This window comes from Dendropsophus ebraccatus, chromosome 8, assembly GCF_027789765.1.
Source record: "Dendropsophus ebraccatus isolate aDenEbr1 chromosome 8, aDenEbr1.pat, whole genome shotgun sequence".
Classification (NCBI taxonomy): domain Eukaryota; kingdom Metazoa; phylum Chordata; class Amphibia; order Anura; family Hylidae; genus Dendropsophus; species Dendropsophus ebraccatus.
Window position 1 is genome coordinate 65,782,435 of NC_091461.1, and position 134,770 is coordinate 65,917,204.

Genomic DNA, 134,770 nt, shown 5'->3' on the forward strand with positions numbered 1-134,770 from the left:
ATGCCCCTGCAGCCCTCACTTAACGATCATCGGGGCCGTGGAATAGGCCCAGTAAACGAGCGCCGATCTAGCAGATCGGCGCTCGTTTACATCGTTGATCAGGCCCTGCTCAGCCTGTGGAATAGGACCCTTAGAGAGGGCAAATCTACTAGTTTGGCGTTCGCTTATCAAGCCTATTACATGGCTCCATGAACATGCAGCAAGGGTGGAACGAACATCAATACCTTTGCTGGTATTGTTGGCCCATGCTGTGTATATAAAAAACACTAAAGATATACTTACCTCTCCAGGCTCCCCCAGTTTCCTCCTGGCTTGTCGTTTCTCATATGTCTCTGCAGTGACAGGCGCTCAGCCAATCATTTGCTGTGGTGCTGTCTCTTCTCAGTCAGTGATTGACTGAACGGCCTATCCCTGCAGAGACATATCAGAAGTGACTGTGGTGTGCGGGGAACACAGAAAACTGGAGACTGAAGAGGTAGGTATAATTTTATCATTTTCTATACACTTTTATCAGCCTTAAGGCCCTATTCCACGGAACAATTATCGTCCGTATTCGGCAGATATCGGCCGCTACAGACGATAATCGTCCCGTGGAATACAGTGCAACGATCAGCCGACATCGTTCATTTAGGCTGCTTGTTGCAGTGGCTTGTTTTTTTACATGTTGAAAAACAAGCGACTGATATAGCAGCGATCTGCTGCCATCGCTCTGTTGAATAGGAGCGTCGGCAGCAGACGCTCCTATGGGCTGCCCGGATGATCAGCGATCACTCGGGCAGCCCCCCGCAGCTCCCCGCCGCCCCTCCCGCACTCACCCGCTCGCTGATGCCGCGTTGAATAGCGGAGGCAGCGAGCGGGGAACGAGGAGCAATCGAGCGCTGAGAGCGCTCGTTTGCTCCTCTAGACGACCCGTGAAATAGGGCCATTACACCTCCAATTGCATGGAGAGATGCATGTCTGGCAGACAATGATTTTTAAACTTGCTGAAAGACAGTGAACTGTCGACGATCAGCTCCTCGGCTGACTGTGGTTTTTATTCCACCCGAATCGGCAAATAATCAGTATTTTCTGTTTAATCAGTATTGCCCTTAGAACAGCATCAGTATTTCTATGTACTTGCTCACAGTTTTTAAAGGAACTTAGCAGGTAGGTTGTTCCAAACATAATAGACAACTAACCCCACATTTTCTGTGAATGTAGGCATGCTTAAATCCTTCTGTCCCTTTAGGTAATCCTAGAATGTTAAGATGTTGTACAATTGAGTGAATATGTGAGTGAATATTATAAATAATAGATAATAAATAATAGTTTAATAGATAGTAATATATAATAGATAGTAATAAAGGTTATAAAGTAATAAAGGTTATGTTTCACAATAAAGGGATTCAGCTATGCAATGTTTGTGGTATAATTTGATCGCGCTTCATAAGGTATTATTGGTTGTGGTGATGACCGCTTAGGGTCCATTTACACAGAAAGATTATCTGACAAATTATCTGCCAAAGATTTGAAGCCAAAGCCAGGAATGGACTATAAACAGGGAACAGGTCATAAAGAAAAGACTGAGATTTTTCCTCTTTTTAAATCCATTCCTGGCTTTGGCTTTAAATCTTTGTCAGATAATCTTTCTGTGTAAATGTACCCCGAGTCACCTCAGTAATTCATTTCCAACAGTAACCAATCACAGCTCAGCTGTCATTTTACGGGAACAATTAGAGTTATTAAAGCTAAGTTGTGATTGGTTACTATGGACAAACACAGTAAGCATTTTGTTACCTGATTCTTCTGTTCCATTCTTGATGGTAACTAGACTTGCCCATCCTTCTACATTATCATAGCTAATATAAAGCATAAAAATAGAGCCTGGCGCTTCATTTCTTTTCATTTTTCCTATAAAAGTCAAATAAGCTTCAATGTTCAGGGAAACTGGATATCTCCTTTAGTTTTTATTCTCTATTACATCCCTGATTCATATATTTCTTTATCAATGGTTTAATGGAACAGAACAAAGCTCTTGGTGCCTAAGGCAGAGCTTCCAGAATGTACCTGAATCTACCCTTGGTTATAATGTACCAGTCAGGTAATGACAGAGTTAATTTTTGTAACCAAAAATTGTGCCCCCTCTCTTATAGGAGAACTCCAGGGAAAAGTAAAAATCCAGGAAGCCAGTCTCCAGTTTCTCCCAACTTCCTGTTTTGTCAGGACCCCGCAGGAACACCCCAATCAGCCAGTCAGTGACTGCAGATGTGTCCCGCCCCAGTCATTAATTGGTTTAGTGGGCATTTCTGAGTCCTGCAAGGGGCACGCCCATCATTTAAACGTTAAAGGGGTTGTCCAGCGAAAACCTTTTTCTTTTAAATCAACTGGTATCAAAAACTTATATAGATTTGTAATTTACTTCTATTAAAAAATCTCAAGTCTTCCCAAACTTATTAGCTACTATATGTCCTGCAGGAAATGGTGTTTTATTTACAGTCTGCTGGCATCTCTGGACGAGACAGGAACTCTTGTCTCGGTTTTTTATGAATCCCCATAGAAAACCTCTCCTGCTCTGGACAGTTCCTGTCTCAGTCAGAGGTGGCAGCAGAGAGCACTGTGTCAGACTGAAAATAAAAACTCTCCTGCATAACATATAGCAGCTAATAAGTATGGGAAGACTTGAGATTTTTTAAAAGAAGTAAATTACAAATCTATATAACTTTCTGGCACCAGTTTATCTGAAAGAAAAAGATTTTCGCTGGACAACCCCTTTAAATAATCTGGAAAATATTAGTCAAAGAATCAAGTGTTCTAGACGTGTTATTTAAAAGGATTAAAGGGGTATTCTGGCAAAACAAAGCCATTTTTTATTTTTAAATTCCTTTGATAAGTCATATAACATTGTAATATAACTTTATTGACAAAAACCCTCTGCTGCCACCAGTGGCTGTGTAGGGAACTGCATGGCTTTAGAAGCCCTGATTCCTGCACGGTGAGATGTTGCTAACACTGCTCCCTATTCTAACTGTGTTGGGTTACAATGTAATATAAAGGGACAAGGGTGTCAAACTCAGGCCCTCCAGCTGTTGCAAAACTACAATTCCCATCATGCCTGGACAGCTATAGCTATTGGGGACAGGATACTTAGTTAATTTAAGTTTACTTAAAACATGTTTTTCATTTCATGACCTACCACTATCTTCTATATCTTCAGTAGACTGACAGATCGCCCACAGCGAGCCATGCTTCATGGAGGGATTAGGTGGTATTTTATTAAAGTTCTAATCTTATGCAATTAATCCCCCAACTAAATGTTCAGATCTTGGTGCGGTTATTGTATAGCAATGCCCTCTGCATAAGAATTTTCAATTGTCCCAGTGACAACTTTAAAAGGAATTAATGCTTTGGATTACAAAAGCCCTTGGACTTGTGAAGCAATGAAGAATAGCTTTTCTCTTAGGAAGGTTTTACATTATAATGAACACTGATCGCAGTTCTTTATAAGGGATTGTAGGAAAATAGGCGAAAGACAAAGACAAAGCAATGATCACTAGCAGCCCTTCCCTTATTACTGCATTGCACTGGTATCATTTCAGAAAAGCATACATGATAAAGAGATGCCCCCACTGACTTGTGTGCAGAATTGCTAAATTGTATGTGTAGGAGAATATAAATTGTTGGTGTCAGAAAGTTATACAGATTTGTAAATTATTTCCATTTTAAAATCTCAAGCTTTCCAGTACCTATCAGCTGCTGTATGTTCTGCAGAAAGTGATGTATTCTTTCCAGTCTGACACTGTGCTCTCTTCTGCCACCTCTGTCAGTGGCAGGTATTGTTTACAGAGCTGAAATGTCAAAAAGGTGTTGCCAAGCTGCAGCATGCATGCCCCCTCACTCCCCGATCTCTGCCTAACTTGTGGGACAAATGTACAAGGCTCGGTGCTGGAGGTCAAGTAGAGAAGGGCATGCTGGCTGCAGCCCAATCTGGCCTTTATGACATTTGATCTAGAAATAAAAATTCAATTTTATAAAGTCTGCAGCTCTGAAAGTGATATAGAGCTGACAGATTCCCTTTAAGGTTAAAGGAGAAGTCTGTCAAAATTAATTACACTGCGGGCAGGGGGTTGGGGGAACATAATAAAGAACTGTAAAAGGGGGACATAGCCCGCTCAGGCAGTCAGTGATTGCAGTGGTGTCCTGCCCCAGTCACTGACTGGCTGAGCGGGGCATAGTCCAGTAGCGGGAGGTGGCACTGCAAAGGCACATTGACTGGTATGGTTCTTTAATATGTTCTCCCCCACCCTCTTCCCATTCTGATTATTTTTTATTTGCCCAGACTTCTCCTTTAAGATGTGTCAGCGGATGTTATCTATGGTGGTCTGTGAGCCAGGACCCTTACATCTTCACTTATGATAATATCAGAGATGTCTGAATGATGCACACACCATATATGTTTCGGTACATATATTCAGGTCAGCAGAAATCATTCATACCATAAACATGAAATGAATTTATGTATTTATATACACACAGTATTGTGTTACAGTGACAAAGACACAACATGGAGACATTTCACAGCTTTGTTTCTTTATACATTACAGGGCTATACATGGAATTAAGGCATGTCGTTGAGCATGTATTGTTTCAAGATGAATCTCATGGTAAAAAGTTCTGAGTTGTTTCAACACGAGTCATATAATTCACAATGAACAATGATTGTTATCTTTTAGTCTCATTTTAGCTTTGTAACTCTCTTGATCCAAGGGATAAACCTGTTAACCTTGGTATATACTCCAGGATAGTCCTTTCGTCCACAACCATAGCCCCAAGAAGTTATTCCTACTATTGTCCATTGTCCATGGGCATTCTGGCACATGAGAGGACCCCCACTATCTCCTTGACAGCTGTCTACTCTATTGTCTTCAGATAGATTTCCAGCACAGATCATCCTATTGGTAAATTTCCCCTTGTACCGGAATATGCATTTCTCTTTGGGAAGGATTGGTACTGCTCCCTCCAGCAAAGTTTTGGAATACGCGGTTCCTATGACATAAAATTAAAATTATTAGTAAAGGATATATTCAGCCATTTACATTGAGCGTGCACTATATTGTCAGAATATGTAAATATGTTTTTCACCATTGTATATTGTATACCAGGAATTAGGTCTATTCAGCCATACATTTATCAATTAGGTTACTCAGACACTACAAAAAAGTCTGTAAGTCATTCCAAAGTTGTTGCTTATAGAGGACCCAAAATTTGACAAACTGAGAAACTGTAAAGGTGGCACCCAATAAAATACCATGTTGAAAGACACTGAAGTTTTCAGCATGACCCATTCCACTGATAATGTCTATAGAGATTGCATGCTTTATGCTCGATTTTATTAGCCTGTCAACAAAAGGCTTGAGTGAGTATTCATTATATCTTGTACAAACAGATCTATATGAAGATCTATAGGTACTACATAATCAGAAATATATGGATACCCAGACTGTGGTGGTCAAGCAGCACAACTATCTTGGAATCTTTTCTAGGGTGCCAGACTAATAGTCCTTCCACACGGAGCGATTATCAATCGAATTGTCACGGTAACAATCGCCTTTGAGCGATAATCGACTCATGTAAACACAGGAATCGATCATCTTGATCTTTTAACATGTTCTCAAATCGTCGTTGGTCGTTCACTTAAAATTAGCAGATCGCTTTGCTTTCACCGATTCACCCTATGTGTAAGATAGGCTTAAGCGATCTTAAAACAATCGCAATAACGATTTTTTCAAACGCTTTATCTTTTCGTCTAAACACTGATCGTTAAAAAAATAAAATTGTTTCATCAAAATCGTTAAACGATCTATAGGCCGAATTATCGCTCTGTGTAAAAGGACCATTAAGCCCCTATTACACAGGGCGATTAAGAAGAGCAAACGATCGCCGTCTTGTTAGCTCAGCGCTTGCTGCCGACTCGCTATTACACACGTCGACAGTGAGCGGGTTCCAGGAGTGTGGGGAGGGGCTGTGGGGCGCTACATGGGTGATTGCTAGATAGAAGATAGCGGCGGACTGCTGCCACCACTCCTATTACACGGAGCAACGGCAGCATATCGCTGTAATCCTCATTGTTGTTGTTTCAACATGTTGAAAGACAACAATCAGCCAACATCCTGCATGTCGGCTGATTGTTGCCTTCTATTACACTAAGTGGCCGCAACGGTCAGTATCAGCTGATAATCACTTTGTGTGATAGGGCCTTAAGGCAGTCCACCTCCTACCACCATGTCACTTGTACAAACAGATAAGAGGTCAACACACTACCAAAGTGCAATTGTGTAAATAGTGTTTATGTGGGCTAGGCCCTTTCTTGGGCCTGTATAGGTAGGGAGGTGGCCATACACCTTCAATAACTGTCAGCCAAACAATCAGTTCTGTCTCCCATCCTTTCCATACATATAAACGTTCGGCAAACCTAAACATTCCTATGTTCTCTATGGGGAGGGGTAAGCTGCAGCCAGACAGCTCTGGCAGTGGCTTATTTTTCTGAGAACAAAGGGGTAAGGCAGAGCCTTCCAATCAAGCCACTCCAATGTGCACAAACATCATCTGTTGGTGGAGTCTCAGGAGAGCCCCATACACCTCATATGCTGTGAGCGTTGGGTTTGGCTGACATGAGTATAAGATGTTTTGGGACTGTAAGTTCTATAAGGTAGGAAGACCTTCTTAAAGCAATGCCAACAAAAACATGTACTAGAGTCAAGTGGGCTGTGTAATGGAAAAGGAGCCACCTCCATGATGTAGACAGCACAATCAAGTTTATTGTGACATGGATGAATAAACACTCTTCGCTTTAGAACGGCACCTTGGTAATGTGCCAACTTCTTATCTGTTTAGTAGTAGGGTATCTGTATGGTAGACTGCCCCCTGGTCTGGCACCTGGAAGAAGATTCCAAAAGAGTTGTGCTGCCTGACTACCACAGTCTGGGTATTCATATATTTATGGCTATATAACACCTATAGATGTTCATACCAAAGATCTATAGTCACAACCCCATTGTATAAGCTGTTGAAGTCTGAATATACCCAAGTGAGTATCTAAAAACATTATGAGTTATTAAAGTTTGCATGTTTTTCATATATAAGGGTCTTAACAGCATTTTGGTAGCCAGAATGTCTAGTGACCCAGCCACAAAAGAAATTGACTTTGACAGAATTTTGCATACATTTTTGTAAATTATTATAATAGTGTCTAAACTATTATGTAGGGCATGTATATATATATATATTCTATACGGTAATAATCAGGTATTTTGACAGTAAAATAATACAGTATAATACAACAGACAGAAATACCTGTGTCTCCCCATCCAGAAATGAAGCATGGCTTCTTGTATACAGATGACGCCTTCCTTTCTGGAAGACATATTGGCAGGACATGGTAACTAAATGACATGCAATGGCCGTCCTTTCCCTGTAGTCTGACCAGTGCAATGTCATTGTCATTGCTGCCACTGTGGTATTTCTTATGGACAACAATCTTCTGCACTAGCAGCTCACGCTCAAAATCATCTTCTACTCCAGTGTGGTAGTCACCAACCCTCAGAGAGTATTTGTGAGCTTTGTCACCAAACCTGGAAACCATACATAAAAAAGAAGGACGCATTGATATTAGTTTATCTTTAAAGGCATTTGCTATGGCTATGTGTAAGCAATATATAACCTTAGGTTAATGGAAGCTATAGTACAAGAGCTGGCAGCCATTGTTCGGTCTGGTTTACAAAGTCTGATTATTATTATTGCTAGACTTAATGGATGGAATGAATGCAACATTTTTTTTTTTTCAAAGTAAAATGAAAAAGTAAAATAAATCACCCAAAGTGATTAAATTAAACTATGCCTAACATGAAAACTTGCTGAAAACAATAGGTTATTTTCAGATGACGCATCAGAACAGGATAATGCACCTGCCACACTGCACACACTGTTTAGGAACGGTTTGAGAAATGTGACAAAGAGTTTCATGCACTGACTTGACCTCAATAATCCTTAGGGCCCTATTCCACCAGACGATTATCGTTTGCATAATCGTTAACGATTAACGATCTCAAACAACCACTATTGCGAAAGACCTGAAAACGTTCACTCATTTCCATGGAGCCATAATCGTTACTTATGATCTCAATTGCGATCGTTTTTTTCTTCGCTATTTATTCGCTATTGCGTTCGTATCTGTTGCGAACGACCGAACGATGTCTTATTCAATGCAAACGTTTTGCAAACGAGCAACGATAAAAATAGGTCCAGGTCTTATACGGTCGTTAATCGTTAACTGCATTTCAACCGAACGATTATCGTTTAGATTCGAACAATTTAACGATAATCTAAACGATAATCGTCCGGTGGAATAGGGCCCTTAAAGGCCCTATTCCACGGAACTTTTTCGAGCGATTATCGTTCATAAAATCGTTCAAACGACCGCTCGTAACGATATTCGTTCTGTGGAATAGCTGTAAACGAGCGAACGACAACAGCGAAATCGTCGTTGAGTCTTTCACTATTTTTTTTCAACATGTTGAAAAAAAAATCGTTGGTCTTTCAACAATAATTCCCTAATCTTTTTGTTGAATAAAAAATCTTTCAGTCGTTCTCGAAATGTCTACCTAATTTCCCCACGTTTTAAACGACCATGTAACGATGTAACGACCGCAAAAAAATCGTTACACTACAGATATCGTTCATGTTCCCACACGTATTATGTTTTATCGTTCGCTTAAAAAAATCGTTAAGTGCTCGTTAACGAGCGGTCGTTGGAGCGAGTCTATGAGCGATAATCGTTCTGTGAAATAGGGCTATTAGAGCGAAATCTGGAACACCATAGGATAAACAGGGGAGAAAAAGTCTGATCCTTGGAGGATCTGCTGCTAACATGTTTGTGCTGGATACCACCAGACACATCCAGAGGCATGAATACAACCTTCATTACATTGGGCAGGTGTTTTTTTGTTCTGGCAGATTGGTTTATATATGAAATCAGCTATTGCTACTGCTGTTTGCTCTTCTGGTTCAATACTTTTCATTAGATTTTCTCCAACATTTTTCATACAAAATCAAATTGGTATCAAAATAGTTTCAAAAACAAAGCACAATAGTGCCAAGATAACAAAATATAGTAAATGATATAAACATTCATAAATACAAATATTCATAATAACACAAGAAAAGAAAGAAACTTTAGGTGAGTATGTTCTCTAAAATGTCATCAAAGGGTATAGGAATGCCAACCATTCAGGTAAATGCATAACATTCAGGTAGGATAGTTGTTATACAGTATAGTGATGTGTAGCCAAGGGGCTCAAAGACTCCAGCAGTTATCATAAGGGGAAAAAGAGGCCTGGAACTTAGGATATTCCGTATATTTGTCTAAACTGACTGTTAGAAGGAAACACATAAAGGAGAATTGAACCAGGGTTCCCAAGTACTTTTGAAACGGGCAAAGGACTGGGATTAAAGATGGACGAACCGGGTTCGGGTTCGAGTCGATCCGAACCCGAATGTTCGGCATTTGATTAGCTGGGGCTGCTGAACTTGGATAAAGCTCTAAGGTTGTCAATGACTATATTCATGTTTTCTTTATGCAACTTCAGCAGCCACCGCTAATCAAATGCCGAAAGTTCGGGTTCGGATCGACTCGAGCATGCTCCAGGTTCGCTCATCTCTAACTGGGATCCTAGGTCTATTACTTTCTCATATATGAAAGTAGTGTTAATAGCAGCAATTACTTCCTGTTTTGTTGGAAGATTATCAGACTTCCAGTACCTTATTAGGACAATTTTCAACAGAATAAATAGTTTACATGCTGTTTTCCCTTCTAATGAAACTATTTGGCAGAGCCTTGGGACAACTTTGTGTTTGCATCCTACCCAGGGCTGTAGACGAATTTGTGATGACATGACTGGTGTTGTTGCAGCCCCAGGCAGATGCCTATATTAAGACCCTATTACACAAAGCGATTAACGGTCGTATTTGTCCGATACCGATCGTTACAGCCAATAATCGGTTTGTTTAATAGAAGTCAATGATCAACCAACATGCACAATGTCGGCTGATTGTTGTCTTTCAATAGGCTGAAATGGTAATGATCGGCCTGTTAATGATCTGCTGCTGTCACTCCGAGTGATAGGAGCGGTGGTAGCAGGCCACCGCTGTCTCCTATAGGCTGCCCAGACGATCTAGCGATCACCCGGGCAGCCCACCCCCCCGCAGCTTCTCACGGCCTCCTCGGCTCTTACCCGCTTGCTGCCAATGCGTGTAATAGCAGCGGCAGCGAGTGGGGAATGACTTGAGAGGTCGGCGCTCGCTTGCTCCCTCCCGTCGCCCCATGTAATAGAGGCTTTTTTGCCTGTATACTGGCACATATCTCTAACCTTTTGAAGCAGTGTGCAGCTGTTAGAGCCCAGCAGCTGCTTATTAGTGTAGCTCCACACAGCAGACGTGACTCTTTGTGGAATCCCTTAAGCCTCAGTGAGGTCTGCCATGGCCAGCCACCCCTGCAGAAAGAAATTGTAAAAAATTACTTATAATCATTTGTACTTACGATCCAAGGCTAATGAAAGATACAGATGTATTAGACATCTGATACAAATATTAATACCCTATAAACAGGATATACTTTTACAGTAGTGACAGAATTCCCTCTCGGTTATGGATAGTGGAGCTGGCAGCATCCCTGAAGATGTAGGGTAGTGGGCAGCTTAACAGCAGCTTTCTTAATGGTTAAGAACTTGTTCACACAGCATATAAAGAGGCTGGAAATTCAGCAGCTGAACTCACACAGAATCAGTGTGTAAAAGTTACATGTGTTTTTGACATGTAATCTGCATAAAATGCCTACAAGTGAATGGGCATGATTTTTAACGCTGACTGTGTTGAGAAGTAGCTTATCCCTTATTTTAGGCAGCACTGTTTTAAAGACAATAAAGGAAAGAGATGGCCAGCAATAAATAAGGAGCTGACGTGATGTTATTCCAAGTGGCTAATACTGCTATACAGAAATCAAGTGTCTTGGCAATTCTGGGAAGTGCTGATTGGTAGAAAACACATCGGAGGACACTTGACATGGACCATACCCATCAGCACTTCTTACTCATAACAGGAAGGGGTGATATGCTGGGTGTTTACCTATCTCAGCCACACTCTATGGACCCAAGAGCAGAATTTTCTATTGTAGAGTAGACCAAAGTTTCTGTTTTATGGTGTGACAAGGTCAGAAGATTATAGAGGAGTAAGTATATTGCACGTGATAAATAAACTCTAAGATAAACCAAGTAAAGCTGACATATACATAACACATCCTTTGACCAAATCTTTTGATTCCTCCATACACATGCACATCATGTTCATCTGAGCATGCATGTGTTCTGAATGGAGAGAGTGGAGAAAATAATTGATAGATTCCTCTAGGGGTGGCTTATGTTATTTAGAACAAAAGGATTGAGCAGTTGGAAAACAACATATCCATGTTACCAGGTCCATGCTACTGTTGGCTGCTCCGGACTGCCTGGCTGAAGTGCCCCAATGAAGTCCCATACACTCAGCCCAGGATGCTGCTGCTAATCCCTCACCTCAGCACTCCTGCAAATACACATGAATGCTGAGACCAATGGTTGACTGCAGAATTCTGAGTGTATGGAGATGCCATCAGAGCACATCTGGTGGGACTAAAAGGCATATTACACCCACCGCCCGACCCACAATGTAAACAGATGCCGATCTAGATGCAGATCTAAAGCGCCTACTAAATGCCATTGATGTTTGTGCAGCTTTAAAGCGACTCTGTACCCACAATCTGACCCCCCCAAACCACTTGTACCTTTGGATAGCTGCTTTTAATCCAAGATCTGTCCTGGGGTCCATTTGGCAGGTGATGCAGTTATTGTCCTAAAAAACAACTTTCAAACTTGCACCCACATGCCCAATGGGAGCAGGGGCGGTCTTGGCATTTCTGGGGCCCCAAGCGAAGTTATGTCTGGGCTCCCCCCCCTCAACACGCGTTCCAAAACAATAGACCGCTGTGTGTTTCCCCCAGTAGTATATACCCCTTGTGCGCTACTGACAGTAATATATACTCCTTGTGTCCTTCCCCCAGTAGTATATGCCCCTTGTTTGCTTCCCCCAGTAGTATATAGACCCCTGTGTGTTCCCCCAGTTATATATAGCCCCCCGTGTGCTCCCCCAGAAGTATATAGACCTCCTGTGTGCTGCCCCAGTTGTATATAGACCCCCTGTGTGCTGCCCCAGTTGTATATAGGCCCCCTGGGTGCTCCCTCAGGGGTATTTAGCCCCCCTGTGTGCTCCCCCACTTGGATATAGACCTCCTGTGTGCTCCCCCACTTCGATACAGACCCCTGTGTGCTCCTCCAGTAGTATATAAACCCCCTGTGTGGTTCCCCAGTAGTATATAGACCCCCTGTGTGCCCCACCAGTATTATATAGACCCCTTGTGTGCTGCCCCAGTTGTATACAGACCCCTGTGTGCTCCCCCAGTTATATATAGACCACCTGTGTGCCTCACAAGTAGTATATAGACCCCCTGTATGTTCCCCCAGTAGTATAAAGACCCTCTGTGTACCCCACCAGTAGTATATAGACCCCTGTGTGCTCCCCCAGTAGTGTATAGCCCCCCTGTGTGCTCTCCCACTTGGATATAGACCTCCTGTGTGCTCTCCAAGTTGTATATAGACCCCATTCTGCTGCCCCAAGTAGTATATAGACCCCCTGTGTGCTGCCCCCAGTAGTTTATAGACCCCATTGTGAAGCTCCAGTAGTCTGTAGCCCCCCTGTGTGCTCCCCCTGTTATATATCCTCCCTGTGTGCTCCCCCCATTTATATAGACCCCCGCTGTGCACTCCCCCAGTTACACAGGCCCCTGTGTGCTCCCCCTCCCATATAGTATATAACACAATAAAACAAACACTTATATTCACCTGGGTCCAGGCGTCTCCTCTTCTCTTCACTCTTGTGGCAGCAGGAAGGGTTTTCCCTGCGATCACAATAGGCCGCACTTCCCTTGTCCTGGCGCCGATGCTCCAGTGATGTCACTGGAGCGCCGGCACCACAAGGACAAAGCTGCCACTTGTGTCCGCAGGGAAAACCCTTCCTGTGGCCACAAGAGTGACTGACAGGAAGGGAGCCAATGTCTCCCGCCCTATCAGTGCTGCTGCATGTAACTATGAGCGCTCATTATGAGTGCTCATAGTTACAGTTCAGATGGCAGCAGCGAGCGGGGCAGCGGCCCTGTCCAGCGGTCTTGAGCACAAGAGCGGGGCGTGGGGGGCCCCCTGGATGTTGGGGGCCCCAAGCGATCGCTTGGGGTGCTTGGTGCCAAAGACCGCCACTGAATGGGAGTATCTGTGCCCTAACTTTGCACCACCCCTCCGTCCCTCCTCAACACCCTCTTCATCATTAGGAATGCCACTGAAACATTTTCTCCATGCTGAACACTGCACAGGTGCTTAACGATCCAGCCCATGTTCAGTATTCACACAGCTGACGAATAGGAGACAATCTGCCTGGAGCATTCCTAATGATGAAGAGGGTGGGGAGGAGGGACAGAGAGGGTGTGCCAGCCTAATGCATACACAATCTAGGCCACACCCGTTGGGCACGGGGCTGCTAGTTTAAAAGTTGTTTTTTAGGACAATAACTGCATCACCTGCCGAATGGACCTCAGGACAGATCTTGGATTAAAAGCCGCCATCCGAAGGTAAAAGAGGTTTGGGGGGTCAGATTGTGGGTACAGAGTCGCTTTAATTATCCGTCAGCCGCACATCTCCTATACTAAAAATTGCTCATAGTTATAGGGCTGTAAGGATCAGAGCTGGCATGGGACTGAGAGCAAGTGGAGGGGTAAGTCATTCTTTAAAAAGAGGTGGGCAATCCATTTGGGGTGTTTTTTTTTTTTAATCCAAATTATTTTTATTGAAATATTTGCATTTTTCATTAACAAACAAAAACTCCCCAGAGGGCATACCCTCCGACCCCAACCCTCCCTAACCCACCCCCCATTCCTTAATCCTGTCAGTTCCACAGTCCTTGTTGAGTATACATAAAAGTCTGCAGACCATGATTCTCGACCTCCTCCCACCAGGTGAGTGGGTCTGCAATTGAAGAATGTTCATCAAGGGCAAATAAAGGTAAAGCACGACCAAGCAGCTTGACTGAGCCACGCCCTGCACACCTCTCACCAGCCAGCGGAGACAAGATACAAGCAATGATAGCATAAATCATTCCTCCACCCTGCCCACCTCACCTCCCAGCCTATGTGTGAGAACCAGCCGCCCCTAGTCCAGGGGTCGCCAACCATTTTCCCCAGATTTTCTCAAATTTCTTAGATGCTTTTCGTTGTTCATACGCGTACCTCTCCATGCCAATCAGCCAATTAACCTTCCCCACAAATTCCGAAACCGAGGGAGGGGTCTCGTCCAACCAATGCTGCGCAATGAGTTTACGCGCCATAAATAGAATACGGGCTACTGCAAGTTGTTCTGCAGCGGGTAGCGCTACGTCTTCCACGTATCCTAACACATAGACCAGAGGAGACTGTTGCAGTGCCACTGAGTATGCTTTTTGAATGGCCGACGCCACCCCTCTCCAATAGCGGAACAGCTTGGGACAGCGCCAAAACATATGTAGTATCCCCCCTTCATGGACATGACAACATTGGCACATGGGCGTATCCCGAACCCCTATGCGGAAGAGGAACTGTGGTGTGCGATATACCCGGTGTAGCAGGTAAAGGTGTGATAGCCTATGCTGCTCCCCTAAGGACAATTTAGGTGTCATTTCCACTATTTCCGTCCATTGACCTTCCTCTATAGGGCCTATGTCTGCCTCCCATTTCTCCCGCAGTTGAAGGGGAAATCTATCTAGGTGCTTAGATATAATATGTCGGTATAGACAGGAGATAAGTCCCTTAGTGGATTCAGAATCCCCTACAATGTTCATAGGTGGCATATAATGTACGTCTGAAGTCAGTATGTCCCCTTCCGCTTCACATGCATGGCGGAGCTGCAGATATTTGTAAAACTGAGCATGGGGCAGCACAAATTGACTCTGCAGCTGGTCAAACCGCTTCAGCTGTCTGCCATCATACAACTGCACTACCCTCCTAATTCCTGTGTCTCTCCAGGCAGAAAACCCCTCCAGAAAATACAATTCTCCCAACCACGGAGTATCCCATATGGATGTGTATTGTGTATAACCCGTGACCCCATATAGGTTCCGGATCTTCCACCATAATTTATGGATGAGTAACAGCGTTGGTATCTGAGGGCTGAGCAGTAATATCTTTTTAGCTTCCAAGGTTTCAAACAAAGAGTCTGACCGTAAGTGGTGTCCCAGCAGAGCTTTGTTCTGATCGCCCCCATCACCCACTTCCCATCCCCGCAGGTGTTGTAGTTGGGCCGCAAGGAAGTACATCGCCGCATTGGGAATGGCAAGACCCCCATCATCTTTAGCCCTTTGTAAGGTCTCCAGTTTGATGCGGGGGTGCTGGGAACCCCATATCAATGCACGGAAGAGAGAGTGAATCTTGCAGAAAAGGCGAGAGGGAAGCCACACAGGAGAGTTATGTAAAATATATAACAGCTGTGGCATCCATATCATCTTCACCAGATTCGCCCTGCCCACCACTGATAACGGCAACTTACGCCAAACCGCCAATTTCTGCTGAAATTTATCTATCAGAGGTGTCATGTTCAGTTTCTCATATGCTCTGACCTCTCTGGAGATAAATACTCCCAGGTATTTAAACGTACTGACACTCCTCAATGGGATGGCCGGATCCAATTGCAGAGCGTCTTCTGAATCTACGGGCATAATGACTGATTTATCCCAATTTATAGTAAGACCCGAGTATGTGCCAAATTCATTTATAGTGGCCATGGCATTAGAGAGGGAAGCGGAGGAGTCATTAAGGTAAAGTAATAAATCATCGGCGTACAACGCCACTTTATCCTCCCTCACTCCCCTTCGAAAGCCAACCACTCCGGGATGCAAGCGCAACAGGGAGGCTAAGGGCTCTATAGCCAGCGCATCCCTGCCGTGTTCCCCGGTGAAGCGGAAAAGATGAGGACAGCCCACCATTCCATTTGGGGTGTTTATTCCGAATACGACATTGGTTTTACAGGATTAACTCTATATTAGGCATGATCTGCTCACAAACAACTACTTCTGCCATGTGGCAAGATGCAAATTCTGCTTCAGGCGGCAGGTTGCATGGTCTTTTGGGGAGCAGCGGGCCTACACCATTTATCCCCACTACCTGCATTGACTGTCATCTGTGAGTGCTGCGCCCCCCTCTACCCTATGTGAGTGATAGCGGCAAGGACTGTTCAAAAGCATATGCTTCTTTTCATTTATATTATGGTAAAAACAAAAGTGCACAGGACTACTTGATTCCAAGAGGGCATATGCCATTACTAGAAATTTAGTTTCTATGTTTATATAAAAAAAAACAATAGAACTGAATAAAACTGAAAGAAACACATGCAGGAACAAAGCCCTAATGCATTACACTAACATCCAAAAACAGGGGGCCTAGTAAAGGGTTTTTTACACTCTTTTACACTGATTATCGCCTGAATGAACGTTAATAGGGATGTTTGTTCATGATAACTGGCTCGTGTAAAAGGGCCAGCGCTCGGGCAATGAACAAGAAAATCCTGGTTCACCAGCTGATCTTATTGTTTATACAGGGCTAAAAGTCATTGTTAGTGTAACCGGGGGATGTGCAGCTAACAGTGATGAAAGTGGAGGGCTGTCCTGCCTGTACGATGACTGAGCGTTCATCTAAAAGGACCCTAGATCTGATAACCAGGGGGAATAGGTTGTCTTTGAATACCAAACTCCTGTGGGGGAGATTTGTCAAGACTGGTGTACTTGTATGTCGTTCTTAAATAAAGCCCTGTCCCTGTTTACCCCGCCAGATTTACTAAGAGGTGCATGCAAGCTGTCAGGACCTGCACCTGTCTACAAATGCTCCAGATGCAGGTGTAAACCATGATAACTTAAGTGTGGGTGGAGGCCACAACTACTCCTTGCCGCACACACCTGACCGCCCATCAGGCGAGAGGGGGTTACAGCTGGTGTCCCCCACAAAAAAGGTAACAATCCGTGGTATACTTTGATAAATGTGCCCCTTTGCTTATATCAGGCACAGACAAATAGATTAGGATATTGTAAGGAAAAAATAAACATTACAATCGTCATTTATATAATTTTATACTGCGGTCAATTAAAATATTTCCTGTATTACTATGTCATTTTTATTTCCTTACTTCTTTAACTAAAAACAGCATGAAAAATAACCAATGAATATATCCTCCAAACATCCTCACCCAGTCCTCATTAAGACCATGTTTGGTGAGTAATGAGAGCTATTTCTCATTTAAATAAACATGTGCAGATGTTTTAGACACAGTCTTTTTGGCAAATGGACGGCTTTCTAAGAGGGAGCGAAAGACGCTAAAACTTTTCCATCTTTTATTAAAAAAATAAACAGACACCAACTTTTTACACAGGTAACATACCTCATAGATTTGGTTCCACCGACAATTCTTTTCTTTCTCCGAGACACATGACTTATGCCACATTTGGCAGATACTCCATCTACTCAAGAAATCAAGAAATATTATTATTTAAAATATATTTACATGTCATGGTATATGCTTTTTTGCCTAGTATCACAAATATATAAAATCCATAGGTATCTACTCTACTCACCCATGCCCATACAATGTTTTAGCCCTGTCCTATTCCATTTTTCAAGCAGACCAAAGGTCTCAGATATGTAACATCATTCATAACTAGCAATTCATAAATCACATAGAACCATGGAAGGCCTTTGCTATGTGCAACCCCAACAGGGCACCAGTCAACAGACTGCTTAGGGGGTGACACTGGGATGGTTGAGTGGTATAGCTAGTCACCCATACACGGTCACGAGGCCCCCGTAGCTCCAGTGATAGAGTGACATCACCTGAGGTGACCAAAATACTATATGGGGCAGAGGCTGGAGCTAACTACTATATGGGGGTATAGTGGGACCTAACTACTTTATAGGGAAACAGAGCAGGCTTTATGCTATATGTGCTGGAGCAGGGACCCAATATGTTTTTCTGGCATATTCTGCAGTAAACAGTTGTGGCCCTGGCTGAATGACAATGAAAAGTAAACGAAATGTTAAGAGAAGACATCGCCTGTAAGTCACTTTCATCATTTGTTTGTTCTGCAAAGCCTGCGTAGAGCTGCTCAATATATGGTCACTGTATAGGGGGATAGTGGTCTTCGTATAGGATTCTATTCAGTAATAGCATAGTGGTAATCACAGTGGGAATAGTGTAGCAGTAAGTCCCTCTAATACTGGTATTTTTGATAATACTAGTCTGGGTATACTGGTTTCGTCAGCAACTATCCAGCTGTAATCTACATTATCAGCGTATTGCTGCAACCAACCAAGACCCACAGAGCAACATCACATGCACTGCAGGTTTTCCCCCAGCATTCTTGAAGGTTTCACCCACAGTTTTTAACCTCTGCATTTTAAAGTGTGAAAGCAACAGGAAGCCTGATGCGATTGCAGCAGTGCCCAGGAATTACATTAGAACTATGTAGTGTGTATGCTGTTTTACTGCTGCTGTGTGAGTTGCACTGAAAAGGGACCCACTTAGACTCAGTAGCCTGAGCATGCTGGAGCCTTGAGCCCACCCTCTGTCTATCAAATAGAAATTACCACCGTACTCTAAAATAGGGGAAATTAAAGAGTTAATTCCAAGTTTCCTCCACTCAATATCAAACAGGAATCACCACGACACTCCCAATCGGTACGGATCTGAACACTCAAACCCAGACCGATCAAATCTTTTGGCATGTGTCTGTGACAGGTACACTTTAAAGAGTGATTAAGCTAGAGAAAGATTCCCTGATGGGGTTAAAAAATATTTTGGCTTAAAGCGAATGTACCACTAGGTACATCGCTAAGGGCATTTCACATTAACACACCGGTGTGGGGATGATGATGGGGCGGTTCTGTTTTTGAACCGCTGCCCAGTTTCCTCTGTGATTCCCTCCCCTCTGTGACGTGGCACCATTAGTATCAGTATTCAGCAATAGATCGTCGCCGAGTCGGACAGCATTCAAAAAAGACTGCGCCACCAGCATCCCTGCACCAGCCCAGTCTATTCATGTAAAAAAAGCAATGCGATGTACCTAGTGGTATTATTATTAAATTTGATCTATTTTGAAGTGTCGTGGTGATTCCTGTTTGATATTGAGTGGAGAAGACTTCAAATTAACTTTTCATCCTGCTAGCACACAGCTTTACTAAGATCCCGAAAGGGCTGTGCTGCTCTCTTGCAATCCATGTACAGTATTTATCTTTATCTTATTATCTAATATATCTCATATTTATCTACCAGTCCGCTATGCGTCACTATTTCATGTAAGGGAAGCGCACGGACAGCACAAGGTTCTGTATTGCAGTCACTGACAGTTCTAGAGCCATTGTAGGATGTGTGACTAGTGTAGCTAGACACGTGTCCCTCTTTGGTTATTGGGAGGTTTATGGTTGGGAGGTTCATGGTGGTTACAGGGCCAGTTCCATCTACTTATACAGCTACCAGTGTAATATGTAAGCTTTTTATTTAGTGTTCTTAGTGCCCTAACCATAAGCTGCTTACTTCCTCACAATTGTGTTAATTGACCTCTGCAGTGAAGCATATCGCCAGTCATTAAAGGGTTAATGCTTCCAATCACTGTAGTTACCATAGCAACTGTGAATTGTAAGGGAAAATCGCTTATGTCATAAAGAAGGTTCCATTAAAAAAAGACACATTGTCTGGATCAGTGCCATCTTGGATGTGCCTTTTTACGCTGTCCTACCCTTGATGTAATTTGGAGGTTCTAGAAGGTAAAGGGGGTTGTCTGCTTTAGACTACCCCTTTAAGTGAGTCTCCACCTTTTTGAGAGGTGGACCTGGATCTGTAAGGCACTAAAGGCAAAAAAGAGTCTGTGGAGCTTCAGCTACGAGTCTCAAAGCACAGAATAGCCAGATATCAGTCCTGGGAAGGACACCCATTGCTAAGGGGTGCCTCCTAGTGAGGACACCACTGAACCACCCTGATGTGTAGTTCCTTAAGTCCCACTAAGGGACTAAAGATACTTCCGCCTAGCCATTAATAAGATGACAGATAGGACAGCCAGATCTCTCTCACATCCACAGTTGTATATTTATAGTCTATTTTTGTTATGTTGATGTCTGTAAATCAGGTACAAATTCTTAAACTATGCTATACTAGTATTACCCTCCAAGCCCAAGGGAGAAGCAAGTCTCCAAACAAGGCTGCCTCAAGGTTTCCTCCACAGGGTTTTTTTCCCTCGCCTAAGTGCTGGAGGGTGATTCTTTGTGAGTCAGGGGTCTGCTGTTTTTTTCAGTGTCATGTGATTTTACATAGAATTGTGACCATTTGACACCTAATAACAATGTGCTGTGTCTTTATCTTCTGTTAAATCCAGACATCTGCCTGCAAAGAAATACTGTGCTTCCTTCATTCCATCTTCAGCAGAGGGCTGGTTGATATATCACTATGAGCTCACTTTTAAAACTGCATATGCCTCGGTATGGGACGGCATATGCCTCTTAGTAAATCTGGCTGGCAAAAGAGGGGGCAGGGCTTTATATAAGACTGGCGTACGAGTATGTCCCCCATAATGTTCAGCCATCTCTATTACACCTCCACTGAGTTTGTTACAAAGCTTTTCCAGCTGTGATGAAGGATAAATTGATCATATAAAACATCCAGGATGCATCAGTGATAAATTCTGTGTATCTATCATGCAGTATCAGGTCTGTGGTCACCATTGTGACACCCTAGTGTCGTCACTCAGCCTTTCCAGTCGCCTGAATGGAAATTATGTCATGTAGAAAGGGGGGAGGGTATCACTAATATAACTAAGCAAACTTGGAATTTAGCAGTCTGGAAAACTACACTCTCCAATTGGAAGGTATCAACTATTACTTTGAGACTCGTGCAGGTAACTTTTCCAAATACAAGGTGATGGCAGATAACTATATTTTATAGTAAAAAAAAAAAAAGACTGGATCCTTGTGAGTGAGCCTTTATGCTTTTAAAGTGAATGCCTGCTTGCTTTTTTTTTGCAAAAACACACGTGGCCATAGGTTGTATCTGGTAGTGCACTTAGCTCGACTGAAGTTAAAGGGGTTATCCAGCGCTACAAAAACATGGCCACTTTCTTCCAGAGACAGCCCCTCTCTTGTCTCCAGATTGGGTGGGGTTTTGCTGCTCAGTTTCATTGAAGTGAATGGAGCTTAATTGCAAACCGCACCTGAACTGGAGACAAGAGTCGTGTTGTTTTTGAAAGAAAGTGGCCATGTTTTTGTAGCACTGGATAACCCCTTTAAAGGGGTTATCCAGTGCTACAAAAACATGGCCACTTTTCCCCCTACTGTTGTCTCCAGGTCAGGTGCGGTTTGCAATTAAGCTCCATTTACTTCAATAGAACTGAGTTTCAAAACCCCACACAAACTGGAGACAACAGTAGGGGAAAAGTGGCCATGTTTTGTAGCGCTGGATAACCCCTTTAATGGGGATGAGCTGCAGTATCACTTTTGGACAGGGGTGTCACTGTTTCTAAAAGAAAGCAGGTACCTTTCCTAATCCCGGCCAACACCTTTAGGGTGGGTTCACATGTACAGGATCTGCAGCAGATTTTAAAGTTGCAGATTCAAAGCAAATCAAATCTGGGCCATCAAATCTGCTGCAGATCTGCTGTAGATTTTGTATGTGTAAACGCACCCTTAACGTGATACTGTCACCGGCAATTGGGTCCTCTCCTGAGCAAAGAGATGGGGCCCAACAGTTGTGAACCCTTGGCTAGGACCCACTATATAGTATAAAGAATTTCAGTCTATCTAGAAGTAGCACTTCTATTTGATGTAATTTATGACTAGGATTGCTCAGATTTTGGGGAAAAAAACCCTATATGTAACATCATATTAACTGCTAATATGGTTATAATTTACAGTTTTATGGTCAGATTTCAAGCCAATGCTTGTGTCTTTGCTAAAATGCCCAATTGCATCATATTTTTAAATTATTGATCAATCTAACACTAAAAAAATAGGATCCACGGGTGATCCAAGCTTAATCAAAGTATCAAAGAATAGGAAAAAAAAAGTTGTGTTGTATTTCCCCATATTCACAGCAACATTTCAGCTCAACATTAGGTTTGAAAGAAAATTATATTTTTAATGTATCCTTTGATATGCTGCAACATTTTTTCGTATCTATCTATCTATCTATTTCATATCTATCCATTTTCCTAACATCAGCCTGAATATCCCACATTGGACACAAGCCTGAAATCGACTTCCCGTTTTTCTCTTTGGAAACGCCCTTATAAAACTATCATGAATGATTCCAAGTTTTCAATAGATAAACTAACAATAGTGGCGAATGGTTATTCACCACTTTATTTCATTAGCACATGACATGGTGTCACCCAGCATTACAGGGATCACAGTCTATTCTCTTTGTCTCTATCTCCCCTGTAACACAACCAGTGAAAAGGAAGGAATGTGATTCCACAACCACTGACGCCACATTTAGTCTTCATTCACAGGGGTGCCAACCAAGCATCGATCTAAACAACAAAAATGCACCACAATTTTCTTTAGGCTGGAAACACACACTGCAGTTTTTGTGCCAAAGCCAGATGTGGATTCAAATGGGATGGAAACTATAAAGGGGGACGTGTACTTTTCTTTTCTATTGGATCTACTTATGGTTTTGGAACAAAAACTGCAGTGGCAAAAAAAAAGAAAAGAAAACTGCTGGGTGTGTGCCTTAGGATACATAAAATGAACTAAAAAACTGTGTAGTGAAGTACATATAATACATTGATTATACAGCGGCACATATATGCAATGTATATGTAGCAGCTAAAGGGTCATGATTAACCAGGGGATAACCTGATCACCCCTAAGATTCTACGCACATTGTCAGCGACTAATAGATTCTTAACGAAACGCGTGGCAGCTGGGTTTAGCACAATAAATATGAGGAATTAGTTGAGATGTATGAAGTTACAAAGGCTGACTTCATTGCTCATTCCCAAAGGAATATCTCTTGTGGCAAATGCTCCTTTAATGGTTGCCTTAGTTACACATTCATTAAAAAGGATTTCTATACCCAATTCTTTTTGTCCCTCCCCCATCTCGGTAGGAGAATGTTGGGGGTCATTGCAGAGGGTCATCACTACATGCACAATGCAGTGTCTTGACAGGCTGCATCTGAGAATTGGTTGGGATCCCAGGGAAACGTCTCCATAGCATGATTTTTATTATTATTATTATTATTATTATTATTATTATTATTATTATAGAAGAAGGGGAGGACAATTATCTGGAGGAGATGGTTCTTTTTACATGTAATATTTAGGAGAAATAAGAAAACTATCTTATATTTGGGGCTGGCTTTGACAACAAATAGTTTAATAGAAGAGCAAGGTGCCATTTTAATCACTGGATAGGATAGTATGTATAGTGACAAAATACATTTATTTTTTATCATATTTTTATGTTTGGCACTGTCATTAAGAATACCTTTTGATATGTCATAGAAAAACCTTTGATATGTCATAGAAATAGCTTCAGCCTTTCATTTCACATCAGGTACAAGAATATGCATGTTCTTATACCTGATGTGAAATAAAAGCTTGAAGCTATTTCTACGTACAGATGCTGTTGGACTTCTTCTTGCCTGTGTATTGTAGCCCAGATCTAGGATTAGAGCTTTCCAGCGTGCATCCACCATCTACAAATTGGCCTTCTCAGAACTACTGAACATTGGTGCTGTTGGACCTTTTTCCTTTGGTTATGCCATCAGGCATGTCAAAAGTTTTTGATCGCAGCGGATCTCATTGCTCACTAAAGGCCCTATTCCACGGGTCGTTTAGAGGAGCAATATCGTTCGTATTCGGCCGATATCGACCGCTACGAACGATATTCGTCCCGTGGAATAGAGTGCAACGATCAGCCGACATCGTTCATGTCGGCTGATCGTTGCAGTCGCTTGTTTTTCAACATGTTGAAAAACAAGCGACTGATATAGCAGCGATCTGCTGCCGTCGCTCCGTTGAATAGGAGCATCGGCAGCAGGCGCTGCTGTATCCTATGGGCTGCCCGGACGATCAGCGATCCCCCGGGCAGCCCCCCCAGCAGCTCCCTGCCGCCCCTCCCGCACTCACCCGCTCGCTGACGCCGCGTTGAATAGCGGCGGCAGCGAGCGGGGAACGAGGAGCAAACGAGCACTAATAGCGCTCGTTTGCTCCTTCAATAGGGGCATTATTCTAACTATGTAGCCTTTAAAGAGCCCTATTCCACTGGACAATTATCGTTCAGATTATCGTTAAATCGTTCGAATCTAAACGATAATCGTTCGGTTAAAATGCAGTTAATGATTAACGACCGAATGAGAAATCGTTGATCGCTTTATAAGACCTGGACCTATTTTTATCGTTGCTCGTTCGCAAAACGTTCGCAAATCGTTCACATTGAATAAGACTTCGTTCGGTCGTTTGCAATAGATACGAACGCAATAGCGAATAAATAGCGAAGAAAAAACGATCGCAATTACGATCATAAGTAACAATTATCGTTCCATGGAAATGATTGAACATCTTCAGGTCATTCGCAATAGCGGTCGTTTGAGATCTTTTAATCGTTAACGATTATGCAAACGATAATCGTCCGGTGGAATAGGGCCCTAAGACAGTGGTGGATTATAATGTGGGTGGTTAAGGCGGCTGCCTGGGGCCCAAAGCTCCTGAAGGGCCCACGGCTGTCCAAATCGCCCACCAATGGATGGTCCTCCAATGGGCCCCCGAGTAATGCGCAGCAACTTGGGACCATGTGGGAGGTAAGTATTGTTACCTCCCACTTGGCCCCCAGTTGCTGCAGGTCTCCTGGCTGTCCTCTCCACTCTTCCGACACAGTAATGTAATCAGCTAACAGGCAGCTGGGACAGGCAGCGTTTGTTACACACACTGCCTGTACCGTAAGAAAGATGCGCTGGGAGACTTGACGTGATGGGGGAGTGTGGGAGGTGAGTTTTGTTTTAGTTTTTTTCTATTCATCTACATTACGGGAGCTCCACAAAGGTCCACTAACCTAACTAAAGGGGACACTATACATGGGACCATCTACTAAAGGTGGCTCCATACAGGGGCCATCCACTAAAGGGGGCACTATACAGGGGGCAATCTACTAAAGGACAAACTATACAGGGGGCCATCCACTATAAGGGCACTACACAGTGGCTTATCTACTAAAGGGGGCACTAAACAGGGGCCCAAATACTAAAGGGGGCACTACACAGGCAGCCATCTACTATAGGGGGACTACACAGGGGGCCATCTATTAAATGAAAGTGACCCTTTTAAGGATTTTAAAGGACAAGTGCTATGAAAACCTTTTTCTCGGTAATTGAAGCACATTACAAAGTTATATAACTCTGTAATGTGCTTCAATCACCTATCTGCCTCCCTTCCCTGTCTTTTCCCCCCTCAACCCCCCAGCAGGAAGTGTAGGAAACTCACAGATACCTAATTACTGTCGTCACCAAGCTCTTCTCTCGGCTTCTTCTTGTGACGATGAGTCATCAGCAGGAGGGCTGAAGAACTGCAAGCCATCTGAGTCATGTCACTTGCTTATCTTCTCTCCGACTGACTCCCAGCACATAGGCAGCCTCCCCCCTCCCCTCATACTCTCTCCTGCTGCAGACTGGACTCAGTGAGTGAAGGAGTCATGTCACTAGGGAAGATAAGCAAGTGACATGGACTCAGATGGCTTGCAGTTGTTCAGCCAATCGGAGCTGAGCAAGCTGAGTCACCTGACAAGGCAGGAAAGGGGGGGGCTGGTGTAACAGGAGCTAGAGCAGCTCTCCTGCTGATGACTCACAAGAAGAAGCTGAGAGAAGAGCTTGGTGATGACAGTAATTAGGTATATATGAGTTTCTTACACTTCTTGCTGGGGGGTTGTGGGGGGAAATGACAGGGAAGGGGGGCAGATGGGTGATTGAAGCAGATTACAGAGCTATATAACTTTGTAATGTGCTTCAATTACTAGGAAAAAATTTTCATGGCACTTGTCCTTTGGGTAATTTATTCTAATTGTTTTTGTCACCTTTTATATTAAAAATCTACCTGAATGCTAACAATTTTCACTCTAAACACTAAGCCTCATAGGGGCATGTACACATGAGCAAAAACATCAATAAAAAATCCACATCATATCAGGGAGAAATCCAACATGCAGATTTTAATGCCTATCTTTATATGACTTTGCAGCACTTTCTCTTTATTTAAGATTCCATTGATACTGTATTCATGGAAGTTCTAAGCAGAACCATGGGGAAAGAAGTGTAATGTCCCTTTATTTTGGTGTGGGAAAAAAAAGGGAAAAAGTTCCATGGTTTTTGAACACTGCACTTTTTTTCTGAATATCCTATTAAAATTAGTGGGCTTTTTTAGGCTAAAACCATGTTTTGTTTTGTTTTGTTTTGTTTTATAGGCAGATATTGGTGTGTTTTTGGCTTCATTTGGATTTCATCTGTGTGAATGTGCTCTAATAAGCTGACGCTTCCTTTCCATTAGAGAACACTTCTCAGTAATTTTATTATCATCTTGATAATATAAGAAAGGTAACTCCGCTCATTTAATGTTTGAGTCATCTCCAAAACTAGATTCTAGTCTTGATGTGCCTGCTATAAATCATGGCTCAGATTTATCAAAGTGTGTAAAATGGTAACTGGTGTACTTCCCACAGCAAACAATCAAAAGCTTACCAGAGCTGAAAACTGAGCTGTGATTGGTTACTATGAGCAGTTTACAGCAGTTTCTATTTGACACACTTTGATAAAGACAAGGTCATACTCACCTGCCCTTGTCGGTCCCCTGCAGATCTTGGTCAAGAACTCTAGGTGCCCATTTGTCACTGTCGCTTCCTGGTTCCTGTGTCAGTCGGAGTTAGCTTTGGCTGGAGTCGGAGTCGGAGTTGGAGTCGGAAAAAAATGTACCGACTCCGACTCCAGTTTTAAAAAATCTTTAAAAAATGTAGAATTGAATTTTGATATAAATTTTACAAGTTTTGCTCATGAATATATATTGTGAGCAACATTCTAATAGAACACTGGCCCTATTACATAAGGGTGGTCGGGGAATATATCAGTAATAGAACACTGGCCCTATTATATAAGGGTGGTCGGGGAATATATCAGTAATAGGACACTGGCCCTATTACACAGGTCAACAACATTTTTGGGGCCAAAGATATTTCAACGAATTTAGGGTAACTTTGGGGTGCTGATTCTGAATATGTCATCAGTTTTGCCAGATTGGCTCAAGTTTTTGAGAATTTTCGTGAAATGCGTAAAAAAAAAGACGTAATTTGCTACACGCGCATTAACTTTATTGCTATTGTCATGAATACAATAAATTTTACAAAGTAAATGTTGATTTTAGTTTATTTTAACTAGTTTTAGAAAGTAATCTTCAAAAATGAACAAGACATGAAAAAAAACTTGAGCCAATCTGGCAAAACTGATAGCATATTCAGAATCAGCACCCCAAAAATACCCCAAAATCATTAAAATATTTTGGACACCAGTAAAATTATTTTTTTTTTGTTGACCTGTGTTATATAAGGGTGGTCGGGGAATATATCAGTAATAGGACACTGGCCCTATTACATAAGGGTGGTCGGGGAATATATCAGTAATAGAACACTGGCCCTATTACATAAGGGTGGTCGGGGAATATATCAGTAATAGAACACTGGCCTTATTATATAAGGGTGGTCGGGGAATATATCAGTAATAGGACACTGGCCCTATTATATAACGGGGGTCATGGAAAAGTTGTCGGTCTTTATTTGGCAGTTTGTTTCTGAGCTGGAAGAGTCGATTGTGTGGGGGGAGATCTGTGCTGTTCTCTTCCTGGATGCCTGATGACTGTATATGAGCAGCAGTGTAATATAGAGGAGGAGGAGGAGAAGACATAAGTAGTGTAGCAGTAACCTCTGTCCTCAGCGTGGTGTTTTCTCTCTGTGAGAAGATTGTGTGATTTTCTTCAGTGTTCTATGGCTGCAGCTGTATGTGTGTGTGCGTGCTATGGCTGCAGTAGGCTGTGTGTGTGCTATGACTACAGCAGTCTGTGTGTGTGTGCTATGGCTGCAGCAGGCTGTGTGTGCTATGGCTGCAGTAGGATGCGTGTATGTGTGCTATGACTACAGCAGGCTATGTGTGAGTGCTATGGCTGCAGCAGGCTGTGTGTATGTGTGGTATGGCTGCAGCAAGCTGGGTGTGTGTGTGTGTTCACACTATGCCTGCAGCAGGCTGTGTGTATGTGTGCTATGGACGCAGCAGGCTGTGTGTGTGTGGTTTGCACTATGGCTGCAGCAAGCTGTGTGTGTGCTATGCCTGCAGCAGGCTGTGTGTGTGTGTGTGTGTGTGTGCTATGGCTGAAGCAGGCTGTGTGTGTGTGCTATAGTTGCAGCAGGCTGTGTGTGTGTGTGTGTGCATGCTATGGCTGCAGCAGGCTGTGTGTGTGTGTGTGTGTGTGTGTGTGTGTGCGTGCTATTGCGTGCCCCCACAGTGACCTTCTATATTACTATGTGTGACATCTATATCACTATGTGTGACCCCTCTCTATATCACTATGTATGACCCCCTGTATATCACTATGACTGACCTCTATATTACAGGTATCTGGCATTGTTAGCAGTGTTTCTTTAAGTATGGTGAATATTTAGTTAGAAACATAGAAGACTGTCAGCAGGAAAAGATCACCTGCTCCATCTAGTCTAGTTCTGAGTTGTTCAGGACATGGAGGCTGGAGACTGGCTGCATCCACTGCAGACACAGGAGAAGCTTCCTTTGTATGTTTCAGAAGTCGCCCCAGGATCATGTAATACATTAGGGAGAAGCTGCTGAGCCAGTGTGATAAATAACTCCCCTGGTATACGACCGGCTGTTTATGAAGGAGCAGGAGTCGGAGTCGGTCCTGATAAAATTCAGGAGTCAGAGTCGGAGTTTGAGTCGGAGCTGCGGCTTACCGACTCCACAGCCCTGGTGTCAACACAGAAACTGCTCAGTCAACAGCCTTAGTCAGTGACTGGCTGAGAGGGTAGATCCTTCAGGCCAAGATGTCACAGGATCCAGAAAATGACAGCAACAAGCAGGGAAAATAGAGCATCAGACCAACATCTGCAAGGGACCGGGGCAGGTGAGTATGACTTTTATTTTTTATGTCACCCTGTTCTAGTTGAACACTCCTGGAGCTAAGCCCCTTTTAGGTTGATGTTTTGGGAGCAAGAAAAGGAATTACATATTTTATTACATCATATGGAGGGCTCTGTGCATTTGTCTGAAGAAAAGATAGCAGCAGGATGCATTATGGGTAGAAGGTGACAGAGCCCAGTACAGAGAAAGAGAGCTGTGTGGAGTCATGTTGAGTGCTTATGGCTTTCTATAGGGCAATTATTGAAGAAGCGTGCATCATACCAATAGTAGGTAAGTGTGCTGTATTTATGGTCATATATTTATGTGGACATGACGAGTGACTTCTTTGGGGGTACTATGGTTGACACTTAGTTGGACGTTTTTGCTGATGGAGGGTTTTAGGGACATTTCTGGGGATATATACAGTTAGCCTGTATGAGCCAGGCATTAAAGGGCTTTTATGGTTTTTATGAACCTATATCAACGATCAGCCGATGACAACAATCATGAGCTGATCGTTGTCTTTATTACTTGGAACGATAATTGGCCAGATAGGGCCGATTTGGCCGATTATCGTTCCATGTAATAGTGCCCTTACTGTAATGTAGCAATAATCCAAGGAGACATAGTGTAATCCCACACTTGTGTGACAGTCAAACACTATGTAAACCTTCTAAAGGTCACATGGTCAAAAAAATAATGGGATTGGCTGTGTGGTCTTAGTGCTTATGTTGATATAGTTTTATGTATATATATATTTATATATATATATATATATATATATATATATATATATATATATACAGTGGTGCCTTGGATTCCGAGCATAATTCGTTCCGGGACTGTGCTTGTAATCCAAATCCACTCTTAAACCAAAGCAAATTTTCCCATAAGAATTCATAGAAATGCAGACAATTGGTTCCACACCCCAAAATAATGATTTATTATTCAGAATAACATGTAAAACAAATGAAACAAACATTCAGAAACAGAAGAATATGTGATATTATAAGTTTCTGTACAGTAATGGAGAGGATAGGAAACACAAGGGCGGACAGAGACTGCAGGGAGTATGAAGGAATGAGCAGGACAGATGTGGGCACATACATGCAGCACTCTCTGTCCGGGGAGAGAGGGGTTACAGCTATGCAGAGATTACCTTCACAGTCCTGTCCTCTGATGCAAGCCCCAGCCTGAAGTGGATCTGCTATGATTTGGAAGGTGAGGGAGACTTCCTGGGTCAGAGTACAGGGCTGTAGACCCTGCTATGCAGGCCATGCCCCTCCTCCACTTGCGCTCCCAACCAGTACAGGGAGCTCTTAAACCAAAGCAATGCTCTTAAACCAAGTCACAATTTTGAAAAACTGTGAGCTCTTAAACCAAAACGCTCTTAAACCAAGTTACTCTTAAACCAAGGTACCACTGTGTATATATATATATATATATATATATATATATTTTTTTTTTTTTATTTTTTTTTAATTTTTTTTTTTATTAATTTTTTTAAGCTCTTAATAATTCCAGAGCTTTCAAGCAGAACTGCTCTAAAAAGGGGCATGGCACTTCTTTTTCAGTGCTGTTAAAAATGACAGGCTCTTTTGAACATTTCTATTGACTTCAATGAGAAATCACACATTTTTGTATTGTTTTTTTAGGTGTCTTTTACATATGCAAATGTATGCTACCTTATAAATATTGCATAATGGTAATATGAATGTAGAGGAAGTAGACAACTGCGCAACACATTGACAGTGTGTCATCTATTATACATGTGTTATATATTATACATAAGTCAATATCCAGAGTTATTCTAATGCAATTTGGTACATAAGTAACAATAAATCCACAATGTACTCAGGTACCTGAGAGGCTGCCCAGCTTCTTTTCCACATAGTCACATATGACTCCAGCATCTTCACTGTGCCAGCAGTTGTGTATCCCACTGTCTTGCTTCTTGCATTCTGCTAATGTGTTTTCTGTACCATTGCACTCTACATTATCCAAGTGAATTGGCCCTTGCCCTTCTCCAAAATAGGCCATTGTCCTTGCCTTTGCTGGGCCCCTAAATAAAAGAAATGACACACTTTATTACACTCTTCTATAGATGCCTCCTGTGTTCTGCTGGGTTATTACATTAATATACATTAGATGTTGGATGACAACAATTAATGGAAATCAAGTAAGTGCAAAAAACGAGTTGTTCGCTTACTTTTCTTAACCCTTCGGTGGTATATAAAGAATTTATTAACAACTTATTTTACACCATTTGCCTTTTTCAAAGAGGGCCTGAGGAGGTGTGAACCCCTTTTCTGGGTGCCTGAGAAGATCCCACCTCTGGGCACTTGTGGCAGCGGCAAGGACCTTTAACAACTTTAAAAGCAAGCTGCCAGACTGAGACATCAGGTATGGATTGACTTCCTCCTTGATCTCCGTATGGACCTGTCAGTAGTTGTGATAGCGCAAAACTGCTGAGAGGTCGACTTAAACGTCAATTGTTCTATTATTCTGTTCATGAAGGAGATAGATTATAATGAACAGCTATACAGGTTCAACCCCAGTTGTGTTGGAATTACCAGAGAAATAAAAAAATGTAAACATTACATGACACTTGCAGTGATCATCAGTAAATGTGCAGAAAACAGAATAAATAAATAGATATACCTGTATCCTAGCTGTCGACAAACAACAAGAGCATCATTGTCATTCCAGCCGTCATCACACACGCTGCCCCACTCTCCGTTCAGGAATATCTCCACTCTGCCTTCCTTAGTACTTTCCCCATCCATAAGCCGAACAGGGGGGGCTGAAAATGTAAACCATGGTAAACTGAGTTTAGGGCTCCAGCACATGGCTGTATCCGAAAACAGATTCATCATCTGTATTAAGCAGCACAATATTCAGGTTTCCTCCAACACCCAAAACATACAGATAGGTGAATTTAGATTGTGAGCCCTAATGGGGACAGGGACCAAAATTATCAAACTATGTAAAGTGCTGTGGAATCAGTTGGCGCTACACAAATAAAAGCATTACTGTTATTATTATTATTACACAGTGCCCATAGCCATAATACAGTGCCCAGTTTTAAAAATGAGTTTTCTGTTTTAGGCTATGTTCACACTGCCGGCCGGAGATTTACGCTACTTGCGGCTGGCTACGTACGGACCGCGAACTTACGCCCGTAGTCTACTTACGCTTATGAGCGCCCTACGTAGCGATCTGACAGCGGTCTTTTACTTGGAAATCTTCGCCTAGCCCCGGACACCCCACAGAACCTTTTGGATCGGCACAAAAAGCTGCAAAAATGAAGAAATCGCCACTACGTACGGCACCGCATGTTACGCTACGGGCGTAAGTTACGGCATTTTCGTCCGCAAACAATGGTCTGTTTCATTTTTTACGGCGCCGCGTACGATCCGGGCATAAGTTTGTACGTAGTGTGAACTGTGCAGCCGTACTTCGTATACTTTCCATTGTACGCAAACTACGTAAGTCTCCGGCCGCTTATTCACGGAACGCGTGAACATAGCCTAATAGCCTAACATATGCACAGACATTATATGGAACTCATACTCAAAAAATATAGTGACAGAGCCCCTTTAAGAAGATTCCTAGAACAACTACATGTGCTATAGGGGGTAGATTTGATACATCCTATTTTTCTTGACATTATTTTTGTCTTTATGTATGCACCACAGAAGATAGCTATACAAATTTCTGCAGGATGGTGTGAATAGATCACTTTAGGGTCTGTTCACACGTACAGACTCGCTGCGTATTTATCGCTGTGAGATTCTCGCACATAAATCCACAGTGATACTGATTGCTATCAAGTAAATGTATGTGTATTCTCGCTGCGTGTTTGGTGCGATTTTTACATGCGAGTTTTGATTTTCACATGATTTTCCCAAGCAAGTTCAACACCACAAAAAACGCAGCTACTTTCATGCGAGTTCTGTGCTAGTTTTACGCAGCGAGTCTGTATGTGTGAACAGACCCTTAATTATGGTTGGTACTCTTAGAGTACTGAATATTTCTTCCATGCATGTTTTTTCTCTTTTATTCTCTGTTTTTGTTTGTTTCTAAAGTGTTTTTGTAAATGTTTTTCCTGTAATTTCTACTTCTTTAATTTGTTTTTCTCATTATTATATTATGGTATAATACTATTATCATTACTGTTATTTTGCACTTTGGCATAGGATAACTCCTCAATGACAATATACAAATACTAAATATTACTATAGATATTCTTATTACTAATACAGTATGTAATGTTAACAATCTTATAAATACAGTGATGAACTCAACCCTGGTAATCCAGAAGATGCCAAATATGTATAAAAAAGGCCAACATTAAGAATAAGATAACAATTATCATAATAACAATCTTTTAATAAAATATAGATCTCATGGCAATGTATGCATCTCATAGGGGAAAATGGCAGGCTGATCAAGATGAATCATGATATTACCAGTTGGTGTTTCAATGATGTCATTGCTGTCATTAGAGCAGCGGATGCCAACATCTTCAGAATGAGAGCAGTCGTGCTGACCCCAGCTACTATGTGAACATTCCACTAGAGAGCGCTCTCTGCCTGTACAAGCCACATCATCCAGAAAAATCAACCCCTCTCCAGGTCCAAACTCTCCTTTAGATACCAAGCTGGAGGGGCCACTAAAAAAAGTAGTAAATCACAAGTTACTAAATGATACTCAGACAATCTGTAATCCTTTATCTCAATGCATCTAATCAGTCTGGTCACTTGTAGTGTAATAACAATAACTGGCAGAGTAGTAATGTGAAGATCCTGCACCCCAATGCAACATTTGTAACAGGGAACTCATTTACCATGCGTCATTTATGATACTATTGTCTTGTATGAGGCACCAGAGTCTAAGGGCCCTATTCCACCAGACGATTATCGTTTGCATAATCGTTAACGATTAACGATCTCAAACGACCGCTATTGCAAAAGACCTAAAAACGTTCACTCATTTCCATGGAACGATAATCGTTACTTATGATCGTAATTGCGATCGTTTTTTCTTCGATATTTATTCGCTATTGCGTTCGTATCTATTGCGAACGACCAAACAATGTCTTATTCAATGCGAACGATTTGCAAACGTTTTGCAAACGAGCAACGATAAAAATAGGTCCAGGTCTTATAAAGCGATCAACGATTTCTCGTTCGGTCGTTAATCGTTAACTGCATTTCAACCGAACGATTATTCGTTTAGATTCGAACGATTTAACGATAATCGGAACGATAATCGTCCGGTGGAATAGGGCCCTAAGTGTGACTGCTGCCTCTGGACCCCCTGTAGCAATACCTCTAATATCTGCTAATGACAACAAAATGACTCTTATCGGAGAAGTCAATAAAGACTACATAATATAAAACCCATAATAAAAACAAGTATGTTGTTCAGTACATTGTCCCTTACATGGGAAAAAAATCAACATACACAATGTAACATGAGTTTTATAAGCTATAGTGATGCATGAGTTACATCTTACCTATTTTTATTTTCATATCTTTATCTCTTAACCCCTTCAAGACCAAGCCTATTTGCACCTAAAAGACCAGGCTCATTTTTCAAAATCTGACCTATCTCACTTTATGCGCTTATAGCTCAGTGATGCTTTAACGTATGCTAGCGATTCTGAGATTGTTTTTTCGTCACATATGGCACTTTATATTAGTGGCAAAATTTGGTCACTACTTTGTGTGTTTTTTGTGAAAAACATCAAAATATCATGAAAAATTTAAAAAATTAGCATTTTATGAACTTTGAAATTCTCTGCTTCTAAAAAAAGAAAGTTGTATTACATAAATTAGTTACTAAGTCACATTACCAATATGTCCTCTTTATTTTGGCTTCATTTCATAAACATATTTTACTTTTTTAGGGTGTTACGGGGCTTAGAAATTTATCAGCAAATTACCACATTTTCGTGAAAGTTTCCAAAACTGATTTTTTTAGGGACCAGTTCTTATTTTAAGTTGATTTAGGAGATTTGTATACTGGAAACCCCCATAAGTGACCACATTTTGGAAACTAGACACCTTAAAGAATTAATCTAGGGGTATAATGAGCATTTTAACCCTACAGGGGCTGGAGGAAAGTATTCACTATTAGGCCGTAAAAAAATGAAAAATTAAAATTTTCCAATAATATATACATTTAGATTAAAGTTTCTCATTTTCAAAAGGAACATGAGAGAAAAAGCACCCCAAAATTTGTAACACAGGTTCTCTTGAGTACTACGGTACCCCATATGTGGGCGTAAACCACTGCATGGGCACACAGCGGGGCTCAGAAGGGAAGGAGCGCCAATTAGCTTTTCCATTGCAGATTTTGCTGAAGAAGTTTCCGAGCGCCAGGTGCATTTGCAGAGCCCCTGTAGTGTCAGCAGAGAGAAAAAACCCCATAAGTCACCCCATTTTTGAAAGTACACCCCTAAAAGAATTCATCTTCGGGTAGGATGAGCAATTTGACCCCACAGGTGTTAGAGGAAAGTATTCAAAATTAGACAGTAAAAATGAAAAACTCAAATTTTTCCAATAATATTTTCGTTTAGTTTGAAATTTTTCAATTTCACGAGGAAAAAGAGAAAAAAAGTACCTCAAAATTTGTAACGCAGGTTCTCCTGAGTAAAAAGGTACCTCATATGTCGGTATAAACCACTGTATGGGCACACATCAGGGCTCAGAAGGGAAGGAGCGCCAATTAGCTTTTTCAATGCAGATTTTGCTGAAGAAGTTTCTGAGCGCCAGGTGGGTTTGCAGTGCCCCTGTAGTGCCAGCGGAGTAAAATCTCGCCATAAGTCACCCCATTTTGGAAAGTGCACCACTCAAAGAATTCATCTTGGTGTGTGGTGAGCATTTTGACCCCACAGGTATTAGAGGAAAGTATTCAAAATAGACAGTAAAAATGAAAAACTCGAATTTTTCCAATAATATGTTCCTTTAGTTTGAAATTTCTCAATTTCACGAGGAACAGGAGAGAAAATTCACCCCAAAATCTGTAATGCAGGTTCTCCTGAGTAGAACGGTACCCCATATGTGGGCATAAACCACTGTATGGGCACACAGCGGGGCTCAGAAGGGAAGGAGCGCCAATTAGCATTTTCTCTGCAGATTTTTCTGAAGAAGTTTCTGAGCACCAGGTGCGTTTGCAGAGCCCCTGTAATGTCTACAGAATAGAATCCCCCCAAAAGTCACCCCATTTCGGAAAGTACACCCCTCAAAGAATTCATCTTGGGGTAGGATGAGCATTTTGGCCCCACAGGTATTAGAGGAAAGTATTCAAAATTGGCCAGTAAAAATGAAAAACTTGAATTTTTCCAAAAATATGTTGGTTTAGTTTAAAATTTCTAAATTTCACAAGGAACAGGAGAAAAAATGTACCCCAAAATCTGTAACGCAGGTTCTCCTGAGTACAACGGTACCCCATATGTGGGCATAAACCACTGTATGGGCACACAGCAGGGCTCAGAAGGGAAGGAGCGCCAATTTGCTGGAGCAAAACCGCAGCTAGTAACAGTTATTAGAATAGCGCAGTTACTAAAATACAATAAAAAAAATTAGATTACAGGTAATGTGGGGTGGTTACGGACAGTCTGGGTGGTTCCGGGTAATCTAGAGGTGGTTACAGGCAGTCTGAGGTGGTTACGGGCAGTCTGAGGTGGTTACGGGCAGTCTGGGGTGGTTACGGGTAATCTGGGGTGGTTACGGGCAGTCTGAGGTGGTTACGGGTAATCTGGGGTGGTTACGGATAATCTGGGGTGGATACGGTCAACATGGGGTGGTCACAGGCAACCTGCTGTGGTTACGACAACCTGGGGTGGTTACAGGCAACCTGGTGTGGTTAGAGGCAACCTGGGGTGGTTAGAGGCAACCTGGGGTGGTTACGGGCAACGTGGGGTGAATACGGACAACCTGCTGTGGTTACAGACAATCTGGTATAGTTACAGGCAACCTGCTGTGGTTACGGACAATCTGGGGTGGTTGCGGACAATCTGGGGTGGTTGCGGACAATCTGGGGTGGTTGTGGACAATCTGGGGTGGTTACGGACAATCTGGGGTGGTTACGGACAATCTGGGGTGGTTGCGGACAATCTGGGGTGGTTACGGACAATCTGGGGTGGTTACGGACAATCTGGGGTGGTTACGGGCAACCTGCGGTGGTTACAGACAATCTAGGGTGGTTACAGGCAACCTGCTGTGGTTACAGGCAACGTGGGGTGGTTACGGACAATCTGGGGTGGTTACGGACAATCTGGGGTGGTTACGGACAATCTGGGGTGGTTACAGACAATCTGGGGTGGTTACAGACAATCTGGGGTGGTTACAGGCAACCTGCTGTGGTTAAGGATAAACTGAAGTGCTAATAGGTAATCAGAGGTGGGTACCTGTAATCTGGCGTGGTTACGGGCAATCTGGAGGGGGTCACTGGCAATTTGGGGTGGTTAGAGGCAAGGTGCAGTGTTCAGAGGCAAGGTGCGGTGGTTAAAGGCGACGTGCGGTGGTTAAAGGCGACGTGCGGTGGTCAGAGGCGACGTGCGGTGGTCAGAGGCGACGTGCGGTGGTCAGAGGCGACGTGCGGTGGTCAGAGGCCAGGTGCGGTGGTCAGAGGCAAGGTGCGGTGGTCAGAGGCAAGGTGCGGTGGTCAGAGGCAACCTGCGGTGGTTGCGTGCAATCTGGGGGGTTACATGTAATCTGGCATGATTACGGGCAACCTGGGGTGGTTACGGGCAACCTGGGGGGGTTACAGACAATCTAGAATTGTTACGGATAGAGTGAAGTGCTTATAGCTAATCTGGGGTGGTTACATGTAATTTGGGGTGGTTACAGGCAATCTGGGGTGATTACGGACAATCTGGAGGGGGTCACTGGCAACGTGCGGTGGTTACTGGCAACGTGCGGTGGTTACGGGCAACGTGCGGTGGTTACGGGCAACGTGCGGTGGTTATAGGCAACGTGCGGTGGTTACGGGTAATCTGGGGGGTTTAAGTGCAATCTGACGTGATTACGGACAACCTGGGGTGGTTATGGGCAACGTGCGGTGGTTACGGGCAACCTGCGGTGGTTACGGGTAATCTGGGGGGGGGGTTAGGGGTAATTTGGGAGTAAACTGCAATTATTACTATAATAAAAAGTGTGTGTTTTATTTTTTTGTATGTTTGTCACTTTTTGTACTTTATACATTCATGTTCACTGTATTACTATGATTACTGTGATATTTTCTATCACAGTAATCATAGTTCAGTGACAGAGACCAAATTGGTCTCTGTCACTTTAAATTTTCAGAGCTTGGCTGGTTGTGGAGCGCATGCGCACTTCATAACCAGCCAGGACACGGAAGAGGAAGGAGCTTCAGGAGCAGGTGAGTATATGGGGAAGGGGGGGGTGACTGGGGGACGGGGGTGACAGGGGGGGTGGGGGCGACTTGGGGGGTGGGGGGGACATCACTTTTTATTCCCTGTCACCAATCATTCATGGTGACAGGGGATAAAAAGTGCCGGCCGCACATGGCACAAGCGATCAGCGGTATATAGTATATACCGCTGATCGCTTGTACCGGGACCCCACAGGGGGGGTCCCGATGACTGCCCCATGCTCTCCGCTACCTCCGGTGGCGGAGAGCATGGGGCTTTCATTCATTTTTCTTTTTTGATCACTGTGAACAGACATTAGTCTGTTCACAGTGATCGCGGCGGCCATCTTGGATCCGATGGCCGCCGCGGGGGGGGGGGGTAAGTGACTGGGGCACTAGGGGGCTGATCTGGGGTCTGATTTTTACTTATTTCATCTCCCCCCACCGTGGATTCACGGTGGGGGGAGATGAAATACAGCGGCGGCACCGGCCCATTAGTGACCGCCGTTTCGGCGGTCACTAAGGGGTTAATGGGGGTCAGCTGCGGAATCGCAGCTGATCCTCATTATCTCCGGTGCTGTACACAGATGAGAGCGGGATCGCTGTCCATTCCTACTGCACGGGGTACTATGTACATTCCTACTGCACGCGGCATGTGCAATAGGAACGTATATATACAGATGGCTGAAGGGGTTAAAGGGGTTGTCCAGCGAAAATCTTTTTCTTTCAAATCAACTGGTGTCAGATAGTTATATAGATTTGTAATTTACTTCTATTAAAAAATCTCAGGTCGTCCCATACTTATTAGCTACCAAATGTCATGGAGGAAATGTTGTTTTATTTTCTGTCTGACACAGTGCTCTCTGCTGACATCTCTGGCCGAGACAGGAACTCTGTCTCGGTTTTCTATGAATCCCCATAGAAAACCTCTCTTGCTCTGGAGAGTTCCTGTCTCGGCCAGAGATGTCAGGAGAGAGCACTGTGTCAGACTGAAAATAAAACAACATTTCCTGCAGGACATACAGCAGCTGGTAAGTATGGGAAGACTTGAGATTTTTTAATAGAAGTAAATTACAAATCTATATAACTTTCTAACACCAGTTGATTTGAAAGAAAAAAAAATTGCTGGACAACCCCTTTCATGTGCCCGGTGTCTATTTAACTTAATACAATTTAATTTAACTTAAAAAAAAAATGACATTAGTAATGTAGTCTAAAGAAGAAATGTAGTTCCTCTAAATTATTGAGAGTATATATGTTTACAGCTACTTCTTTCTGAGTGATAAAACATGGTGTAGCTACCAGGGATGTAGAAGCAGTCATCAAATTTGGACTGTGATTCCCCTACCAAATAAAGAGGCACTCGTATATAAATCACACATAGAACGAGGTCGACATTGTACAGATTTTGCTTTTGGAACCCAGATGCTTCACCAATGGATTAAAAAGGTGAGTGATTTATGCTACAATTTATAGTACAATACATGTGGGGGAATTTTAAAAGGAATCTGTGAGCTGTATATTATGCTCAGCATGTCTCGGAATTGTTGCTGAGTTGCAGCATGCACACCTCTTCCCTCCACCACCCCTTTCTGCTATGACTGATATCTACAGGGCTCAGTGCTGGAAGCTGAGCACTTAAAGTCAATAATTCAAGGCATAGGGAAAGGGAAGAGGGGTGGGAAAGGGAAGAGGCTTGCATGCCGCAGCTCAGCACTGCCTTTATGACACTTCAGCTTGGCAAGTAAAATAGGATTTTATAACTTTGAAAACAGGTACGGAGATGGGTATTATGTGTTTTATCTCCCTGTCAGCTATCCACTTTATGTAGCTATAAAAATCAGCAAGTAATTGATGGTGCAGATTTCTCAATCTGTGGCATGTCAATTCTGATGCAGATATCAGGATTTTGTCATGAATTAGTTATGGATGTGATGGATTTGTGGTAAAGCTTGTAAACAGATTGGATTTATTGACAGTTTAGGACTAGATGTATATATATATATATATATATATATATATACATACCTAAGAAGATGTCAATAAATCTAATTTGAGTTTACAAGCTTCACCACAAATCAACTGTCTTACGCTACTTGCCTTTTCAAGCAATATTAAAGGGGATCTCTGATTGAATTAAAACACAAATAGGAGACTTCCACCCAAACGCCTCTGTTTACTTACCATGACAATGCATTCTCCTGACCCTCCTCATGACTTCCTATACCCACTGCAGCCAATCAATGAGGCTGTAGTGAATTCTGAATGTTATCAGCAAAGCAGGGACAGCGCATCATCAGGGGAAAAAAAACAGAGGCACCGGGGCAGACCAGAGAGCCTAAGCTGAACTGGGTAATACTAAGTGGTAAGCAGTGATTTGACAATAGTTTCAGATGGCATGCAATCTACTACCATCTACAATTATTAAAGTTAAAGAAAAACTCCCATTTCTCCTACAGGACCAGACAGTTAGTGCTATCTGCATTCAAATCATTTTATTGACAAGGTAACCACCACAATGAAACCAAAGTACTGACATATCAGTCAACTTGCTGTCACATCTATTCTATGCTTTACGTAGAGTAGAACAGCAACAATATATTACCAAATCCAATTATTGCTAGGACATTTGTAAAGCATGGTTGTCTGTGTCTTCCTAAGAGGTAAGTTTTTAGCATGCCGCTGGCTACTGGCCCAGGGTTCATAGCTTAAAAGAGTGTGAAAGTTGCCATTGCACCTGGTCTTAAGGCCTTAAGAAGCCTGAGCATCTTTTTTTCCACATAGGAGTAAAGTTGGGAGTTCATTACAGATACTGGAAAGAGGGGCCAAAAACATCCAGGTTAATGAAGTTGTCAGGAATCTGCAGTAGCCTGTGTGAACTGGACCTGGTGTTTTGCCTTTGTGTGCCACACCCGATTGCTTCTCAGCTTCTGGCTATGCAGGAGTTAAGCTGAGAAGCTCCTGGTCTTGATTTTACACCTGTGTTGTTGCTGTGATTGACAGGTTTCTCTGCCTGTCTGTACCTGGAAGATCAGAGCGCCGGTCCAATAAGGATCCAGACCGGGCTCTTGGTCAGCATAAAAGCTAAGCACAGACTGAGTCCCAGCGCTGGCTAATTAGGTGTATTCCTGGTCCCAGCTCTCCCTTGTATATTCCTGCGCTCCCCGTCCTATCCCTTCTACTGCTCGACTCGTTTTTCTGACCTCCTGCCTGACTTGTGACTACTCTTTTGGATTACTGATTTTGTACTACGTTGGCCGTGTGGTTTGACCCGGCCTGGTTTACTATTCCTTATTGTGTTCGTCTGTCCGTATTGTTTTGTGTATCACGTATATAGCGCAGGGAACGTCTCCGTGGTTGTCCGCGACCGCCTAGGGTCGGCTGAGGCAATTAGGCAGGGACAGTGGGTGGTTCAGATAGGGCCCACTGTCTGGTTGTGTCTGTGTTAGTCTGACAGAAGTATTCCAGGTTTTGTTTTTTCATCTCACACACACTCTAGATATATAGTGTCATCTGTTTCATTCCTGTAAAGTTGCATCCATGCATTACACAACTGTAACTGGGCTATATGATCAATGGTCTGACCAACATTAAATAAAAGTGTTTAATGTGTCAGAGGAAGTGGACTGTCCAGGGTCAACTGACTTCCTGGGAGCTACAGAATGACATCATTACAGCCTGAAGACATCAAATCTTTGTGGCAATATAATTTGATTAAGAAAATGCATACAATGTGAGCTAACACTAACCCAAACTCTCAACTGGCTGGACTCCACCAATAAGACAGGTGATCCTATTCAGGGAACTGCGATGATGAGACTCTACCCTCTCTCTTTCTGCAAAGTCATGGGAAAGGTACTGAAGGCAGCACTAGAAAATTATTTTTGTGTGGAAATGTGGCTAAAAACCTATGCCTGCCACATCAGCTCAAACAGTTAAACACAAGGCATGCTCAGAAAGCTCAACATTATTCTATAATAATAACCTATAATATAACCATTCTTTAACAGAAACAATAGAGACTTTGGCAATACTAACCTACTGTTTTTTATTTTTATGTTTGCTTAAAGTAAACTCTTTAAATACCTGAAGCCTAACTGTCGGCAAACCACCTGTGCATTAAGTTCAGTCCATCCATCATCACATACAGTTCCCCAATCTCCACTGTAATATACTTCTACACGTCCTTCACCAGCAATTTGACCACCGGATAATCTCACAGCTCCATCTGTAGAAAGCATAAAATACATGCACTATAAGACAATGTTCACACTATGTATATTTCAGTCAGTATTGTGTTCCTCATATTGCAACCAAAACAAGGAGTGGATTAAAAACACAGAAAGGATCTGTTCACACAATGTTGAAATTGAGTGGATGGCCGCCATATAACAGTAAATAACGGCCATTATTTCAATACAGCAGCCGTTGTTTTAAAATAACAGCAAATATTTGCCATTAAATGGCGGCCATCCACTCAATTTCAACATTGTGTGAACAGAGCCTTTCTGTGTTTTTAATCCAATCCTGGTTTTGGTTGCAATATGAGGACCACAATACTGACTGAAATATACATAGTGTGAACCCAGCCTAAGGCTGCATTCACACTACGTATATTTCAGTCAGTATTGCAACCAGGAGTGGATTAAAAACACAGAAAGGCTCTGTCCACACAATGTTGAAATTGAGTGGATGGCCGCCATATAACAGTAAATAACTGCTATTATTTCAATATAACAGCCGTTGTTCTGAAATAACAGCAAATATTTGCCATTAAATGGCGGCCATCCACTCAATTTCAACATTGTATGAACAGATCCTTTCTGTGTTTTTAATCCACTCCTGGTTTTGGTTGCAATACTGACTGAAATATACATTTACTTACTGAAATATACGTAGTGTGAACACAGCCTTAGGCTGGGTTCACACTACGTATATTTCAGTCAGTATTGTGGTCCTCATATTGCAACCAAAACCAGGAGTGGATTAAAAACACAGAAAGGATCTGTTCACACAATGGTGAAATTGAGTGGATGGCCGCCATATAATGGCAAATATTTGCTGTTATTTTAAAACAACGGCTGTTATATTGAAATAATGGAAGTTATTTACCGTTATATGGCGGCCATCCACTCAATTTCACCATTGTGTGAACAGAGCCTTTCTGTGTTTTTAATCCACTCCTGGTTTTGGTTGCAATATGAGGACCACAATACTGACTGAAATATACATAGTGTGAACCCAGCCTAAATGAGACTTTTTTAATATATATTATAGTGTTTATATCAAGCCAAGAATAACCTACCTTTAAAAGGATTACAGGAAACTCCAGCATCTTCAATATGGTCACAGTTTTGATGTTCCCAGTCGTTCTTCTGACAGAATTCTAAGGAAGACTCATTCCCCAAACATTCTACTTCATCAAGCAATATGGGACCGTCGCCTTGTCCATAGTGAGCCCAGACCCAGGCCTTAGGCTTCCCACTGAACAAAATGATTAAATGGCACCTTTTATAAATGCTATGACAATCTTATTTTTTAAAAGAATTGTTTTGTAAAGACAACCCCTGGACATACAAATGACTTACAAAGTAAAGGGAGTCCCGCTCTGGTAGACCCAAACTGTCCATGCAATAAATGGCTGGCCTTTCAATTCCATAGCCTATGCTGCACTATGTATATTACATTTCCCTTGCAAATTTTTTACCAAGCCAGAGCAGCGAATAGTCAGTTGTTCCAGGAGTCAGACACGTGACAATGGATGGGGTGGCTATGTTTAGCGGTGGGGCTGTCTTCACAAAACAATCCCTTTAATCAGTAACAGATGAACAGGGTTATTTATAAATAGATTAGTGCAAATAAAACAGCGCTGTTGTCCATATTAGTCACATTAGTTGTTGTGGTGCATTTTGGGAAATAGATGCATTTATTTGGTGTTTTGTAGTGAACACTGAAAAGCCAACATCTGTACAAGAATCGTGTACAAGAGGGATGTCATATTCGTGGCCCTCCAGCGGTTCTAAAACTACCATTTCCATCATGCCTGGACAGCCACAGCTAAAGTTTTAGCCATCTGGGCATGATGTGAATTGTAGTTTGTCACCTGCCATGTACAATTTTGGAAATAACAATGGATGTAACAGATCATAGAGTAGATGGTACTCACTTAAATCCTAGCTGTCTGCAAATAACTTCAGCATCTTTGTCATCCCAGTGGTCATCACAAATTGTTCCCCACTGACCCTTAAAAAACACTTCAACACGTCCCTCAAACCGGTCCTTCCCTCCCACCAGACGGAGAGGGGGCTTTAAACCTGCTCTTCAGAGAATGAAAAATAAGATCTTATTAGTAGTGGTGATTAGTAACCTTAGAAACAGCTTTCCGGAGAGCACGCTCAAGAAACAGTGGACTGAATTATGCAAGTGTTAAAAATTTACCTTCAGGAGGAGAGCAGGTAATGGCAGCGATCTGTCTATTGCTGCAAGCTTTCCCCTTGGAATAACTGCAGTGGAGTAAGGCTTTCTCATCTCCTCTGCAATTGGCAGACACCAAATGTACTGGGGTTGTCCATGGAGCATAATCTGGGATCTTGTTGGCCGTTCCAATTTCACTATTAAAATCATTTCCAGATCAGAATTTAACAGGACAAACACAGCAAGGGCCATAGGTTACAATAAAGATCTGATGTCTAGAACTTTAAATAGTAGATCTGATATAAAGCAGGTTTGCAATTTACATTCATTATTTATTTATCTATTTATTTATTTTTTATCATAGAAAACATGGCACTTCCTGTTTTCTGACTCTTCCCCCCCCCCAGAAAAAAAAACAAAAAAAAAACAAGAAACAGTCAGGAAGTCCTGTGTTTCACAGACAATTTGAGCGCTCACAGAGAGAAGGCAGTCATGTGACTGATGGACACATTGAGCCGTGACTCTCTGTGCTGGCCGGAATTTCTGTGTTTAGTCTGTTATTTTTCAACCAGCACAAATCAGAAAATTTTCTTTCAGGAGACTGGACCTGGATTTCTGGTAAGTACAGCTTTGTTTTACAGCATGATAACAACAACAAAAAAAATAATGAATGTAAATTGCATATATAACTTGCTTTATTTCAAATCTACTGTTGATTTAGATTTTGAACGTTTTAACGACAGGTACACTTTAAGGCTGGGTTCACACTATGTATATTTGCGGCTGTATTTGGTCCTCATGTCAGGTCCTCATAGCAACCAAAACCAGGAGTGGATTGAAAACCCAGAAAGGATCTGTTCACACAATGTTGAAATTGAGTGGATGGCCGCCATATAACAGTAAATAACTTCCATTATTTCAATATAACAGCCGTTGTTTTAAAATAACAGCAAATATTTGCCATTAAATGACGGCCATCCACTCAATTACAACATTATGTGAACATAGCCTTTCTGTGTTTTCAATCCACTCCTTGTTTTGGTTGCTATACAGCCTCAAACATACAGCCTCAAATATACGTAGTGTGAACCCAGCCTTAAGAGGTTGGATAAAACAGGGCCACTTTCCTCCAGAGACAGCCCCACTCTTGTCTCCAGCTTGGGCGGGGTTTTGCTGCTCAGTTCCATTGACGTGAATGGAGCTTAATTGCAAACCTCACCTGAACTGGAGACAAGAGTCGTGTTGTCTCTGAAAGTAAGTGGTAAGTAATGTTTTTTGTAGCACTGGATAACCCCTTTAATAATGATCTAAAATCACTTAACATTGACAAAGTAAAAATTATATATCCTAGTATTTAAAGGTTGCCTGTTCCTTTAAATCGACTATGCGGTATGAAACAACCATGAAAAATCGCTACGTGTAATAGGACCATCCTTTTACATGTAGCAATTATTGTTCAAAAGTGCGATCATCTGACTGTGTAAATACAGCTACCGATCAAACGACAATCAATAAATCGTTAACTGTGGTCTTTCAACATGTCCTAAAATGATCGCTTGAGTAATTTATCTATATGTGTAAAAGGACCTTAATCTGACAAGTGTAACAATAAAGATTCCATATAAAGTTGGAAAGAAGTGTCGAGTAAATTTGTTCTGTTTTGTCTGCATTTGGTCTTCATTTGTCTGCAGTCATCTTCTCGTAAAAGGCGAACCAAACCCATTGAAGAACATTACGTTACATGTCGCAATTAGTTTCGGACCAATCAGCAGTATATACTTTTTAGAGGAAGGAATGTTCTAGCCATATCACAAAGTTTTAAGAGTGAAATCTGATCAAGTTCAGATGTGTTATATCCTAGTTTATTGTACAAAAAATTCACTGACTGCTAAGGTGAATAACTCGTGTATAGATGACCATGGACATTAGGCAACTGGCTGCAAAATTACAGTTTACTTGCCTGACTCTACCATAAAACTCTACATTGGGGTCAGCTAAAATGGCCATGTTATTTGTATGGTAAAAGAGATATAAGCAGCTGTCGGGTAACTCAGGAAGTGCTTATCCTGGGAAAATAACAGGATTACATGGATTGGGATAAGACTTATCCAGTCTGCTACTAATCATAGAGACTAAAAACCAGTACCAATCTCTTACCAACAATCAAGTTACAACTTATTGGAAAAAAAATGCACTTTGATAAGACCAAAAAAAAAACCTAAAGTGACTGTACCACCAGGCCCAGGCTGGAGCACTGGAGGCGGGCTGACCCACCCTTAGTGGGAAGAAACTTTAGCCCCTCCATGACGTGACTCCATTAGAATCAATGGAACCCTATCATAGAGGGGCTAGGGTTTCCTCCCACTAAGGGTGGGTTGGCCCGCCTCCAGTGCTTCTGCCTGGGCCTGGTGGTACAGTCACTTTAAGCTCATGAACGAGAACATACAAGAAGTGAATGGAACCTTTAGAGCAAATACAAACAGCTGCCATGTATTTTTCTGTTGTAAGAGAATAGTAGTACAGAGAATAGTTTCTAGCTGACCTGATTCCAAGTTGTCTGCAAACCACACTAGCATCCCAGTCCGTCCAGAAGTCCCCGCATATGGTTCCCCAAACTCCCTTTAAATAAAGCTGTACTCCACCACTGTGGGAAAAGTGGTCACCCAGCAGACGAACAGCACCTGTAAGAAATATAATGAAGTACAATTTTTCATTCAAAATACGGTAAGTGGAAAAAAATCAACAATTCTCTAGATTCTCTAGACACTATAAGGGGGAATTATTAAGAGTACGTTTGTCTTAAATTAGTCCCCGTTCCCTTTTCCCCAGCAAGCGCCTCTTAGTGAATCCGGCCGGCCGTGCGCCCAACCCTGCACGCAGTGTACCAGATCTACACCTGCTTCAAACAGGTGTAGATTTGAATCATGATTTTCACCGGCGAGGGGAGGGCTCACTCTCTGCGCCTCTTCACTCAAAGAATTGACACGTCAGGGGGCATAATGAGTGGTGTAGTGCGCCGCCTCTAGCATTTTTTAATGCTGAAAAAATTACATTGAAACCTATGCCAGCTCAGTTTCACTTTGTGTCCACGGAGGGGCTCCGATGTGCATAGAATTTATGTACAAGTGCAATGCCTCTACATAAACACTCAGAGCCTCGGCACTTAAGGGACATTTTTAAGCCCAACGCAAAAAAGGCGGGACTTAATAAATGTCCCCCAAAGTATAAAATTCTAGGTGGCATTTTTAAAAATAAAATAAAAAATATTGGTTTCACTGCATGTAGAAATGTCAAAAAAGTTATAAAATACATATACTGCATACTGGTTAAATTGTCAAAATAATCAACATCAGTTTATGTCAAGGATGGGGAACCTGGAACCATTCCGCTGTCCAGCTGCTACAATTCCCATCATGCCTGGACAGCCAAAGCTTTAGCTTTGGTTTATATATTCATGTAAATGTAAAGTGACAGGATCTGTAATGTGATCTCTCCAGTGCTTACATTTAGTAGCCATGAGCTATCCACATACCTTGGCTGCAGTCACAGTGAGCCCAGCTAATCATTCCTGATTGCTGACGATAAAAGCACCATGGCGTAGTTCCTCCATCTGGATTCCTGCAGTAGTTGTGATATCCAAGTCCTCGCCCTGGATATTGCTTCATGTAGTCAGGAAATTCAGACCAGTTCAGACAGTCCAAGCCAATCTCCGTTATGGAAATAGAACCATTGTAATAACCGAGAGATCCTACCCCATCAGAGCAGGGGCTGTAACCTGTACAGGATATAGCAGTTGTATTAGAGGGAATAGACTTTTTTTTTAGTAATTAGAGACAGATACTGGCTCTCGTTTTTTCCAATCTGTTAGTATTTTCTGTCTGTAATTATTATTATTAGTATTGCGGAAGAAGTACTCCCCTTACTGTTTTTGGATGGTTGGCACCAGGTTGCCATGCTCACTCAACCACTCACGTCCTTTGTCCCCAGCGGCGTTTCTAGACCTGCAGGGATGGCATTTGGTTTGGCTGCGTGGCCCATATGATTTATGGTGCGTTTACACAGAGATTTATCTGACAGATTTGGGAAGCCAAAGCCAGGAACAGACTATAAACAAGGTGCAGGTCATAAAGGAAAGACTGAGATTTCTCCAAATCCAGTGCTGCCTTTGGCTTCCAAAATCTGTCAGATAAATCTCTCTGTGTAAACGCACCATTAGTCTCTGACAACCTGCAGCTTAATGCATCTTACGCCAAAGCAGCAGTAATACCCACCTTGTCAGAGACCAGGTCATATGGACTCACCCCGCAGCCACACAGGAACACCACCTCGCAGGGCAAAGGGCGCCACATAGGGGACAAAGAAAGTAAGTGAGCACAGCACCCTGGTGTTGGCCACCTGAAAAAAATAAATGAAAGTAGGTGCTTCTTTAAGCATCTGCTCTGCTCTTTTAAAGTGATATTGGCAACCCCTTTACTCTAGATGCGGTTCTTCGCACCATCCACAAGCTTGGATGCTGCACGTTCGATACATGCCTTTATAAAAGTTGTCTTTGTCTTCTTTTTGCATGAAAATCTCTTAATTTAATCAGTAGACAGTGGCACCTAGACGGGGGCTTCATGGCAGTTGTGCCCTCCTCCCAGCCAGAAGATGGGACCCAAATGCCATGACGCCCCACCTAGGTGATACTGCTAACCGATGAAATGAAGCGAAAGTAAGTGACCGTATCACTTTAATAGCATTTAGAGATTTTTTACAGGAGACCTTTAGAAAAAATAGTCTGAAGTTGATTAGTTGATCTCTATGGGACAGTGCTGGCGATGCTCAATTACCTGTACAAAGGTCACTATGCAGGGAAGAGTAGAAGGTGGTCCATGACCATCTCCTATTTTATGCTGGTGTTATCGTTAATCATAATGTGATGATAAGGAGGAGACTGCTGAAAAGTGCTTTCTAGTGAATAGATCTATGTCTATTAATACTACTACTCCTACTACTACTACTACTACTACTAATAATAATAATAATAATTGTGGTATTAGTAATAGTAATATGGTTATTCCAGTGATTACAGAGGTCATATTAAAATAATAATTGCATCCTACTAAATAAGATAAAAATAATGTAAGCTATTTAGCATAAAAATGTAAGCTATGTAAGCTCAAAGTCCAGTTAATTGCTAGGCTAATAGACAAGCCACTGCAAATCCATTTGGCATCTATATGGCCTTTATCACAAGTAAAGTAAAAAACCCACAAAGGAATAAGACTACTTTTTAAGGGTATATTCACACGGGCGGGCTCGCAGCGAGATTCTCGCTGCGAGCCCGGCAGGTCCTGGCAGTTCCCATACACTACATACTTGCTGTGGTCTAAACAACCGCAGCGAGTATGTAATTATACCGCCCTTAACCCCTTCTACTCCCGCCGGCTCCCCCGCTGTAAGCAGCATACATTACCTGTCCTTGCTGCACGGGTCCGGCGTCCTGCTCTCCCGTCCGGCCAATCAGTGTGTTGCCCAGCCGCAGCCACTGATTGGCCGGGCGGGAGAGCAGGACGCCGGACCCGTGCAGCAAGGACAGGTAATGTATGCTGCTTACAGCGGGGGAGCCGGCGGGAGTAGAAGGGGTTAAGGGCGGTATAATTACATACTCGCTGCGGTCGTTTAGACCGCAGCAAGTATGTAGTGTATGGGAACTGCCAGGACCTGCCGGGCTCGCAGCGAGAATCTCGCTGCGAGCCCGCCCGTGTGAATATACCCTAACCCAGGAAAATCTTCTCAAAAGTAAGGGGTCGTCTTATACGCCGGGTGTCGTTTCATAGGGTGGGTGCTGAAAAACTTTGGAACCGGACTGGAGACTCTATGGTCCCCGCATACGTGGGAAGGGCTTGAAAATGGCTGCATCCCTGCCGTATGCTGCGACCGTATGAAGGGCAGAGCAAGCTGCAGGCGCCCGGGGTATGGAAAAAAGAGATACAGTAGTGTGGCACTGTGCCCAGAAAAACACACCTCTCTCACCTGTCTGTCCCGCCCTTGTATCCTACCAGTACTACTGTTCCTTCTTCTCTGATTTCAGATCTCACAATTTTCTGCTGTTTTTTTTATTAATTTATTGTGTGTTGGAGGAGGAGGTAGTCTTATACAGAGAGTATATGCCAAACTCTCTATTTTAACTGGAAAAGTTGGGGGTCGTCTTATACGCCGTAAAATACAGTAGTAGAACACAATGGTCCAGATTTACTAATGTGTCTCCGCCAGAATTTTGGCATTTGGCATTTTATATACATTTTATATGAAAAAGAAGCGGGGTTATTCAAAAATGGGGCGTGGTCTATTTTGCACCAAAAAAACAAAGAATCTGGCTGAGAAAAAGCAAAGTAATTGATTGTGTAAACTTTGGACCAAAAAACTAGACAATCACTAAGTGCAAGAGATTTATCAAACAGCCTGGCACGTTTAAAGATTTTCTAGTCTAAGTAAGGGTGCCTTTACACAGAGAGAGTTATCTGACAGTTCTTTGAAGCCAAAGCCAGGAACAGACTATAAACAGGGAACAGGTCATAAAGGAAAGACTGAGATTTCTCCTCTTTTCAAATCCATTCCTGGCTTTTTCTTCCAAAATCTGTCAGATAAACCTCTCTGACATGTCAATTCTTTAGATCAGTGCTCCTCAATTCCAGTCCTCAGGCCTCACCAACAGGTCATGTTTTGAGGATTTCCTTAGTATTTCACCGGTGATATAATTATATTCAGTGCATCAGGTATGATCACAGGTGTCTTTGTATGGGATATCCTCAAAACATGACCTGTTGGTGAGGCCTGAGGACTGGAATTGAGAAGCACTGCTTTAGACAGACAACGGAATCTGCCTCAGCATAGAATGGAGCCTATGGGACGGGTGAAACCTCATGCGGGGGCGCTTGGCGGAATCAGCTTGAAGTTCTACGCCTGGATTCTGTAGTGTGCACATACCCTTAGACAGTTTTAGTAAATGTGGGCCAATATTCCATAAATCCAGTAAAAAAAGAATATCAGGTATTTTAAATGTTTCTCTTCAGACATAATAAAGAGAGGCCATTTACTGTAATTAAAATAGTTATTACAATGTTACTGTAATAATTTAAAAAACCTATTGCATTCAATACGTAATCAATCTGTGTTCCAATGTCTCATAGTGTACAGCAGATTATTTCCAGATTATCTCCGCAGTCATGGACTCATTCAAGGTAGCTGTACCATGAAATGTCATAGGAAACTCCTGTGTATTATGCTGCGCCCTGCACAGACTAATCACTCTTGTTTGTTAATAACAGGAAAGAGTACAGACTTGTACTGCTTGTACCTGACTTGTACCTGCTTTACAACCCTAATGTATAACACAGGTATACCCATATCAAAGTGACACTTTAAGGGCTTGTCATATGAAATATGTTTGAAAATACATTATTTTAGCAAACTTGCCCGCTCTATCCTAATGCGTATGCCCTGTTTGGACACCTGAGGATGTGTCTTTATTAGGAAGAGGGATATTAGCAGCACAATGATCACTAGATTGTTTGTTAAGCCCCTTCAATTCATCACTATTGGTGGTTTTACACGGAACGATAATTCGCACGATTAACGATTTTGAATGAACAATGTTTTTTTTATAACGATCAGCGTTTAGACGGAACGATACATCGTACGGAAAAATTATTATGTGATCGTTTTGCAATCGCTTAAGCCAATATCACACATAGGTGAAATCGTTGAAAGACACGGAAGGATCTGCAAATTTTTTGCGAACGATCAACGACGATTTGAGAACATGTTGAAAGATCAAAATGAACGATTTGTCGCTTGATCGTTCGCTGCATTTACACGTACGATTATCGTTCGAATTCGAACAATAAATCGTTCTGTGTAAAACCACCATATGGCTGTGTTCATACACTTTAGAGTTTCATTGCAGTGCTGTCCTGGTACTGCAGCTTATTCATAGTACCGCAATGAAATGATGCAGTACTGCACTTAAACTGCAATGTGTGAACACAGCCTTATGCAGGACAATGTGTGACTAATAAAGCTGAAACCAAACATGTCATTTTTTTTTTTTTTTTTTTGAAAACTGCAACTGCAGTTGTTGTGCCAAAGCCCGGAGTTCACATGGGATGGGGAATATAAAAGGGGGGCTTGTAGATCTTTTTCCTGTTAAATCCACTTCTGGTTTTGGCACAAAAAAACTGCAATGGCAATTTTTCAAAAAACTGCCATGTGTGAAACCAGCATAAAGACCACACAAAAGACCTAATCGGCCAATGATTAAGTAGCTTGTCACTCATCAATCAGCTGATCGATGGCCCTTTAAGAGTACATTTACACAGAAAGATTATCCGACAGATTAGCTGACAAAGATTTGAAGCCAAAGCCAGGAATGGATTTGAGAAGATGAGAAATCTCAGGCTTTCCTTTTTCCAATAATTCGACTGCTCACACATAGGGGAAGTCTTTTGGTCAGATTTTTTTTTTTAAGCCAAAACCAGATTCTACTTTTGCAAGAAAAGTGGTGTTTTATTCCGTTGTCTTGCTACTCATCCATATACACTTCTCAACATCTAGTCATGCTGGGTTGGACTACAAACTCTGATACCACAACTATACATCTAAAATGTGAAATTAATAAGGAATTGCTATTTAAGTGGAGAAAATATTAAATATTAATAACATTTTTCTCGGGGGCACTTACAGCACAGTGTTATTCCAGCAAGGACTAGGCCATAAATACGTCTGTCTACTCCTCATACTAAGCTATGGATATATTTAGAGGATTTCGGTTTGTGCCTATAACATCACACTTAGCAGATGAGTCCTTCCTATACAGCCCTGGCACATTTACGATCCCCGTGGGGATTTGCTATATTCATTACATGTAAGGGGGATATCTTTGAAGGCTTTATTTTTAACATGGTATTGATAGATGGAACATGTAAAAAATGTTGACAACACAATTAGCTACATGTCAGGATATACTAACACACATGAGTGTGCATGTATATACTGTATATAGACACAGAGGTACCAATCTGTGTAATACAAAAAATGGTGTAATTTGTCCAGAGCAACCAGTCATAGTTCAGGTTTCAGAGATTGTTAAGAGTTGAAAGCTAGGCTGTGAATGGTTGCTTACAGCAAATAACACAATGGGGGAAGTCTATCAAGGACTTTGCACCTATTTGTAGGTGAATAATTCATTTATGAAGTCCGGTGTTTTTGACAAATGTCCCCGCAGCTCCGGAGCTCGGGATTTATGTAGAGACGCATTGCTTCTACATAAATCCTATGCGCAAAGAGCCCGTCCGTGCAAATAATTTGAAACTTACGCCAGCTCAGAGCTGGCGTAGGTTTCAGTATAATTTTTCCCCCAGAAAAATTATAAATGCAGTGCACGCAGAGGTCGCGCCCCCTCTGCGTGCTGTTGCACCCCCCATAACGCCCCCTCTCTTCCCCACTGGCGAAGGTGGCGCAGATCGGGCCGATGCAAAAAAAAAATCTTCACAAATAGACCATTTGCAAATATTTTTCCGCTTATTGGGCCGATCTACGCCTAAAAAAGGCATTTTTGCATTTTAAATAATGTCCCCCTATCATGTTTCTTATTTTGTTTATCCAAGGACATCCATTCCTGAACAATTTCTGTTGTGTGGTAGGGAATCACATCCTGCTGACCATGTGTATACATGGTCTAAACTATGTTTAGCAGATAAAAGTAATATGCCAGGGCCAAAAGTTTCCCAGCAGAACATTGCTCAGATCATTATGTTGCCTCCACTTGCTTGCTTTCTTCTCTTAGTGCATCCTAGTAACATTTCTTTTCCAAAAAAGGGATGTACAAGCACATGGTGATGTAAAAAAATAAAGAGTGATTCATCAGACCAGGTTCTGTTTTTTATTGCTTCATGGTCCAGTTCTGATGGTTACTTGCCCATTTATGCTGGTTTCACACATGGAAGTTTTTTTGAAAAACCGCCATTGCAAAACCAGAACTGAATTCAAAGTAATGTGTAAAACTAAGAAAGCACGTATATGTCTCCTATCTGCAAGGTCCACTCCTTGCTTCGCCTCAAAAACTACAGTGGCAGCCCCTCCCCCCCCCCCCAAAAAAAAAAAAAAAGAAAAGAAAAACCTGCCATGTGAGAAAGCAGCATTAGGCACTTTCGGTTGTGATCTACTGTGGGTGTTCTGACACCTTTCTACCATGGGCAGCGTTGTTTTTGCAATCTTACCACAGAGGCTCAGGTAGATACAAATGGTGTGGTTTTATTCTTGCATTTTAATGAGTTTTGGAGGCCATGGAAAATAAACACATCATATTTTTTACTGTATAAATTACAGATTGCCTGTACAAACACGATGCTTTGGCCTTTAGGCCATGTTTTCACGAGGTAAGACAACAGTTATTTGATTCGGCTGTGTCAAACAATGGCTGTTGTCTTACATGTGTCACCCGGCGGAATTGGAATGGGGGCCAGGGCCGTATTTACCCGTTGTCTGGTGCCTAGGGCAGCACCTTGCAGGAGGGCAACAACAGGGAGCAGGGGGAAGGAAACAACTATTTTTTCTTTTTTTTGTTTTAGTCTCCCACCTCCCTTTCAGACTTTCCAGTTAATCTGGTGTCTTTTCAAAAAAAGGTCGGGGGGTGGTGGGGGGCGGGGGTGGTGAGGTGGTATGGTAGTCCCTAGTAGTCATGTGCTGTTACCAGGATTATTGGTCATACACCTATTGGTTACCACACGAGTGTCTGGTTTTGGCTGCATGTGGTGACGTACAATAAATGTGGTCACGCAGCCTAAGGCCCCCTTCACATGTCCGTGTCAGTTTTTACTGTGAGGAAATCCTGATCAGGAGGCCTCAAAAGGCATCAGGAAAGTATCAGGATTTCCTGACAGTAATCTGTTTTTACCTTCAGGAAACCATCAGGAAAAACCTTCAGGATTTCCTGATATGAGAAAAAAAAAAGAAGTGTTCTCGATATGGTCTAGTATGCCAACATACATCTCAAGTACCCACATCGCCCCTAGTGTACCCTGCCACCATCTCCACCTCGTGTACTCTGCCACTGTCACCCCTCGTGTACCCTGCCACCGTCACCCGTGTACCCTGCCACCGTCACCCGTGTACCCTGCCACCGCCACCCCTCGTGTACCCTGGCACCGCCAACCCTCGTGTACCCTGGCACCCCCAACCCTCGTGTACCCTGCCACCGCCACCCCTCGTGTACCCTGTCACCCCTCGTGTGCTGTGTCACTGTCTCCCCCCTCTTGCCATGTGTCATCCTCTAATCTGTTGAAGAACTACAACTTCCATTATGTGATGTAGTCCATGATGGGAGATGTATTTCTACTGTGCCCCTGCCTCCCGTCTCCTATACTGTGTCATCCTCTAATCTCTTGCAAAACTACAACAACTCCCATTATTACCGGCGAATAGGGCATGATGGGGGTTGTAGTTCTGCAACAAGGAGAGCAACAGGTTGCAAAACTGCAACTCCCATCATAAAAAAATGTCAGGACATGATAGGAGTTGTAGTTCTGCAACCTGAATGGCCACATGTTGTTAAACTACAACTCCCATCATGTACTGTCAGCAGGGCATGATGGGAGTAGTAGTTCTGCGACCTGGATGGCTGCAGGTGGCAAAACTACAACTCCCATCATGTACTGTCAGCAGGACATGATGGGAGGAGTAGTTCTGCAACCTGAATGGCCACGTTTCAGAACTACAACTCCCATCATGACCTGTTAGCAGAACATGGTGGGAGTTTTCGTTAAGGGGGGAGAATGATCTCACCTGTCCGTTGCCGGTCCAGGGTGGTGGCTGGGAACGCCGCTTGGTAGCTTGTGCAGTCAGCAGGCGCTCAGGTCCGGGGATGGGGGGGTGCGCTGCCAGAGCAGACAGCGGGCGGCGCTGCAAGAGACTGGCGGCAGTAGCAGGGTGTCCTGTGGTGAGGTCCGGGGAGGGGAGGGTTTGGGTGGCGTTTGGTCGCCGGCGGAGCTCACAACCGATCCGGAATCGCGGGCACTTTCCTGATGTACAAGTACAGGAAAAGTGCCCGTGATTCCGGCGCTCCCATAGACTTCTATGGGGGCGTCCGGGCCGGAATTCCGGACAAAAATAGGACATGTCCTATAAAATCCGGATATATTTTTAGGAACGGACACCCTTCCGGGAAAATCCGGAAGGGTGTCCATGACTAATTAAGGTCTATGGGTCCGGAAAACCGTCCGGATTTTCTGATAGGAAATCTGGGTGGTTTTTCCTGACATGTGAAGGGGGCCTAAGACTGATCAGATATCAGTATGATGTTCAGAAACTAGAAAATCATGATGGTAAATGAAGATGGGGCGTCTTCAGGTTTAGTGCCTAGGGCAGCAGCAGCTGGTAACATGGCCCTGATAGGGGCACATTCGGGTGTGTACGCTCTCCAATTTTCCATAGCTCACAATGTAAAGTACAGCCGGAAGACTGTACTTTACACTGTGAGTACAGGCTATCTTTTATGGCCACTGTTCACTGGATAGCTGCCACAGAAAATGGACCTGTCAGTTACTTTGTGTGCTCGCAAAGAGGCATGGCCGTAGTCTATACAGTGTATACACTACGGCCGTGATTCCATACACTGTAATGTAACTGATCAATGTCATTAAACAACGCCCATTGCTGCAACAACAGCCGTTGTTTAATGCCAAAATACAATGTGTGAACAAGGCCTTAAAAAGCAATGAATGAAAACAAACAAGCTGTCCGACAAGTGATCCAAATACTGCAGCAAATCAGGGCACAAGTTTGACACATATACGTGTTTAATACACTACCATGGGGCATGGTAAACAAATAGACCTGTCTGTCTAGACTTATACTACAGAAGTATTACAATACAAAAGAAATAATTAGAAAAGGCAAATAACCTGGAAAAGGAGACGTAGTGAAATGTTAACAGTGAGTCAGGGCAGAGTCATGTCCTTACCTGTAGGCAGCAGGTGCTTCTGGGTTTGCAGGGAATTTACGATATCCTAGGAATTTGCAAAATAGAAAATATATTCCAGTGAGATAAAGATTCTATAGAGTGCAGTTAGGAATGGTTCGTGAACTCGCTTCATATACACAAAAGCAGAATTGGTGATGCAGAGAAGTCTGTTAAAAATTTTTATTAAAGTATTGTATTGCCGCCAAAAGTTATACAAATTACCAATATACACTTATTATGGGAAATGCTTATAAAGTGCTTTTTTCCCTGCACTTACTACTGCATCAAGGCTTCACTTCCTGGATAAAATGGTGATGTCACGACCCGACTCCCAGAGCTGTGTGGGCTGTGGCTGCCGCAGAGGGATGCTTAGTGTCCCTCCAGTGCCCCGTGTCCCTCAATGTCCCCCTGTCATCATCCTCTCCAGCAGTCACAGCCCACACAGCTCTGGGAGTCGGGTCGTGACATCACCATGTTATCCAGGGAAGTGAAGCCTTGATGCAGTAGTAAGTGCAGGGAAAAAACCACTTTATAAGAATTTCCCGTAATAAGTGTATATTGGTGATTTGTATAACTTTTGGGGGGCAATAATATAATAAAAATTTTTCAACTGACTTCTCCTTTAATCTAAAAATCTAAATGTATGTCATTTATTGCTAACAATATAAGCCACAATATTATATTGGACTGACATGCTTTATACATAAGACCCATTGATGGGAATAAATAAAAACTGTAGAAGAGCCAAACTGTCTGGTTTTCCAAAAGCAACCAGTCACATCGCTTGTTGAAAATCACATCACTCATTATGAAATCTGAGTTCTGATTGGTTGATGTGGAAAGCCAGACAGTTGTGCTCTTAGTTTGTAGTTATTCCCTCAATTATGTTTTCATTAGATAATCTTTTTTTAAACAATATTTTATTCGACATTTTCAACAATTTACAGGGCATGCAAGCTTAGTATTCTCATAGGAAATAACATTTTCATCATTAGATAATTTTACACAGTGAACCTCGCTAGAATACATGACCTAGTCCTGCAGAAATATACGTTCAAGTCATTATAAGTGGTGAGGTAAAGCGATTGACCTATGCCATTTGCTTTTAAATCAATCTTGTGTGAAGTTATCTCAAGTGGAATCATACGCCATGGGCAAATTACTTAACAATTCAGATGATGTACAGCACAGGCTGCTGCACTCGGGGTTACTGCATGGGGTCACCTTTGGTCAACCTACACTAATATATGATTTGCATAGATATTCCAAAAATGTTTACATGGCCCGGGAATTACATATTTTATGAAAGTTGTTCCAAATTTATCAAAGTGACATTATTTAGCCAATTTCTAAATTAGTTTAGCTCATTTCTCATAGACTTCCATAAAATGTAAAGCTTTTTAGGTAAAGCTAAAAAGAAAAATGAAGAGACACAAATCAGCCTTGTTCCTTTTGTCCCTTTCTTCTAGCCACTTGTGGGAGTCTCAGCAGCCAGTGATAACTCCTGATATGTCACATGTAACAAGAAGTTACTTGAGAGTTTAGGTCAACTTAAAAAAATAGGTAAATACTCAATTACATGAAGCAGTCCCATAGTCCTTTAGGTACTCCCAAACAATATATCAAGGTATATGTGGGCCATATATTTGGAGTAAAATGTATCAGCTATTGGAATACATGACTGTGGGTGTACAGTGGTGCCTTGGATTACGAGCAAAATTTGTTCCAAGACCGCCCTTGTAGTCCAAATCCACTCTTATACCAAAGCAAATTTACCTATAAGAAATCATAGAAATGCAGACAATTGGTTCCAAACCCCAAAAATAATGATTTATTATTCTGAATAACATGTAAAACAAATGAAACAAACATTCAGAAGCAGCAGAATATGTGATATTATAAGTTACTGTACAGTAATGGAGAGGATAGGAAACACAAGGGAGGACAGAGACTGCAGGGAGCATGAAGGAGTGAGCAGGACAGATGTGGGCACATACATGCAGCACTCTCTGTCTGGGGAGAGAGGGGTTACAGCTATGAAGAGATTACCTCCACAGTCCTGTCCCCTGATGTAAGCCCCAGCCTGAAGTGGATCTGCTATGATTTTGAAGGTGAGGGAGACTTCCTGGGTCAGAGTACAGGGATGTAGACCCCGCTATGCAGACCATGCCCCTCCGCCACTCCCCTCCCACCCAGTACAGGGAGCTCTTAAACCAAAGCAATGCTCTTAAACCAAGTCACAATTTTGAAAAACTGTGAGCTCTTAAACCAAAACGCTCTTAATCCAAGTTACTCTTAAACCAGGGTACCACTGTATATTCTTTAGAGCAGTAGACAAGGGACATATACAAGGTCAGACTGGTCCACCAAAATACCAGTAAGGGGTAGGGCTCATACATTTAAGTGTATTAACTCGACTGCATTCCAGATAGTGGCTGCATCAGCTTATCTTGTTAGAAGCTAATGCCAGCTTTTTCAATGTCACTACTAACTAGAGAGGAGAATGACTACAAAGATCATCTCCCCCTCCCCAAAGAACCCTTCTGTGCATTACAAGGACAGCTCACTGATACCAGTGGGAGCAATGTAATGCTTTAAGCTGATCTGTCAGGTCTCCAATGCCACCTTATCTAAGGGCATAGGATAAGTGGGCGAGACACTGAGCTCTGGGATATATGACGATGTGATTCAGCATTTCCATGTGAAGAGCTGTGTAAATGCTGCCGTGACTTATTAAGCCCATGAGTCCCAATTCGTCTTCCTATACTAAGGGTCCTATTAGACTAAGCGATTTTTAACGATTAACGATAAACTATTGCAAACGAGATTGTTAATCATTAACCTGAAATCGTTCACCATATTATGCAGATGTTAGGCAGGACCGTTACAACCATCGTTGCTACAATCGTTTACTCCCTCTAATCCCAGCAAACAAATCAACGATATGGAATTATACTGAATGGTAAGCAAACAATTTACCATGATTTTAGGGTCAGATCTAAATCAACACACAAACAATTTTTCAATCATTGCCTGCAATTACACAAAATGATTATCTTTTAAATTTGAACGTAAAATTTTCTGCACGTTAATCGTCCCGTGTAATAGTGATTGACAGTCCTCTCTGTGTAAAAAGTTATAGGGAAAACTGTCAATCACTCTGTGTGATGGGGGAGACAAAGGGCTCATAGGCCTTCTCTATTACATAAAAATACTGCATCAAATAATAGAAAACTACAGTGTATACATCCCTGAGCTCAACATCTAACAGAGAGCCTTTCATTTCTCCAGTGAAGGTCCTGCTGCACAGAGATTGTATACTTACATTGAAAATACATACTTGTATGTACCAAATGGCAATAAATCACAAAAAAATAATATACAGGTAGGAACTACCATACCGTTAGGCTCCAGACAGACATGTCTGTTCTGGTATTAGTAAGACAGTACATGCAACCATATAAAAATAAAGACAGATATATTGGCGGATGTAAGATCAAACACATACTATGCATATGGCACTGGTGCCCAGGATCTTGGCGCTGGGTAAATTTTTTGGGCTTCATAATTACGTAGCAAAATAACATTGCATTACAGTTACATAACATCAGGGTCAAAGGGTGTAGGAAGGGCTATATAAATAATGGAGCTTATGACCTGCTGGAATGCTTCTAGCTAAAAGTGTTACTGGAAGTTCTCTCTAAATGATGGCCAATGTATATATAACCCTTGCATTATATAGACATAACATGTATTTATACAGAGATGTATTTGTCCTCTCAGATGCTACAGTGATTATATATATTGTAAATTTGTAATTGTATATATAGTGTAGTTAAAGAATGACTCCACTTTAGGGGCGACTTTTTAGAATATATAAAAAAAATTGTTTAAACAGCGATTCTCAGATATAATGTAAATAATGTTATTGTAAGCTATAGTAATAATCGAAAAATCTATTGTCCTTCTATTGTTTTGTAGAGGCGCCCTTCATATCTCTGTTTCGTATCCTCAAGAAGTGAAGATATGCAATACCCCCCCCCCCCCCCCCTACACAGTCACAATAATTTATGATAGGGTGAAACCATGTGAACTAAGAGGGCAAACCTTCTACTGCTCCAGAGTTCAAAGATGAGTCAAGACAGTAACATCAATCACATCAAAAACTGCTCAGCACCAGCCACACTACAATGTAGTATCATGTTAGTTAAGAAATGTTGAAATGGTGGCAACTTCATATATTGTTCTTAATTTTTTTTTTTTTACTGGAGACAATTTACTTAGAAACCTTAAGAAACAGTGAGAGGTTTTGGCTTTTAATAGCTCTTAAAGAACCAAACAACAGCTATTGTTTCTTTTCCAATACACCATTGACAGATGTACTATTGTACTATTATTGCACATAAACAATGCATTTATCTTGTGATGGGCATGTAACAACCCGGAAAGATTTCACACAGATGGATCCGGACTACACCAACTGCAAAGTGACTTTCCTGTCACACAATTTTATCAGAAAAGATAACACAATACACCTAGGAACTACATGATAGTTATCATTTCACTCACTAGTTATTTTTGCAGTATAAACCCTGTGCTAAGGCTATGTAACCCTGCAGTATTTCTATACTTCCTGTGACTTAACATTTATCTCAAGAACATTTATCTCAAGAACAGGGTCATTTTAGTCCTTACTGTAATGTAAAGTCAACAAAGCCCATGTCCCCATTTGCTATCATGTAGTTGAGTCTTCTATGTAAGGTATGTAAAAGTCCTCTCTAAACACTGAGGATAGTAACCTTGAGCTGGAGGCAGAGCAGAATAGAAGTTATGGCAGGCAAGCTATGGACTTACACCATTTTATTGCACTGCATGCTATAAATACAAAACTCCATAAAAACCTGAGACCAATAGAGGACATCCTTTCTGAAATTGACCTGTGTGTGTATTTGTAGTCTGCTCTGTGCACCTAATCCCCAGGACATAATTGTAATGCATGAGGGGGATCTGTAAAACGATGTATTTATGTTTATGTATCAATGCAGTACTTTAGTAATACACTGAGTAACTATAGCAATAGAATCACATGCCTAATATAATGTAGCCAAAATAGCTCTGACCCATCAGTCTGCTCAATCAGACTGAGATCTGAGGAGATTTGAGGCAGATGCCAATTACCCCATCACAGGGAGAAAAAATCCTTCCCGACTCCAATGGCAATCAGAATAAATCCCTGGATCAGCATCCTATCACATGTAATCTAATGCCCATAACTTGTAGTACTATATATTTCAAGAAAAGCATCCAGGCCTCCCTTGAACTTATTAAATGAGTCTGAGCCTTGACAACTTTATGTGGCAGAGTTCCATAGGCCCACTGCTCTTACAGTAAAGAATCCGTATATGTGCTGATGGTGAAACTTTTTTTCTCTAGATGTAGAGGATGCGCCCTTTCATGGTTACAGGCCTAGGCTATGTTTACACAACGTACATATTATGACAAGATTGGATGATGTTTTCAATTAAAACAACGTCCGTTCTTTTCATAGTGAAATGGGTTTTATTGAAGTCAATGCAAAACAAGGCTGTTGTTCACACAATGTATTGAACAGTTGGCGTTGTTTGATACAGCTGTCAAAATAATGAGCATGTGAATTATTTCTGGCAATTGTGTATTGATTTCAATGCAATTTTTATTGTAAACAATGGTCGTGTTTGCGCGTTGTGTGAACATAGCTCTAGGAGAGAAAAGATCACTACAAAGATCTCTGTACTGTCCATTCATATATTTGTACATTGGGATCAGATCGCCCCTAAGACGTCTTTTTTTGTAAACTAAATAACGGCAAGCTTGATAATCTGTCTTGGTACTGTGACCCAAAAATTCCCTTAATGACCTTTGTCGCCCTCCTCTGCACTCGCTTTCGTTAAGCTGTGTCCTTCTTATATACCGGTGCCCAAAATTGTACATAGTATTCCATATGTGGTCTGACCAGTGATTTATAAAGAGGCAAAACTATGTTCTTATCTTTAGCATCTATACCTCTTTTGATGCATCCCATTATTTTATTAGCCTTGGCAGCTGCGGCCTGGCACTGATCACTAAAGTTGAGTTTACTGTCCACCAATACCCCCAGGTCCTTTCCAGAAGCAGTTTTTAGCTCATAACTGTACTTATTATTACTAAAGGCCACATGCATATTATTTATCATACTGGGCCAACTTCTTCTACCGCTCTGTGGCCAAATTCTGATGCCCACATGGCAATTGTAGGCACTTTTGGCATTGGACAAAGGTCAGAATGCTGACCTGTCTATAGCTACACAGCCCCATATAAAGCAGTTAAAGAGACTCTGTACCCACAATCTGACTCCCCCAAACAACTTGTACCTTCGGATAGCTGCTTTTAATCCAAGATCTGTCCTGGGGTCCGTTCAGCAGGTGATGCAGTTATTGTCCTAAAAAACAACTTTTAAAGTGGCAGCCCCGTGCCCAACGGGAGTATCTGTGCCCTAACTTTGCACCACCCCTTCGTCCCTCCTCCCCACCCTCTTCATCATTAGGAATGCCACTGGAGCATTTTTTCCTGTCTGAACATTGCACAGGTGCTTAACAATCCAGCCCATGTTCAGCATTCACAGAGATGATGAATAGGAAACAATCTGCCTGGAGCATTCCTAATGATGAAGAGGGCGAGAAGGAGGGACAGAGAGGGTATGCCAGCCTAATGCATACACAATCTAAGTCCTGACCGTTGGGTACAGGGCTGCCAGTTTAAAAGTTGTTTTTAGGACAATAACTGCATCACCTGCCGAGCGGACCCCAGGACAGATCTTGGATTAAAAGCAGCTATCTGAAGGTACAAGCAGCTTGGGGGGGTCAGATTGTGGGTACAGAGTCGCTTTAAGCAGAGAGTTAACTTCCTCACCAAATATATAATACAGTTGCACCTCCATGGGGAGGGCCCATAATTGCTAGCCTTGCCGTTGGATTCTTTTTGCTTGGTAATAACCACTAACCCATACTGAGAACTCCCCACAAGACCAAGTTTACTAATCCATCATTAGAATTTGTCTCTGTCAAATTCACTTACATTCATATGCTTGCCCATTTACCTGCTTCCAACTCATCAGTGTCAATAACTGAATGTTCACTTTCTACCTAGATAATCAATGTTAATTAACTTCATCCGTCAGTGTCATTAATGTTCTGCCTGTTCAATATATATATGCATCCCATACTATACTGTATTGATCTATGTAAGTGCCTGGATAATGAAAATGACAGACCCCCTGATAGACCCCAAAACAAGTTATTTTAGGATAGAAGAGTCAACCATGTGGTCAATTAAATGTTCAGAAAACAGCTTCTTTTTCATTTTTATTGTTTTTTTATTCATTGTATCAGACAACCACTGGGGTTTTAAGCTGCCATCATGAACCTATTGAGTAAAGAATGTTATAAAAATAATATACCTACACAGTTTTATATACATAAAACATATTTTTATATTGTTAAAAACAACTTATTAATATAAATTGTTTATACAAGTTCTCTGCTTGCTGTCAAAGAATAAAACATTCTTATTTACTGTATATGAAAAGGCTAAAAAATGATGCTGATCACCTACAGAGGAAGCTCTGATACACTGCAATGAGACCACCTAGGTGGTCGGGAAAACAAATTACATACGAAGTATGGCTATGTTCACACTGCGTATTAGTCCGGCCGTAGTGCGAATCGCGAATATACGCACGTAGTTTTGAGGTTACGATATACGGCCGCACAATGCACACTACGTATGAGCTTACGGCTGGATCGTATGCGGCGCCATGAAAAATGAACAAGACCATTGTTTGAGGTCGGAAATGTTCCAACTCACGGCCGTGGATTTCCATGCGGTCCTGTACGGAGTACTTATTTCAGCCAAATTGAACTTGGCATGTCGATTTTTCCCACGCCCGTAGTTTCAGCCGCACATGTACGGCGGCGTACGAAATGCGGCCGGACTCGTACGCAGTGTGAACATAGCCTATATCTACAGGTGTAACCAGTAGGAAAAGGAGGCTTGTAATTCTGCTGTATAGAGGTCTAGTGAGACGTCATCTGTAATACTGTGTCCAGTTCTCGAGACCTCACCTACAAAAAGGTATTGGTAAACTAAAACAGGTGCAAAGACGGGTTTACAAAATGGTGGAAAGGCTAAAAGAGGTTATCCAGATTTAAAAATAAACACAGCTTCTTTCTTCCAGAAACAGCACCACTCTTGTCCTCAGTTTGTTTGTGGTATTGCAGCTCAGTTCTATGGAAGTGAATAGAATACCACACACAACCTGGGGACAGGTGAGGTGCTGTTTTTGCAAGAAACGAACTATGCTTTTTCTAATCGTGGACCTGAATCTGCATAGTCTGGAGGGAAAAAAATGAAAAAGGGGGACATGATCAAAACCTTTTAATATGCTAAATAACTAAATAAGGTTTAGGAGGGAAGTTTTTCTTTAATTTAATTTACGAAACTGAACAAAACAACAAGGGGCCACAATCTAAAGTTAGTTGGGAGGGAAACGTCATAAGCAACGAAATATTACTTTACTGAAAGTAGATACTTCCAGCAGATGTGGTTGGTAAATCTACAATAACAGAATGTAAAGCTGCCTGGGATAAACATATATCTATCCTAAGATTATAATAAAGCAGGGACTTGATGGATAAGGTGGTCTTTTTCAGCCAACAATCTTCTATGTTTCTAAATCTAGTCAAATGTACTCCTAATGGGCAGCTGGCAGCAACCACTAAGGACAGCTTGTTGCACTTGATACACTTGTATTATCTCTCTTTTCTTCAATGAGAGTATGTATCCAGTGAGCTCCCTCAGGGGAACTGAACACAGAAATTGTCACATAAAATACTGCAATAAAACTGCTGCCACGGACATGGAAGACCTGTAACAGAGTGTCGTCCCCCCGCACGGGGCAGCATCTCAGATATGATGCTGGGAGCAGAGGAACTGTATGAAAATGTGCGGCACTGTAATGACAGAGCTGCAGGGCTGCTACATTACAGCACAGTGCACATTCATACAGTTCCCCTGCTCCCAGCATCATATCAGAGATGCTGCTGTGCGGGGGGAGCTTCGCTACAGGCCTTCCACGTCCATGCTTTGTGTGAAAGATGGAATGTGGGTATAAGGCCTAAACGTTATATTACTGTCTGAGCAAACATTATTAAATGGTGTCAGCAGTTTCATAGCGAATTTCACATTAAAGTTCCCCTCTTGCATAGACCTGTGAAGGGAAACACATGACTGGCTGTACTGCTATTGGGGGTGCTCTGCTGGAATAACTTATGTTGGATACTTTTCAGGCAATTTTTTTTATGAGGACAGTGTTAGTGGGATCACTGTGATGACAATCTTGTGAAAGTACCTTGGCTATTGTTATACCAGCCTGTACTTTGTCTCTGTAATTCGGTTTGATGACAATAATTCATTAAGAGGTAATCCAGGATAAGGAAAACATTGCTATATGCTTCCAAAAACAGCACCACACTTGTATTACAAGTTGACTCTATTAGCTTCAATGAAACTGATCTGCAATACCGCACACAAACTGGGGACAAGCATGGTGCTTTTTGTGGAAGAAAGCAGTTATGTTTTTCTAATTTTAGATAATCCCTTTAAACTAGGTGGTAACACTAACCAGACGTTGTATAATGTAATTTCATCTGATGCTAAAGCCGCTATTACACAGGGAGATGGAGCTGACTGCGCTCGCTTGCTGCCGGCGCTATTACATGTGCCTGCAGTGAGCGGGTATGAGCTGGGGGCCACGGGGAGCTGTGGGGGGCTGCCTGGGTGATAGCTTGATTGTCTGGGCAGCCCATAGCAGGTAGCAGCAGTCTGATGCCGACACTTCTATTCCACGGATCGATGGCAGCAGATCACTGCTATCTAGGTCATTTGTCTTTCAATTGTTGAAAGAGAACGACAGACATTGTTTTTTCTATTATACAAGACAATTATTAGCTGAATACAGCCGATAATCGTTTTGTGTAATAGGCCCTTAAAGCTGCCCTATACTTTCAATAGCAGCCTGACATGTTGAAATCTAAAGGCTGTATTAAATAGCCTGACCAGCAAAGTAAGTAAGGCCCAATCTAGTGCAATAGCGATGTTCAAGCAGCCTATTCCTTTAATCGTCGGCCTGACTTTGCAGATGATCTCCCTGTGTTATAGAACCTTAACATATCCTATCCCTCTTTCCTCCAACGTATACTGTCTCTTGAGTCGAGATGCCCCCATACATATAAGATAGTCATCCAATCAATCTGAATTTGGCAGGATCAGCCAACTAAATGGTTCTGGTGCTGTTACTGGCAGTTGTTGCAGCAAAGTGATTAGGAAGACGTAGGTCTTTTACTATGACATTTTATGCTATAATTTACCATCTACACTGAAACCTGACTGTTTATAGAGAGTTTTTACATGGATACCTCTCGGATAGCCTAATGTTACATAAATAGTTGGGCTCTTTACTAGCTGCCTGCAGAGGTCTTTAATGTGTTAGGACTAGGGAGATGCAGATTCTGTAGATAACTCATACCCATTCCTCAGTATTCCGATCACTGACAAATGCACTCTATACCTGAGGATTCCCCTTACACAGTCTTATTGGAAAAGCTCTTAAGTGTCCCCATCAATTGCCAAATGAATCTTGTACTTAGAGGCCATTCTACTGTTTGCTGTTACTGCAGTGCTGCCGCTTTGTCAGTAATACAGTACGAAAGAACATATTGCAGCAGAATCCTGATTTACACTGCACAGTACAGTCAGCTATAGCATAGCCCTTGCTTGGTCATGTGCAATAGGTATAATAATACAAAGCAGCACAGATTACATCATTAGCAGGGCAAAGTCTGACAAACTGATAGTAAGAAACCTGTGACTTATTAGGAGGACATAGGGCTGTTATGAATCCATACCTGGTGATCTCCAAATGCAAGGCAGATGCACATGAGAATGAGCAGCACTCCATGGAAGTCCACAGGTTTCATGGTGACTCAACAGTGGGATGCAGCTGCTCTCTCTTCTATCTCTTCTTTCTGGCAGGGTCAGCTGTCTGCTCTTCATTGAAGTACTGGAAGAAAGGCTGCAGCACTGTTCTGTTGCAGTAGTGGCTCCTGTACTATTGCTGCATTGTGTTAGTGCTGGGAGTCCTAATCATCCCCCAAATAGGTAATAGACAAGTGCAGGCTAGCAGTCAGTGTGTGTGAATGTACCAGGATCTCAGCTCACATCTCCCTCCACCCACTCTCCTACTGTAGGTCTCAGTCAATCACCTCCTTTTTCTTCTGTCCCACCCTTATTCTGCACTCCAGCCTACCCTCTTTTAACTAAATACATAAGTATTTAATAATAAATCCCTGTAATATTGTGTTACAGCTTGCAATGTAATACTACTAATACAGTGTAGAGTCTATACAGGATGCATACTTTACATTGTCTCTTCCTGCATGATTCCATCACACCCACCCTGGCAGATGCGCCCTATGTGACAATTTTAATTATCCCTGGAGTGGGATGTTCTAAATTCCATTGTCTCGGGTTATTTCAAACCAATGATGTCAAGTCAAAGTAAACGCAGTCATCTGCTTTTACCATACAGCTACAATTGGACCATTTTCCCAATGCAATAATGCTGATCAGGTCGAGGGATGAAGAGGGCTAATAAATAACCTGGATTACCTTTCATAACATTGAACTGATTTATACTGTATGGTATCTTATTCCTCGCTTTCAGTATTGTATATCTGCAGCTAAGAGGTGCAGACCATTGTTTTCTTAGTAGGTGGTTACAAATTGTAAATGACTTATTGTGACAGGGAGCAAAGGTCTCAGCAGCACTCACAGGAGAAAAGAACACACTGAATAGTAAGAATATGCTGAATAGTAACTAGGTTTGCCTATATAACGTAAGTAAACAGTGCCACTCTTGGGGCACAATTAATTGCTAGAGATCTAGTCCATATACCCCATTCCTCCGCCTGTACTGCATGGTGGCTTAGTGGTTAGCACTATAGCACAGTGTCGGACTGGGGTATCTGGGGCCCACCAGAGGAAATGATCCTAAGGGGCCCACCAATGAAGAACCAGTGAGAAACAACTTGTCAGTCAGTGTTAGTGCTGGGTTTTAAAGCTGGGGGCCCACCGGAGGATCCTCTGGTGGGCCAGTCCGACACTACTATTGCCTTGCAATACTGAAGTCTATAGAGCCTTTTACACGGGCCAATAATTGGCCAGTGAAAAAGTGACAGTGATCAGCTAAGGACGAGGAAAATGCCTGATCCTCAGCTGATTGGGTTTTTTGAGCAGGCTTCAGAATTTATCAGCCACACATCTTCTTACATAGACAGGGTTATGTGTGGCTGATAACTATAAAGGGAAACTGGCAGTATGGATATGCTGTCAGTTTCCAGATCTCCTGTCCAGCTCCGGCCACTGCTGTATCTTAAAGAATTTGAAGGTAACTCTGGAGCTTAGATGAAAAACATAAAAGAAGACAACACTTATGGACATTACACCTAAAGCTACAGTGTAACACTACATTCTAGATTCTAAACATGTATATTGTATAATTGTGTCACTTTGTTGTTCCCTATTGGCTCCTTCTCTGTGTTTTGACTTGAAGAGAGAGTCTCTATCATTGTGCATGTCATATGCTGCTCTTATCCGTTTTATAGATATGTAGCTTACCCTCCTATATAGCTCCTAGTACTAATACTTAGCACATGGGACCAGCAAGCTGAAGCTGAACTACAGGTTTTAACCCAAGGCAATGAGCCATAGACATCACATTTTGGGCCGTAAGTGGTGAGGGAAAACTCCTGAAAAAGAAAAGATTAGCTCCTTTTCTGGGTTTTGGACCCACTCCTGGTTTTGGCTTAGAAATACAGATGCAAAATACTGATCACAATAATGCCATGTAAAAGTGGGTTTAGACTATCAAACATGGTGTAAAGTAAAACTGGCTCTTTGGAAAATGAAAGTGGAATCTGATTGGTTGCTAGGGGCAACTGAGCCAGTTTCACTTTACACCATGTTTTTACTAAAACACCCCTTTGTGTTTTAGTAAAAAAAAGATTGTGAGCCCCATTGGGGATGATGACAATTTCTACTTAGCTAAAATAGGCAAAGAACAAATAGTGAGATACGCTCCGTCCGGGATCCCTAGCGGCACTGCAAACAACTGACATGTCAGTTTTCTGCGGCCGCTATTCAATGAATAGTGGCCGTAGAAAACCCTATTAGAACTCCCCACAGCACACTATGGAGCGAGCGACCGGAGCCGCTTGATCCATAGTGTGCTGTGGGGAGTTCTGATGTGGGCGCGCACTCAGGGGCGTAGCTAATGTCTCTTGGGCCCTGGTGCAAGAGGTCAACTTGGGCCCCCCCCCCCCCCCCTTACCACATACTGACTAACACAACCGCTGCTACTGAATAAAATCCTCTGTACATAGACCAATATCACCTCATCCAGTCATATAGAGGTGGCCCCAGCTCTACACAGGCTCTATACACCATATACATTACAGTGCAAATATATCAGGTGACTCACAGGGGACGTCTTCTCTGATCGGAGCTCTTCCCTTTTCATCTTCTCCATCTGCCCAGGGCCATTATGAGAACTTTTTGGAGCCACGAATCCACAGAATCTGCCAGACAAACATATTAGGCTCCTCACACTGACACCATCCTCATTTCTCTGCAAACTGCACATCTGTATTGGCCCCTTTACACCCTCATTTAGTGGGTAGCCTGACTCTATGTGACTCCCTTATAGTACATATCCCCCTATTGTATACACCCCCTGTGTAGTCCACCTTATAGATGGCCCCCCAATGTTTCCCCCTTATAGATGGCCCCCTGTGTTGTCCCTATTATAGATGCCCCCCATGTTATCCCCCATATAGATTGCCCCCATGTTATCCCCCATATAGATGCCCCCCATTTTATCCCCCTTACAGATGCCCCCCATGTTGTCCCCTCCTCCTGCCCCTCCATCATCATACTACTACCCCTTTCATCCTCCTGCCCCTCCAGCATCATACTACAACCACCTCCACCATAATACTACTACCCCTTCATCCTCCTGCCCTTTCATCATCATACCACTTCACCCCTCATCATCCTCTTGTTCCATCATCATCATACCACTACATCCTCATCATCCTCTTGTTCCATCATCATCATACCACTACATCCTCATCATCCTCTTGTTCCTTCATCATCATACCACTACACCCCTCATCATCCTCTTGTTTCATCATCATACCACTACACCCCCCATCATCCTCTTGTTCCATCATCATCATCATCATACCACTACATCCTCATCATCTTCTTGTTCCATCATCATACCACTACACCCCTCATCATCCTCTTGTTCCTTCATAATCCTCTTGTTCCTTCATCATCATACCACTACACCCCCCATCATCCTCTTGTTCCATCATCATCATACCACTACATCCTCATCATCCTCTTGTTCCTTCATCATCATACCACTCTACCCCCCATCATCATACCACTACACCCCCATCATTCTCTTGTTCCATCATCATACCACTACACCCCTCATCATCCTCTTGTTCCATCATCATGCCACTACACCCCCCATCATCCTCTTGTTCCATCATCATCATACCAATACATCCTCATCATCTTCTTGTTCCATCATCATACCACTACACCCCTCATCATCTTCTTGTTCCATCATACCACTACACCCCTCATCATCCTCTTGTTCCATCATCATCATACCACTACACCCCATCATCCTCTTGTTCCATCATTATACCACTACACCCCTCATCATCCTCTTGTTCCATCATCATCATACCACTACATTCCCATCATCCTCTTGTTCCATCATCATCATACCACTACACCCCTCATCATCCTCTTGTTCCATCATCATACCACTACATCCCCATCATCCTCGTTCCATCATCATCATACCACTACACCCCCATCATCCTCTTGTTCCATCATCATACCACTACACCCCTCATCATCCTCTTGTTCCATCATCATCATACCACTACATTCCCATCATCCTCTTGTTCCATCATCATCATACCACTACACCCCTCATCATCCTCTTGTTCCATCATCATACCACTACATCCCCATAATCCTCGTTCCATCATCATCATACCACTACACCCCTCATCATCCTCTTGTTTCATCATCATACCACTACACCCCAATCATCCTCTTGTTCCATCATCATCATCATACCACTACACCCCTCATCATCCTCTTGTTCCATCATCATCATCATACCACTACACCTCATCATCCTCTTGTTCCTTCATCATCATCATCATCATCATCATCATACCACTACACCCCTCATCTTCCTCTTGTTCCATCATCATCATCATACTACTACACCCCCATCATCCTCTTGTTCCTTCATCATCATCATCATACCACTACACCCCATCATCCTCGTTCCATCATCATCATACCACTACACCCCTCATCATCCTCTTGTTCCATCATCATCATACCACTACACCCCCATCATCCTCTTGTTCCATCATCATACCACTACACCCCTCATCCTCCTCTTGTTCCATCATCATCATACCACTACATCCCCATCATCCTCGTTCCATCATCATCATACCACTACACCCCTCATCATCCTCTTGTTCCATCATCATCATCATACCACTACACCCCATCATCCTCTTGTTCCTTCATCATCATCATCATACCACTACACCCCTCATCTTCCTCTTGTTCCATCATCATCATCATCATACCACTACACCCCATCATCCTCTTGTTCCTTCATCATCATCATACCACTACACCCCTCATCATTCTCTTGTTCCATCATCATCATCATCATACCACTACACCCCATCATCCTCTTGTTCCTTCATCATCATCATACCACTACACCCCCCATCATCCTCTTGTTCCATCATCATACCACTACACCCCCATCATCCTCTTGTTCCATCATCATACCACTACACCCCCATCATCCCCTTAAAAACAAAAAAATCTATACTCACCTGCATGATTTCTGTAGCGGAGCTTCGCGGGACCTGTTTTTTTCTTAACGCGATGCTCCCTGCGCTGGAAGTACTTCCCCCCCCCCCGCCGCACACAGAGCTCCCTGGGGGCCGCAAGACAGCCGGGGGCCCCTGCCTATTGTGATCGCAAGCAAAACATTGCTTGCGGTCACAAGAGGGAGTGGGAGGCGGGCAGTGCAGTGGTAAGGGGGGGCCTCGCGGGCCCCCCCTTGGTAGCGGCCCGGTCGCGGCTACGCCACTGCGCGCACGGATGCGCCCGCAACAGAACCCTGCGGACGAAAAGATCATCTGGCCAATACTGCAGTACCAGCTGTGATGATCTTTATAGAGACCAGCCGTTCCATGACTCGGCCGGTTCACGGAATGGCCGGTCGAATACACAGTATGAACATGGCCTTAGGCCGGGTTCATACACAGTAAGACACTGGCCATTCTGTGACACAGCCGTGTCACAGAATGTCCGGTGTCAGTGAAGTTCATCCTGGCCAGTACTGCAGTATTGGCCGGATGAACTTAATTTCTGTTAAATTGGATGTGGGCGCATTCAGGTGCACCCACATCCCTATTCACCATAGCACACAATGGAGAGTGTGGCTGGAACTGCACTTTCCAGTATGTGAGCTGTCAGTGTTGTGCAGCCACTATTCAATGAAGCGGCCACAAAAAACTGACATGTCAGTTTTTCCTGCAGCCGCTTGGAATCCTGGCCTGAGTGTATACTATGGGGGGGATTTATCAACGTAAAAAGTTATATTTTTAGGGGGTAAAATGGGCAGATGCAAATTAATTTATTCGCAAAAGCCTGTTTTGCAAATAAAAATTTCGCATCAGTCCAGTTTACGCCGCTTGCGCCAGAGGGGCGGGAAGGGGGCGGAATGGGGGCCCGGACTCTAGGTCCGCTGAATTTATGATTTTGCGTAGGGAAAAATGATAAGGAAACCTACTCCAGCTCAGAGCTGGCGTAGGTTTCCCTCCATGCACTCAGGATTTATGTAGAGGCAGTGCGCCTCTACATAAATCTGCGAACTGTCAGAGCTGTGGGGACATTTTTAAGCCAGGCGCAAAAAAAACGCCGGACTTAATAAATGTCCCCCTGTGTGTATACGCTCCGGCCATGATTCCCTCTGACTTCAATGCAACTTACATTTTCTATTAATCACGGCTGGTGTTGCAATTTGCAACAATGGCTGTGATTAATAAAAAAATATATGTTGTGTGAACATAGCCTTAGGCTATATTGCTACACAGTATTTTTGGTCAGTATTTTACTCAGTATTTTGCTCCCAAAACCAGAAGGGGATTGAAAGGCTATGTTCACACACTGTTGAAATTGAGAGCACGGCCCTCATTTATTAGTAAATGACAGTCGTTATTTCAAAACAATGGCCGTTGTTTTTAAATAGTGGCAATTATTTGCCATTAAATTACGGCCATCCACTCAATTTCAACAGTGTGTAAACATAGCCTTTCTGTGTTTTCAATCCACTCCTGGTTTTGGTTGCAAAATACTGACCAAAATACTGTGGGGGACCCTGAAATTGCATTTTATCTGTCAAAAATTGTCAATGGAAAATTGTCGATTAGTGCAAACCGGAAAGAAAAAATCCCCAGTTATGTCAGTGGTCGCTACATTAATTAGCTTTATATTTGGTCAATGTTAGGTATATGAAAAAGAGCAAAATATTAAAATTGCCATAAAACTGTAATAAAATTAAATGAAAAATGTTAACATTTTGGCAGATTTTTGTTAAACCAAAATGCATTAAAAAACAAACAAACATGCGAAGATAGCCCAATAGGAAGACATTGTTGTGTTTCAGCCCATATATAATGGATGCTTTAGTGTTTTGACCCATTTTATGGCCCATTTTATGAGCTGGAACATACCCTACAAAAAATCATTCACACACAATCATAATTTACAGTTCACGCTATGACACATATTTCCTACTGGATAATGGGAGGCGGATTTTTGGTGAGGAATCTGTGTGAAACTTAGTTGTGACTTTATGACTTACGGATGACTAAACTGAAAGCGGAGAAAATGAATTGCACAGCTTGTTGTGTTACTTGATGCAAACAGATGACGAAATCAATGGTATACATTGATACATTTGTACAATATTTTACCATATTATAGTGTAGAGGAAAACTGTACTGTGAGCACATGCTTACTGCCATATAAATGATCAGTACTTATACTGTAGAAACAGAATAGGAGTCTGTATCAGAAATATTTATTCCTAGAACGGCCTCGGAGCAAACATCCAAGCCATAACGAAAGCTTCTTTAGTATTGCTAATGTCAGAATCAATGCAATATTTTCCTCTAACAGCATATTTAGGTTATGTGTCATAAGAATGCGTCTTGCGGTATTTCTTAATTTAAATAGAAGATGAAAATGTAATACAGCCATCTGTGTATATTCCTCTTCTACAAGCAGAGGACAGTGGGCTTTAGTTATTATGCACAAAATGCAGACTTTGAGATTCCCTATTTCAGGATTTAGAATGACTCACACTCATGAAAAATGGCTGACATCTAACCTTTGCTGTTCATTCTGGTTAGACAATGTAGGTCATTTACCAACATTAGCATTGTGCATTTTCTAGCAGTAGGATTATAGGAGACTATGGGTGCCCTGTTTCATGGAGTCACTTGAGTGCAAGATGATGATGAATCATTGTAGACTTAGCTGTTCCTAAATAATAGAATATAACAATACCGATGTCCTATGAAAGGATGTGTAGGATGTATGATGTGTGAGATATTTATAGCCCGGGGGGAGTTCATATGGTTAAATACAATGCACATCTTTGTTGTTGTTTCCACCTCCCATTGACTTCAATGGGAAGTGCTCACAACAATATGAAAATCACTGAAAAAGGGATGTTACTTTTTCAGAGAAATTCTACTGTGAAACCCTCATTGAAATAAATTGGAGCTTAAAAAAAAACCCCCAAAAAAACAGTTTAAAACCCACATTGATTTGCGGGCTGTTTTGGAGCTTTTTCCAAGATTATGGAAATAGCCTAAATGTACAAGGATTGTTGTCTTTTTTGCATACTGAATGCTGCAGAATGTCAAGTGTTTTTTATGTAACATTCATCAATCTACCTAATGCTGTTTAATAAATCCTGTTACTTGGTTTGCCTTGACATAATGCGACTGTGTGCATTAAGCTGCTTGGGGAATAGATCATTCATATAGTAAATTTACTAGAGGCAGCTTCTAAGAAGCTCCCTTAGGGTGCGTGTACACTTACAACATCTGCAGCAGATTTGATGGCACAGATTTGAATTCACATCAGATCCGCAGCAGATCGCCCACATTCGATTTACTTTGAATCTGCAACTTCGAATCTGCTGCAGATCCTGTACGTGTGAACGCACCCTTACTGGAAACTTACTGGATCACTATCTAGTTGGTCCATATAATCCCATGGTTATGTGATACTATTGGCACAATCCTGATCTTGAATATAGTTTTTTTTTTATCAACCCTGAGACTAAACAGTCTAAAAAAAATAGGCTTAAATGTAATGTATTAGATTTGTTTTTCTTGATTAGCTCTAGATACTGGAAAAGAGTTTTTTTTTTTAAATAAACTGTTTCTATTTTATGATTGTACTTTTATTTCTTTTATTTTCATAATATTATTGGGGGGGGCGGCGCCATTTTGCTTCAGCTTCATGACACGTCTCATGGACATAGACACATGAACATGTCCAAAACAGGGCTGCCGGACTGCCTATGTAGAAATTCGGACAAATGCCAGATGGGCCAGTGTGCTAAGTGAGCCAGTCCATGTAAAGCTCAACGGTTGGCTTCTCCTCAACACAGCACCCTCTCTGCACTTCATAATATAGTAGTCATTGGTTATAGATAGCTGTTATAGCTCAGACAGAAACGTGCAGAAGAGGAGCCAGCCGTCAGGTTGTCCTGTATCCAGCCAGCCCCATATCCTTCACCTGCAAGTTTCCAGAAGGCCCAACCTCCTCATGGTTACTGCAGGTCGAACCTTGGAGGAAAAGGAGACTCCTTATCAGTACTGGTCCAGGCAGAGGTGACAATCAGAAATGCAACTCCAAAACCCCAGGACTTAAGGCAAAAAAGGGTTGGGGGGGTAGGGGGTTTGGCTTGAAGGAGTACTCTGGTGCCCCCCCCCCCCCAAAAAAAAAAACAAAAACAAAAAAACAACACAGACACACACAGGATATATACTTACCATCCCTGGGGTCATGATCGTCGTTCAAAATTCCGGCATCATCTTCATCTACCGTCCTCACTTCCGGGTTGCAGAGCAGTGATTGGGAGAGAAAAGGCTGCTGGTGCGCATGCACACTGGCAACCTTTTCATTGGCTTCAGTGCATCACATGGTTTTCAGCTTGCTCAGCCAATCAGGGCTGAGCAAGCTGGAAGCCATGTGATGCGCTCCAGTCAATGAAAAGGCTGCTGGTGCGCAAGTGCAACAGCAGCATTTTCCTCTCCCATTCATTGTTGTGGAAGAAAGCGAAGAGGAAGGAGACCAGGCCCGACCCCTGCTCTGATGACATTAACCCAAGATGGCGCCCGGGAGAAGAGGATGGGATCGACAGTTATTTGGTATGTATACTTTATTTACCTTCCGGGGTGGGGTAAAGGGGGGAAACGGGGCAAAACAGCTTATTAACATGCATTACAAAGTTATATAATGCCGCACTACCCCTTTAAGGAAGGGATGAGGCAGGATTGCAGACAAAGCTTGGTGGTGGACAGGAATCTTTGGTGCACAGGTCCTGCCAGCTTCTGCTTTCCAATTACAAGGTTCATCAGTCAACAACTAAAAAAAAGTGCGAGAATAGAAATGTGTTTGGTGTGTCCTGCTGACTGATATATGCAGTGAGAGTGACAGATGTATTGTTGATAGTATATGTCCATTGTATTTTAAATATTTCTAGGATACCAGCTCTTCTGCTTTCTTCCGGGTGCCATGCTTAGTCTGGCCTCTCCCCTTTGACCCCGCCAGGAGTATTACTTCCACCAGCTTAGCTCATTGGATCACCAAGCCACACAAGCTCCATCACCACATCAAGGTAAAGGCACCATGAGGGAGCCCCTCCACCCCAACTCATTACACATCCCAACCCTTGATTTACCTTTCCTTCACCAAAACCTACCTAGAACTGTTAAAAACTGTGAGCCTCAAACCTTTCTGGTGTTAGTCCCAGCACTCTAACGCACACCCTCCAGACGCCCTCCTCAGGCAAGGCCCGCCCCAGCACCTTAACGTTGACCCTCCCATCGCCCTTCCTAGCCTGGCCTGCCCCCGCTCGCTAGCACAGACCCTCCCGGGGCCCTCCCCTAATGTAAACCCTGCCTGTGCTGTTCCCAGCCCCTTAATGCATACTCTCCTGTCACCCTTCTCAGCCCAGACTCGTGCCAGCCCTCTAACGCGGACCCTCCCATTGCCCCTCCTATCGCCGCCCCTTCCCAGTCCCCTAACATGGACCTTCCCAGTGCCCAGCCCAGGCCCGCCCCAGCCCCTAACGCGGACTCTCCAAGTGTCCTTCCCAGACCCCTCTCTACCAAGGAGGGGTGAAAATATATTTAAAAAAAAAACGTTTACGCTGCAGAGAAGCGTATTTGATTCATACGCTTCGGAAGGCTGAGCCCAGAGAATTGAATCAGGAGTACGAGTTGTCAGGAAGTTGGTTGTCATGTATAGCGATACAGTATGTTTACATAATGACGTCACACGTCAGCATTGTGTGCCTTTTTCCATGCTTTATCCATTTTGCAGCGTTCACATTGTATTAGACAGTTAAGGAAGGTGGATACGCGGAAACGCGCCCTGTTTGTCATTGTGCACCACCCTGAATGTTTGAATAAAGTTTAAGAGCAAACTACTTTGGCGAGTGCCTGGAAACAACTTCTTTGTTCACACTTGTGATCCTTGAACACCACCACACCAGTGCTACTATTCCTGAATATATTCTCCCCAGGCCCCTAATGCAGACCCTCTCTGTATCTCTTGCGGCCCCACTTGCCGTTTTTTTCCCCTAGTAGGGTCCTCCTCTTTTCCATCATCAGCTGTATAAAAAAACAATCATCAGGTGCCAAGTAACATCAGGTTAGGAGAGGCCCTGTATCTTCACCCTGCGTTAAGCCTGTGGGGGGGATGCATGCTTAGTATGTAAGTGGCACATGCATGTTGCATTAAAAAAAAACTTTACTCTCTCCTTTCTGGGGAGAGCGAATCTCCTAAAATTAGTTATATTTCCCAAACTGCTCTATTTACTCCAGTCCCTGACATTGATACTCCGCCCCAAAGACATAAAAATTCTTAATCACCTTTTCCGCAGATTTATCTGGAATAACCCTAGACCAAGAATAGGACTTCACATCTTACAACATAAATCAAATGGAGGAATTAACTTTTCCTATCTCTCTATAGCCCGGCAACACAGCTACGGGTGGTGGGCGACTGGATAACTGGCTCTTCAGTATATACAGATACAACTCTTGACCAACAGTTCATGCCAAACTTAACTGGTCAACCTCTTACACCTACCAAACTCTGAACTACCCCTAGATGTCAAACGTAACCCCCTCCTGCACACCACTTGGAAAGCCTGGACTTAAAGTAGGCATATACTCTCCTTAAGCCCTTATTACTCCCTATTATTGATGCTCACTCATAATCCTAACTTCCAAAATGGCACTTTCCTGCCTAGATAGATGGCATCCTTCCTTCATAGATGGCATACAACCAGGATATCTCATCTGGAACATCTGGTAGACAAGGCCCAAAAACGACCACTCTCCTTCAATGAGCTTTGCCTGTGCAACGAAATTGTGGGTCCCCACCCCTTCAATTATCTCCAAAGTTATAGCTACATTGTTAAGGTGATTCAACATGTCTGGGGATGACTGGGATGACCCTTTCCTTCCTAGCAATTAACTCCTAAGCAAATAACAACCTATTATATGTGGCTGACCCGCAAATATAATTATCCCACCACATCAGGAGTGTCATACTGGACCACAGTGATAGACGACCTTGCGGTGGATATCTAGCCTTACGCACTACAGCAAAGTGTACTTACCTTTTGCCTTCTATTGGGAAATGGATTATAAAATGACCCATAGAGCCTCATAGGGGATTCCTTATTGGAAACACAACAGACCACTTCTGCCTGAAGTGCAAGGCCCCACACACTGATCTCTTTCATTGTTTATGGGCGTGCCCGTCTCTACAGGCTTTTTGGAAGGTGGTTGTAACATTTGTCACCACCTGTCTTGGACTTCCCTGCTCCCTCACCCCCTTTTGGTGTATATTCATCATTCCCAAAGAAGAACCCCCAATACGATTAGCCACTGACAAACTATTGCTATTTTATGTCTCTGCTGCAGCAAGGAAGTCCATTCTCCATTGCTGGATAGAACCCTCTCCACCGCCAAGATGGCTCATACTTAAGCAACTAGTTCATCTCTTCCGTATGGACTGGGTACAGGCCTCTTTACTCAAATAAAAGAAGGTCCAACATTTCTACCTCACACGGTCTAAACTTCCACAATGCTTCCACAATACAACGTGGTATTTAGAACAGAATGCTAGTGGTAGGGAACCGTTTGTTTTTCATTGACATCAAGTCTCACTACTGACCTCATCTACTTCTTCGGGATGCTAAAAAAAAAATCATTAGGGTGCCCTCACACTTGTTTTTTACGTGGCAATTTCTGGCCTTAAAAAAAAGCCAATACACACAGCGATGGTGTTTTTGAGATTCATTCCCATTAAAGTCTATAGGAGAAAAACGCCACACCATTAGCATGCTGCATTTTGGAAAAACTGCCAAAGAGCCTCAAAAACACCAGAAAGGAGAGAAAAACACCAAATCCAAAAAAAAACACACACTGTATTCGACAGATCATAAACTTCCACTTACTTCCAGCTAACAGTGTGAAGCCAGCATTAAAAGGGTTTTCCTGGCAAAAAAAGACTTATGAGCTGTCCACAGCATAGTTCATCAGTCTCTGATCAGTAGGGTGCACAGACATCAGCTGTTCAGCCCGTTTCGCACTACAGAGTGAATGGTGCTGTAGGCAGTTTGTCCCTGTTCACGGTGTAGAGGTAGCGATTAGACACTAGTATTCAAATGACGAGCGATTGCACTTAAGTGTGATTGCACGGCATCTGAATACCGGTGGCTGATGAAGTTGGATGCAGCCCTAGAGAATCCTGGAAAACAACAGCCTACAGCTATAGGGGAGGACTCCCTAGGCCTGCATCCAACTTCATCAGGCACTGTTATTCAAATGCTGAGCAATCGCTCAAGCATGTTCGAGTTGCGCTCAACTCTGCTGGTGACCTGTAACCACAGTTCAGCTCCTATTTAAGTGAACAGTTGCTTATTCTGTGAATAGCTTAACAGTCTATTTTGCCACAAACACCCCTATTTAAATAGTGTAAAGACACCAAAAACTCTTAAGATAAACCAGATGGCAAGTGGGCCTCTGAGCTGTCAAATGCCAGGGCTGAATTTTATTCGTCTAGCCCTGTATGGGACACAAGCACGCTCAGTAACTTCTATGACCTTTGTATAGGTCACCCCACAGGCAGGAAAAGCAGAGATAAAAATCATCTTTGCTGTCTACTGGTGTCACTTTTTGCTGTAAGGGTATGTTGACACTGAGTAAAATCAGCAGATTCTGGGATGGAGAGCTCCGCCTTCCACAGTGTCTCTATGGGAGGGCTTTATTTTTTATCGACATGATTTCCTCATCTCAAACAACAGAAAATGTCAATGTCTCAAATTGTCATGTGCCCTTGAGCATCATTCACAGGTTGACAACGACATCTCATGCTGTTCACAGGTTGACTTACTGTCTGCTGAGGCATGGCATCCCACTCTTCTTAAAGGGCTGCCCTCAGGTCACTGAGGTTCTGGGGTACAGTTACAAGTGTAAATAGAGCAACTAGCAATTTCTAGGGGACTCAGATCTGGAAGAAGTTCAGGCCACTTCATTTGAGGTACCCTGGATTCCAGAAGCCGTTCCCTAAGCTCACCTTTTGTCTATGAAGAAGGAATTAGGCCAGTGTTGTTCATGCAGAGGCACAATGACTGGATTAATAATGGTATTTCAGTAGTATGGGCTTGTCACTGTACCATTCACAAAGTGATGGGAATTTCCTCATTGACTTAACACACCCACCCACATAGAAACATCAAAGGCTTGCATAAGCAAGGGAGCATCTAACCTGGCCGAGGGACCAGTGGGCCTCAGTGCTGTTCACTGATGAAGGGCAATTCACGCAGAGCAGAAATGATGGCCACCGATGATGTTGGAGACGTCAAGGAGAGCGATATGCATCAGCCACTGATGACACCAGACGTGCCTGTTGTTACCGTGTGGTCAGGTGTGTCGAGTGTACAGTAAAAGGTACAGTGACAAGCAAATACTACTTGAATATCATTAACCCCTTAGGGACCGAGACAATTTTTATTTTCGCTTTTATTTTGTCCTCCTTGTGTTTAAAAGGCCATAGCGCTAGCATTTTTTCACCTACAGACAATTTTACACCCACATGAGCCCTTTTTTTTGCAACACCATTTATACTTTGCAATGACAGACTTAAATTTTCCATAAAATATTCTGCGAAAATGGAAAACAATTACCTTCTTTTCTGACATATGAAACAACTTTTGTAACCCCAAAAAATCTTCACAGAAGTCGGGGGTCGCCTTATATGCCAGGTATGATCGCCGCATACAGTGGGGGAGCTAAAAAATGGCCGCATCCTCACCGTATGCAGCGACCACATACGTATCCTTATAACGTTTTTATCCTATGGGGCTGTGTGAGGTGTCATTTTTTGTGCCATGATCTGTTCTATCGGTACCTTGCTTGCATATATGCAACTTCTTGATAACTTTTTATTACAATTTTTCTGGATTTGATGTGATCAAATATTAGCAATTTTGCACTTTTGGGTTTTTGAGTTTACTTTTATGAAAAAAAAAGTCTTCCCATAGTTATCAGCTGCTGTATGTCCTGAAGGAAGTGGTGCATTCTTTCACAGTCTTACACAGTAGTGCTCTTTGCTGCCACCCCCTGTCCTTGACAGGAAGGAGCAATCACTATACAAAACCTCTCCTGCTTTAGAAAGATCGGAAAGAGATGTCAGCATAGAGCACTGTGTCAGACTGGAAAGAAAACACCACTTCCTGTAGGACATACAGCAGCTGATAAGTACTAGAAGACTTGAGATTTTTTTAAACAGAAGTAGTTTACAAATCTAAATAACTGTCTGACACCAGTTGATTTTAAAAAATTTTTTTTGCTGGAGTACGCCTTTAACCCTTAGAGGACCAGGCCAATTAAAATTTATGCGTTTTCATTTTTTCCTCCTTGTGCTTAAAAGGCCATAGCAATTGCATTTTTTCACCTAGAAACCCACAAGCCCTTATTTTTTGCGCCACTAATTGTACTTTGCAATGACAGGCTGAAATTTTTCATAAAGTACAATGCAAAAGCAGGAAAAAAATTAATGTGGTGAAATTGAAAAAAAAAACGCTTACTTGGTGGGTAGCAATCTATGACCGATCTGATCGATCTTTGCTGTGTATATACACAGCATTGATCTCTATGAGAGATCAGTGCTGTCTATACACAAGTCCCACAGGGGGGCTTCTAGTTAAAGTTAAAAAAAAAGTAAAAAAGTGTTTTTATTAATAAAAAATCCCCTCCCCTAATAAAAGTCCAAATCACCCCCCTTTTCCCATTTTATAAATATAAATTAATAAATAAATAAACATATTTAGTATCGCCGCGCGCGTAATCGGCCGAACTATTAATTAATCACATTCCTGATCTCGCACGGTAAACGGCGTCAGCGCAAAAAAATTCCAAAGTGCAAAATTGCGCATTTTTGGTCGCATCAAATCCAGAAAAAATGTAATAAAAAACGATCAAAAAGTCGTATATGCGCAATCAAGGTACCGATAGAAAGAACGCATCATGGCGCCAAAAATGACACCTCACACAGCCCCATAGACCAAAGGATAAAAGCGTTATAAGCCTGGAGCGATTTTAAGGAACGTATATTTGTTAACAATGGTTTGAATTTTTTACAGGCCATCCGATACAATATATGTTATACATGTTATATATCATAGTAATCGTAACGGCTTGAGGAACATGCATAACAAGTCAGTTTTACCATAGGACGAACGGCGTAAATGCAAAACTCCCCGAAATCAAAACAAATTAGTTTTTTTTTCAATTTGACAGCGCAAATGATTTTTTTCCGGTTTCGCAGCATATGTTATGGAAAAATAATGCCTGTCATTGAAAAGTACAATTGGTTTCGCAAAAAATAAGCGCTCATATACGTCTCTAGGTGAAAAAATGCAAGCGCTGTTGACTTTTAAACTTAAAATGGAATAAGCAAAAGCGCAAAAACGAAAATTGGCTTTGACCTTAAGGGGTTAAAATTGCTCTATTCCCAGGCTTATAGCACTTTTATCCTTTGGTCTATGGAGCTGCGTGAGGTGTCATTTTTTGAGCCATGATCTGTACTATCAGTACCTTGATTGCGCATATGCGACTTTTTGATCGCTTTTTATTACAGTTATTCTAGATTTGATGCGACGGAAAATGCGCAATTTAGCACTTTGGAGTTTTTTTTGCGCTTACGCTGTTTACTGTGCGAGATCAGGAATGTGATTAATTAATAGTTCAGGCGATTACGCACGCTGCGATAACAAACATGTTTATTTATTTTTATTTATAACATGGGAAAAGGGGGGTGATTCAAACTTTTATTAGGGGAAGGGGCTTTTTATTAAGAAAAACACTTTTTTTTTTTTTTTTTTTTACACACACACTTATACTTCTAGTATAAGTACACTGATCTCTCATTGAGATCTATGCAGTATAGTTATACTGCATAGATCAATGAGAACGGCACTCGATTGCTACAGCCGAAAGCAGTCGAGTGCCAAGCCGGGATCAGCGCCATTACTGCGCAGACCCCGGCCGGGTGAGGACATGGGGATTGCTTCTCCGCAATCCCCCCACTAGGCACAAGGGAACAGGCTGCAAGTAGTAATCAGATGCAGCTGTCAACTCTGACAGCTGCATCTGATTACTTAATTAGCGAGAACGGCGATCGGACCGTGCCCGCTAATAGCCGCGGTCCCGGGTAGTACCCGGGACCGTGGCCCCGCTCTGAACACCCCTAGGCACCCCAGGACGTACGGGCACGCCCAGGGTCATCTAGGGGTTAATCCAGTCATTGTGCCTGAACAACACAGGACTAATTTTATGTTCATGGATGACAATACTCCAGCTGATCAAGGTTGCATCATTAGGGAATGGCTATTGGAGACTGGGGTACCTCAAATGCAGCGGCCTGCACTTTCTCCAGACCCGAATCCCATCATAAACCTATGGGATCCGCTAAGTCACTCAGACATCATTGTCAAGCTGTAATCGACGCTCAAGGGCATATGACAAGTTAAAACATTAACATTTGTTGTAGGGATATACCCATCACTGCTATTTGAGACGAGGAAATCACCATAAATTTCACCCGCAACTGTTTATGAGTAGTGTATGTAGAAAAAGGAAATGCAAAAAGAAAATATATTATTTTGTAAAAAAAAAAAAATACATTAAAAGTTATATATAGATGTCTCTATATAATGTATGTGTTTTTTTTGTGCACTAAACCTGGAAGCACTGCAATACCAGGACAGAGCAAGCACTTTTTCCATCTCCCTGTTCTAAAAATCCATTAAATATATAGACCCGAGATAGGGGACGTATCAGATATTAAACTGATGAGAACAGATACTACACTTGATCTTAGCCAAAAGGCTGAGAACGATGTATTACCATGTAACTGTATTACTGCCGCACTGGTAGTTCACTGACACCAAGCAAGTGAAGAAGCTCTTATATGGTTAAGTCGATAGGGGAAGAAAAGAAAAGAATTAATGACCTAAAGAAACTTAAAAACAAACATTTAAAAAAAAAATACACAGACACTAAAAAGGCCAAACTGGCTTTTAGCAAAGGCTAACATGAAGATAAAATCAGATCACCAACTGTTAAACATCTAAGCATTTATTGCTAGTTTAAAGCATTTATACTTCTGCCCAAAATGTTATGTGTACATAGAAATGCTCCACTTCCCTACATCAAGGCTTCTGGAAGTCTCTTTAGTAAAACAACCCTCAGGAATTTTAGTCTATTAACATACAATAACGATTGTATAAACAGACTTCTACTCCTTCAAGAAAGATCTGTACTTCTAACAATTCAAAGAAGAAATGCACATAGATGAACTTTATGTCCAAAAAACGTAGCCTCCCAAAAACGTAGGCTCCTGTATCAGCCGCTGCCATCAATTTTTTCTAGAGCCGACATTCACTCTGGCGATTGCTCCATATCTGCGATCAGTCTCTTAATACGACCTTTATTTTAACTTAGATCTCATGTTTAACATTTGGAAATTTTCTAAGCAGTTTGTTGACTTGCTGTGATGGCATCCAGCCTGCAGGTTTTTCTTCTTTGGCACCTAATTTCCGAGCTTTCTGTAGGGGGAAAAAAATTCCATTTAGATAACGATGCTCCCTGGGTAATTTATGCACTTTAATAAGCAGACTATATACAAAATCAGATCCCCATAGGATAAAACTGCACCTGCAACTTTCTAGCAGTTGATGTGCAGTAAACTCACATAAGGAGTAGTCCAAGTCTATAACGCTAATTCAAAACTCTTACGTATAGAATCTATGAGAAGTAATGTCATTTATTCTTTATTTAGCAGCACATTAATAAGATTCCAGAAACCCCAACTGCTTGCAATGGAGACAGATTGTTACCAGACTTGAAAAAAAAAATCTAGTGTGGAAACTTCGTTAAAAACTTTGTCAAACAGTGAACATGACCTTACTCTAAGAAGTGCCATTATATTAGATCTAGGAAGAAGCACAGGGAGCACTATCACTGGGAAGAGGGTCTTCTCTCCAATAAGAACAGGCAGGGAACAGCGAACTGCACTTCCTTGCTGTCAATCATTCCCATCCCGACAGCCCCATACTGGTACTGCACATCAGACCAAACTCAGCTGCACAGTCACAAGAGGAGAAAACTAGAGCTAGATGGTGGTGCCCAAGCTGAAAAACCGTTCAATATACACAGGGAAAGAGCAGGAAAAGCAGTGGTCATCAGCTCATAAAATCCAAAATTTTACTAGCCATTTAAAAGCCAAGCAGGTCAGAAAGGATGAGAGAGTCACATGACAGCTGCTTTACAGTTAAAGGGTATATCCAGCGCTACAAAAATATGGCCACTTTCCCCCTACTGTTGTCTCCAGTTTGGGTGGGGTTTTGAAACTCAGTTCCACTGAAGTAAATGGAGCTTAATTGCAAACTGCACCTGAACTGGAGACAACAGTAGGGGGAAAAGTGGCCATGTTTTTGTAGCGCTGGATAACCCCTTCAGAGTGTGGACACTGGTCTAATGAATAGCTTAGTGGGCCTTCCACATCACATTTTGTCATGTCAGCCATTCAGTGACAGAGGGGACACAGCTACAGCCACTGAATGGTTGAGTGGGCCTGCCACGTCACCTCTGAAGACCAGGAAGAAACCAGACACTGGGGGTCCTGAAATACATTCACTTTATCTTGCGCTGTATGTTAAGGAGCAAGGACTACTTTATTCACAGACTCACTGCCTTTTTTAGAAATTGATAGTAATTTTATGGCATGTTTTTTTTTTTTAACATGCAAACAAACTTGGTTTCTTTTGATTCTTCTTTGTTCCTAATCACTGCTACCATACATTGCAATACTTCTGAACTTCAATGTATCTGGTCTATCAAAGTAATGAGAAAATGGATTGAGTCCCCTCTATCCAACCACCTAGTTCATATTGGCTGTGGCTTCTAAAGGGTTAAAGGGGTAGTGCGACGGTAAAGAATTGACAGAATAACACACATTACAAAGTTATACAACTTTGTAATGTATGTTATGTCTGTGAATGGCCCCCTTCCCCGTGTCCCACCACTCCCACCCGTGTACCCGGAAGTGTGGTGCGCTATAGATTACCTGTCAAAGGCCGACTCGTCTCCGATCTTCAGTCTGCGATGTCGTCTTCGGACGGCCGGGCCAAATCCCTCCGAGCGCCCTGAGTGCCGGCCGCCCTCTTCAGCGTCATCGGCTGCTCAACCGCGATTGGCTGAGCCAAACTGTGCTCAGCCAATCGCGGCTGAGCAGCCGATCATGCGGCAGAGGGCGGCCGGCACCCAGGACGCTCGGAGGGATTCGGCCCGGCCGTCCGAAGACGACATCGCAGACTGAAGACTAAATACCAGGGCATCACAGGAGAGGGTAACTACAGCTACCAGGGCATGACAGGAAATGCTCAAATGGCCCTCGAGCAGGAAAAGGTTCCCCAACCCTGATCTATATTATGAAATAGTTGTGAAATCCAGCCGCTTCTATTCTCACCACTCAGTAATGTTTTACATTCATTTCATGGTGACAGGTTCTGTATATTGTCACTACATGCTGTTAAAAATCGCTCAGGCAAGATGGTAGCACCCATGACAATATATAGTACAAAAATATTTTTAAAAAATTAGTCAGAAAATATAGAAAGATTAGAAAAAAAATTATTTGACTAATCAGTAAAGGAAAATCTAGGAGACACATTCTATTTGAAGTCTGAGTCCTTTCTTGCTTTTAATCTCACATGCACCAAAAGCACCACGCTGAAAATGCTCGCCATGGAGAAGGAACAGACATTGACCTGTGATGTATGTTTTCCTCATTAGTTGTTAAGGGACGTAGAAGTCTTTAAATCTTTGTCTGTGGATATGTTGTATATAAACAACCACAGCAGGATCACTGTACATCCCCCCTCACTCCAAAATAACAATACCTGTTCTTGAGCGATACACTCATAGAAAACCTTGACTGCATCTGAACACGCTGTGTCACTGAAGGCGTTCTCTTTCCAGCAAGCCATTAACACGGACATTTCACTTATGCATGTTGCCTCTATAGAGGAAAAAAAAAAAAGTTTAAATTATAGACAGTAAACTCAATCTTATAAGGTTTTACTGATGGAAACAAGAGAATTTAACATGTCATAATTGTAAATTTAAAGATTACTGCTTTCTTAGGGTATGTGCACACTACGGAATCCCGACGGAACACCCACTGCAGATTCCGCAACTCCCGGCCACGCGCATCTCCGCTGCTCCCATAGGCTTCATTCTATGGTTCGACAGATTCCGCCATCCGCACCGAATGAACCCGCTCATTCTTCGAGCGGACGGTGGAATCTGGCAAACCATAGAATGAAGCGTATGGGCGCAGCGGAGATGCATGCGGCCACGAGCAGGTGTAAGCTGCGGAAGCCATCGGGATTCTGTAGTGTGCACGTACCCTTAGAGGTCAAGTATCCACTTAAAGTGTTGCTGTCATATATAAACTTTAAAAATGTGACATGTCAAAAGTTCAAATTGCAGCAGGTCTTAGTCTTGTGGTCATGTCCCCACAGGAAGAGGGACACTGCTTGAGCCACTGACTAAGGGGAGACCAGTGAGGGATGGAAGCAGTGGCCAGCGGCTGTCTAGCATTTTGCTTTTTTTGCCCAGACAGAAGCTGCTGCTCACTGCTGCTGCAGACTACATCCAGCTCCATGTAATACTACACAGCCGCCATAGAACTGCATGAGTGTCCATGTAGCACAGTGGCGGCTCACAGAGGGATGGCCATACTGGAGCTGCTCTCCCCTTTGATATCATGACAGAACATACAGGGCTTCACAGCCAAACTCCTCAGCTCCGGGTGTATGCAGTGACATACCCCCAGCAGCCACCAGGTGGCGCTATACGCTGCAGGACACTGCATGGGTTCCAGCTGCAGGTTAACCAGCTATAGTAATAGTGCAGCGCCCGGGGTTGTGTCCGTGTACTGGGAGATGTGACAGGGCGCCCACATAACACGGGGCTTCTCCACCTACCTCCGACCTTATACCGTCGGTTGGCTACCTTGTCTGCAAGCGCAAGCGGCAGCCGAGGCTGGAGCACGGGCTTCCCATACCGCCGGCTCACCAGCCTGGCCACCTTCTCATTCAGTAATTTGCCTTGGGACGCCATGACAGCCAAGGACACCGCAGAGGACTGTGGGAGAGGAAGTGCTAAGAACTCTGGGTAGTTCCTTGTTCCAAGTTCGCGAAAGGAGCTCTGATGACGTCATGCCCATGTGACCGGCTTGTTGTGTGGGCGGGGCTACCGTCAGTCTGTTGCTCTCCTGTCAGCACAGAGGAGGTGGTCAGTGGGAGGATTGAGCTGTGGGGCAGGTTATCAGGTGGTGGTTTTATGAAGGTTTCGGTGCAGTGGAATATAATCCACAGGGGTAACTCCACTCTGGGTGTACTGTTATACAGTGTTCTGCAGGGACTGGGGGCTGTGCCTGTATTGTTATACAGTGTTCTGCAGGGACTGGGGGCTGTGCCTGTACTGTTATACATTGTTCTGCAGGGACTGGGGGCTGTGCCTGTATTGTTATACAGTGTTCTGCAGGGACTGGGGGCTGTGCCTGTACTGTTATACAGTGTTCTGCAGGGACTGGGGGCTGTGCCTGTACTGTTATACAGTGTTCTGCAGGGACTGGGGGCTGTGCCTGTACTGTTATACATTGTTCTGCAGGGACTGGGGGCTGTGCCTGTACTGTTATACAGTGTTCTGCAGGGACTGGGGGCTGTGCCTGTACTGTTATACAGTGTTCTGCAGGGACTGGGGGCTGTGCCTGTACTGTTATACAGTGTTCTGCAGGGACTGGGGGCTGTGCCTGTATTGTTATACAGTGTTCTGCAGGGACTGGGGGCTGTGCCTGTACTGTTATACATTGTTCTGCAGGGACTGGGGCTGTGCCTGTACTGTTATACAGTGTTCTGCAGGGACTGGGGGCTGTGCCTGTACTGTTATACAGTGTTCTGCAGGGACTGGGGGCTGTGCCTGTACTGTTATACATTGTTCTGCAGGGACTGGGGGCTGTGCCTGTACTGTTATACAGTGTTCTGCTGGGACTGGGGGCTGTGCCTGTACTGTTATACAGTGTTCTGCAGGGACTGGGGGCTGTGCCTGTACTGTTATACAGTGTTCTGCAGGGACTGGGGGCTGTGCCTGTATTGTTATACAGTGTTCTGCAGGGACTGGGGGCTGTGCCTGTACTGTTATACAGTGTTCTGCAGGGACTGGGGGCTGTGCCTGTACTGTTATACATTGTTCTGCAGGGACTGGGGGCTGTGCCTGTACTGTTATACAGTGTTCTGCTGGGACTGGGGGCTGTGCCTGTACTGTTATACAGTGTTCTGCAGGGACTGGGGGCTGTGCCTGTACTGTTATACAGTGTTCTGCAGGGACTGGGGGCTGTGCCTGTACTGTTATACAGTGTTCTGCAGGGACTGGGGGCTGTGCCTGTACTGTTATACAGTGTTCTGCAGGGACTGTGGGCTGTGCCTGTACTGTTATACAGTGTTCTGCAGGGACTGGGGGCTGTGCCTGTACTGTTATACAGTGTTCTGCAGGGACTGGGGGCTAGTTGTAATGCCAGGCTCTGCAGGGACTGGGGGCTGTGCCTGTACTGTTATACATTGTTCTGCAGGGACTGGGGGCTGTGCCTGTACTGTTATACAGTGTTCTGCAGGGACAGGGGGCTGTGCCTGTACTGTTATACAGTGTTCTGCAGGGACTGGGGGCTGTGCCTGTACTGTTATACAGTGTTCTGCAGGGACTGGGGGCTAGTTGTAATGCCAGGCTCTGCAGGGACAGGGGGCTAGTTGTAATGCCAGACTTTGCAGGGACAGGGCTGTGGCTGTAATGCCAGGCTCTGCAGGGACAGGGGACTAGTTGTAATGCCAGGCTCTGCAGGGGACTAGTTGTAATGCCAGGCTCTGCAGGGACAGGGGACTAGTTGTAATGCCAGGCTCTGCAGGGGACTAGTTGTAATGCCAGGCTCTGCAGGGACAGGGGACTAGTTGTAATGCCAGGCTCTGCAGGGACAGGGGGCTAGTTGTAATGCCAGGCTCTGCAGGGACAGGGGACTAGTTGTAATGCCAGGCTCTGCAGGGGACTAGTTGTAATGCCAGGCTCTGCAGGGACAGGGGACTAGTTGTAATGCCAGGCTCTGCAGGGGACTAGTTGTAATGCCAGGCTCTGCAGGGACAGGGGGCTAGTTGTAATGCCAGGCTCTGCAGGGACAGGGGACTAGTTGTAATGCGAGGCTCTACAGGAACATGGGATTAGTTGTAATGCCAGGCTCTGCAGGGACAGGGCTCTGACTGCTTGCTGTTATAAAATGTTCTACAGGGACATTTAAAGTTCATTGGACTACTGAAGATAGCGTTTGGCTATCCCCAGTAGTCCCACAGACTAGTAATATACAACAGTATATACTAGTATACTATAACAATATATCACAGGTTTGCAGAAAGGCATCCTGCTGATCAATGACTGGCCAGTGAAAGCCTCTCCAAAACTACAGTTCTCTTTATGCTTGGACCGCTAAAGCTTTAGCTGTCCATGTATGAGGAATTGTGGTTTTGCAACAGCTGGAGGGCCGCAGTTTGTTGCTGCTTCTGCAGCACTGTGTTGCGGCACCACAGCTCCCATTTACTTCAGCTGCATTAACCCAATGCTACCTTTATACACTAAGATGCTCATACAGGGTTTTCTAGGCAGAAAGGATGTCCGCTAAGTATGGTATTGATTGACTTTTTTTTTTTTTTTTACAGAAGGACCAGCCAGGACTACTATGGATTAAGTTATAGAAGAAGCAAAGAAGATTTTTTTTCTGTATAAAAAAGGCCTCATGAGGGGGACTTAGTCTTTCTTTCCTTTCTTAGTGCGCTGTTTAACTTTTATTCACTAAATAACACACATTACAAAGTTATACAACTATGACACGGCAGAGGGGGGGCGGCTGGAGCGATTCGGCCGACCTCATAAAGATGATGTTGTCGACACAAGATGGCGGCTGGGGTCGACAGCGAACACGTAAGTATATAATGCACCAACACTTCTGGGGTGGGGGGGAACACGGGGAAGGGGGCCATTCACTTAAATAACACACATTACCAAGTTGTATAACTTTGTAATGTGTGTTATTTAGTGAATAAAAGTTAAACGCCGCACTACCCCTTTTATAGTGAAAGTAGTTTTGTGGTATCTACTACTAAGTTTTAGGGCTTAGTATGGGACTGGGTGGTAGTGGTCTAGTGTTATTAGTTTGGGAAGGGTCCACCTAAGTTCATTCTTTGGACGGATGAAAGAATCTGCCCCACATAGAATGGAGTCTTCGACACGGGCGGAGATGTGCACGCTTGCCGCAGCCCGCAAGCGGGCGCGAGCTGAGAATTCTGCAACGCAGTTTCCATCAAAATTACTCAGTGTGCTCATACCCGAAGTGCAGATTACAGGGACTTCATGTTTTCAGTTTTATTTTTTTTTGAACCAGCACAAGACTAAAAATCTGCCTTCAGGAGACTGGACATGGATGAGAAGTATTGTTTTAAAGCATGATAACTAGAAAAAAATGTATGTAAATTGCAAACATGCTTTATATCACATCCCCTGTTTAGATTTTGAAAATTATAAAGATGGTGCCCATTTAAGCCCAGATAACCCCTTTAAGCAAATTGCTATGGGCAACAGATTTATTTTTTCCTCATGGATACGTGTAATCTGACAAAAATGTCCTTGCAGGAATTTTTCTTGAAATCCTAATTCCCAATTGACTTCTATGGATGTCTCCCTAAGAGCTTCTGCCTCAAGATTTGACATGTCAATTCTACAGGTGGAAATTTGGGCCTGTGTTTCTGCAAATAAATGTGTGCACTAGGCCTTCTGATATGTTCACATGTACTTTATATGCTTCAGATTTTATGCTCGTAAACTTAAAGATTTTTCCAGCTAGCTACTCATTTTTACGTATGTGCTTCCCGGCTCCCCTGCCGCCCACTCCCTGATGCTGCCCACTCCCCACCCGTTTCCAGGTTCGTGGTTGGGATAAGCCATTGTACCCTGGACCGCTTCAGCTGCTGACTTAACAGGCAATGGCTTGCACTGACCACGAACCCAGAAGTGCGGTGGGGCAGGGGAATAGGAAAGGTAGGTAGCACAAGTGTTGATAAAGGCCTGTTTAGATGGTACGGGCCAAAAAGCATAGCCAACAAACAAACTGTTTGGAACTCACTATACATGTGACATTTGGATCTCTTCCTGTAAGCCAATTGAGATCTTATCCTGGATTGCCACTGCATTCACCTGCGCTGATCCACTGAGTGGGGTTTGTTTGGTCCATTGATCCCATGTGGATCATGTTGCTGCATGCTTCTCCCACCCTTGTGGTGTCCCCCAGGAATAGCTGCGGTGTCAGCTCACGTTTGCCTTCAATAGAGTTGTGCCTATTGTATTGCATAACTCACCAGGTGAGTGCACCCTGTTACTAAAATTGCTCTATAGATGTAATTGCACCAAGAGGCACCCCTTTTTTGTTTTCTTTGACACAGTGAGCAGTTATAGCAATCAGAACTCCCTATGCAGAGGCTGCCACACTTAGTTGGGGAGTCCCCTCCCCACAGGACCCTGCCCTGTATACAGCTGTGCAGCAGACCTTGAGCAGAGGGAATTGCAGGACTTAGCTAGCCCTGCAGTTCCCGACACAAACATTGGTGGCAGCCTTACTGCTAAATAAATAAAAAACTATACATTTATTTTAATAAAGGTATATTACAAAGTAATATAACTTTATTGAAACAATGTATTAACCAAAAAAGTCTCTGTGGTACCTCTTTTAATTTACCAGCTAGGTGAAAAACCCCTTTGATCAAATCCGTAGCATCTATAGTATGTGTGAACACACCCTATTAATAGGTGGTCTGCACTTTTTGGTTTACAGTTTACAATATATTACTGCTTCTACAACCTCTCTGCTGTTTCATGCTCCTTTTTTTATTTTAACTATTTAATTTTGTAATGTCAGGGACTTCTGCATTTAGTCTTTTTTTTTATAACTAGCACAAGTATTATGCGTCTATGTAAATATAACTCCTGTATAAAAAAAAATGTAGAATCTGTTGGTGCTATACAAATATATTTTGTTTCGTAGTTTTTGGTCATGCATGTTACAGGGGTAGTGCGGTGTTTTTTTTAGTGAAACATTTTTTCACTAAATAACACACATTGAAAAGTTATACAGCATATATACAGCGATTGGCTGAGCATAACAGAAGCCCCAGGCATGGGGAAGGGGGCCATTCACTTAAATAACACACATTACAATGTTGTATAACTTTGTAATGTGTGTTATTTATTGAAAAAATATTTAACACCGCCCTACCCCTTTAATGAGTGCTTGTTGTATTTGGGCTGTGCCTGATATACAGAATAAAAGATGATGTTTATTTTTTTACTAAAACATATTGTCCTGCTTTGTTTTCTTTGTGGTTTATAAAAACTTAAAGGAAAAGTGAGGAAACCCAGTCAGGAGGCCCAGATCTGTGTAGTTGCTTTACCCACGAGTCTATGGAGACAGCTGAGGAGCACACTGTTATATGCCCAGAATGGAGAGTACTTACACATGTGCAACCTGATCTACCAGCTACTACAGGATGTGTGGCAGAGGACCTCCATTGTCATCGGTAGGGGCAGAGCACCTCCATTCTTATCAGTGGGGGCAGAGTACCTCCATTCTCATTGGTAGGGGCAGACGACCTCCATTATAATGAATGGGCAGAGGACCTCCATTCTCATCAGTGGAGGCAGAGGACCTTCATTCTAATGAGTGGGCAGAGGACCTCCATTCTCATCAGTGGAGGCAGAGGACCTCCATTCTTATCAGTGGGCAGGGGACCTCCATTCTCATCGGTGGGGGCAGAGGACCTCCATTCTAATGAGTGGGCAGAGGACCTCCATTCTTATTGGTGGAGCAGAGGACCTTCTTTCTTATAGGTGGGGCAGAGGACCTCCATTTCTAAATGGTCATAGACATACAGAGGGCCTCCATACATTCACAGAAACATAAGGACTAGACAGAACAAAAACACTCAAGGGGGTAGAGAAAAAGAGAGAAGGGAAAATCCCCATATAATGTCATATTTCTTTTAAGGTAAATAGTCCATGGAACTCCATTTTTTTCATCTGCTGAATGGAGTTAAATGATTCCAAGAGAGAAGGGATTTCCAGTGTCAGGGGATGACCAGTCTTGCCACCTTCAGGGAGAGCTGGAGCACGCTTTTCTTTTGTGCAGAGACTGCATTGGGAAGAATGGAAACTGATTTGTCATATCTCAGGGGGAGAAAAAAAGTCCTCTGGCAGCTCCATTAATAACATGATAGATGATCAGTGGCATGATGCATACAGATGTGCGAGCACACAGCAGTGTGTCTTGGTACTGACATATCACTATTGTATGGATCCATTATACAGCACCCAGAGTCCCAGACAATTACACTCTCAGTAAAATGGGTTGCACAGTCTGTGACTATTTGCTTAGTGTATATTCAAGACTGACGGGAGGGAACAGGTTAAAATATATCTAACAATGAACATTTGGCTTTGACTGTAAATTTCATTAGCTAATGGAAAAGCTTCCAGACAGAGTCTCATTGACATACTGACATCATCCCGATCTGAGGGCATGAGCCAAGAGCTTGGAAGGAATTTTAATAGAACACTCAGACTGGCGTGTGGCACATAGCTTGTTATAGAAATTGGAGAAAGTCTGATGGCAAGTAAAGGGTTGAGGTATGCATAATTTACTATGTAAAAATAGATTCTGACCGCAACATAGAACCTTCTCATGAACTGGTATATTCATTACATTTATTGCTTGGTCTCCGCCAACAGAGTACAGCAAATCACTCTTGGTCTCTGTACAGTTGTATACATCTGCCAATAATAAACACTCTATATGGCACGGCAGTAGCGTAATTTGGTGGGGGCAGAGGGGGCGGCCGCTCCTGGGCCCACACAGGCAGGGGGCCCACTGAAGATTTTGCCAGTTAATGCTGTCTGCAAAAGCTATTGATTTTGCAGACAGACTTAACAAATTGGCTGTAGATGACCCCTGGTCAGCAACCTGTGCTCCTAGTGGGCCCACGCGGCTACCGAATGTTGTGTCTGACCATTTAGCTGTATGCTCTTGTATGCCAGAAGAACATACAGTTGAATGCAGCAGGGTGATTGATAAGGTGAGGAAAGCATTTGCTCTCCACCCTGCCAATCACTGTTGTGGCCACAAGAGGCCGTTCCCTCCCTTACAGCGATTAGCTGAGCATAACAGAAGCCCCAGGAGTCTTCTGTTATGCTCAGCCAATGACGGCTGAGCAGCTGATAACGTACTGGAGGGGGGCCGGCATGAGGGAGGGCTGGAGCGGTCCAGCCGGCCTCCTGAAGATGACGTGATCATCCCAAGATGGCGGCCGGGGTTGACAGTGATTCCCTTAGTATACAGCAACCTGTGCTCCTAGGGGGCCCACGCGGCTACCGAATGTTGTGTCTGAATGTTGTGGCCACAAGAGGCCGTTCCCTCCCTTAGAGCTGTGGGACATGAGTAATGTCACTCCTGCGCTCACAGAGCAGGGAGAGAGTTGACATCAGACGACTACAGTACTGCAACCGCACAGCAGGTAAGTATGGCTTTTTTCCCTTAGTTATAGTGGAGGAGACTTATGTGAGTGGGTGGCGCTAACTCCTGGGAAGGATGTTATCTATGGGGGTTGGGGTATGGGATGTACTGGTAAACTGAAAAGGGGGTACCTAATTTGGAGGTACAGTCTAATCATAGTGGTGGTGGGGGTGCCCACCAGGAGGATTACCAGGGAAATTACTGCTGGGGAAGAGGGTGGCTGCATGGGGAACACATACCAGGGGGATTTCCTACACGAGATGGTGCTGGAGGGGATGCCTATATATATATATTTTTTTTTTTGGGGGGGGGGGGAGTCTGGGGGATTGCCTGTACAGGGGGGTCTAAATACTTTACAGATGCAAAGAGGGGACTCTAACTTCTATATGAGGGCACAGAGGGCCCTAACTACTACTACATGGAAGGAGAGGGAAATAATAACTATATTGAGGCACAGAAGGCCTTCTACGGCTGCACATAGAAGATTAATTTTAATATGAAGATACAGAGAGGCCTGACTACTATATGGGGTGCACAGGGAGGGTCTATCTTCTATATGGAGGAACAAAGGGGATAATCTACTATGTTAGGGTATAGATGGTGGCCTTTTTACTATATGAGAGCATAGAGGGACCCTGCAAACTATATGAGGGCTAAAATTGGGCCTAAATACTGCATGGAGGCATAATTTGGCTGCTCTCATATACCCTCTACACCATGACTATCGGAGCAGATTTCTCCTACATTTTTAATGTATTGTTTCTATGAATTAATAAAGTAATTATTCCATTTAGTTATGTTGCAGCAGTCTGGCTTTTTTGTATATAGTTTATTTAGAATAGTTGCCTTGATTTCCATGGGACTATTTATTGTTATTACTCAGCATTTGTACTATACATTTACTCTATTGGTACTGCAGGAAAACCCTTCGGATGTTGCTAATTTGGTCATGTAGTCCTCATGCTGCCCAATAGATATTAGACAGATAGATATGAGATAAAGGGATAGAAGAATGGGTGGATGGCTAACTAGGAAACAGAAACAGCGCCATAGCTTCCTCTATGTTGTTTGTGGTATTACAACTTGGTTCCATTCTCTTTTAGTGGAACTGAGCTGCACTACCACATCCAAGCTTTGGGGGAGAGTAGGGCTGTTTATAGAAAAAGGCAACTATGTTTTTGCAATGCTGGATAACCCCTTTAATTTTTACATGGTTATATATGTGAAATGTAGAAAGTCTTTTCCACAGTTTTCAGTCCCTGTTCACTATGAATAATGTGGTAGAAAATACCCTTTACTATTCAGAAAGCATTGTCATCTACTGAGGTTCCCTATGGGTAACATAATCAGTTGGGGGCCCACTGAGACTCCCTCGCCCCCCCTAGGCTGAACCTCTAGCTACGCCCCTGTGGCTCGGGAAACCTCCTTTTGATTTATATATATATGTAATGCTAATATAGTCTGCAGCATTGTACAGAAGTTGTCATTCGTCCCTGTCACCATAGAGGCTCACAATCTAAACTCCAGCTTAACCTTTCAGTATTTTTATGTTTTTGAAGTGTTGGAGGAAATCCATGCAAACATAGTAGGAGCCTACAATCTTAATGCAGATTTTGACTTTAGTTGGCGTTTAGCCCAGGACCCAGTGCTAGGAGACGATATTGACAATAACAAGGCTGTCACTTACATACACGCAGTGGGATGTCAATCCCGCTGCGAGTATATCTTCTCATAGAAACTAAGAGGTAAGGGATCTGCAGCAGATTTTGCTGCAAATTCATCAGCTGATGAAACAATTAAATAAACAGTTAATACATTACCTGTCAATCCCCCCGGTTTACTCTTGCCTCTACTCTCTGCCTGGCACCATGCACTGCCGCTTTTCTGAGCTGGTAGCTCAGACCACTTTGAAGCTGTAGCCGCAGGACCGGAAAGCCCTGGAGCGTGGACAGGTCATGTATTAACTGTTTGGCAAAGGCTGCATGGACATCGCTAACAATGTCCATGCAGCCCTTGTTAAATGGTTAGTGGGCCAAGAAATAGGCCCAGTAAATGAGCGCCGATCTAGCAGATCGGAGCTTGTTTACAATATTGATTAAGAGTTTTACACAGAGTAAAATAAAATAAAAATATGACTGTAAAATATTTATAAAACGTATTCATAAGCTGTATATGCACACATTGTAAAAAAAAAAAAAAAAAAAAAGGTTTTACAATGTGTGCACAGACATTTTACCGTAGACTTTAATTTAGCAACTTATTAGATTCAAAGTACAACCGCCTTTTTTCCTATTTTACTGTTGTGTTTGACTTTTATTTTACAGTTTGTGAAGTATACACAGAGTACGATACATAGTATGTATCAAAATGAATAAAATAGAAAGGGAGCCATTTTTTTCTTCACATTTTATGTTGAGAAACACCAAAAAAGTAAACATTATACAAAAGAATGGGGAAAATATAATATTTGTCACAAAAAAAGAATGCAAAAAATAATTTATGTAACCTAACAATTTAAATAGTTGTAATCAGTAAACTTGCACATGACAGTAAGTAAAATGTTCCTGTCTTTGGGTGGTAAAATAACCAATCATTAAATTGATAAGGAGTAGTTTACAGCATCTGTCACAAGGTCTGGACCTGGCACGGCCCGCAATCCATTTGCAGATGGAAGTGTGGGTATCCATGTAGACGACCATGCCGGGTCAGTACTGAAGCCAACCCACATTCTGATCCAATTGGGGTGGTGAGCATTACTGACCCAGTGTGGTCAATTCCATTGAGACCCAAACTTCTGGTGGCAGATCAATTGCACATTGGGCTGGGTTCAGACTTTGTGACACTTTAAAATCATCTCAGAATATCTGGTGCTGGTAAGAAAAACAGAAACTTATAATGCTCTGATTCTTGGAGTGTGTAACAGGTATGTAACAGTAACATATAGACTCCATTTAAATAATTCCATTAATAATATAATAATGTTTTGTATGCAATTACATATTTAGTTGTGGGACAACCGCTGTAGCAGAGCAGTCATGTATAATGGCTTCATCGGAGGTGAACCATTATATAACTGCCTATAGATGGCACTGCAGAGACAGCTTTCTTCCTATCTGCATCATTTTCCCAAAGAACATTGGCTAAAATACATACGCACAATCTGTAGCCCTAAGGAGTAGCGGTTACAATGAACAATTAATACTGTCACAGGAAGCGACAAAATGCCCCAAATTCTAGTACAATATCTTGATAACACTGGTGCATATTAGACCTAGACTAGTTTTCCAACTCCTCTTTATCTGCTTGTCACTGTTTGGCTCTGCCCAGTCCGTGGAAGTCTATGAATTTCTGTCAATCCAAACACCACTTGCACTGCCTTCTTAACAGAAGCAAACAGTGACAAGCACAGGAATATGGGCACAGCACTCTGCTCGTTCACTTTAGTGATAGGTGGGAGTTTCAGCACCCAGGTGCCCTTTAAAAGGCTACTCTAGGCATGCAGATTTTTTTTCCTGGGGCTGCATAGAAAATAATAAACAACACATACTCACCTAACACGCTTCCTTGGAGGTCCCCTGTGACATCTTTAGATCCGCAGCTGAGTGCTCTGGCTAATACTTTGAAGATGGACTCGTCTCAGCAATAACAGTCCGCTCAGCCAATCTCTGACTAAAGTGGGACAACACTGTGGCCATTGATTGGCTGAGTGGGCTGTCACTGCCAAGATGAGCCTGTCTTGGAAGTAGCAGCCAGAGCATTGAACAGCGGGCCCAAAGATTTCTGTGCATTCCCAGTAAAATATAGAAAGTGGCTGCATGTCTGGAGTACCCCTTTTTAAAAAACAGTCTGCTAAGGTGATACAACAACAAAGTACAGTATACTCATCTGTAATCCTTGCTGTCCACTTTTGTCACTCTGATCTTCCCTGCTTCCTTTGTTTACTTTCCTGTAGTTATTGAATGTCCAGAGACAGTGCAGCCAGATCACCGGCCTCAGTGGTCTTGTGTGGACTAATGCTGAGGTCAGTGAATGGATGCAGAGTATTCAGGGAGTTTAATAGGATAGTGATCAAAGAATGTGATGCAGGACAGTAAACAAAGTAACTAAAAAATAAAGACAGCAGGAAGGTCCGACACAGCATCACTAGAATAAAGCAGGTCAGTATGACAGTTCTTGTTATTCTATCTCTAGCAGACTGTTTTTTTTTAACTAACTCAGACAACCCCTTTTAACTATTTAAATGTATTTAACATAAATCACACAGGGGGCATTTTCTCTAACACTATCCTCATAGCAATTGGTCAACAATCTTGTAGGCCACGTTCACACAGTGTATTTGGCCGTTCAACAACGGTTGTTGTTTAACAGCACTGCTTAATTGAATAGCAGTCTATGGAACCACAGCCATAGTGTATACACCCTGTATACGATACGGTCGTGGTTCTCTGCGGCCGCACAAAATAATTGACAGGTCTATTTTGTGCGGCCGCTAAACAGTAAACAGCAGCCGTACAAAGTAGCCTGTGCTCACGGTGTGAAGTACGGCTCCCAGCCGTACTATACATTGTGGTCTATGGCAAATTGGAGTGCGGGCAAACCAAAATGAGCTTGCATTCTAATTAAAATAAAGTAATGTTCATCTGGCTGATACTGCAGTATTGGCCAGGTGAACATCTCAGACATTGGCCGTTGTTTAAACCAGCCCTGTCAAACAACGGACAATGTTCATACATTGAGTGTATACTGATCTCAAATCTACAGCCAGAAATCCAAAATAATCACTAAATTTTGTTATTTTGCAAGTAGAATTTTTTCCCAGCTTAAAATGGGATCAACAGTAGATGTGATATAAAGCAAGTTTGCAATTTACAATCATTATTATAATTTTTTGTTATCATGGAAAACATGGCACTTTCTGTGTTCTCTTTTCCCCCCAAAAAGTCTAAACACAGGAAGTCCAGTGTTTCCCACGTCATTTGTGCTCACAGAGAAGGGAGTCATGTGATTGATGGACAAACTGAGCCCTGACACTCTTTACAGGTCAGACATGTGTTTAGTATGTTTTCAACCAGCACAAGACTAAAAATCTGCCTTCAGGAGACTGGACCTGGATTTCTGGTAAGTATAGCTTTGTTTTACAGCATGGAAAAAAACAGAATGTGTATTGCAAACTTGCTTTATTTTACATCTACTGTTGCTTTTGAAAGTTATAACGGTACACTTTATATGCTACAGGTAGGGGTACACTTTAAATGCTTGTACATTTTGATTGGGTTGAGTGTTACTAGCAAGAACAAAGTGATCCTGAACATTTTCTCAAATGTCTATAAAATTTCTAAATTTGTCAATAAAAATGCTTTGGCACAAAAAAATAAACATTGCCTGTACATGTGTCCTTCTTTAGACCTGAAGTGTGATGTGTGATCTTGGTGAAAATCTTTTAAGATTTGTTTCATGTTTGGTACTTAAAAATATTGGGCAAATGTCATAAAAATGTATAAAATGGTCATCAACGATTCATGTTTCTCTTTATATACATTTCATGCATGAAATCCCAAAATTTATCCTGATTTGTTTCATTTCGTAGAATCATGGCAGCAAGCGCCTCCCCTTGATCAAAGCTTTGCCAGTAGTCTTGCAGCCACATCTGCTTCCAGCTAAAAAACACAAAGACACACAAAGTATAAATTGTATAAACCAAATCACAGTTATAATGACTTATGTTACCAGACAGTTTGCAGTGTGACAGAAACCCCCAAAGAAGCATTTATACAAAAAAATTAGCTTTTTTCCATTAGTACGCTATTTGACAAAAAGTACGTTTTTCGGCTTATCCCTACTAACATAAAGGTCCTCATAGGATTAAGCAGAGAAACTAACCAACACAAAAAAATAAAAAGCTGAATACAAACAGAAGAGGGGTTAACCCCCCATAAAGGTCAGGATATAAACCCAGTGGCCAATGAATGTGGCCCCTTTTGCAATTCCCCGCACTAAATACACATGCACAAATACAAAAGGCAACCAAATGCTTATAGGTGAGTTCATGTTGTAGCATTTAATTGCTTTTATGTGTACATGTGTTTGTATATACCGTGTTTCCCCGAAAATAAGGCATCCTCCTTAACCCCTTAGCGACCCATGACGGTACCTGGTACGTCATGGTGCCACGAGGGGTGTTCAGAGCGGGGTCCCGCCGGGACCCCGCTCTGAACGGCACCGCTCCCGGCTGCAATCTGCAGCCAGGCAGCGCCTCTATTAGCCGACGCGGGTTCCGTTGCCGCGCCGGCTAATTAAGCATTTCAATGCAGCTGTCAAACCTGACAGCTGCATTGAAGGGCATCAGACCTCATGTCCCTGGTGTCTAGTGGGACGGATCTCACCCCCACGATGCGATTGCGGGGGGAGATCCGTTCTTCTGGCCGGCCCGGGCCTCAGCGTCGCAATGACGCTGATCCCGGCTCTGCAATAGATTGCTGTGGCCTGCAGCAGGCCAAAGCAATCTATGACCGATCTAATTGATCTTTGCTGTGTATATACACAGCATTGATCTCTATGAGAGATCATTGCTGTGTATATATAAGTCCCCCAGTTTATGTAAAAAAAAAGTAAAAAAGTGTTTTTATTAATAAAAAAAATCCCCTCCCCTAATAAAAGTCCAAATCACCCCCCTTTCCCCATTTTATAAATATAAATTAATAAATAAACAAATAAACGTATTTGGTATCACGTAATCGCCCGAACTATTAAATTATCACATTCCTGATCTCGCACGGTAAACAGAGTCAGTGCAAAATTGCGCATTTTTGGTCGCATCAAATCCAGAAAAAAATGTAATAAAAAGTGATCAAAAAGTCGTATATGCACAATCAAGGTACCGGTAGAAAGAACACATCATGGCGCAAAAAATGACACCTCAAACAGCCCCATAGACCAAAGGATAAAAGCGTTATAAGCATGGGAATGGAGCGATTTTAAGGAACATATATTTGTTAACAATGGTTTGAATTTTTTAAAAGCTATCACATAATATAAAAGTTATACATGTTACACATCATTGTAACAACTTGAGGAACATGCATAACAAGTCAGTTTTACCATAGGGCGAACGGCGTAAATGCAAGACTCCCCGAAATCAAAACAAATTTGTTTGTTTTTTTTCAATTTGACAGCACAAATAATTTTTCCGGATTTATAGCATATTTTATGAAAAAATAATACCTGTCATTGCAAAGTACAATTGGTTTAGCAAAAAATAAGTGCTCATATAAGTCTCTAGGTGAAAAAATGCAAGAGCTATGGACTTTTAAACATAAAATGGAAAAAGCAAAAGTGCAAAAACGAAAATTGGCTTTGACCTTAAGGGGTTAAATAAGACACCCCATCTAATCTACCAGGTATCCCAAAGTAAGATTCCCCCGCTAAGCACTATTTTTCTCTTGTGCATCTGCCCAGTTTTATGCACTGGAGTTGGGCCCGGTGCCCCCCTCCCCAGTGTGAGGTTATCCCCTCCCCTCTGTGATGCCTCTCAATAAGAATCAAGTGGGGGATATTATTACACTGGGGGTGCTGGGCCCACCTCCAGTGCATAGAGCTGGGCCAATGCACATTAAGAAAATGGTGCCAAGCATGGGAACTGGGTGGTGTTTTGAAAAAAGCACCACGCTGTACCTGATGGTAAATTTTCTTTAAGGTTTATGGGCACCCTAAGGGTCAGCAAGTCTGAATGCCAGTTATAGTGTACATCACAGTACCAAATAGATAGAGATGCCAGTAACAAAAATGACCTACATTTATATATACATCAATTGTGGGATTGCTTCCTTGGCTATAGAAGATTCCATTTTAACGAAGTCAGTTTTAGGAACCAGCAGCAATACTGCACCACCACCAATACTGCAAAGAATATTCTGTGTTTGACCAAACATAATCTGGCACACAAAAAGGACTGTGTTTTCTGTAGCATGACAATGGAAATACAAGGTACAGTGCAATGACTTACTATACATGCATCTGCAAATATTTGCACAACCTTACAAGCAAACACACACGTAGGAACATGGTGGTGTTCCCAGGTGATGTGTACTAAAAGGAACAATTCCACATCAGCAGTAGTAGGTGGAGACTCTGTAGCAGTATAATAGTAACGTGTGCTTTAGCTTATTCACTGCTGGAAGGGATCTACAACCGTAATGCATGGTTATCCAAAGCCCTCCAGCACTGCAGAGCCCCTGCTAAGATCTTTGCTTAACTTGTGCTGCCTGCCCCGACCTGCTTGTCTGTTGCTGACTACATATCCCCACTGCTACACCTAGACCTTAAAGGGGAACTCCACATAAGGAAAACATGTTTTCTATTAAAAGTTATATAGATGTGTGTGTGTGTGTTTATTTGGTTCTGCCAGACAAGTAGATAATTAATAATGGGTTACCTGTCATTTTCTGAGAGCTCATCAGCACTTCCTATACCAGGCACAGGCATAGGGCACCCCATGTGATTATACCCAGCAATGTGTGGCACTGGAGCCGGACTTTGGCCCTGGGTCTTCTTATGTTTCTTCTCGGCTTTGAGTCTAGCATTCTCCTGATCACACACAAAGCATTCAAAGCCATTGAGGTAGTTAGGTGCTGACATATCATTCACTCCCCATTCTCTATTCTCCATACTGTCCAGAAGTAGCTTGTTTGTTATCCCACCAGGTTTCTTGTATTCTAAGTATTTAAGGTATGATTCATCATCCTTGTCCAAAGAAATAATAAACTTGGCCAGTTCCTCTGGTGTTGAAAAGTCATCAAGTAATATAATAGAGTGATTGTTGGGCATCCAATCTTTAACAGAAGGGGATCCCCGGTAAATTGGGATTGCCCCTAAGTGCATAGGCCGCCAGAGCTTTTCCGTCATATAATCAGGACATATAGCATTTTCCATTGCTAAATGAAACTTATATCTTGCAGTAAATGCCATGAACTCTTCATCTTCTGTGGTGGCTGTTGAAGTGTCCTCAAGTCTCTTGCTTGGGAATTGGCGATTCTTTAAACACTGACCATATGAGTCAATCTAGAACATATAAAAAATGAACTCAGTTTAGTTAAAAAGATCTACATAACTCTCAGGCCCTATAGACATGGCACAGATGTCAGGTGCCATATGTACAGGACCATTTTTCCATGCTTGCCACATAGAATACCTCTGAACATTCAACATCTAATACAGCAATTTTTTTTTCTTTTGCTTTTTAAGGAATTAGATATAAAACCATCCATATGAAATCAGATGCTTTTTACTTTGTTCCTTTTTTCTTCACTTGGGGATGTTTTTTGGCCAGTGACACTTTTTCCATATCCATGCCTCACAGCCATAATGTGAACCTTGCCCTTAGGTGTTTTTTTTGTACCTACTTCGGGGAACATTTATCAAGACTGGTGTAGTTGTACTCCAGTCTTAAATAAAGCCCGCCCCCAATTACCTGACTAGATTTACTAAGAGGCACATGCTACGCCTCCTTCCCACCTTGCCATGCCCCCCGCCCAACCATCAGATGAGCGGAGTGTACGCTACGGGAAAGGCCTAAACCTGTGGCTTACGCTGAGAGCACATTTTGATAAATATGCCCCTTTGTGTTTTTCTCACATATACCTCAGTTTTTTTGCAAATGTGCAGTATAATATTTTGTTGCATTTTTTTTCACATCCTTTAACCCCTTGAAAATGTGTGACATGATAGTATGATGTATGCAGCAGGTCCTAGGTTACCCGCATTGTACTATTACGTCCCTCTGATTGAGGGGGGCACAATAGGGGAATCTACTGCAACTGCTGTCAGTTTAACCCATTAGTTACCATCAGGGCAGGCCTTAAGGTAATTGGCGCCCTGTGCGAAACTTTTTTTCGGCGCCCCCCCCCCCCCACACACACACACACGGGTCTGCTGAGACCCCCTCAAGGTGTTATAAAGCTCCTACTCCTCCAGACAATATCCAGCACCCATCACCCCACCCTCCCAAATATTACCGCCACACCACAACCACTACCATCACTATCATATTGTTACTGACCAAATCAGTATACTAAATCCAATAAAACAAAGTACCAGACTACAAGTAACAAATATTACCACCGCATACTGACTAACACCACCACATACTGACTAATACCACTGCTGTTACTGAATAACACTACCACATACTGACTAACACCACCACTGATACTGAACAACACCACCACATACTGACTAAAACCACCGCCACTACTGAATAAAATCCTCTGTACACAGATCACTATAGAGGTAGAGCCAGCCCTACACAGCTCTGTACACCATATACATTACAGTGAAGTTATATCCAGTGACTCACAGGAGACGTCTTCTCTGATCGGAGTTCTTCCCTTTTCATCTTCCTCTCCATCTGTCCTGGGCCGTCATGAAAACTTCTCCGAGCCACAAATCCACAGAATCTGCCAGACAGACATATTAGACTCCTCACTCTGGCATCATCCTCATCTCTCTACTAACTGCACATCTGTATTGGCCCCTTTACACCCTCAGTTAGTGGGTAGGCTGACTCTATGTGACCCCCTTATAGTATATCCCCCCCCTGTGTAGCCTCCTTATAGATGGCCCCTTGTTTAGACTTCCCTATATATGGCCCTAAGTGGATCTCCATAAGAACCACCCTCTGTGTAGTCCCCTTATGGTATATGGCCCCCCTCTCTGTAGCCCTCCCTTATAAATGGCCCCCTCTTTGTAGTCTCCCTTACAAATGCCCCCCCCCCATGTTGTCCCCTCTGCCCCTCTTACAGATGGCCCCCATGTTGTCCCCTTTGCCCCTCTTACAGATTCCCCCCATGTTGTCCCCTCTGCCCCTCTTACAGATGGCCCCCATGTTGTCCCCTTTGCCCCTCTTACAGATTCCCCCCATGTTGTCCCCTCTGCCCCTCTTACAGATGGCCCTTCTATGTTGTACCCCTTATAAATGGCCCCGTGTTGTCCATCCCCTTATAGATGGCCCCCGTATTGTCACCCTTATAGATGGCCCCCCTGTGTTGTCCATCCCCCTTATGTTGTATCTTCTTATAGATTGCCCCCTTATAGATCGCCCCCCTTGTTGTCCCCTTTATAGATAGCCCCCTTATGTTGTCCCCCCTTATAGCTTGCCCCCTTATGTTGTCCCCTCTTATAGATTGTCCCCTTACAGATTGCCCCCTAATGTTGTCTCCCCCCTTCTAGATACCTCCCCTATTGATTGCCCCCTTATGTTGTCTCCCCCCTTATAGATGCCTCCCCTATTGATTGCCCCCTTATGTTGTCTACCCCCTTACAGATGCCTCCCCAATAGATTTCCCCCTTGTTGTCTACCCCCTTATAGATCCCCCATATAGATTGCCCCCTTGTTGTCTACCCCTTATAAATCCCCCCTATATATTGTCCCCTTGTTGTCTCCCCCCCTTATAGATGCCTCCCCTATAGATTGCCCCCTTGTTGTCTCCCCCTTATAGATGCCTCCCTATAGATTGCCCCCTTGTTGTGTACCCCCTTATAGATTGCCCCCTTGTGTACCCCCTTATAGATTGCCCCCTTGTTGTCTCCCCCTATAGATTGCCCCCTTGTGTACCCCCTTATAGACTGCCCCCTTGTGTACCCCCTTATAGACTGCCCCCTTGTTGTCTCCCCCTATAGATTGCCTCCTTGTGTACCCCTTTATAGATTGCCCCCTTGTCTCCCCCTATAGATTGCCCCCTTGTGTACCCCCTTATAGATCGCCCCCCTTGTTGTCCCCTTTATAGATAGCCCCCTTATGTTGTCCCCTCTTATAGATTGTCCCCTTACAGATTGCCCCCCTAATGTTGTCTCCCCCCTTATAGATACCTCCCCTATTGATTGCCCCCTTATGTTGTCTACCCCCTTACAGATGCCTCCCCAATAGATTTCCCCCTTGTTGTCTACCCCCTTATAGATCCCCCATATAGATTGCCCCCTTGTTGTCTACCCCCTTATAAATTCCCCCCTATATATTGCCCCCTTGTTGTCTCCCCCCCTTATAGATGCCTCCCCTATAGATTACCCCCTTGTTGTCTCCCCCTTATAGATGCCTCCCTATAGATTGCCCCCTTGTTGTGTACCCCCTTATAGATTGCCCCCTTGTGTACCCCCTTATAGACTGCCCCCTTGTGTACCCCCTTATAGACTGCCCCCTTGTCTCCCCCCTTATAGACTGCCCCCTTGTCTCCCCCTATAGATTGCCCCCTTGTCCCCCCCTATAGATTGCCCCCTTGTCTCCCCCTATAGATTGCCCCCTTGTGTACCCCCTTATAGATTGCCCCCTTGTTGTCTACCCCCTATAGATTGCCCCCTTGTTGTCTACCCCCTTATAAATTCCCCCCTATAGATTGCTCCCTTGTTGTCTCCCCCTTATAGATGCCTCCCTATAGATTGCCCCCTTGTTGTGTACCCCCTTATAGATTGCCCCCTTGTTGTGTACCCCCTTATAGATTGCCCCCTTGTTGTGTACCCCTTATAGATTGCCCCCTTGTGTACCCCCTATAGATTGCCCCCTTGTGTACCCCCTTATAGACTGCCCCCTTGTTGTCTCCCCCTATAGATTGCCCCCTTGTGTACCCCTTTATAGATTGCCCCCTTGTGTACCCCCTTATAGACTGCCCCCTTGTTGTCTCCCCCTATAGATTGCCCCCTTGTGTACCCCTTTATAGATTGCCCCCTTGCTGTCTCCCCCTATAGATTGCCCCCTTGTGTACCCCCTTATAGATTGACCCCTTGTCTCCCCCTATAGATTGCCCCCTTGTGTACTCCCTTATAGATTGACCCCTTGCTGTCTCCCCCTATAGATTTCCACCTTGTGTACCCCCTTATAGATTGACCCCCACCCCACACACACACACACACACACACAACTCACCTATTCCTCGTTCCCCCGCCGCGGCTCTCGTCTCGTCCCGGCCGATGCGCGCTCTCTGGCACCGCACACACCAGTGACTTCAGCGCACGCTGGGGCCGGTACTTCCTCCCTGTGCAGGAACTACAAGGCCGACGGCTTACGCAGAGGTCACTGATGCGTGCTCTGCTGGGGAATTCCCAGGGAGCACGCATCAGCCGGGGGCGTACTGTCCTATCAATCTTGTGACCGCAAGCAGTCACAAGATTGATAGGACACAGTAGGCGGCGCACGTGGGGAGGGGAGGCTGGGGGAAGCCACCACAGGAGGGGGGCGCCGGGCGGCCAGCTAGAGGAGCGCTCGGGCAGAAAGACAGCTGTCTCTCTGCCTCAGCGCCCCCCCAGCTAGACGGGAGTGATGCGCCCTGTGCAAGCGCACAGGTCGCACACCCCAAAGGCCGGCCCTGGTTACCATGGCATTATTACCCATCTGCACCCCACAAATGCAATTAGTGGTGCTGATGGTTGTCATGGCAGCCAGGGACCAGACAATGGCTATTAGGTCATGCTATATTTTTACTAAGGGTCCCTTTAGGGGTCCAATATGGGTCTGTGCAAGGACGCAGATGAGCGCCGATTAGTAAGATTGACACTTGTTTACAGTGCCTTCAGAAGACACAATCCACTGCACTGCAGGCTATAGAAACAATCCCTGTATCGTTTGTGTGGCCATTTAAATATAATGCTGTCTGAGCTGTGCGGCCATATATTTTAGCAAAGATCGGGCATTTTCCTGCTGATTGCTGTCACCTTTACATGGGCCGATTATGTGTTTAAAGTGAATGTACCATCAGGCCCGGACTGAAGCACTGGAGGCGGTCCGACACCCCCCCAGTGGGAGGAAACCCCTGCCCCTCTATGATACAGCTCCATTGAAATCAATGGAGCCATTTCATAGAGGGGCGGGGTTTCCTCCCACTGGGGGTGGGTCAGCCCGCCTCCAGTGCTTCAGTCCGGGCCTGATGGTACACTCACTTTAAGGAGCCTTTCTAGCATTGCTCATTGATGATAAGCAGCCTGTGTAAATGGCCCCTAACGGTTCACACATAGTATTTTCATATTTGATCTTTATTTTGAACTTGTTTTGTTCTGTATTTCTATCCCAAACCAGGAATGGATCTGACATGGAGGGAACCTACTGTATTATGGAAGGGTTTGCATTTTTTTCTGTGTTTTTTTTTCCCACTCCTTTTTTTAGCTAAAATTACTGATCAAAATGAGAAATAAATACTGACCAAAATACTATGTGTGAACTTTGCCTAGGGGCTTGTTCACACCATGATTTGTTGCTCTGTTTTGTTTTAAATATTGGCTACACAGAAAGTAGATGTATGTGTGGGAAATAACTCAAACATAGTCAGTAGCTGACTAGATTCAGACACCAACAGTTGACAGATTGCCAATGTATACAAGCTATGGTGGGTGAACCCTCCCTAATAGACTAAACAATGATATGTAATCATTGATGAATTAACATCTTGTCAGGATTTTTTCACTGCTTACCTGGATGTGTTTCATTAACTCTTTTATATAACGGTCTCTGTCTGACGGAACGTCACAGTGGGACTGCATGTACAATACGGGGGCATACCCTTTTTCACGCCAGCTGTTTTTTTCTGCTATAGTCACTGCTAGGTTCTGTAAGTAACCAATAGTGGGCAGCCACTGCAAGGTGAGGGGGTAATCAGACTCTCGCCTGAAGGTGGCAGTGTAGTTAAAAAGACGAATTCCTGGCAAATGTGACAGAACATAGTTATTCATTGGAGATTCCTCGTGAAACAGCGCCCAGGTCTGGTGTGGCAGTCTGGGCAGTGGAGCTTCATACGCTCTAAAGTCTGTGCCATAGAAAATGATCGATTTAGTCCTTTTCTGAAGTTTTACTCTCTTATCTTTTGTCATCATGCAGGAACTTAGGGGACAGTCTATGCGCTCCTTGTCCCCGGGAAAGTGAGGAAACAGGTTCTCACTCCACCACAGTAGGATAGGCAACTCTTTGTTGCTTCTGGTGTCACTATTACCCGGACCACGGTAAGAGTCCACCATAGCTGTGCCTAGCCCGGATGTGGCAAACGCGCTGGATGGCTGAAAGAAGGATTCTTCCCAGTGTTCAGACATTGCTTCTATATTCTGCTCCTCTGGATACTGGTCATTATACACAGGATGTCCAAGGTCTGGAGATGTGTCATCCATTGCAGAATCCGCCCACAATCTTTCTCCCTCTGTAATATCCATATATTCAGGACTGTCCCATTGCTCAGCGTTGATAACAGTCAGTAATATACTCCCTGCAATAAAGTACCAGATAATCTGCCATAAAGCAGAGTAGGTACTCATAGTCCTGAGGCTATATCGCTGCAAGATGCAGCAAGTACAGAAGACACTGGAGCATCTCATGGTAGTGATAATCCAAGGATCTTTGGTGTATTCATGCATGTATATTCTGTCCCCACAGGAGCTGGCATTGACGAGACGGCATATAGAATATATATATGATCCTACCAGTAGTCCATGTGTACAGAGGTCCCATGTCCACAACTTCGCCTTTCCTTATTGCATGAATCAGCCGGAATGTCTTGTGTGTATTGCACTGTGTTACATATGGACACTGAGCTCCGGCAGGAAGTTACATGCTAATGGGACTGCTGTCTCCTGTCTATGTGGCTGAATAGAGTTGCTGCTTGAGGGAATGACATCACAGTCACATGACTAGCTTGTAGAGGGGGAAGGGGAGTGTGCTGTACTAGAGAATGACCCATAGGTAACTCACAGTATTAGTCACAATGTAAGAAGCCAAAACATAGTCATTGTTTAACCCTCTTGCTGCTGGACCCTTCTTTTGCAGATCAGCACTGTTTTGGGTTTATCTGTGAAAAGAGGTTTTGTAGGTATTATAATATTCTAAATATTTTCCCTTAATTTATCCCCCAAACAGGGACGGTTTAAAGTGACTGTACCACCAGGCCCAGGCTGAAGCACTGGAGGCGGGCCGACCCACCCTTAGTGGGAGGAAACTCCAGCCCCTCTATGATAGAGTTCCATTGATTCTAATGGAGTCACGTCATGGAGGGGCTGGAGTTTCTTCCCACTAAGGGTGGGTTGGCACACCTCCAGTGCTTCAGCCTGGGCCTGGTGGTACAGTCACTTTAAGGTTACCATGGGCCCAGGGGCGTTTACAAATTGTGAGCCCCTCTAGTAGTAGTAGGCAGCAGCTTTATAGTAGATAAGGGGATTCACATGTACCCACATGGCTCCTAGTGTACTGTGTCATCCTTTTATCTGTTACAGAACTAAAACTCCTATTATGACATGTAGTTCTACATATTACCTCACACCATGCTGGGAGATGTAGTCCTGCATATTACCACACACATCAAGCTGGGAGATGTAGTTCTACATATTACCACACCCACCATGCTGGGAGATCTAGTCCTGCATATTACCACACAGCGTGCTGGGAGATGTAGTCCTGTATATTACCACACAGCATGCTGGGAGATGTAGTCCTGCATATTAACCCACACACCATGCTGGGAGATGTAGTCCTGTATATTACCACACACCATGCTGGGAGATGTAGTCCTGTATATTACCACACACCATACTGGGAGATGTAGTCCTGTATATATTACCCAAGAGTTGCGCATCCGTGGTCGGGGAGGGAGCAATGTAAAGGTGCTGTCCGGGGGTGGGGGGAACAACCACAACCACAACCAGCTGGATCACAACCACTACCACCAGTGAGTTGCTAACATGGATTTCCACCATGACAACCAGCGATCTGCTGGCCATGATGAGCAGAATCAGGGAGAAGCTGGTGTGGATTGCCACAATCATTCAGCTACTTACCTGGGTGACCAGCCTCTGCAACAGGTGCTACTGGCTGATAACTGTGAGTGAGACATTGACCTGGATCAACACCACCAGCAGGATGCTGATCTGCTTCCTACAGAGCATCAGACTGCTTCTGAGATGCTTCACCAGTACCGAGGAGCTGAGAAGATGCATCTCTACCATCTCCAAGGAAGTGCTCAGCGGCTTCCCTGCCACCACTACCACACCACGCTCTATATGGGGGATTGGATACTATGTGGGGCACTATATGGGGGCATTGGCTACTATGTGGGGCACTATATGGGGGATTGTATACTATGTGGGGCACTATATGGGGGCATTGGCTACTATGTGGGGCACTCTATGGGGGGATTGGCTACTATGTGGGCACTATATGGGGGCTTGGCTACTATGTGGGTATATATGGGGGCATTGGCTACTATGTGGGCACTATATGGGGCATTGGCTACTATGTGGGGCACTCTATGGGGGATTGGCTACTATGTGGGGCACTATATGGAGGGATTGGCTACTATATGGGGCACTATATGGGGATTGGCTATGTGGGGCACTATATGGGGGCATAGGCTACTATGTGGGGCACTATATGGGGCATTGGCTACTATGTGGGGGCATTGGATACTATGTGGGGCACTATATGATGTGAGCATGTTGCCCATCTAGAAGCTCGAGTTAGAGATCTGGAGAAGCATATTGCAACACTGAGGGAACTTGGCCACCTTGAGAGGGAACTTCGGCTCACTGAGCAGGAAGTTAGTGGGTTAGAGATGGAGGGTGGTGATATAGATCAGGAGGCCCAAGTAAGTAGCTGGGTTAATGTAGTTAGAGGGACCAGTAAGGGATCCAAGAAAAGGAAGGCCACTTCTCCTACTATATGCCCAAGCAAAATTGCCAAGTTAGGTGATGATGCAAGGGCATCCGTGTCAGAAATGGCAGCTCTAGTGGAACCTGTTCTCCCTAACAGCCGGGGGAACAGTCCAACTAGTAGTGGGCGGGATGGTATTGTAGGTAGGCCTAGACAGCTAGTGGTTGTAGGGGATTCTATAATCAGGAAGACGGATAGAATAATTTGTCGCCAAGACCGCCTCAACCGAATGGTTTGCTGTCTCCCTGGTGCCAGGGTTCGGCATGTGGTGGAAAGGGTGGATAAATTACTTGGGGGGGCTGGGGATGACCCAGCTGTCGTGGTCCATGTGGGAACCAATGACAGGATACAAGGTAGGTGGAGGTCTATTAAAAATAATTTTAGAGAACTAGGTGCTAAGTTGAAGGGAAGGACCTCCAAGGTGGTATTCTCTGGAATACTGCCTGTGCCATGCGCATCGCAGGAAAGACAGCGGGAGCTTAGGGAGTTAAATGCATGGCTCAAGTCATGGTGTAGAGGAGAAGGGTTTGGGTTTTTAGAGCACTGGGCTGACTTTTCATTGGGGTACAATCTGTTTTCCGCAGATAATTTGCACCTTAATGGAAGGGGGTCCGCTGTGCTGGGGGAGAGAATCCTAGAAGGGGTGGAGGGGTTTTTAAACTAGGGATGTGGAGGGAGGACAATGTAGTATGTAATGTAGTGGCAGATAGGTTAAAGAGGGGACAGAACAATGAGGAGGGAGGAGAAGGGTCCTGTGGGGGGAGGATAAGAGCAGTGGATAGGGAGATCCATATGTTGCGGATGAACAGTGAGGATGATTGTAGCCACAGCACAGTAATAAATCCCATTTCTTATAATGAAGCGGTTAAACTCGATGGTAATATAAAGTGTATGGTTACTAATGCCAGAAGTCTAGCCAGCAAGATGGGGGAGCTAGAGGCCTTGGTTCTGGAGGAGTCCATTGATGTGGTTGGTGTGACTGAGACATGGCTGGACTCCTCACATGACTGGGCTGTCAATATTCAGGGATTTACGTTGTTCAGAAGGGACCGGGTGGGCAGAAGGGGAGGAGGAGTATGTCTGTATGTCAGAAATGATATTAAAGTGAGTGTAATAGATGCAATAGTGGGAGATGACTGTGATGATGTGGAAGCATTGTGGGTAGAACTACAGAAGGAGGAAAAGAGGGAAAAAATTATTCTTGGTGTAATCTATAGACCCCCCAACATTACTGAGGAGGTAGATGGCCAGTTGAATAGACAAATAGAGCGGGCTGCCCGGGAGGGAACAGTAGTGATAATGGGGGACCTCAACTACCCAGATATAGATTGGGGTCACGGTTCAGCTAAAACCACAAAGGGGAGGGAATTTCTTAACCTCCTGCAGGATAATTTTCTGGGCCAGTTTGTGGAGGAGCCAACTAGAAGTGATGCCTTGTTGGATCTGGTTATTTCTAACAACGCTGAGCTGGTTGGGGATGTCACTGTCCATGAACACCTGGGTAATAGTGACCACAATATAGTGACTTTTAGCTTAAAGTGTAGAAAAGAAAAGCATGTTGGGAGGGCAAAAACTCTTAATTTTAAAAGGGCCAATTTTCCTGGGTTAAGGGCAGAACTTCAGGGCATAGACTGGGAGCGGCTGCTGTCACATACGGATACAGCTAATAAATGGGAAATCTTCAAATCCACATTAAATAACTGTACTGCCAAATATATTCCTATGGGTAACAAATATAAACGGTTAAAATCCAATCCCACATGGCTTACAACCGAGGTTAGAAGGGCTATAAATGAGAAAAAAGGGGCATTCAAAAAATATAAATCAGAGGGGTCAGCTGTAGCATTTAAACATTACAAAGAAGTCAACAAAACCTGTAAAAATGTAATAAAAGCAGCAAAAATTCACAATGAAAGGCAGGTAGCTATAGATAGCAAAAGAAACCCCCAAAAATTCTTCAAATATATTAATGCAAAAAAACCAAGGTCAGAGCATGTAGGACCCCTAAATAATGGCGACGGGGAATTAATAACTGGGGATCAGGAGAAAGCTGAGTTACTTAATGGGTTCTTCAGTTCTGTATATACAAAAGAGGATGGAGCTGTGGTGGGTGGGGCCAGTACTGAGGTGGGTGGGGCCAGTGCTGCTAACACATGTAATGTACTGAACTGGTTTACTATAGATATGGTCCAAGATAAATTAAACAAACTCAATGTAACCAAAGCTCCAGGGCCTGATGGATTGCACCCCAGAGTTCTTAGGGAACTCAGTTCTGTAATTTCACTTCCCTTGTATGAAATATTCCGTGATTCTTTGCTTACTGGTATTGTGCCGAGGGACTGGTGTAAGGCAAATGTAGTGCCGATCTTCAAAAAGGGCTCTCGAACTTCCCCAGGTAACTATAGACCCGTAAGCTTAACGTCCATTGTGGGGAAACTATTTGAGGGGCTTATAAGGGACTACATCCAGGAATATGTGGTGGCTAATAGTATTATAAGTGATAACCAGCATGGTTTTACTAAGGACAGAAGCTGTCAAACCAACCTAATATGTTTCTATGAAGAGGTAAGTAGAAGCCTAGATGGCGGCGCGGCTGTGGATATAGTGTACCTGGATTTTGCAAAAGCGTTTGACACAGTTCCTCATGGACGTCTGATGGGTAAGTTAAAGTCTATTGGTTTGGAAAATTTAATGTGTAACTGGATTGAAAACTGGCTTAATAATCGTACCCAGAGAGTGGTGGTCAATGATTCCTACTCCGAATGGTCCCCGGTAATAAGTGGTGTACCCCAAGGGTCAGTACTGGGCCCTCTTCTGTTTAACTTGTTTATTAATGATATTGAGAATGGAATTAACAGCAATGTTTCTATCTTTGCAGATGACACCAAGCTTTGTAGTACAGTACAGTCTATGGAGGATGTGCAGATGTTACAGGATGACTTAGACACACTGAGTGTTTGGGCGTCCACTTGGCAAATGAGGTTCAATGTGGATAAATGTAAAGTTATGCACCTGGGTACTAATAACCCACATGCATCATATGTCCTGGGGGGAGTTATTCTGGGAGAGTCACTGATGGAGAAGGATCTGGGTGTACTTGTAGATAATAGACTACAGAACAGCACACAATGTCAGTCAGCTGCTTCTAAGGCCAGCAGGATATTGTCATGCATTAAAACAGGCATGGACTCTCGGGACAGGGATATAATATTACCGCTTTATAAAGCTTTGGTGCGGCCTCATCTGGAGTATGCTGTCCAGTTTTGGAACCCGATTCATAAAAAGGATGTTCTAGAGCTGGAGAGGGTACAAAGACGGGCAACTAAACTAATAAGGGGAATGGAGCATCTTAGTTATGAGGAGAGATTAAAAGAATTACATTTGTTTAGTCTGGAGAAGAGACGTTTAAGGGGAGATATGATTAACTTATTTAAATATATAAATGGCCCCTACAAGAGATATGGGGAAAAGATGTTCCAGGTAAAACCCCCTCAAAGGACAAGAGGCCACTGCCTCCGCCTGGAGAAAAAAAGGTTCAATCTCCGGAGGCGACAAGCCTTCTTTACCATGAGAACTGTGAATCTGTGGAACAGTCTACCACAGGATCTGGTCACAGCAAAAACAGTAGAGGGCTTCAAAACCGGCCTAGACAAGTTCTTAGAGCAAAATAATATAAATGCATATGTATAGAACCTATCACCCCTCCCCCTTCCCTGTATCCATCCCCTCCTTGGTTGAACTTGATGGACATGTGTCTTTTTTCAACCGTATTAACTATGTAACTATGTAACTATGTAATATGGGGGCATAGGCTACTATGTGGGGCACTATATGGGGGCATAGGCTATTATGTGGGGCACTATATGGGGGCATTGGATACTATGTGGGGCACTATATGGGGCATTGGATACTATGTGGGGCACTATATGGGGACATTGGATAATATGTGGGGGATTGGATACTATGTGTGGCACTATTGGGGGGATTGGATACTATGTGTGGCACTATTGGGGGGATTGGATACTATGTGGGGCACTTTAATGGGGGATTGAATACTATATAGGGCATTTGGGGGGGATTGGATACTGTACAGGGCACTATTCAGTCAGCAGCATGTGATGACTGTAGGGGAGTGGCTATGGAGGGTTGCTATGGGGGCGTGGCTATGGAGGGTTGCTATGGGGGCGTAGCTATGGAGGGTCGCTATGGGGTGTGGCTATGGAGGGTCACTATGGGGGCGTGGCTATGGAGGGTAGCTATGGGGGCGTGGCTATGGGGACCGCGGCGCACATGTCCCTCTTTGCTCTTTGCCAAAGTTGGGAGGGATGTTGTACCTGTCAGCTCTGCTCCCACAAAGATGGCCGCTCTGCAGTACACACAGTTATTGTGTGAGGTGAGGAGGAAAGAGGAACTACAACCATGGTGGACGGCACACAGGAGCTCCCCCTGCTGGTCACTCTCCTCCTCTAGCTCTTCTCTCTCCCACTGGCTGTAGGAGTATACTCTGCCCAGACAAAAACACCCGGTCGGCTGGGGTCCTAGTAGATTTATCATACAGTGACCTTGCTTACAGATAGTAAACAATCACAGCTTAGCTTTCACATATTATTTGCAATAGTAAAGTGAAAGTGGAGCTCTGATTGGTTGCTTTGGGCTAATAATGGAAATTTATTCTGCTGTCTCATAGTAAGAAACCAATAGCAACCAATCACAGCTCAGCTTTCAACATATTATTTGCCGTGGTAAAGTGAAAGGGGAGCTCTGGTTGCTATGGGCTACTAAGGACAGTAAGGGAAATTTATTGTGCTGTCTTATAGCAAAAGATCCATAGCAACCAATCACAGCTCAGCTTTCTTTTTCACATTGCTCGGGGAACATGAAAGCTGAGCAGTGATTGGTTGCTCTGGGCAACAAAGAGAATCTTACCATTAGAAAGCTTAAATAATTAACCCGATTCTTAGTAAAAAGTTGTATTCACACTTGGTGTTTTTGTTGCATTTTTTTAATTTTCTGGCTATTTTTATCCGAATTGCACAACTTCTTTAAAATAGCAGCATTTGTTGCCTTGATTTTGCTGAAATTGGCAGAAAATAGCACAATGTTACTGCAAATTGCAGGAATATTGTGGCAAAAATGGATCAAAAACACAACCAAATCCTATGTATAGTGGTACCTACCTGCAGCTGCCTCATATGGTCTGTGACTGCTGATGGCAGCTAGGGGCAAGTTCAGGTGCCGCTTCCAATTAGTGGCCACTCAACCCTCAAATGTGGGCTATAATATAAATGTGTGGTGGGGGCGCCTATCAATGCTCATATGTGGTGCCATATTATAAAAGTGTGTGGTGGTAGGGGAGCACCAATCAATGCTCATATGTGGTGCTATATTGTTGCTACAATCAATGCACATACAGTATGTGGCACCATATTGTAAAAGTGTGTGTGCGTGGGAGGGGGGGGGGACGCCAAATAATGCTCATATGTGGCACTATATTATAAATAAGGGGGGGCGCATATAAATGCTCATATATGGCGCTATATAGGGGCTTGTCTACAGCCATGCTGGTCTGAGAAGGGGCTTGAGACATGATCGCTTTCAGGCCCGCTTATCCATTTAGCATTGATAGCGGGGTCCACGTCTTAAAGCGACTCTGTACCCACTATCTGTCCCCCCAAACCACTTGTACCTTTGGATAGCTGCTTTTACTCCAAGATCTGTCCTGGGGTCCGTTCGGCAGGTGATGCATTTATTGTCCTAAAAAAAAACTTTTAAACGTTCAGCCCTGTGCCAAACGGTCGTGGCCTAGAGTATCCGTGCCCTAACCTTGCACCACCCCTCCGTCCCTCCTCCCCACCCTCCTCATCATTAGGTATGCCACTGGCAGGATATTTCCTATTCATTCTGCAGTGAACACTGCCCATGTGCCGTGCTTACACAGGTGAGGAATAGGAGACAATCTGCCTGGAGCATTCCTAATGATGAAGAGGGCGGGGAGGAGGGACAGAGAGGTTGTGCCAGACTTATTCATAGTCACTCCAGGCCACGGCAGTTAGGCACAGGGCTGCAAGTTTAAAAGTTGTTTTTTAGGACAATAACTGCCTTACCTGCCGAACGGACCCCAGGACAGATCTTGGATTAAAAGCAGCTATCTGACGGTACAAGCGGTTTGGGTGGGTCAGATTGTGGGTACAGAGTCGCTTTAAGCCCTGTCTCAGACCAGGAAGTGGGAATGGGAAGCGGATCAGCTAGATGTCACTGGTTTCATTCACCCCCTTCCCAGCAATACTGAAAAAAGGCCTCCCGCCCGGAGAACCCCTTTAAATAAGATGATAGAAGTGACATCATTTTACACAATACATTTTCTCAGGTTGCAGACGTGACGCTCCACCATCATGGTCGTCTAAACCACATGTCCAGCTGTGGAGAGAAGTCTACAACACAGGAATATCAGCCACAAAACCATCACCTGCATCTGCTCCATGCAGTATCCAGAGTATGGGAACCATCAGCAGACACTGCACGCAGGGGTGGATAAACTTAAAGGGGTATGGGAAAAAGCGAAAAGCTTTTTCCCAGTAATTGAAACCCATTGCAAAGTTATATCACTGTAATATGCTTCAATCACCTATTTGCCCCTCTTCCCTATTCCCCCCCCAACCCCCCACCAGGAAGTGAAATAAACTCATTCTTACCTAATGACTGTTGACTCCAGGCTTTTCTGTGGCAGCCATTTTGAGACAATGACATCATCAAGAGGGAAACTGGTCTAAGCCAGCCTCCCTTTGTCATATGACTCAAGCAAGATGTTGGCTGAGCAAGATGTAAGCCATCTAACAGTTCTACAGAGTCAGTTAGATATCACAGGAGAAAAAGTGCATCATGGGAAAGCCCAAACCAGGAAGAGAAGAAAAAATGAAGACACAAACTGGAGGTTCAGGGACCTGCAAACAGGGCTGCTTCTGCTATGAGCCAGAATGAATATTCCACCTCAGGCGGCAGATTCTGCGGTCCTGGAGGGGGTGGCAAAATGTTCCCCCAGCTGTCATTTTAGTTAAGTTTCACTTGACAAAAATGACAGCGGCTGCTCACCTATCCGTCCTGCCGCCACTGCCCAACGCTGTGTCATTCTGAGGTTTGCCTCAGGCGGCATAGAGCCCATAATCGGCCCTGCCTGCAAACAGCAGGAAATTGAAACGGAGACAGACTCCGGAGGGATGGTAAGTGTAAAAACCATGTGTATGATTGATTGTTTTTTTTTTTTTTATCAGCGCCGGCGTACCCCTTTAACCCGGGGCTGTTCACTAAGCTTAGCCTCACCCCACTGTAACTATGGCAGCACTAGGGTTGTGTACATAGTACTGGATAAATAATGTCATATGTACTAAGTACCTGTAAAGCTTTATGAAATATGATTATCAGTACTGTGCTCACTTTTTATTTTCTAATTTGCTTCCATTTTGAATTTGGTGCCTAAATACCCTAACAGAGATGCCATTGTCTCTGTTCCTTGTACCTGTGAATTAGGAGGCTTCCTAATCCGTCTCCAGCGTGAGTCCCAGTGTAATGTTATTCTATGGCACAAGGGTGGAGCCGGGTGTCATCAAGACCTCATCACCCAGACCCCTAAATACAGACTATTGCCCCTAAAATTAATTCAGACCCCAGATTACACCCCCTACCCCATCCAAACACACTGCTCCCATGACCCTGCTCTCTTGTGTCTCAATCCTCACCCCAGACTGGTCACCCTGTATCCTCCTGCCCAGACTGGTTATCCTGTATCCCCCTGACCCCACCCTAGACTGGTCACCCTGTTTCCTCCTGCCCACACCCTAGGCTGATCCCGGCACTCGCCAAAATTCTGCAAAGTGATTTATTTATCAGTGCATATACAAACAGGCGGATATGGGACGCGTTTCGGCGTAGAGCCTTTCTCAACAAGCTATACATGTCACAAATTTATACATATGATGGACGCTCCAATGTGGCGTCACAACAGCTGAAATCAATGGAGTTGCTCCAACGTCATCAAAGTGAGTCCGGACCGATGAACAGCTGATCAACCACGTGTCCTAGGAGCGTAAACAACGGAACTCCGGAGTCAGCTGATCATCTAGTAGGTGTTACTGTTACGTAAGCTAAACAGGAGGCGTGGATCAGCGATCGGTCCACACAAAAGATGTAAATAAATAGTAGGCTAATATACATCATATAAATAGTGACTAAAAACATGTGAACTATAACCTAAACATATGAAATGAAACAACTAGGCAATCTACAGACATAAATACAAACATAGTGAAAACTGAGTGGTAATGCTGTATCACATAAATATCCTACATTAACCTTCTATTGTCTCGTTATTTTCATTGTTTTCCAAGAGACCTATCTAGAGAAAAAATACAAGGATTAGCTAAAAGCAGAAGTGATACAAAAATTACAACTACATTACATACATACATAGATGCATAAATATAAGTAAATAAATAAATAAATGACCCAATGCAGCCTAAGTGAATGTAGATAGATCATAATCTCTATTAAGACCCATAGGCTCCAGGGTTTGGAGCGTATGGATCCAAAACGCTTCTCTGCGGTGCAGTAATTTCTTGATGTTACCACCCCGTCTTGGTATCTGTACTTTTTCTATGACTTGGTAACGTAACTGTGCAATATTATGATGTGCTTCCTTAAAATGATGGGGTATGGGTAGGAGCCAGTTGCCGCATCTGATGGTCGATTTGTGTTTAGATATTCTGTCTTTTATGGACTGAATGGTCTCACCGACATAAAGTTTACCACAGGGGCATATAATGATGTAAATTACATTTTTACTGTCGCATGTAAATTGGCCCTTAATCTGATAACTCTTACCTGTCAGTGGGTGACTAAACGTACTGCCCTTTTGAACATTATTACATTGAGCACATCTTAGACAGGGGAAAGTACCCAGCTTTCTCTGCATCAACACCCTTTGATCGTTTCTCTCACTACTGATACAACTATCTGCTCTCACCAGAGTGTTGTACAAGTTAGGAGCGCGTTTATTGCATATCAGTGGGACATCATGGAACTCCTCTATCTCTGGGTGTGCCTGTCTTAGTATGTGCCAGTGTTTTTTAATGATGTTATCCACCTTTACACTATAAGGATGGTATTCCCTTACAAAAGGGATTCTTTTGAACTGATCTTGTGCTCTAGAGGACCTAGGTGTATCAGCTTCATTCAGTATTTGTGCAGGGTATCCCCGATCACAGAAGCGGCCCTTCATCTCATTCACTCGTGCCAGTCGGACAGCAGGGTCAGAAACCAGCCGGTTGACCCGTTTGATCTGTGATCTCGGGATAGACTTTTTCACAGAGAGGGGGTGGGAAATAGTATAATGTAAGATGCTGTTCCTATCCGTGGACTTACGGAATAGGTCTGTTGTAAAGTGACCTTGTGCATCTTTGATTACTGTCACGTCCAAAAAACTGATGGACACGTGATCACTGGTGTATGTAAATTGTAACTCCTGCCAAACAGAATTCAAATAGGTGATGAAAGCGATAAGGGTCTCAGGTGGCCCCCCCCAAACGCAAAAAACATCATCTATAAATCGACGCCATATCTTGGCATGCTGTAAAAATAAAGAATTACAGTATACAAATTTCTCTTCAAAATAAGCCATATAGGCATTTGCGTAGGGGGGGGCCACGTTCGACCCCATCGCTGAGCCTCTTTTTTGTAGATAGTAAGTGTCCTTAAACATAAAGTAATTTTCATATAAAACCACTGTGAGTAAATCAAGAAAAAAACTTTTTTCATCAGGAGTATATGTACTCTCATCAAGGAGCCACTTAACAGCCTCTAGTCCCTTATGATGTTCAATCGACGTGTACAAACTCGCAACATCAATAGTTACGAGGATGTCCATGTCAGTCAAATCCCCAGATTCACCAATAACCTGCAGGAAATCGGACGTATCCTTCAGATATGATCTGGTACCTTTCACCCAAGGTGTCAAGACCCTGTCCAACAAGATGGATAAGGGAGAGAAAACAGAATTAATCGACGCCACTATGGGTCTACCTGGAGGATCAATCAGATTCTTGTGCACCTTGGGCAGAATGTACAACACAGGTGTCACAGGGCAGTCCGACTGCAAGTAATTTACCATTTTGGGACTGATAGTCCCTTTTTCCACGTGTAATTTCAGAGTATCTTTAATCAGTGATTGGACTTTAGGTAAAGGGTTACCTGGTAACTTTTCGTAAGTAATGGCATCGGTGAGTTGGCGGGCAATCTCTCTATCATAGCTAGACGTATCCATCACAACGATGGAGCCGCCTTTGTCGGCCGGTTTTATTGTAACTTCCTGGCTGTCAGCCAACTCACGGAGTGCCATTTTCTCACTCTTAGATAAATTAGGGTTAACACGAAGTGAACCATGAGATATTGTGTCAAATAGATTATAAACTTCATCACGTACAAATTTAATAAAGGTCTCGGTGGGATGATCATTCCTTGGTGGATTAAAAGTAGTTTTAGTTCTTAAACCAAAAAGATCAGGTGACAGTCCATTACAGTCTCTGACCAGACCAGATGGAGTATCAAAACTCGTAACCTTCATATTATAAAAATATGACTTTAGTCGCACATTGCGGAAAAAACGTTGTAAGTCAATGTCCATTTGGAAACTATTGAAAGGACCCACAGGGCAAAAGGACAGTCCCTTCTGTAGGAGCGTCAAGTGATCAGGGGTTAAAGATCTCGAAGAAATGTTTATAACAATAGATTGTTGCCTACCTGGGCTCTGGTTGATTTGGAGGGACCCATCGCCATCCTGGCTTGACTCAGCGGTACGGTGTCGGTGGTGGCGGCCGGCTCTCCTCGTTTTCCTGGGGGGCGCCCCCTCCTTCCCTTCCGGAAAAAAGGACGCTTGTTCAACCCCTGTCCAGATCGGTCGCTGCTTGACCCTGTGGAACGGTAGCCACCACTGGGTACGGAGAACTGTTTTGCTCCTCCGGACGGTTCCTGCCATCTATATATCCGCTTAGCCAGGTAGTCCTCGGCGTCCCGTAGGTATTTGTCACGTTTCTGTGTCTCCAGATCTTTCTTATACCCCTCAAGTTGGTTATCAACAGACTCCTTTAAAGCTGAACATATACCTCGGGGTTTGAGAAGTCATCTTCGCCCGACTTTTTTCACTGATGATGTAACCTATTGCAAAAGTTTCGAAAAAATCCTGAATAAATGCTCACTGGATATCATCCTTTTAACGATTGACCCTCTTCACACAGCCATAAGTGAAATAAAAGAGAGAGTAGTGTCCACCGAACAACAATTGGAGGACTCACTTAATGCAGAGGACCTGAGAAAACTAAAGGAGTCTGTTGATAACCAACTTGAGGGGTATAAGAAAGATCTGGAGACACAGAAACGTGACAAATACCTACGGGACGCCGAGGACTACCTGGCTAAGTGGATATATAGATGGCAGGAACCGTCCGGAGGAGCAAAACAGTTCTCCGTACCCAGTGGTGGCTACCGTTCCTCAGGGTCAAGCAGCGACCGATCTGGACAGGGGTTGAACAAGCGTCCTTTTTTCCGGAAGGGAAGGAGGGGGCGCCCCCCAGGAAAACGAGGAGAGCCGGCCGCCACCACCGACACCGTACCGCTGAGTCAAGCCAGGATGGCGATGGGTCCCTCCAAATCAACCAGAGCCCAGGTAGGCAACAATCTATTGTTATAAACATTTCTTCGAGATCTTTAACCCCTGATCAGTTGACGCTCCTACAGAAGGGACTGTCCTTTTGCCCTGTGGGTCCTTTCAATAGTTTCCAAATGGACATTGACTTACAAGGTTTTTTCCACAATGTGCGACTTAAGTCATATTTTTATAATATGAAGGATACGAGTTTTGATACTCCATCTGGTCTGGTCAGAGACTGTAATGGACTGTCACCTGATCTTTTTGGTTTAAGAACTAAAAGTACTTTTAATCCACCAAGGAATGATCATCCCACCGAGACCTTTATTAAATTTGTACGTGATGAAGTTTATAATCTATTTGACACAATATCTCATGGTTCACTTCGTATTAACTCTAATTTATCTAAGAGTGAGAAAATGGCACTCCGTGAGTTGGCTGACAGCCAGGAAGTTACAATAAAACCGGCCGACAAAGGCGGCTCCATCGTTGTGATGGATACGTCTAGCTATGATAGAGAGATTGCCCGCCAACTCACCGATGCCATTACTTACGAAAAGTTACCAGGTAACCCTTTACCTAAAGTCCAATCACTGATTAAAGATACTCTGAAATTACACGTGGAAAAAGGGACTATCAGTCCCAAAATGGTAAATTACTTGCAGTCGGACTGCCCTGTGACACCTGTGTTGTACATTCTGCCCAAGGTGCACAAGACTCTGATTGATCCTCCAGGTAGACCCATAGTGGCGTCGATTAATTCTGTTTTCTCTCCCTTATCCATCTTGTTGGACAGGGTCTTGACACCTTGGGTGAAAGGTACCAGATCATATCTGAAGGATACGTCCGATTTCCTGCAGGTTATTGGTGAATCTGGGGATTTGACTGACGTGGACATCCTCGTAACTATTGATGTTGCGAGTTTGTACACGTCGATTGAACATCATAAGGGACTAGAGGCTGTTAAGTGGCTCCTTGATGAGAGTACATATACTCCTGATGAAAAAAGTTTTTTTCTTGATTTACTCACAGTGGTTTTATATGAAAATTACTTTATGTTTAAGGACACTTACTATCTACAAAAAAGAGGCTCAGCGATGGGGTCGAACGTGGCCCCCCCCTACGCAAATGCCTATATGGCTTATTTTGAAGAGAAATTTGTATACTGTAATTCTTTATTTTTACAGCATGCCAAGATATGGCGTCGATTTATAGATGATGTTTTTTGCGTTTGGGGGGGGCCACCTGAGACCCTTATCGCTTTCATCACCTATTTGAATTCTGTTTGGCAGGAGTTACAATTTACATACACCAGTGATCACGTGTCCATCAGTTTTTTGGATGTGACAGTAATCAAAGATGCACAAGGTCACTTTACAACAGACCTATTCCGTAAGTCCACGGATAGGAACAGCATCTTACATTATACTAGTTCCCACCCCCTCTCTGTGAAAAAGTCTATCCCGAGATCACAGATCAAACGGGTCAACCGGCTGGTTTCTGACCCTGCTGTCCGACTGGCACGAGTGAATGAGATGAAGGGCCGCTTCTGTGATCGGGGATACCCTGCACAAATACTGAATGAAGCTGATACACCTAGGTCCTCTAGAGCACAAGATCAGTTCAAAAGAATCCCTTTTGTAAGGGAATACCATCCTTATAGTGTAAAGGTGGATAACATCATTAAAAAACACTGGCACATACTAAGACAGGCACACCCAGAGATAGAGGAGTTCCATGATGTCCCACTGATATGCAATAAACGCGCTCCTAACTTGTACAACACTCTGGTGAGAGCAGATAGTTGTATCAGTAGTGAGAGAAACGATCAAAGGGTGTTGATGCAGAGAAAACTGGGTACTTTCCCCTGTCTAAGATGTGCTCAATGTAATAATGTTCAAAAGGGCAGTACGTTTAGTCACCCACTGACAGGTAAGAGTTATCAGATTAAGGGCCAATTTACATGCGACAGTAAAAATGTAATTTACATCATTATATGCCCCTGTGGTAAACTTTATGTCGGTGAGACCATTCAGTCCATAAAAGACAGAATATCTAAACACAAATCGACCATCAGATGCGGCAACTGGCTCCTACCCATACCCCATCATTTTAAGGAAGCACATCATAATATTGCACAGTTACGTTACCAAGTCATAGAAAAAGTACAGATACCAAGACGGGGTGGTAACATCAAGAAATTACTGCACCGCAGAGAAGCGTTTTGGATCCATACGCTCCAAACCCTGGAGCCTATGGGTCTTAATAGAGATTATGATCTATCTACATTCACTTAGGCTGCATTGGGTCATTTATTTATTTATTTACTTATATTTATGCATCTATGTATGTATGTAATGTAGTTGTAATTTTTGTATCACTTCTGCTTTTAGCTAATCCTTGTATTTTTTCTCTAGATAGGTCTCTTGGAAAACAATGAAAATAACGAGACAATAGAAGGTTAATGTAGGATATTTATGTGATACAGCATTACCACTCAGTTTTCACTATGTTTGTATTTATGTCTGTAGATTGCCTAGTTGTTTCATTTCATATGTTTAGGTTATAGTTCACATGTTTTTAGTCACTATTTATATGATGTATATTAGCCTACTATTTATTTACATCTTTTGTGTGGACCGATCGCTGATCCACGCCTCCTGTTTAGCTTACGTAACAGTAACACCTACTAGATGATCAGCTGACTCCGGAGTCCCGTTGTTTACGCTCCTAGGACACGTGGTTGATCAGCTGTTCATCGGTCCGGACTCACTTTGATGACGTTGGAGCAACTCCATTGATTTCAGCTGTTGTGACGCCACATTGGAGCGTCCATCATATGTATAAATTTGTGACATGTATAGCTTGTTGAGAAAGGCTCTACGCCGAAACGCGTCCCATATCCGCCTGTTTGTATATGCACTGATAAATAAATCACTTTGCAGAATTTTGATGAGTGCCGGGATCTTCCTTTTGATGCTTTATATTTTGCCCGGGCACCGCCTGAGATCGGAGTGCCGACTTTTTCCAGTTTACACACCCTAGGCTGGTCACCCTGTATCCTCCTGCCCCCACCCTAGACTGGTCACCCCGTATCCTCCTTCCCCGACCCCAGACTAGTCATCCTGTATCCCTCTCTTCACTGATTGTCCTTCCTGCCCCTTTTCCACATACCTGTAGCTTTAGTATTCCTCCTCCATAGTGCAGACTGCACAGGACCTGTGGTGACATCATAGCCACATGTTAAGGTCCTTCAGTATGTTCTCTAATGTTACTGAATTGTCCTGTCCTGGTTGCAGTTTTGCCCTGATTAATGCAAAATCGCTGTAAAAAGCAGTCATTTTTTGAAAATCATGGCAAAACTGTATACCATTCTATAGGAGTCTAAACCAACAACAGCACTAGATCTTAATGCCTGTTTGGCAGCAGCCTGGATTCTTCCAAAGTTTAGATTATGATCAAGTGCTGCTAGTTGAGTGTATGCCCTCATTTAAGCCATACTCAAATGTTCTCTTTTTTATTTGTATTTCTGTAAGGCACCATAATGAACCTCCAGATAACCAGTGGGACATAAGTGGCCATTTTTTATATGTCTTTTGTCTAAAACTATTTTAGAGCGAGCCTGGAAATCTGCATCTTCTTTGTGGAGCCATTTCATTTTTTCCTGAATATCATCTGTAAGCTTATCATGCAAACAGGACCCATACTCACTATCACTGTCTTCCCATGCGTGGATGTTTTGGACATGATAAAGAATAGAATTCCATTTGCCTATTAATAAGGTATCATCATGATGACAGGTGGTTGAGCACCACCAGAGGTGTTTTTTGATGAAGTTGACCCACTGTGCTTAATCCTCACAATCCTTCTTCTTGCTGGCAGCAAGTATTTTCCTGCCAACTGTCTTGGCTATATGCCAAACATTAAACTCATGTGTTATTGTGCCATATTTCTCCCTTATCGTTTTCTGTATGGCCACACATTGGTCTGTGCAAAGAAGTCTCACATTTATGTCTTGCGCAATAAGAAAGTCAAGTGCATTTTTGCATGCAGTCTTTTCCAGTTCAGCGGAAGAAGCCCCCATCTCGACTTGCTGAATATCAAATAAAATTATCTTTTTGCTTTTTATATCCAAAAGACTATAGACAAAATGTTTGGCGCTGTGTCCCGAAGAGTCTCAGTGCCTTTCACCTACGATACAAATAGCAAGATTTTGGTCATATTTTCTAATTTATTTGACTTCCAAAAATAGTCTATAGTTGGGGAAATGAAGTTACACTGATAATTGCTGTATGTGGTAGGTGCTATAGATAGAATAATGCAGAGCTTGAAGAATTGCTGCATTTTTATAAATGTATTCCCACTGGACACAATACCTGCAGTAATTATAACATTTCCCAGTGGTATACACTTAGTTCTAGGCTGGCTCTCCCATACTCGATAATAATGATGATTTGAGCATTCTACATAAGTCAATATAAATAACCCAATTTTCTTTTTTTACTATTTATCTCACTGGCTCACTGTACGTTTGTTTGGAGATTGACAGAGTGGTTTTAGAATTAACATCTTTCAAAAACAATACTTTTTCTCTATGACCGAACATAAGATTTGACTGTCAAATTCTTGATCAGAACAAAATGTACTCATCAGGTAGTTCTTTATCACAGAGTCTTCTGAAGCACCTTGGGTTGATGATTTAGGTCCTAATAATTGTGGAATATGAAAGGTAGAATCTGGCTCCTTCAATGCACTTGATTTAGTGAACACAGATTTTTTTTCTCTTCAGATTTTTCCTCTGAGATCACAAATTGAATAGAAGATAGTGGGATTTCGGGTAATAAGGCACAATGCGCTAGCTATTCTTCTTGCATATTATATAGTGGGGTATCTGGGAAAACAAGGGGGATTTGAAAGGAACCAGTAATTTCAGCTGTTAGCGACGCAGACCCTGGAATATTTAGAAAAGTTATTTCTGACATTTTTTACTCATTTTCTTTTTGGCCAGTTTTGGGAACAGACATCAATTGTGGTCCTTGTTTGATTTTGTTTTGTATTATTATTTTATTGTACTTTGTCTATTTTCTTTTGATGTTTAATACTAAAAGTTCCAAAATTTACATGAAGTGATTTATGTGTGGTTTCATGAATTCAATCAGACTTTTTCCCCCCAATCTGTTCCACTGACTTTTCTGTAATGCCTTTAGTGGTTTGTGTAAATGAAGTATGTGGAATCACATGTGAGCAGGCTGGACAGCGCTCATCAGGTTGTAAAGAAAAGAAATCAATTATATATTTTTTCTTTCTCTTCTGAGCTGAAGGAAAGGTTGTTTCAGAGGGGTGAATTTGTTTCAACAGTCCTTGTAAAAAAACAAAAAAACAAACAAACGAAAAAACCCAATGGCATTTGGTGTTAGTTTTTCCCGTTTTCACAGTTATAGTTGTATGACTGAAGGCTAAAGTGCACATTCTGTATGTATCACTTTTTAGTTTTACTTTAACTTTGTTACTTAACCCCCTCCGGCTGCTGCACTGTAAATTAAGGTCGCTGCAGCAATGTTAATTTACAATCAAGGATAACACAGATGCAGAAACTGCGCCTGTGTCATCCACGGCGAGTCCCGGCTATCAGTCATAGCCAGGGACCCACCGGAACCGCGTTCCAGTGCTGAGAGTTAACCCTAAGGATACTGCGGTCAGCACGACTGCAGCATCTATAGGGCTCCTAACAGAGAATTTTCCCTCTACAGAGGGACAATTCTCTGTCCGGTGTCCATTGGGGCTCTGCGAAGTGATAGCAGACCCGATGGTAGCCATGGAAAACAGAAGCCTCAGGCTTCCAGTTTCCTGGCTACAGAGGCCGGCGGCGGGGGAGGGAAGGCAGGGCGCGCCAATGCGCTCTGCCCCCTCCCCTCTTTCCCCTGCCGCTGTCACAAGATAGGGCAGACATAGAGACATCAGCTAATGTCCAAAAATGACCTGGGCATTGATGCATCAATGACCCCCAGGTCTTGAAAGGGTTAATAAATGTCAAATGTAAACAAATGATTAAAAAAAAAAAACTAAAAACTTACTTTCTGGATTTTCTGTATGTCTATAGAAGCATGGTTTACAATTTAAATCTATGGGTATTCTTTAAAGGGTACTCTGGAAACTTAAAGTGTCACTGTTGTTTAAATCAATAATACAGGCGATTTTAAGAAACGTTGTAATTAGACTTATTAGCCGAAAAATAAATTGTAATCCTTTGCTCTCTGCTGCCGACTAATCTCCCTCCCTCCGTCCTCCTCCCCCCTCTTCATAGAAGAGACAGGGGCATGTCTGATGCCACAAGACACAATTTCCTGATAATGAGCAGTGAATGGAAAAGAGGAGGGAGACGAGGGGGGGGGACCTGGGAAAAGTCTTTCTGAATGTAGATAATGGCATATTTGCCTGAAGGTCCGTATTCGGCCGATAATCTTCCCGTGATCATTGAA

General features: G+C 43.2%; 3 protein-coding genes and 1 pseudogene across 3 annotated transcripts; all 4 read right to left on the bottom strand.

Moving 5' to 3' along the window:
- Positions 1 to 4,531: 4,531 nt before the first annotated feature.
- LOC138798628 (neurotrypsin-like) lies at positions 4,532 to 69,272 on the bottom strand. Its single transcript, XM_069979163.1, has 15 exons — positions 69,108 to 69,272; positions 58,129 to 58,174; positions 48,661 to 48,903; positions 47,671 to 47,809; positions 45,153 to 45,325; positions 44,881 to 45,028; positions 44,020 to 44,198; positions 42,801 to 42,942; positions 33,803 to 34,005; positions 31,992 to 32,133; positions 31,193 to 31,392; positions 17,565 to 17,643; positions 10,401 to 10,523; positions 7,330 to 7,607; positions 4,532 to 5,022 (listed from the first exon to the last, which is right to left on the bottom strand). Exons 1-15 carry the CDS (start codon positions 69,177 to 69,179, stop codon positions 4,712 to 4,714), a joined length of 2,478 nt encoding a protein of 825 aa, XP_069835264.1. The 5' UTR covers positions 69,180 to 69,272; the 3' UTR covers positions 4,532 to 4,711.
- Positions 69,273 to 86,941: 17,669 nt separating this feature from the next.
- LOC138800230 (U2 spliceosomal RNA) lies at positions 86,942 to 87,117 on the bottom strand (annotated as a pseudogene).
- Positions 87,118 to 87,337: 220 nt separating this feature from the next.
- On the bottom strand, positions 87,338 to 91,466 carry CHCHD1 (coiled-coil-helix-coiled-coil-helix domain containing 1). Its single transcript, XM_069979164.1, has 3 exons — positions 91,268 to 91,466; positions 90,179 to 90,297; positions 87,338 to 87,823 (listed from the first exon to the last, which is right to left on the bottom strand). The coding sequence occupies exons 1-3, from the start codon at positions 91,401 to 91,403 to the stop codon at positions 87,716 to 87,718; spliced, it is 363 nt and encodes a 120-aa protein (XP_069835265.1). The 5' UTR covers positions 91,404 to 91,466; the 3' UTR covers positions 87,338 to 87,715.
- A 10,256-nt stretch (positions 91,467 to 101,722) lies between these two features.
- FUT11 (fucosyltransferase 11) lies at positions 101,723 to 114,588 on the bottom strand. The gene is made up of 3 exons (XM_069980600.1): positions 113,386 to 114,588; positions 107,369 to 107,994; positions 101,723 to 104,594 (listed from the first exon to the last, which is right to left on the bottom strand). Exons 1-3 carry the CDS (start codon positions 114,313 to 114,315, stop codon positions 104,447 to 104,449), a joined length of 1,704 nt encoding a protein of 567 aa, XP_069836701.1. The 5' UTR covers positions 114,316 to 114,588; the 3' UTR covers positions 101,723 to 104,446.
- Positions 114,589 to 134,770: the final 20,182 nt, after the last annotated feature.

Coding starts and splice junctions, on each gene's coding strand:
- LOC138798628 (XM_069979163.1), bottom strand. CDS start 69,179: ATGAAACCTGTGGACTTCCATGGAGTGCTGCTCATTCTCATGTGCATC. Junction 31,393..31,991: donor TGTCGACAGCTAGGATACAG/GTATATCTATTT, acceptor TCTTTTATTTAG/GGGCCCAGCAAAGGCAAGGA. Junction 10,524..17,564: donor GGTGGAACCAAATCTATGAG/GTATGTTACCTG, acceptor TTCTTTCTGCAG/GGGTGGCTGGCCATGGCAGA.
- CHCHD1 (XM_069979164.1), bottom strand. CDS start 91,403: ATGGCGTCCCAAGGCAAATTACTGAATGAGAAGGTGGCCAGGCTGGTG. Junction 90,298..91,267: donor CCGACGGTATAAGGTCGGAG/GTAGGTGGAGAA, acceptor TTTCCTCTATAG/AGGCAACATGCATAAGTGAA. Junction 87,824..90,178: donor AGTGTATCGCTCAAGAACAG/GTATTGTTATTT, acceptor TTCCCCCTACAG/AAAGCTCGGAAATTAGGTGC.
- FUT11 (XM_069980600.1), bottom strand. CDS start 114,315: ATGCATGAATACACCAAAGATCCTTGGATTATCACTACCATGAGATGC. Junction 107,995..113,385: donor AGTTAATGAAACACATCCAG/GTAAGCAGTGAA, acceptor TATATGTTCTAG/ATTGACTCATATGGTCAGTG. Junction 104,595..107,368: donor GAGCTCTCAGAAAATGACAG/GTAACCCATTAT, acceptor TGTGTTTTTTAG/CTGGAAGCAGATGTGGCTGC.